General features: G+C 31.2%; 3 protein-coding genes and 1 non-coding gene across 11 annotated transcripts; 2 read left to right on the forward strand and 2 right to left on the reverse strand.

Moving 5' to 3' along the window:
- Positions 1–3,077: 3,077 nt before the first annotated feature.
- On the forward strand, positions 3,078–3,150 carry TRNAR-CCU (transfer RNA arginine (anticodon CCU)). The gene has a single exon. It is a non-coding gene; the product is annotated as a tRNA-Arg (tRNA).
- Positions 3,151–5,607: 2,457 nt separating this feature from the next.
- On the reverse strand, positions 5,608–27,225 carry LOC118201837 (UPAR/Ly6 domain-containing protein crok). The gene is made up of 3 exons (XM_035373997.2): positions 27,096–27,225; positions 24,733–24,915; positions 5,608–8,485 (listed from the first exon to the last, which is right to left on the reverse strand). Exons 1-3 carry the CDS (start codon positions 27,148–27,150, stop codon positions 8,259–8,261), a joined length of 465 nt encoding a protein of 154 aa, XP_035229888.1. The 5' UTR covers positions 27,151–27,225; the 3' UTR covers positions 5,608–8,258.
- Positions 27,226–27,457: 232 nt separating this feature from the next.
- On the forward strand, positions 27,458–57,405 carry LOC118201839 (vesicle-associated membrane protein 7-like). 2 transcript variants are annotated; one of them, XM_035373999.2, is made up of 6 exons: positions 27,458–27,738; positions 30,958–31,133; positions 39,321–39,417; positions 45,133–45,234; positions 49,097–49,255; positions 56,260–57,405. In XM_035373999.2, exons 2-6 carry the CDS (start codon positions 30,979–30,981, stop codon positions 56,407–56,409), a joined length of 663 nt encoding a protein of 220 aa, XP_035229890.1. In that variant the 5' UTR covers positions 27,458–27,738; positions 30,958–30,978; the 3' UTR covers positions 56,410–57,405. The 2 variants fall into 2 exon arrangements, with proteins under 2 accessions (XP_035229890.1, XP_035229889.1); XM_035373998.2 differs by having other exon boundaries at positions 27,460–27,738; positions 30,971–31,133.
- Positions 57,406–87,896: 30,491 nt separating this feature from the next.
- On the reverse strand, positions 87,897–143,186 carry LOC118190427 (uncharacterized protein C2orf42 homolog). Of its 7 annotated transcripts, none has more exons than XM_035361127.1 (10): positions 142,611–143,155; positions 138,207–138,413; positions 131,498–132,224; positions 125,268–125,397; positions 121,867–121,992; positions 112,126–112,215; positions 105,110–105,208; positions 98,922–99,130; positions 88,570–88,732; positions 87,897–88,479 (listed from the first exon to the last, which is right to left on the reverse strand). In XM_035361127.1, the coding sequence occupies exons 3-10, from the start codon at positions 132,188–132,190 to the stop codon at positions 88,295–88,297; spliced, it is 1,695 nt and encodes a 564-aa protein (XP_035217018.1). In that variant the 5' UTR covers positions 132,191–132,224; positions 138,207–138,413; positions 142,611–143,155; the 3' UTR covers positions 87,897–88,294. The 7 variants fall into 7 exon arrangements, with proteins under 7 accessions (XP_035217018.1, XP_035217020.1, XP_035217019.1 ...); XM_035361129.1 differs by having other exon boundaries at positions 138,203–138,413; XM_035361128.1 differs by having other exon boundaries at positions 138,200–138,413.
- Between the last annotated feature and the right edge of the window lie 993 nt (positions 143,187–144,179).

The raw sequence follows: 144,179 nt of genomic DNA on the forward strand, positions 1-144,179 counted from the left end.
CATGTCCCACACGTGCTCTACTGGATTCAAGTCCGATGAGAATGCTGGCCAGTCCATACGGGCGATATCCTCCGATTGAAGGCATTCGCTTACGATGTTTGCACGGTGAGGACGGGCGTTGTCATCCATAAACACAAATTGTGCGCCCATGGCGCCCCGAAACAAGCGTACATGTTGTTCCAGAATGATGTCCCGATAGATTTGGCTTATCGTGGTTCCAATTTTAACATACAGGTCAGTTCTGGAACCCAGAATAATTCCACTCCAAACGAGCACTCCTGCACCACCGTAACGGTGTCGTTCAATGATGTTTTCTTGGTGGTAACGGGTACCTGGAGCTCTCCAAATGAAAGTCCGACGAGAATCAGACTGCAAGCTAAACCTGGACTCGTCGGAAAACATCACACCAGCCCACTGTTGCGGTGTGCACAATGCATGCTCTCTACTCCAAGCTAACCGCAGGCGACAGTGAGTTGCAGTAAGTGAAACGCATCTGACAGGTCTACGAGCATATAGACCAATCTGCCCTAAGTGTCTGTACACGGTCTGCCTTGATATTGTCGTACCGTGGCCGAAGAGAGCTGACGAGACAGGTCTGAGGCTGTGCTCCGTCTGTTTCTTTTGGCAGTAACTGCCAAATATCGGTCCTCATTCGGCGTTGTAACTCTGGGGCGACCGGTGCTGTAACGTCTTCTCACATTACCATCATCTTGGAATCGTTCCCAAAGCCTGGAGATTACACTCTGAGCAATTCCAAGTTCGTCTGATACTTCCAGTTGGGTACGCCTCCATTCCAGTCGGCCGATAATTCTACCACGTAAAAAATCATCCAAATGCGTCCTTTGTGTCATAACTATTCGATTGTTGCACTGAAATGCTTATAAAGCGCCTGCGAACAATTTTACTTCTTTGCCTGTATTCCTTATATATCACTCTCTTACACTCTCGTCATTGTCACGTACCATCGGTGTCATCTGGTTACTTCCTGAAATTTGCATATGATTCTTGAAGATGTGTGTAGTGATTTTACAGGTGATATATTTATTTTAGAGTTCGATTTTCGCGTGACTCCGAATTATACTTAGTTTATGGACAAGAGTGTACTTTGAGATCACGGTGGATATACGAATTTAGAATGAACCATGGCGCGTTGATAATCTCTCCGAGTGCTTTGTTTTGATGAACTTGGATGTGTTGAAGGTGAGTTTTGGCAGGTGGCCCCAGACAGGACTAGCATAGAGTAATGCTTGTCGAAGTATAGATTTATATAAGAGGAGTTTATTAGAAGCAAACATATGACTTCTTCTACCAAGAAGTGGGAATAGTTGCAAGCGTGATATTAATTTTTTTCATAGTTTTTGAAAAGTCAATTTTTTATCAAGAATGACTCCTAGATATTTAACTTCGTCAACCCAGTCAATTTCTTCATCAAACAGAATAGGTCTAGGCGGAGTGAAATTGTCTTAGTCTATGCGAAAAATTATTGCTTTTGATTTTTCGGTATTAACTCCAATCCTCCAAAGAGTGAGCCAATTTTCTAGATGATTGAGGTAATTTTGAAGAAGGAGCTGGACAACAGTAAGAGTAGAAGCTTGGGTCATAATTGCAGTACCATCAGCGAAAACAGCAATGGTATCGGAAATTCTAAAGATATGCTAATTTTAAAGTTAATTTGCAATGTTGCTGTTGAACTGAATTTTATAGTTTGAGTACGTAGAATATGATATTTAATTAAATAAAGGTAACACACAAAACGTTAAAAAAACGCCCCTTTGGACGTAATTTAAAATCTGAAAACTTTCAAAAACACTTCAGTTTTTTTTGGGTGTGTGTGTGTTCGTTTTAGAATTGTGAAGTGATTTTTTTTCATAAAATAAATTTTGTCAATGTATTATTGGACCTAGGTGCATTCAATCTCTTACGAACCCGTAAGCACGCAACAATAAATAAATTCTAAACCATAAGTTATCACCAGCATTAAACTAAACACGTCGATAATTGAATTAAACCATCCATTAAGTGTTATAATTAAACAAATTTTACATTAGAAGTTACAAACTGTATATAATTGTAAACTATATCATTTTCCTAATTTTGGTGGGGGGGGGAATGAAGAGTTTGGACACATTTGATTTTTTTTATGGCGTTTCACTGTAAACGCCATTTCACTTTTCAAATTATTGCCAGTAAATATTACAGCCTTGCATTATATTTAAAGAAATTAAATATATGCATGGATGTATGTATGTTTCTCGCATTGTGAAAAAACAACGGTACCCAGAAATATCAAATTTTGAATAAGTAGTCTTCCACTCGAATATGGGCATTCGGATGCCGAAATTTAAACGCGGAGTTTGTTTTATTACCACTTCATATTTTGTAGAACTCTAACGAATTTTTAATTATCAAACTCGACGATTTTAAAACGAGCAATGGCAACACTGTACAGGGGAAAAAAAAAAAAAAAATCTCCAGCGCGGCGAGCTTGTTTCAGTAAAAATTATAATAATTATTTATTTATAACCCAATGTTATTAAATTATTAATCATGTTTTCGATTAACTATTAATTATACTTAAACTTACATGCATATAAAATTAATTAAACCTTCGAATTAAAAGAACATTAACAAAAGTTTTACCATGTAAAAAATTAAACACATTAAGAAATATCATTTCTATAACGCTCGTTATTAAATGTTAAACTAATTCCTAATTTAGGCATTTTTTTTTTTTAAATCACAGCAAAAAAAGCAATTATCAAATTACTTCGAAAAATTTAATAAAATAACTATGAGAGAATATTTTTATCTTCTTCATTATTTATTATTAGTCTCGCCGTTAGAATGCCAACTACATAATAATTAGTAGCTTATTTTAAACCCAATATGATGAATATACAGATATAACGGTTTTGAAATTATGTCTTTTAAGTAACTGAACGTTTTACATACTTGTAACTCTTCCTTTAGTATTCAAATTTCTCTGCGTTAACAAAACAATACATTAATCTACAATTTCTATTAAATTATAATATATGAGCTTTTGTAATAAAACTGTTATTGCTACCTTGACACGAGCCCTCGTGGCCTAATGGATAAGGCATCGGTCTCCTAAACCGGGGATTGCGGGTTCGAGTCCCGCCGAGGGTACGGTTTGATACTTTTGGTGACTGACAATTAAATATTTTTTTAACGCAATACGCGATTGCCGTTAGCTCTAAAGAATAATCTACATTTTTCAGTTTTTGGTTTCACTGCCATAAGACAGTGCGTAACAGTTAAACCCGCTTCAGAAAAATTACATAGAAATAGTAAGTGTGCCATAACGTATTTTATTTGTAATACGTAGCTTATATCAATGGCAACGATATTGCTTTATAAAAAAGGAAAGAACTCAAATGAAATAAACCTTACTTTTATTGTTGACCAACAGATGACACAAATGCTAGGATTTTCGACTAGTGTCCGGTTAACATCCTTCCTCACGAGATCAAACATTTTCTGTTCATTATGGAAATGCTCAGATTTTGTTACTACAGTCAGAAAGAGGAAAGCTAAGCACTTTTTTTTATTATTATTATCACGAGGCAGATACAAAAAGTATGATTATTTTTCGATCAAAATCCATATTTTTCAGACCCCCCCCCTTTTTTTTAAACACAAGCAAGGTTATTTTTCGATCAATAGCCATATTTTCGGAACTTTTTTTCCCTTCATACAAGCAAATTATTTTCAATAAAAAACCACATTTCTCGGAATTTTTTTTCAATGACAGTTTTTTTTTTAAATAATCAAATACAACAATTAATGGAAAACATTTAAACTCGTATTACAATTTTTACTTATCAATGAAAACGGCAAAAGCATTAGCACCAGTTAGGAAACACGTCAGTAAAATTAATTACTTTTAAATGTTAGTATGGCATATTATGCTACTAATCAATTATAAACTTGATTCAAAATAACTCTGAAATCCTTAACAAGCGTCTACACTCTTCTAATATTTTATTGCTAAAAAGAAGAAGAAGGGGGGGGGGGGACTATAAATTAATATTCCATTGATTTAAGTCTCTAACTTTTATTAGAATTTCTACCTATAGATGGCGACACTATACGTTATGCGTTAAGGAAGTTAATCGGAATTACAAAGGACATATTTTCGGCCCCTTGCCTACGCTCAGTCAGAAATTCTGAAATAATTTTATAGTTCACTTATGCTTCCTTGGAATTTATTTCAAATATATAACTTGTTTGGTACATAGGGGCTGACTTTTGGAATGAAAAACTGCAAATTTCGGAGGAGAATATCATGATTGCAGAGGCAATTGAACTGAAATAAGGGATATCTTTATCTCCCTTCCCCAAGCTAATAAAGGATTAAAAAATTATACATTATTAATACCTGAAAAATTAATATTACAATCAAAAGGAATCCAAAAACAGTAGTATTTATATATAAAAGAATATTTGTTACAGGATATATATATACTAGTTATGTATAGGCATGTGCTTTTTACGATAATTCATAATTTCATTTTAGAATAACATTGTAGAAATCAAATTCTAACCTGTTATCATAAAAACGAAGCAATATTAGAATTCCTTGAACATTAATTTTTCAATATATTGTCAGTCTCACTTGATATGGTAGTATTCAAACATTGGTCATATTCAGAAATGCACTTCAGCGATTACAGCAGAGAATAAAAGTAATTAAATTTTTTCTTAAGTACAGAGGAAAAGGCTAAAACATCACAGCCACATGATGCACTGCCCCATCAATACATTTTTGCAGCAGATAATTAGGAATTACTGTAAATTTTAAAAAAGCTCGAGACTCAATAATAATAAATAAGTAAAATTAAAAGTGGGTAATCACCATAATCCATGATATAATGATCACAAGAAAATTCAAAGAAGCAAGGGCTACTTACTAAATTTCTCTACCCCATCAAGCATTATCTAGTATTTCATAATGCTAAAAGTTCTCGTATTAACTTATCAAGAGCATAAACATATTAAAATACCTCTACCATGAGAAGGAAGAATTATAATAAAAATTAATACGACATAAAATCCATGCAATACATTGCTATGAACATGAAAGATAATTAAAAAAAAACTAATGTTTGGACTCTGAAACTGTACCAAAATTCTATTTTAAAATTACAATAAAGCATTATAGAGCGATGTTTCAGTTTGAAAAAAAAAAAAAAAAAAAAAATGTGCTACATATTATTTTAATCTCTTCATGAGTACACTACAATTAAGCAAATAATACTGAAAATAAAATAAAGTACATCAAGAAGTTAATTCATTTCATTATCTATATTTAATTAAAGCAATCAAATATGTTGGCTGACCTAAAAGGGGAGAGCATCTCTAACAGTAAAATAAGATGTATCTAAAACTTCCAAAAATTTTTGACTTAAAATACCATTAAAAATAACAACTTGCATATGTTTACAGTATTTTTCTGAATCTACAAAAATGCTAAATATACCTCTCAAGACTGTTTCTAACGTCACATTTTTATTAGAACATATTTCAAAGAGAAAAAAAACCCACATAATTATGTTTTACTCTCAAAAAAAAAATAAAAAGAAACATATTCATAAAAACATTTATTGAAATGTTACAGTAAAAAATATTTTAACAATAAAATTGGATTACATAACAAAATAAACATTTAAAATGGACGGATTTTTTTTTCACTTATACACTTCTTTAAATATGTATTAATGTAAAACGCACGTTGCATAAATGCAGTACTTGATGCTCATACAACATATGCTATGCTCCATAGCTTGACATCAAAAATAAGGACTTTGAAAGACCTATAAAATTTAATTGTAGCTAGGATCTTTCAATGTAAGAACACACATTTCTAAGTCTATCACACATCTATAAAAATTGATAAGCTAATAACAAAAAAGAAAAAAAAAGATGAGGAAAAAAGAAAAGCTTTATGGTAGCATAGTTTCAATTCAAGAAAAAGCAGTTAACATCTGCTTAATTAGTAATAACCATAATGCACCTCTACAAAAAGGCTTACAATACTGAGGGGAGGAAAAAAAAAAGAACTATGCTCTCTACACATACATACATACATATGTATCCTCACATTGAAAACTAGGACATATTCTTCCTAATAGCTATGTTCATAAGGTGCTTTGAAAAATATGCTTTTCAAATTGTTTTAAAGATTAAATAATATTTTTAAATTAAAAAAAATAATTAACAATTTAGCAACAATTTTAAATTAAACAGATACAATTAAAAATTATTTCTAAATTGGTTATTTTAAATAACAGTACAGCTACAGTATTTTTTAAAACAGATCATTTAAAATTACTCATTGCCGCTGGCAGAACTTGTATTGTCAACTTATATTCAAAACATGAACATTTTAACACAGATATAATAACTGATAAGATTTTCCTCAAAAGTTAGTGCTATAGCAATAGTTTTTCATCACATGCTACAGGAAAAATACATACTTCTGACATGAGCAACTATATTCAACTCTGGAAACATGTTTCCACAGTTATTGCTAGACATACAAACTCTTGGTCTAGCATGTCACAGGCTGGTAATCAGTCAAAATTTTGATGGGACTATCATATCATTATGAAATGCCAGTACAATTTTCAGTTTGTTGCACACAAAGAGCATATTAAAAAATACAATTATGTAAATAAAATTATTCAAAATCAACCTCCATACAATTTCAAGAAATATAAAAACACAGACATAAAACCTACAAACTAATAAAAATTTTAAATACTCATAAATAATACTAAATAAAAAATAACCAGGACAATAATTTGTGTGTGTGCAAATATGTACAAATTTTCTAGCTACAGGATTGAAGTAAAATAGACTTAAAGCATCTAAAGGAAATTGGAGTCAAAGCAAGGCAATGATTCAACAATATTAATAATTGCAAGTGTGCATAATAGGTTTACAGAGTAAAAGAATATAAACAGTTAATAATTAAATGCATGTATATGGAAAAAAGTGCTTTTCATATTAGAGAAAAAGGGGGGAAGATAACTAAACATGAATTCACGCTACTGCTGAATATGTTCAATGCAAACTAAAAAAAAAAAAAAAAAAAAAAAAAAAAATGATTTGAAAAAGAAAATTGTATGTAAAATATATATCAGAATTTCAATACTAATGAATAAACTAACAATGAAGTAGTAGAATGTTTGGTAACATCAAAAAAATAAAATATTCATAATCAAATTACTCAATAAACTACAACACTCAGATACATTTTTTAGAAACATCTTAAAATCTATAATGCAAATTTTGATATAAATCTGATTCTTTTTGACAAGTGTTTTGTAATTAAATTTAAATGCATAAATTGAATTTCATGTAATATTATTCTTATATTCAGTTTATATTTATTTAAAGGAATAAAATTATAGTAAGTTCATATAAACTGATAAAAAGCTGATGATTGATATATATGAATATGCATCACATTACATATAAATAACAATTCATATGATAAAATAATCAAAACTTATAAAGACACATAGCTGCTAACATATATAAGATGTTTTTTGGTAAGAATAATTATTTGAAAATACTGAGAGACTAACCAACAAGAACAGAAACCTAAACGGTTATCAGCTTCTTAAAATAATGCCAGATACTTTTCTACTCTTACAAAAAAGTTGCATAGAATATTTTACAATTTCTATATTATATTTAATTCCTTTGTTATATTTTACAATTCCTACATTATATTTAAAATAATTACTTTTTACATCAAGCAATTAATTTCACAATAGTTGCCTTAAAAATTATAAAGAAGTTTTTTATTTTAACTTCAACATATTAGCATACTTTAAGCTTTTTCATTACGAGCTACTGCAAATTTTCAGTACCATATATTTTAATGCTAAAGAGACAATCCTGAACTAATTTATGATTCATGCACAGAATTACAGCAAATCACATTAGTCCACACTTTTTTTAAAAAAAGTAAACATTTTAAAATGCAAGACACTTTTCTCTTTTTTTAATTTTCTTTTATGAAAATAATATTAATGATGTTTTCATATTTTACTTTCAAAAGAACTAGAAGGCATTAGTAACACTAAGCTTACTGCAGACTTAAAAATATTTTATGCCGTTTTAATTCATAAATTCTTGATTATATTCTACGCCATTACATAATTTGCAATAATTCCCAAATAACCTATACTGATACCATGTTTTATGACATAGTTCTCTTACTCTTAATTCAGGACACTGAAAACCTGAAAACAAAATATACAACAAATCACCAAAACTAATGAAAATATGGATGTCCTTAAATTTTCACTTCTGTTACAACCATCTTCAGCACAATAACACTCCTCCCAATACACTCCATTTTCTTTGTAACCCCAATCACATCCCCAGTTTATTCCTCTTTCAGATATTTGAGCACAACGACGAACCACAGTACGCCAGCGCCCATCCCCTGAAAATAAAAGAATAGTTAAAATTATATATAGAAACAATAATGCCAAATAGGGATTTCTTTATGTCTATTATGCAAGCCATTCAAATATTTAAATGACCTGTGATCATGTGATGAAGCTCACGACAGTGAGGTGAATTAAACTTAATGAGATCTGAAAATGCTTAATGCAACTGTTAATAAGTTAAGAAATGCAGACTAGGTCTTTATATACACAAAATTACTGATCACTAAATGTATTTTTACACATCAGAAAGAACTGTATCAGGTTTTACTACTTTCATTTTACAAAGACAATTCCGTCTCATTAAAACAAGAAGATACTGCCAAGCCATACAAAATAAGATACAAGTAGCCCTCCCACAACATGGTATCCTGTAATACGGTTTTGCTATAACACGATTCATAAATTGTGAGAACCCTCCTACAGCATGGTTTTCTTATAACACGGTTTCTCTCTAACACGATAAGAAAATTACCCAAGCAATCCGAAGAAATTTAACGAACTTCGCACGATTTTCCATATTGAGCAAAGCACCCATATAGCAATTTAACACATAAGAATCCTTGTTTCGTAAGTTCTGCCAGTTGTCTTCCAAGATCCGGTACCCCTAAGAACAAATGTCCTCAGGGAGATGAGCCACGTGGTGGAGAGCGACGGTTGAATTCTTAACAGGTAATGGACGAAAATCGTTTCCTTCCACGATATTCAGAGTCCAATAGCATAACAGAAACAATACCCAGTCTCAAGAAAGCTCAATCATCAGATAACAAAGAAAAAAACCTCACTATCACAGAAGGTGAACAACATGAGGTCACAATAAGTGCTCTAAAACGCACAACCTGTATGTTCGGCTTCCGAAATTTGAATCCTCATTTCTGCAGCCTGAAAACAAAAGTGTCTCACGCTACTGGTCGGCAGTCTGCATCTAGCCACGGTGTGTCAAAGAATAACATTTTCGTCTTTAAGACATTAAGTTTCAGTCCCAAAACATGTGCGATAAAGATAAAACAAGAAGGTTTAAGAGGAAATTCATTTCTTTAGAAGTAAAGATGGAAATTTTGGACTGCTTTTTAAAAGGAGAAAAGGTGTCTCACATTGGAAAAACTTTTAATTATAATGAAGCAACAGTTCAGACTATTAAGAAAAATGAAAAAGAAATAAGTAGCGCAGTTGCTGCAGGATCTTCGACATCTGCAAAACACGCAGTTCACCTCCGGGCTCCAATAATTGAGAAGATGGAGAAGGCATTTTAGCATTTGGATTGATGATAGCTGCCAAAAAAGAATTCCATTGGGTGTTAATATCATTAAACAAAAAACACTCAAAATTTTCAAGCACCTTAAAGAACACGAAGAATCCTCTATCAAACCAGATTTTGAGGAAAGTAAAGGTTGGTTCGAAAATTTCAAAAAGCTTCTTCCTATTTACAGCATAAGAATTCAAGAGAATCTGCATTGGCTGATTGTGAAGCTGCTAGAACGTTGATTACGAAGCTAGCTAAAGATTGGCTTTTAAATTGTTTTGTGCAAGACGCTTAACTTTATTTAAAGGAGAAAAATTTGAGCTTCAAGGCACTATTACTATTATATAATACTCCATGTCACCTACAAGATTTGAAACATTCCAGCGTCAAAATACTGTTCCTACCACCTAACACTACTTTGTTACTCAAACCCTTGGATTAAGATATTATTTATACCTTTAAAACATATTACATAAGAAGAGCATTACAGTGGATTTTAGATGTAACTGATTTAAAATCAATTAATCTTATGGAAGCTTGGAAGATATACAGAACAGCACTGTATCGAGATCGTACCTTTGTCTCTGAAAGAGCCGAAAGCATCAACATTAAATGCATGTTAGAAGAAGATATGGCCCTCTTCATTTGAAATAGAAAACGTGTGTTAATCGTCAGAAAATGAAATTGGTTGCTTATTAGAACTTGCTAAATCAATTGAAGATGAAGGATTTGTCGACATGGCTAATGAGAACATTCAAGATTTATTAGCGAAAGAAGAAATTGACAAAGCAGATTTGATGGAAATGGCATCCGAAGCCATAAATCAAATCGATTCTGAGGACACTAGCACTAATGAAGATAGTGCAGTTAATAATTTAAAATTTTAAAAAATTAAAAGAAGGCCTAAGCTTAGTTGAAAACCCCAAATCATTTTTCTTGACTGCAGACCCTTCCGCTGAAATAAGCCGAAAATTCAAAAGGGAGTTGCAAAAACTGTCTAGCTCCATATCGAGAAATTTACATTGACCTGGTAAGAACTAGTAAGCAAAGTAAAATCAGATTTTTTAAAGAGGAGAAGAAAATGACAGAACTTTAAATGAAGAAAGAAATTCTGAAAGTGAAAGCGATCTCATTCTACCAAAAAAACATTCTCGGTTGATTATACTGAGCAGTAACAACTAGAAATTTATTAAACTAAAATTGCATTAAATTAAAATATGTAATATTTTTTGTTTTGTGTTGTACATACAATATATGTTTAATAAAAATTAATTTGTTTATGTAGAATTTAAAAAATATTTGTTTTTGATAAGTTTTCATAACGTAGCGCCCCTTTTTATACTGGCTCTGGGTCTCATACAACATGGTTTCACACAACATGATATTTTCTCGGAACCTATCTACCGTGTTATATGAGGGTTACTTGTACTTCATTTACTTTGATAATTAGAACAGTATAGTACTACACTTTTATTAAGCAATCATAAACTATTATTTACAACCTGCAAATGTACATCAGTACCTTTAATGTCAGGATAACTACAAAGTTGAATTGTTTATACTGTTCACTTAATGTAAATATTAGCAGCATTCAGAGATTTATAAAAATTGTAAGGCAATTTAATGCATGAAATAAAGATATTATCTCTGTATCTCATAGACAGGTACAGAATTTTTCTGAAATGAGCAAATGATGTCTAGATTTACAAAAATTTTCTGCCTAATTTTAAAATTCATTCTTTCCAGAAATTCATGAAATACAGCATCTATTGAAGGAACAGTAGGTAACCATAGAAGAAATCTAGGTTAAGCAATGAAAGTCATGCTAAATTGTGACAAAATCATAAGTTCAACATGCTTATGCTATCTTTCTTTATCACAACTACTTCTTTTGCAATTTATGACATCACCATTTCCCATTTTTATCATAAGGAAATATGGTCAACCTATATATCATCCAACTATCTAATTCCTCTCTGAAACTCTTTCGATAGAATCATAATTATGAAATAATTATTGCCAATAAAGCTCATCTTTAAAACTATACACATTTCTAAAACAGTCTCTGTGTTATCTAGCCTACTCTGTTACTCATAATAAAATACAAATTTTTCCATGCCCATTTTAAGGCCATTTTATGGTGCTGACAGATCACCTTCCAGTTCATTGTGCGGCGCGACGTTAACCCCCCCCCCGCAGAGCAGCATGAAATTGATAAACACATTTCAGAATGGTTAGAGAAACAAAGGATATGCCTTTATCCCTTTTTTGCAGCAATTTCCACTTTTTGTTTGATGGACATTGGAACATGCTTTCGCTTTGTAGATCCTTCGGCAGCTCCAGAATCGGAAATTCTTTTTGACATAATCAAAAGTTCAAGCTTACTTTTATAAAATTGCTCTAATAGTCTGCAAAAAATAATAAGCCGGATCCAATTAGAAGATTCAGGAACAACGCAATCTGCAACATTAACTGAAATAGATAATTAGATAATTTTAGATTAGCTTATACCGTCCGTTATACATTAAACGCGTATGCGTAAACATATTACGCGCATGCGTAAATGTATTATGCACATGCATTACCGCATTATGTGTTGACACATGCGCAGAAAGTTTGTAGCTTTGAAGTCTGGATTATAGATCATTCCGGATTAAAGATTTTTGACTGTATTAACATTTGATAATTTTTATAATTCTGTACACATTATATATATATATATATATAAATACTTCTTGAAGTATCACAGCAAAAAACAAGACATACCATTTACAGTAGAATACTGTGAACTTGACCTACCGTGGACTGACAGGATGCAGAGTTTTACAGAGGAATGGGTTATTCACAACTCATAATATTTTACCCAACATCTAAATCCAAACTAATTTTATTAATACTTTTCTGTTTCTCCAGTCTGTTAAGGCATTTAGTATCATTTCCTTTCTTAAGTTAATTTGTTTTTCTCCTTTTTTGACATTTTCTCTTGCATAGACAAAAAAGTGCAGCAATTGAAAGCCTATACATACACTAACAAACTCTACCTGGAATGATAATGTAATTGAATTAGGCAATACACAAAGACCAGCAGCCTAAGAGGACGGTTGTCTTTGTGGACAATTTTCTAATGCATACTGGCTTGTATTCATGTTACATGTACGGAAAACCATGAAAAACCAACCATGCAGCCAGCCCATCAGCCTGGTTTTGAACTCAGGACAGCGGTACCAGTATTCTGCAGTCTTTCACTGCTCGGCCACTGGTAAGGCTACCTACAGTGAACTGAAAGTTTAACTTACAACAGACCAGCCATAAACTGGATGACAACTAGCAACATAAAAGGAATGCAAGAGGTAATCAAGAGCAGAAACCTGACTTCACCCATTTTCTTACACAAAAGAGAAAAGGAGGAGATTGGAATTTCTATGAAAAGAAGGAAATCTGTCACCAAATTCATTATACAGATTTCTACAACAGATCTTAAATTACACAATTTTCTAGAAAAACAAAAACATAGCTCTTGCACCAGAATAACAAAATGGAAACTAATAATTTAGAAATTAAAATACTCATAATTATAGTTAAATATCAAAAAATTACACTACAGCAATTAAAAATATATGAATTATCTAACAATTTCAGTACATGTATTACATGTTTTTCTCAAAAGAACACTGAATTTTTTTTATCAAAATATACTAGCACATTATCATTGTACCAGCTCAAATACTTTGCAGAATAGTTAACAAATATATTCAGGATGAACTAAAGCATATTCTGCATACTCCATACTAAAAATACAGCATTATTTCAAAGATTTTTTTTCACTGTAATGCTGTTTAATAGTTAAACATATAAAATTACTGAATGTTAGTCTTACCCAGGTTTCTGAAAAAAAAAATTAAAGGCTGCAGATTTTTGAAAAGCTACAGAAAAATTATTTTGTTTGGTTATTGATCAATTTTGATAAAAATAAATAAATTTTCTAATCTGAGGTTAAATTAAATTTAGCTATTACCATAAAATTATTCTGTACATTTATGCCCATATAAAAATTAATTCAATATCTGCAATTTCTCAAGGTCCCCAAAAATCATGAAAAATAAAGAAAGGAATTAGTTTGAAAGATAAGCAGTGACAAGATTCAAATAAATTAGAAAAGTTCTATATATTAATTAAGAAAACGTTAAATAAATAATAAACTGAATAAAAACAAATGATGGATACAGTATAAAAACAAATTTAAATATATAGAATCTGAAGGAATTATTACCATAAAGGATAAAAGAACGTTAAATACTTGAAGAGTATCAGCTCGTTTAAGACCATACAGATTATTCATTACTCAAATATTTCAAAAAAAAAAAAAAAAAAAAAAAAAAAAAAAAAAAAAAAGCTAAAGTTTTATTTATTTAAGACTCCTGCTGTAATTTTGTTATAACTTTCTACATAAAATTGAGAAGTACTACAGCAGAACTGTAGCTGAATTTAAGCACCGCTTACTCACAAATTTATGTTAATACTTTTCTGAATATATTTTACTGAAAAAATGGTACATATTGATATTTTCACCAGATTTAGAGATAACACTTTTCAATCAAAAAGTAACTATTTTTGTTACCTTATTTAAAAAATAGACTTTTATCCTTATTCCCACTGAAAAGTCACAAAAATGGTGTTCATAAAGTAAAGTAGAATGTATCAAAAATAATTATATGCAACCCATGATATCGCCAGAAAGTACTGACATAATATGTGGGAATCCCGCTATGCATGTAACACATGTCTGTTTTCCACAGTGCACAATGCTGAAGTTGTATGGATGGAAAGTTTCCGCAATTTTCTACTTTTTAAGTGAAAACTGATGGCTGTGTACATGGGGAGAACAGTGCAAAAAAGAAGGATTTCTTGGAAAAGATTGTGTTTTAACACCAATGTTCCTTGCTTTTTAATTTTATTGACTCATTGTTCTTGTATGGAATTCTTAGTGTACCACCATTTTGAAAATGGTGGCATAATATTTTATGAGCATTAGCTTGGCTAGCATTAGTTTAGTTGCAAATAAATTTGCATAGTCTTGTTTGTTTTAGTCTCTGATTAGTTCTCCAAAGTCACCAATGACTTTGCGACTTTTCAGTATGGGTGAGAATAATCAAAGATTACAAAAAAAAAAAAAAAAAATTAATAACTCTCTACAGATTACATATGTTTGGTCTTGCCTGTGCAAGGTCAAGCCTATGCCTAGTATTTGCTCATGTTCTAAAGCTTATATACAATATTTGCTTGATTTCTCTACAGTATTTTTAATATGCTTAAGTAGGTAATACTTATTTTAACTTATTTTTCTTTTATAATTACAGGTTTCTAGGATTTACTCAGTGATGAAATTTAAGCCATTTAGTTTTTCCATGATGTTGCACATTTGAGATCACTAATTCTCATCAAATGATAATGTACCTCATAAAAGAGACAGCTTCAATGGAAGTGCAATAAATGTTGGCTAATAATGATAACACGGAAATAATAGTGAAAAATCGTTAAATTTAAAATATATATCATACATGATAACTATTGGATTCATTTAGTGATGCTCTAAGAGTTAACACTGAATCCTTCCAAAAGTTATAGCAAATGCTAGATAAAATTATATTGCAATAATTACTTAAGATAAATATGTTTACTTGAAATGCAGACAGAAAAATGTAGGGAAAAAATGTTTTTTTGAGCACATATTGTTAAGATTGGTGATTAGAAAGTGTTCTCACCACTAAAAGAAGCCAAAAGGTACTAAAACTTTCATCACAACAGCTTATATATACACATAAAACATTATACAATATTATAATAGTAGCTGTAAAAATAAACTAAAATCCATGACAAGAAAATCACATTAATTGCTGCATTACACCGTCTTTTGCTTTCATTCCACTCTATTCCATATTAAGCCCCCAAGAAGTCAGCAGTTACACACAGACAAAGACTTCTGCTACCAGATATCAAAATATAATAGTACAGTTTAATTTTAACAATTTCTTCTCCAAATTGAAATAGAAAAGGGTTTCCAACACAGTTTTTGAGTTATAAAATTCAAGCCAAATAAAAATGTGATACAACATGTACAGCAGATGCTAAAAATTTTCTCAGTGTTGTATTCCACAAAAATATTCAACTATGAAGAGAAATATGCATGAGTAATTTGAACCAACCTTTTATTTCTTATACAATGCTTTGATAGAAACATGGCTTTTATTGTTCCAAGCTCAACATGATAATGTGTAATACCACTCTTATTTCATATGGCGATTTTGATGAAATGTAAAAATCCCTTGCTTCAACATGCACATGACAGAAAAAGCGAAAGTACTCTGTTGCAATACACGCATAGAAAATGCTCTTCTATAAAATTCAATATTGATATCTGATTTCATGCCATTTATTAAATAAATTCTGCTCTAACTCGTATCTTGAACAAATCTTACATTAAACATACTACTTGGTATCTTCTGCAGTTTTATAAACGTTTTATAAAAAAAGTTTTAGTTATATTAAAACCATTTAACTGAATTGCCTTCATGCCTGTTGTGCGTCACTTTCATAACTCACTTGGTTTGCCTGCACAGTGTACAGGCTCAAAACGTTTATGTGTTACGTTCCTTTTTTTTTTTTCTTATTAGTTCATAATTTTGTCAAGATATGGCAAAAGCAGTCCACTGAAGCATGATCATTATTCTAGTATTTTATTTTCCAATTTCATGGGAAAATATTTTTATGTCAGATATATAGGGAAAGCTTTTCTGAAACATAAAATATGGGGAAAGTTTTGAGAATGAAATTTCATGCTGTACTAATGTTAAAAATAATAATGAAATTATAATACTACACAGTATTTTTCTCAGAAAATGAAAGAATGAATGATTCTGGAAAAAAGATACATTAAAAAAATCAGGTATTACTGCTCAGACAATGATGCTGGGCTATGCCTTGTTTCAAATTATATCATACAAAAACAGACATCCTATAAATAAGAAACTATATAAAATTCTATATCTATGTAATTTTATATATATATATATATATATGTAATAGAATGATTCAAGAATTGCTACGATGGATTGGTGACTATTCTTTGGATTATAATAACTTGGAAAGGCTTTATTGCATAACTACCCGATATGCATAATGAAGAAAAATAACAGATGTGGCTGAAGATAACATGACACAATTTATTTCTTGATAACCACATTTTAGAACACATATTCGGTTAGAGTAGAGAGAAGGTATTATCAAGAAGTTGTTGTTTCATTTATCGCCAAGTTGTTGTTTCATTTATGGTAGCCTGAGTAGTTGAATGTTACAGAAACCCTATTATGACATACTCGGTTGCATGTTTGTGGTACATTTGTAAGGGCTTATGGTGTGTGTGTGCATGTTGGTTAGGAAGTATATTGCTTGTTTTGTGGTTTAGATGATAAAATAGCTAAATGTGGTACGATTAATTTGAAGTTTCTGTATGATTTGGAAAGAAAGGGGAAAAGAGCATTACTTGACTGGTGTGTAAATGAAAGTTTACTTAGTAGCCATTATTAGGTGTCCTGTTTGTAGAGAGGAAATGCATATGGTCAAACGTCACTACGGAAGATAATTTTTTACTCTTACTTTGTGAATTTATGTGGCGATGCCAGTATGCAGATTCTAGTTCAGATAATTTTAGGAAGTTTTTGGATGACATTAAGGAATTTTGTTTGACTGAAGACGTGTTAATTTGTAAATAAGGTAAGTGGATATTTCCTTTGTGTAGTGCAAAGATGAATTATGCTTTTTATGTTATTTCATTGTTTGATTTAAAATGTAGTTTATTGAGATTACATATTTTTTTGTTGGCTGCTTTGACTTTTTAAGTGAATACAATACGATGTGCACATGCACAAAGTCAAGGGAGTGTGCAAAGCCTAGTTTGTGCAATTCTCTGATGTTTTTTCAAGTGAAAAATAGATCAATGTGAACATTACTGAGTTTGTGCAATTCTTTGTCTTGTTATTTTGGCTATGTGTAGCATTGATTTTTGGCGAAAAAATGAGCCCTGGTGCTGGTTCTGGGTTCATGTGAATAACAAATCAGTTATTCTTAATTCAAATAGCCCTAAATGTAATCTTTGAGTCTATGGGTATCATCAACAAAATCAATTTTTAGCATATGGAAAGAAATGTTTGGTAAATTTTTCGTTGTCAACATTTTTTAGTGCATTTAATTTAAATCTGTAATTATCGCCAAGCGTTGTGTCAACATAAAAGGTTACCATACTCCTTTATTATACAATTACTAACACAAAACAAACTGCTTAAGCATCGCTACACGAGTCATTACTCAAGTTCTCATGTTTTGATAAACACGCAGTGATGAAAGGAAAGTATAATAAATAACGATTCACCAGGTTGGCATCAGATCAACGACATATCTATGTGGAATGTTTCGCTTTGAGATGCGTGCCAAAAAGCAGATACGCAACAACAGAGCCAAATTACTGATCTATATAAATTTATGCTAAAATGTTTGTTTCTTCACTAACAAGGTATTTTATTTAGCGTCGAAGTGAAATTAAGAATCAGTACTCTCCAGATGTTTTAATATGCATGGAGGGGGCATCAAATGCACATGCGTAAAACCTCGGAGAAATACATTGCTGGTGGTTTTGAGGTCCAGATTTTAGATCATTCCTGATAATGGGTGACCGGATTTCAAACTTTTTACTGTATAAAGAATGCTGTTGCTAGATAGATATTGTTGGAGCTTCATAGAAGGTAAAGAAGAAAAATTGGATAAAAATGCAACAAGGTGTGACAAGCAGGATTTCACTTTGAAAGAAAATAGAGCCTTCACTACGTTATATTATAGAATTAAAGCTGAGTTCAAGCCATTGATACAAGAATGTTCAAGTGATAAGGAAGCATTGAATGTTCTACAGAACCAATTTGAACCAAAAACAAGAGCCAGAATAATCTAGCTTCTAGATGAATTTTTCAGCATTTGATATGCACCTGAGGATGAAATCGGACTATTCATCGTGAGGATAAAAACGACTGCGAAGAAGCTGGACACAACTTAGTAGATCTTTTTAAAGGGTTTCAAACTATTTGAAGGTTACCCCAGGAATACTCTGGGATTGTGCAACTGATTTATAGGTGGAAGGATGAAGATTTTACATTGGAAAAAATTACTGAAAAACTGGTAAGGGAAGAAAGTTGACTTTGCCATGTACAGACAGATTTAGAAGACAGCAAAGTAAATGTATTTAATATTATTGGCACAAATGGCAGGAAAAATAGTCAAGTTGAAAGTAAAACTAAATCTAAGAAAAAGGTGGGAAATACGAAATTAGGACTTTATTATAAATGCCATGAAAGTGGACACTTAACTGCTCAGTGTAAAGAAAATTTAAGTAAAAACCAAACGTTTAAAGTGCATAATAAAAATGAAAAGTTTAAAGATAAAGAGTTAATGTGAGTAGAAAATTATGTATCAACTATAGGTAAAGGAAGTAACACAAATAAATTTAATTGGGGCATAGATACGGCAGCTACAACTCATTTCTGTAATAACAAAAATTTAATGGTAAACTTTGAGGAAAGAGATGCTATAAGTATTTTCTAGCTGTAGGAAATTGTGAAAGTACTAGGAAAGAGTACCATTAAATTTGCAATAGAAGTAGGTAACCGAATAAATTGGACTGAGTTAGAAAATGTGTTGTATAATCCAAATCTAAGAAGAAATTTTACTAACATGGTTAGAAAAGGCAGGTCCCCATCTTACCGGTCCAAACGGAAAGATATGGATATATTTTAATAATTGGGATAGATTTGCAATAGAAGCATTAAATTTGCAATAGAAGTAGGTAACTGAATAAATTGGACTGAGTTAGAAAATGTGTTGTATAATCCAAATCTAAGAAGAAATTTTACTAACATGGTTAGAAAAGGCAGGTCCCCATCTTACCGGTCCAAACGGAAAGATATGGATATATTTTAATAATTGGGATAGATTATTGTATACGAAACGATATAATGAACTCTATCATGTAAAACCACTTAAGTATGCAACAGGTAAAAAGGAAGCTGGTTATGGTATATACACTGGAAAGTTAAATAAAGTAGATGATGCGAAGCTATGGCATCGAAGATTCTGCCACATAAATTTTGATTATATATAGAATACTAGTAAAAACCAAAGTGTGAAAGGTTTACCAGAAATTAAAAAAATCAATGCAAACCAACTTGTATTATTATTGCTAAATTTAGTAGAATAACTTTTAAAACTGTTCCTAAGAGATCCAAAAAACCATTGCAGTTGGTTTATTTAGATGTCTATGGCCTCCTCCCAGTTCCATCTACAGGTGGGAGTAAATATTTTCTTGCTGTTGTAGATGACTACAGTAGATTTGTAACAGTATACTGTACGAAAAATAAAAGTGAATCGTTCGTTAACTTTAAGAACTATCAGAGGCAAATGGAAAAACTGACAAATAGAAAATTAATTAGCATATGCACCAATAACAGTGATGAATTCTGTAACATGCAATTTGAAAGGTACTTAGCTGAAAATGGAATTTGTGTTGAACGTACAAGAGCCAGAAAAGAACGGTGTGCGTGAATGATTTAACCGAACAGCATTAGACACAGTTAAAGCTATGATAGTAAAATGGGAAAAGGGTACTAGGCAGAAGCTATTGGATGTTTTGTACATATGCGGGGACAGGGTGTGTCATAGGAGTAACCAAACCCCTTATGAAATGTTTCTCAATAGAATATCTCACTGATATTATATTGAGGATCACAGTTTATTTTAAAGTATAGAGGTTTTAAAGCCTATGTTGTTGGACAAAAATAAAATAAATTAGAAATGTGATGCAAAGAAAGAATAATAGTAGGATATGCAAAGGATATTAGGGGTTATAGAATATCTATCAGAAGAACAGAGATTAATAGAAACCAGTAATGTGAAATTTAATGAAAAAATGAATGCAGAAGATAGCATTCTGGGCCAGAAATCAAAAACTAAGTTTAAAAGAATAGAAGAATCAGGAGGGTTATCAGAAATGGATAAAGAACAGGAAACTTCTGCAGAACGAATTAAGTCATTAGAACATAAATCTACTCTGAAAGAGGTTTCAGACTTAAACTGGTAAAGAAAAGCAGTTAAGAGGCCAGACAGAACATATACAAATATATATTACTACGTAGAAGGAACAGACACTCATTTTAGGTCTTATAATGACATTGAAAAATACTGTGAGGCTAGAAATATTTAATTTGAAAGAGATATGTTTGACTTTAGTGGCAAAAATGAATATCCTGGAAGTTAATTTTGTAGAACAAGAGGATAGTTTCATATCTGAAGAGGCAAATTCTGTAGAAATTATTATCCCACAAAATTTTAAATAAGCACAGAAATCTGTAAATGCCAAAGAATGAGATAAAGCAACGAGGGAAGAAATTGACATGATGAAGAAAAGGAAGGTCTGGGATTTAGTTGAGAAGCCAGAAAAGGAAATTATGTTGGGTCTATATGCTGAAAAGAATGAAGCAGTTAGATATAAAGCGAGTCTAGTTGGACAGGGATTCAGACAGAAAAGAGGTGAAGATTTTGATGACGTTTACAGTTCATGTAGTAATTTTTTCAATCATAAGAATATTTTTCACAATACTAGTATGTTTGTCCCATTGCTAAAGACACTATTCTTACAAAATTAAACTGTCCATCTATAAGCGCAGAAACTGCTGAAATGTGAAAATTACCCTTTAGAAACCTATTGGGATGTTTAGTTTTTGTAGCTAATACGACAAGGCCCTATATCACGTATGCAATATCTTATCACAATTTCAGGAGAATCTGGAATAAGGCATTGGGAAGCATTGTTGAAATTGCTTGGTTGTCTAAATAAGTTAAACTTATCAAGGATTAAACATCTAAATGGATATTGTTATTCAGATGCTGATTATGCAAGTAACATGGATGACCATGTGTCCATGGGTGGATTTATATTGTAGTTGGATGAAGTACCAGTAATTTGGAAAACATTTAAACAAAAATGTGTAAGTTTATCTGCCATGGAGGCAGAGTATATTGCCTTATTGGAAGCAGCAATTGAAGTTCAATTTGAAAGAATATAAACTATTTTGTGATAACAAATCTGCCATTGACTTTTCTAAATAACCATTAGAAAACAGTCAGACTAAGCATACTGATGTATGATATCACTTTATTAAGAAGACTGCTGAATGATGGGATGTTTGACCTCGAATTCATCAACACCAAATTAAATAATGCAGACTTATTTACGAAAGCTGTAACTGCTATGGACTTGAAAAAGTTTTCTTCAACTTTATATAGTAATTAAGAGCAATAAGTATTGTGTCCATATTATAGAATCAAAGAGTGATTTTTTTTGGGGGGGGTATGAGGCAAAGGAGGGCCGCTGTTAACTTAAAGGTTCTGTTGTTTTTCTTATGCAAATTAGTTCAGAGGTCAATTGGCGATAAGCTAATGTGGTTGCCCCTGATTGGCCAATCACGTAGTATCTGTGGGTTGGCCAATGTTGTCCATATATATGTGGAGATTGTGAACACAAGGAAGTTTGCTGGTTTTCCTTTCTCTTTTATTGTTTTTAATGTAAAGGCTACTGTTACAGCCTAGTTTATTCTATTTAAAGTTATGAAATAATGATCAGTTTTATTTTTATATTAGTCCTGGCATTTATTTAAACAAGGCAAAGTATGCTTTTGCGACTGTTTCAACACCAACAAAATGGCTATATGAGATATGATTAATCTGAAGTATCTGTGCAATATGGAACAAAAAGGTAAAAAAGAATTAATTGACTGGTGTTAATGAACATTTAAATGGCTTTGTTCACCTCTCAGTAATTACACATTGACTTTTAAGTATCCGGAAACCAGAGATCATATCAACATTATAAAAGGTATGTGGAGTGCAATAAAAAGGGATTTTCTAAAGAAATGCCAGTGACAGGCCGGCACTACGGAGGATTTTTTTTTACTCTCATTTTTGTCAATTTATGTGGCGATGGCAGTATACTAGTTCAGATAATTTTAGAATGTTATTGGATGCTGCAAGTAATTTTGTGTGCCACAGACCGAAGACACCAGAATTTCTAAATAAGGAAGTCGAGATTTCCTAAGTAATATAAGTATTATTAGTACTCTAGTATGATATATTCCACCCAATATGAACGATACCACACTAAGCAGTGTTGGCAGTCAACCAGCAATAACGGTAGATGTTATAAGGGGCCATAACAATACAAGCCACCCTCCACCAACTATCATGTAATGGTTTTAAGCCATACCAAATGTTCCAAAGATGTGGTAGATTCCAATGAATTATGAAAACTCTAACTGTTAGTATGACAGTGAAAGCATACACGATGGCTCGACTATTGCTTTTTAGCCTCTTATGGATGGCATCTTCGAAACACTATTGACATGTCTCACTTTTCCCCCACTTTGACCTTTATTCTAGTAATTTACTATTAATTTCTAGTAATTCATGATTGTCTTATGACCAATCTGCTTCCTGGAAGGCAGTGATGTGTCCTCTCTGGAACTCACTCAGTTTCGCATAGCTCATTAGGTGGGTCACTAAGGCATTTTCCTACACTGTGGCCAACAGCTTTATCATGGAAACCAGTCCAAATTTACCTTGTAGGCATGCACTGGTCTTTTGTATCTGCCTGCTTGCCCTGTTTTGATGTGCCATATACACACTATGCAATCAGTGACTCACTCTGTGAATGTTTAATAATATGGATATCTAAACTTTTACTTTCTAAAATTATCTCAACAAGAATCTGTATACTGCCGTTGCCAATAAATTCACATAAATAAGACTAAAAATATCCTCCGTAGTGCCAGCCTGTCGGTGGCATTTCTTTAGAAAATCCCTTTTTTGAAATCCACATACCTTCAATAGTGCTAATATAAGCTCAGGTTTCTGGATCTTTAAATGTCATTGTGTAATTACCGAGGGGTGAATGAAGCCATTTAAATCTTATTTACACACCAGTCAATTAATGCTTTTTTTCCATTTTGTTCCAAATTGTACAGATACTTCAGATTAATCTTATCACATATAGCCATTTTGTTGGTGTTGGAGCAGTCGCAAAAGCATACTTTGCCTTGCTTACATAAATGATGGGACTAACATAAAAATAAAACTGATCTTTATTTCATAACTTTAAATAAAATAAACTAGGCTATAACAGTAGCCAGTTAATCTTTGGATTATGGTAACTTGGTGATTTTTTGGCAAAAATTTGGCGACCAACCCTGCTACAGCAACCTGCTAGTTTTTGTTTGGACGGCATATTGTTTTCATGAAGTAAAGGCATTTTTTTTTTTTTTACTCAACATTTTTTTCCAACAATCTGCTAGTCGAATTATGCTTATGCCAGAACTTTTATGGAACAAAAGTCCTTAATCATGACAAAGATTAGGTGCGAAATTGGGAGAAAGTGCAGAATCGCAAACTGCTTGCCGCGTTTTTAAGAATTGCACATACGCGGTATCCATGTACGCATCGACCTATTTTTACTTTAAAAAAAATCTCAGAATTGCACAAAAATGGCACTGTGCACACTCTTGACTTTATCCATGTACACTGCTACAGTCCTAGCTAGTAACCTTTATTGCCTTACCAAAATGTCGCCAAACTACCTGTTACCATATTCCAAAGATTAGCCCAGTAGTCTTTACATTAAAAACAACAAAGAGAAAAGTAAACCAGCAAACTCCCTTGCGTTCACGATCTAGGATTAGAAAGCACTCATATCATGTGTCATTATATGGTACATGGATTTTTTCATTAAAAAGTCTACACATAATACATATATGCACCATTGAAGAGAAAAGAAGGAAATTCTACAGTAGTCCCCCTCCCAAAAAAAAAAGCATTCAGTGCAATTAATAATGTCAAAAATTAAAAATAACATACATATGAATCCTCGAGGGCTCTGTTGAATACTTTTATAACAAAATGTTCCAGGTGTAACTGCTTCTTCTCCTAAACAATCTATTACAGAATTTCGTTGAGTATCAAAAGATTCGTATGCTCCACATTTATCTTCACCTTTGAGTTCTTGATCAGAACTACACTGGTAACATCTAATAGCCTTACCTAAATAAGAAAAAGTACACTTTTCTATAAACATTCATTTTAATAGAGAATAAATTTTAAATAAGATATCATAATAAAATTTGATATAACTATTTTAATATGCTATTTCACCAAGCTCATAATTTCAATACTTGCAGATTAATTTCTCTCGCATAAAGTAATATAGTTTGACAGCATATAAACAAAGAAGTAATAGCTGTTATGGCAATAATTTTCTAAAGAATTAAATAAAAGGATCTTCATACACTTGATGATATACTTTCAGACGTGTTGCATAATTTGAAAGAGAAAAAGGGATAGAGGGCGCTGATGCTCACATGTTGTAAGAGAATAAAGTTTTTGCTTATTTTGAAGGTGGCGGCCTAAGAATACGCTCCATGTATAGTGAATTAAAACATTGTTAAAAATGTAAAAGTGTTAAAACTCTGTAAACCACTGAACCACCATCATCTGATTTAGAAAAGCACAAATATTATAGTATGTAATAAGATATCACATGTTCCACAACACATATTATATTTCACAGAATAGATGAAAAACTATTCTTTTAACATTTAAGTTGTTCTGATTTTTCAGCTTTCAAATACTGAAATGCATATTTGTCTTTTCTACATATTGATACACATTTGAAAGCTACAGAAAAGTCATATGAAAATTGCATAAATGCACAAGAATAAAATTTGAATTAAAAATCAAGACATTATTTTACATTTTCATCATCAATATATTTTTTTGGTAAAATCCTAGTATACGGTGCAGCCTTGGCACAATTTTGAAAATTATCGCCAACACCAAACATGATCCAAAGAACGTCTATATATATACTATATACTATATACATAGTATATACCATACACTATATACTGTAGTGTATATACACTATATACATAGTATTGTATAACTATATATTTTCTTTGAATGACCCGTTTACTACTCATCGTATATGTCCCGTTTTTACTGCTCATCATAAAGTCGCCAAAAGTAGCCAAATCCCGTGTGCACCGGATATTAGGATTAAACCAATTTTTTCAAAGGTACAGAACCTAAAATGGTCAGGAATTTAAAATTAGAATTATTGTCTCATTAATTAAGAACAATATGTTACATTAATCGTATTTATAATGTGAGATAAAAGTTACTAAATATGAAAATGCCTTAGAATGGCAATAAGACTTACTGTAACAGTCTTTATCTTTGGTATCTCTTAGCATTTACATCCTGATCTTATAGTATTTAATTATGATTTTTCTAGTTAAAGTACTGAAATCAGATCCAGAGGTATAAAATTTGAGAAAGAGGTTATTATTTTGATCTGTACTCAGAGATTAAACAATGTTAATAGTCAGTCACAGATATAAGTACATGAAGTATGAATTAAACAATTATAGAAAAATCAAGTATTTTTAACTTGGATTGTACAATTCTTATACACGTAAATATAATTTTAACTCTATTTTCTAAAACAGTGTACTCTCTGGAATATGATCACAAATTACCAAATTGCTGATATTCAGCCTCTCATATCTTATCATTGAATATTACTTTACTTTATGAGTTTTTTTCTTACGACAACGATTTACTTACCCAGCTCAGTTCTCAAATACGATTTACTCACCCAGCTTAAAAAAATATATATGTACATATTCCCTTTTATTTACAGCATCTAGAAACGAGGTACATTTACAACCGTTACACGTTGCACGTCAAATTATATAAGCTAATACATTGCAATTTCAATGACACTGCGATGCGATATCGAATTCCGAGTTTTCAGCTCATAAATAATATTAAAGATTAACTCTGAAGTTTTCAGGCGTTTCGAATTCGTTTCCTAATCTATAACAGTCTCCAAACACACTTACGCACCCTTTTCAGAGTAAAATTCGAAATTTTGTCAGAGCATTTTATAAAGAATACTACGAAAGAAAACCACTTCACTGGTGCCATGACATTCTAAAGGTTTCTGAAAAGCATCACTTATGCGTATTATTTCAGTCATTGTGCCAAAAAAAATAATAAATAAATAATGAAAATCACATTAAAGAACTAGATTAAAGCATTTACGTAAAATCATTTAAAAGTCAAATTTACACAACCCAAGCATGGCTTTTCCTTCACTTACATACCATTAATACAAATCACTAAATAAAAAACTGAAATTCGTTGAAAACAAATCTTACCCAAAGGCAAAATGGATAACATTAACAAAATAAAACAAGCGTACAAAGCGTACATAACGAACTAATACGATTCATCAACTTTCACTCAAACATAAATAACATAAATAAACAAGGTGTGGCAAACAGTGTTGCCAGAGAATAAATTAATATACAACGTACAAAATGAAAAAAAAAAAAATAATAATGATAGAGGAACTGCTAAAAAAAAAGCATAAATAACTGTGCGCGTACATATAAATGCACATATATTTCTAAAAGATGTCAAGATACTTTCTAGTATATATATATTTTTTTTTCTCTAAAGACTGTAATTCTTTTTCCTACAGTAAAATTATTTCGGTATTACTCTTGTTAGCATAGCAACGAACGTGACGAAAAGTGGGAGTAATAAAATTTTGTAATTTTAAAATGTTTGTGACATAGCGTACTTTATCTTTTCTTTTAGTTTTAGTAATAGAGCAGTTTCATTTTCATGAAAGGCAGTATTACCACTTATCTTAAATTCAATTTTCATTCTTATCAATTAAATGCAAAAATTTCCTTCAAGTGAATTGAGTAACAGGTGTACTAGGTTTACAATATCTATTTTTGCGTGGTGGAATTCATATTAATGCAGTCATAAATTTGCATTTAATAAGTTAAGGTAAATTTTTAATTTTCAGCATTTAATATTATTTACAAATTAAGTTCAGAAATAGTTATATACTTTCTGTTATGTTAGTGTAATATATTACCAGAATTCGTGTAAATATATTCATAACTATGTTTTTAGTTTAGATTAATTACTGGAAAAAAATTAGGTAGGTTATAGTTTTCTTCCTTTAAAAAGAAGTGCTAATTTTTGCTATAAATCTCAAAAGCTTAACAAAAAAGAATGTTTACTTAAATGTTTTTTAATTGATTACATATATATGTATTTAAATTGTAAGCTTCATCCACACAGAAACTGAGGATAATTAAATTAGTGTAAAACTGCAATATATATTTTTGCTTGGCGAGATTATTCTGAAATGAACAAGAGATCTTTAAAACATTTAAATTAATTATTTGTATTTGGATTGACAAAATAATTTTAATGAATTTAACATGTGTTCCTAATTAATGTATAAAAGGCACATGCCAATTAGTCCCCTTACCCGGTTGCAACTTTTTTTTATGCTTCATATATCTTTTATCATATTTGAAAATTTTGGCTGTTTGATTTAACTTACTGCTTAAAATATTTACGAAATGGCATATTTAGAGCAAATAATTTAATTCTTTTAAACATTACTGCTAATATCTGTGTATGAACATATACTGTAAATCCAGTTTAAAGTATCAAAAATTCCAAAAAAATATAAATGCAGACATCAACAGAGCGGCAAAAAAATAATTTTGGGCTAAAGTGCAGAATTGCCCGTTTATTTGTTTGGCGCTTTTTACAAGAGTAAGAAGAATTGGATTTTTGTCAATTTTCTTTGACTTTTTAAAAGAAAATAGGTCGATATGTACATGGATAAAGTTAAGAGTGTGCACAATGCCATTTTTATGCAATTCTGAGATGTTTTTTTAAGTGAAAATAGGTTGACGTATACATGGATGCCGCGTATGTGCAATTCTTAAAAACCCGCCAAGCAGTGGGCAATTCTTCACTTTCACCTAATTTTGGAAATTTGCTATGATTCCTAATGGTGATCAGTACCCTTGTCATGGATTTAGTCATTTCAAAATTTTATCAGATTGTCAACATATGAATATAGCAAATTTAACCAGAAATCTATTATAGTATTTTGTATTATTTTAGACAAAGCCAAAAGACAGATGTGCGCAAATCAGAAGCTCTGATTATCTCTTACTCTGCAAGTTGACTTCACAGTTTAAATACTGCTCTTCCTCGTTAAGTATTCAAAATGATTCCAAAGCTAAGTTTCTGGCCGGAAGTAGTAAGTTCAAGTTAAGAATTTGACAGGAAAGGAACTTTAACTTAAAACTTAACTGTTAATAAAATTAAGATAATCCTTACAAAGTATATGTGGGAATTTATTTATTCAGAACTCTAATAAGTCTTAAGCATGTGCAAGAAATAGACATAAGTATAACAAGTAACTAAACTAATACAATTCAGGCTTAATTGTCTCAGTGTGCAATAGAAGCAAGATAAAATTTAACGGAACAACTTATCGTTAGTCACCAAGCTCATTATGCATAGCCAAATATGTATAGTGAAGGATAGCTAAATTTGATGATGGTAGCCACTAATTTTAATGGTTTTGGGATATCGCAAAACAAAGGTGAAATTTTCCTATTAACAGATTTTGTATTGAAATGTGGGGAAGCGGTAATAAATGAAGATGATATAAAAGAAGTTTTTCATTGTGATGACAGTGCTTCTCAATCATCAATCAATTAATGAATGACGAAATCTGTAGTATGGTTCTAGATCCAGAAAATACTGATATTGAAGAAAGTGACAGGAAATTTACTGAAAGCGAGAAATTTTTGATTGATAAGTTAGTTGGAATTCTCGAAACAGCAGTTACAGGACTTCAACCATGTAACTAAATAAGAGATTATGTCTGTCTACAGAATTAAAGGGAAAGTTTGGTACTTTTCCATTTTGCCAGCGCAAACGATAAAGTGTCCAATAATGGTAGAACTAATGCCAAACAGAATGTCTTCACTTTTAACCTTTTACGCTTCATTTTCAAAACAAGTCGCAGCCATTTCTTATCAGATTGATTGTTTCTTTCAATACTGGCATACAATTACATAGAACTTTTACAAAAGATAGTTAAATTTTATACCTTAAGACCATTTGTGGTAATTAAGTCAATTAGGATGCAATCACACCGCTCACCCGAAGGCAAAAATATAGGAAAGGCAAAATTAATGGTTAAATTCATAAATTCTAATGAGAATGCACTAGCGAAGTAAAGCATTGCGGTTTTACATAATTTCTGAGTAAGCTATTCGTATGAATTGAAATAATTCTTTCAGTTAAACTTGTATTCCAAATTAAAACTTGAAATTAATGTAGATAATTACTGAAAAGAATTAGATTTTTGTAGTGTAGTTTTCATGAGATGAGATCACTTGGAGTCACGTGATATGAACCAGTGAATCAGGTTGTTGAACCATAAAAGCATAGTAAATTCTTAAATTAATGTCTTTTTACAAATTTATTGGCTTTTTACAAAATTTTAAATGATATTAAAATGTCTATGCCTTCAAAATAAAAAAATTCTTAAGAACTAACATTTATTAAAATTTTTTATGTGTATACTGTTTGTTATTGCCAATAAAGTCTTGGCGAGATTTGCTCTGGTGAAACAGAAAAGTATCAAAAGTATTAGCACCAAAACTTGCATTGAAAGAAATGTTTAGTAATATAAACAAATAAATATTAAGCTTTTTTTTTGTGTAAATTTTGATACCCTTTAGATCATTAGTGCTTGATTATTTCATAAATCACAATTTCATATTTTTAATTTTATAATTTCTACATGCCATCTTACTAGACTTAAACTGATGATCTAATATCCGGAAAAATCCCAAATCCAGAATCTCCGAAGTATCGACGAGTCCGGATTTCGGACTTTGTTCTGTAAATATGTTTTCTCCAAGTCTATCATGTTCATCATAGCTTAGAAATTAAATCTGGACTAAAATGAAATATTTTTCATATATTTTTTAAATTAAATGCAAAGTAGTTGATTTTAGATTAATTAAATATTGTTTCACAAATAATTTGTTTTATAATTTTATATAATAATCAAATATTTAATTAGTTTTTAAAATTTTTAAGTAATCTTCAGTATCTTTTTATTTACATGCTGTGTCCTTTACAGATTCACATGCTGATGTGATATATTATTTGAAGAATTTTCTTACAGGTAGAATCATGACATCTGGAATTTTTTATGCTGCTGTAGCCAGGTCTGGCACTATTCTAGTTAGTAATCAGAGGACTCCTGGTGATTATGAAACTGAAGTTAATGCTTTTTTACCAAATATTCCAGTTGAACGAAATATGAAATCTGGTTATGTCTCTGGAATGTAAGTAAATTCATTTCCGCTGTTTAAATTACTTAAAATTTTTCACTGTTTAAATGCATATTTTTCTGTTACCCTAAGATAGTAATTAATTGAGTGTATTTGACCAAGTCCTTATGTGTATTAATAAACTGTCCCAACACATGGTGATATTTATGACACATTATGAGATGTTTTTATAAATTATTTTAAAAGACATCTATAAAAGGCTGCAGACCTACCATGATAACTTTTGAGGAATTTTCCTATTTTATTTGATATCAATTCTAATGTATTTTTGACTTTAAAAATAAAATTCTGCATTTAAGGGTTAAAAAATTATGAAAAAAATCAGTGAGAGTTTCAGAATTATATGTCAAGAAATGGAGAAGGGAAAACTGTGTTTGGAATTATCTTTCACCAATATGATGAAGAAAGATGTTTTGACTGCTTATGACGCTAGGCAGTTCTAATAATAATGCCAAACCAAATGTTAAAAGATAAAGAGTAATGTTGCAAGAAGGAATGTTGTCAAAAATGCGAATTGCAGTTTTTATGTGTACATCTTAGGTTCTGAAAATTGGAAAATCCCAAAAGCCAAGATACTTTAAAAATGCAAAAGTTCTTCCTTTTTGTTATAAAAACTAAATGTAAGGTATGGATGATGTTGGAACTGTTTGGAAAAAAAAAAAAAAAATATATATATATATATATATATATATGTATATATATATATATATGTATATATATATATATATGTATATATATATATATATATGTATATATATATATATATATATACAGTACAAAGTCCGTAATCTGAACTCATCGGGACTTCAGTGATTACGAATTAAGGGTTTTCCGGATTATAGATCATCAATTTGAATCTGGTAAGATGGCATGCAGAAATTATACAATTAAAAATATGAAACCATAATTTATGAAATAAAGAGGAATTATGATCTAAAGGGTATCAAAATTAACAAAAAAAAAAGCTTAATATTTATTTGTTTACTTTATTAAACATTTCTTTCAATGTAAGGTGCTTCGTTTTTTGTGTTAAACACGCATGCATTAACATTAAATGTGCACGCGTAAAGCATACAAAAAAAAAAAAAAAAAAGCTTGTGGCTTTGAGGTTTGGATTATAGATCATTCCAGATAATGGACGCCTGAATTACAGACAAAATTACAGTACTGTATAAAACTTTTGGCCTAAAAACAAAAGATTCTGCACTAGATTGACAACAGTACTGCACACATTTATGTAGGGAATGTGAAATGGATTAAAAATTTTTTTGTCCTCACTTATTTAAGCTTTGTTGTTGCTATGGTCCAGGCGGTGATCAGAAGCTTGAATTGTTGTTACAGAAAATCGCTCATTTTAAGGATTTTATAGGTGTATGCAGTTAGATTGATTATGAAGTTTCACTATTTAATGCAATGCTAGCTCTAAAAACTCTTTTATGACTTTTCACAGAATCAACCATTTGAAGCTGTTTTTAATATGCTAGTCTAAGAGGGGGGAGATCAGGTGAATGAGGATTTGCTGGTCATTAAGTAACTGTAAAAAGGCATTTCAGTATTATCAGACAGCTTTTTCCAATATGCAGTGATGATATTATATATGAGTATCTGATTCATGAAAATATTGACAGAAATTAGAAATGAGGACATTCAAACTGTTTCATCTGATACTGATGAAAATACACAAACATAGAAACTGTCGGAAACATAAAATCTCTCAGATTCTATGATTTCTTTCTTTTTCTCTCTCTCTCTCTTTCCTTTTTTTTTTTTTTTTTTTTCTTTAAGTTTGAAAGTTTTGTTAGCCTCAAACCTGACTTTGTCATTGAATCACTTTTGATGTGTGTGTTACTTTTCAAATAAACAGGTGCCACAACATCAGTTAACCCTAGAGAAAAAATGGTTCTCCTTTAGGCGTTGGCAACCAGGTGTATATTTCTTATGCATTAAAAAGTTTCAATTTTTATAATTTAAAACATGAAGGCTTTGATTACTTAAATAAGAAAATGCATACATGCATATTGGCTTTTAAAACCAATAAAATATTTGAATTCAGGAATAAAATTCAGGAATAAAGTGCTGTTCCCATTCCCCTGTGTGCATTGATGCAAGAGATTATATGACGGTAAATACCTTTTTACTCCATTTGCAGGGTTTTCAAATCTTTTTTTATTTATCTCAATTACTATAAGTGGCTCTAATATGAAGAATAACTTTAAAATTCTGCACGTATGGAAACCGAATCAGCGAACCCATTTACTTGATTAATGCTGTAATAAAGTAATTCGAAGCATTAAGAGACTATAATTGCTTGCAACGTATAAATACAATATTTTTTTTTTTTTTCTGGTCAGCATTGCCAGAGTTTACCTAACGTACTGTTTGGAATATCGCATGATAAGAAGTTTCGTGGCCATTAAAGCAACCGATGAAAATATTTATTTTCCATTATATGGAAAAACTGAATAGTAAAAGAAAAAATAGTAAACAGGAGTGAGTACAACAGATTGATCAATAGGGACAATAGCAAACGCATATAAAACCGTAAAGAAAACACCTTTTGAGCAATTTTAAAATTTGAACCTTTCAGATGTTATTTCATTTATTGATTTATTTTGTAATGGATGCAGAATTTTTTAAAAAAATGTCTGAGCACTTTCATTTCAGTTTAACAATTCTTATTTTATGAAGCATGCTGTTACAAAGTTTTTGAATAAGCCAAATTGATTGGCTTCAGGCCAATCTTATTCAAATCTTATTTTAAGTAGTATTGCAGAAAGTTAGTGTAGTGTTGCCAATCTTATTTAAGTGTTGCAGAAAATAAAAAGTTGCCAATCTTGCAGGATCTCGTGATAAAAAAAAATTGCACTTGAATTACAGAAATATTATTAAAGTGAATTTTTTTTTACTTACCCATTGTTGATATTTTTAGGGATTAAAACAAGGTAGCCTGGATATCGAGTAACCGGAATTAAGCCTTCTGCCTGAAAGCAGTTTCAGAAATGAATACTGTTATCATAAAGAGTTGACCCACAGTAAAGTTTGCAGTGGTGTTTTCAAAGATCATAAATGATGGAAGTTTAACAGATGGATATATCATAAGATTTACAACATTTTTCAATATTCTTCTGTTATCAGGACCAGTTTCAGATATGTATGTGTTTATACACATATGCATACATTATGTGCATGAACACATCCATCCATCCATCTGTACATGCATTCATACATATATTTCTGAATCCAGTCCCCATAACAGATGCGTTTACCCATTTTTCTTTAGCTGTATTGTCAATGTGTTTTTTTTTTTTTTTTTTTTTTTTTTTTTTTTTTTATAGTCCAAAGGGACTTTGTCCCTAAGACAGCATTCAGACGGTGCATAAAGGGCATAGAGACATAGTCATAAGGTCATAAAATATGGGAGTTCCATTCACACCTGCGAGACGGGATCTAGGCTATGGCCAATGAGAGAAGCTAAATTTGCACATGCGTGGATGTGTCTACATTTTTCGTGTGCTGTTTTCCTGCTCAATCGATTTCCTGCGTTCGCTCTGCTTGTTTTCATTATTTTGTGTCATGGCTTTTTCAGCTCACCACAAAGTTTTACTGGCTCAACAGAATGCTCTTTTATCTGCCCTTCTTATTAGCCAAGAAGCAATGGATGAAGGTAAAAAAAGAAAAAGAACGAAATGTTGTAAAGATATTTTTTTGGAAAGACCAATACTTGGTTGGCAGATATTTCTGTGCAAAGCAGTATGGAATATTTCTACATTGCACTGTAGTACTCTCTATACTATAAACATGCACATGCATATATATAAAACCTTCTTCAATTTTTATATGTAATTTCTCTCAGGAGAAATACAATATTCTAAATATGCCTAATTAAAAAAAATCTCGAAAATAAGCGACAGATAGCCTGTATTATTTTGGTACTTTTCCGTTATGCCGGCGCAAGCGATAAAGTCGCCAATAATGGTACAACCGATTCCAAACGGAATATTCTCGCTGGTAACCTTTTACGCCTCATTTTAGAAACAAGTCGCAGCTTTTTCTTATCAGATTGATTGTTTCTTTCAATACTGGCATATAATTACATAGGATTTTTATCAGATAGTACAGTTTTATGTCTAAGGCCATTTTCGGTAATTAAGTCAATTAGGATGCAATCACAGCGCTTACCCGAAGCCGAAAATATAGAAAAGGTAAAGTCAAGGCTTAAATTCATCCATTCTAATGAGAATGCATTAGCGAAGTAAAGCACTGCAGTTTTACATAATTTCTGAGTAGCTATTCGTACGAATTGAAATATTTGTTGCATTTAAACTTGTGTTCCAAATTAAGATTTAACTTGAAATTAATGTAGATAATTACTGAGAACATTAGATTTTTGTAGTTTACATGAGATGAGATCGCTTGGGGTCACGTGATAGGAACCGGCGAATCAGGATGTTGAACCATGAAAGCATAGTAAATTCTTAAATTAATGTCTTTTTACAAATTTATTGTCTTTATTTATTGGCTTTTTATAAAATTTTAAGCGATATTAAAATTTTTATGCCTTCAAAATAAAAAATTCTTAGAACTAAAATTTTTTTAAATATTTTTTATGTGTATACTGTATGTTGTCGCCAATAAAGTCTGCTTGGCGAGATTTGCGCCGGTGAAACGGAAAAGTACCAATATTTTTCCATTTTGTAGGTGTAAAAGCAGTTAAGCAGAAAACAATACTTACCACACATTATTATTATTATTATTATTATTTTAAATTTTCAATCAAAAGGAACATGTATCTGCACTCCTTATTCACTGTCACTGTCGATCACTACAGTAGTTGGCTGCACTACCGGTATCAATTATTACTAGTATTTTACAACTGGCCACCATTACCAGCAACCACGACTAAACTTGTACAATACTATGAAACGTTCACCCAACAATTTATTTTATGCTCAGTCATTTAAATACATTTTGCTGTGTTGCCAGCTGTTTGTATGTATCTATTTTTAATCACTTGCATGTATAAGCCGCACCCCTGAATTTCATATGCTTTTTCTGAAAAAAAAAAAGCGGATTTCTATCGAGAGAATACAGCACAAAGTAAACACTAACTTTCAGGAATTTTTGTGGATAATTCTGCAAACTGGTATGTTTATATCGCATGAGTAATTCAAATTAAACTCTGATTTGAGATCTCATAGATGTAAATTTCATCCATGTCTATTGTCAGAAGTAATTTCTTTAAATGATTTTTCATTTGCTGACAGATTATGACAAGTCTTCACTCACTGGAAGACATGCATATTAAAGCACCAAAAAGAGTTTAATTTCAACATATGCTGCCATTTCTATTTATGACCAGTATCTCAAAAGTAATTTCACATTGACAAATTTTAGGTGCCCAAGTCTTAAAATACAACAAAATTGTAAACATTCATACCTTATCCATGAATTTCTACCAGAGAAATAGCATGAATTTAATGATCAAATTTCCATTCAAATGATATTAATAAAAAGTGGATAATAATAACAAATACTGTTCATTAAATCATAATCTATGTTATGAATTACGTGTGCTATTCAGTTTCATTAAAAGTAAATTCCTTTCATGAAGAACATAATTAAAAAACAGAGATCAACAGGAGACAAAACTGTCTAGACTCTTGTTTTAATTCCTTCATTTTTTCCTTCTGGACTTCATAAAGACATTTTTCAAAAGATTATTTTTTATTACTTATAAAAAGCTTACACTATTCAATTGACTATTGTGACTATTCTTAAATAAGTATTTTTTTCTCTTTTTTAAAAAGTAATATTTTTACTGTCAAAAAAAAAAGGGGGGGACAGATTTTTGATATTGGTTTGATGTTTTAGTAAAATTAATTTATAAAGTTTGTTTGGAAAGAAAATCACCATTTGAAGCAAATAGCAATACAATATTTCCAGCTTTTTCAATAAATTTATTCTTAAATACAAAAGTAATTAACTGGAAGAAATTGATAGCAATAATTTATACAAAAATAATAAACAGAAAGAAAGTAATAATAATTTACACAGAAAAAATAAAATTTTTGCAAGCATGCATTTTTTAAAGAATTTTCATAATAAAATGAAAAATAATAGATGGGATCAATGATCTACAGGGTCATGCACAGCGTAATTTTCGCTTTACGAGTTTCATCCATATTTTTCAATTTTTTGTGCAAACTCATTAAAAAAATGCATGTCATCATTGTAGTTTTCTTCCGAGATCAACTCATTATTTCGTTCGGATACGATTACAACTCATTTGGATATGATGTGCTCTATATTTAAACTGCTTACACTGCGAGCCTTAAACCAGATTTTGTGATGTAGCACAGATTGGTTGCCTTGGGAACAGAGCTCAGCATTAACCACTTATGCCCTCGTCTGAATGCAGCCTAAAGGACTGTTGTTTTCGTTTTGTGATTTTCTGTTGGTTCACCATAAATGTCCATTTTACTTTTCAAACTGTTATCACAATGCGAGTACAGCCATCGAAATTTTTTTTAATGGGTCATCTTGATAACTGTAATAAATTATATGCTATATGTGGCAATTTTAACCTTTTGAGGCCGGGGCTTTGGTAGCAGTAAAAGCTGCCAAAGGATGGGGAATCTTGAATCGATTGCTTTCCCCCCCTTTAAGAAATCACCTCCTATTTGCGACAAAGATTCTTGTGTGTAGTTTAATGGATTCTCAGAGGGGTGCATCTATGTCGCAAAAGGAAAACCTTTGAAAGAGATAAGTGGTTAAAACCCCAGGGACATCAACTTTGACATTTCACCCCACTTTTCAGCCTGGAAAATGGGGGATAAAGACATGGCCACTAAAGTGGACAACCCCGTCTTTTCAAAGAGAGGACTCTATGGCCACTATAATGGCCATCCTGTCTTCAAAAGGTTAAGTAGTGTTGCAGAAAATAAAAAGTTACCAATCTTGTAGGATCTCGTGATAAAAAAAAATTGCACTAGAATTACAAAAATACAGTACAAAGTCCGTAATCCAGACCTCCATTATCCGGAATGATCTATAATCCGGACCTCAAAGGCCACAAACATTTTTTTTGTATGTTTTACGCATGCGCATAAAGAATGCGCGCGTTGAAAGAAATGTTTAATAAAGTAAACAAATAAATATTAAGCTTTTTTTTTGTAAAATTTGATACCCTTTAGATCATAATTGCTCTTTATTTCATAAATTACGGTTTCATATTTTTAATTGTATAATTTGTGCATGCCATCGTACCAGATTTAAATTGATGATCTATAATCCGGAAAAGGGGTTCTGGATTAGAAACCCCTTTTCCAGATTAGGACTCCTTTAGGAAAACGGGTTCCAGTTCTATAATCCAGATTAGGGGTTAATTCGGAATCGCCGCAGTCCCAACGAGTCCGGATTACAGACTTTGTACTATATTATTAAAGTAAATTTTTTTTTACTTACCCATTGTTGATATTTTTAGGGATGAAAACAAGGGTAGCCTGGATATTGAGTAACCAGAATTAAAAAGCAGTAACCTCTCTATGTTATATATCGATATATTTCTTTTATGAAGACAGAATAAAATAATTCTTGAATTGCACTGTAGTACTCTTTTGTGGAGGCTTGTCAAAGTTGATATGTATTACTTACCGCTAATATTATAGAATTGTAGTTTAACCAATTTTTAAAATATTTTATGGGTTGTTGTTTTTTTTTCCTCGGAGTGCATTCTTACATAATTTTTTGTCTGTAAAATCCATTTAATTTATCTCAATTTGGTCTTTATCAAGCTCAGATAAACCCCCACTGCCTTTGCATCTGAACGACTAAAACTGATTAATGAAAACTTGGAAAATTTTATTTACAGTAATATCTTTGATTAACATTTCATAAATTTAGCATATGCCATCACTGACATATGCTGCTTTGTTTTGCAAGACAATGATTCTGGTATATATATATATATTTTTAATATTGTGTGCATTTTAATGGCATGGTTTATACACAAGTAGATGGAGCCAAGGTTAAATTGTCTTGTATAAATATTCCATATGATGTTCTTTTCCTTTTAAATTTTGTAATTTATGTACTTATGTTGTATTAATTTTTAAATTCTTTATAATATTTTCATTCCTACATTAAATATCATTAATTTTAATGTGCTTTTTTTCATAACAGCATTACATATCATATTCTTGTTGAAGATCTGCTAATTTATATTTGTGCAGCTGAAACAGAATTTGGAAAAAATATTCCTTTTGCATTCTTAAAAGAAGTAAGATTTTTAAAATGTCTTTCTGTTTTGGAACTTTATTAATGAGATAATGTTTCTAAATATTTTATTTAGTATATCATAGGAAAAATGTAATTAAAAATGTCATCTTAGTACTACTTATGTTGTACTACAATGCTTCCAAATAATCTACTCCATGCTGTTGCCTTCTCCTTTGCCTCGTCTCATAACTGTCAATCTCTACTGCCTATGAGATTCCCACTGAATGATTCAGTGCTGCTAATGATTGAATTCCCACTCTATTTCCATTCACTGTATTTCTGTTTTACTTTTAATCAAAATTACATAGGAATTCCTTTATTTTTGAAGTTATCATAAATAATTTCAAGTTAACTTCATTAATCATTTATCAGCAAAAAATTAATATAATATTTTGTTCTTGTAATTCTGTAAAGTATTTTAAAAGTTATGTGGTGACGAGAGTATATCAAATCAAAAATAAATAGTTGTTAGAATTACCATTGGTACAACTCTGATATACGCCCTTATTTCACCAAATGTGGCGATATGTGTTCTGCGTTGGTTTTTGGCACGATTGCGTGTTGTATGGCAACCCTGTTGACGTTGAAAAATCTTACGCTGGAGTTCGTTGGTCCCCGTCATGCTTTGTGTCTGAGAAGCTAGGGGGGGAAAGATTTAATGGTGAAAGTTGTTGAATTGAAGTTCGGTATAAGGGAATATCGTCGTGGCGATCCTGTTGAGGGGCAATGCGTATTTGGAGGTGTGGAAAGAAAGTATGGGAGATTATTTTTAGTGGCTGTGCATGATAGAAGTAGGGATTTGCGATTATTTGTTATTTTATTTATTTGTGAACCATAGTATGAATTTTCTGGATAGTGTGTCTGGCTGTCATATAAATACGATAGTGATTACGTGGCGGTATGCAATTGGTATTTCTGTTGTTCGAAAAAGCATTAATGGTAAGTGCATTTTATTTTATTCTTGTTCTTATTTTGTAGAATGTTATGTTCATTGTTTTTTTAGTATGAATTTCTGTCGTTATTGTTTTTTTTTTTAATTGTTTGAAATTTATTTTAGTTATTTTGTTGATTAGTGCGTACCGTCTAAATTGTGCAATTCGTAGATTTTTTTTAAAGTTGAAACAGAACACTGTGTACATGTTATTCTTTGAAATTTATTCATGTTATGTTAATTTATCAAAGCGAGGTGTGCGTAGTTTGTATATTCGTTCGTTGCCTAGATGGTGCCATTCGTAGATTTTTTTTTAAGTTAAAAGATATCGCTGTGTACATGGACTCTTGTCAAATAATTTTGGTTAGAAACTTCACGGTTTTGCTATCTAAATTTTTTGTTTTTGTTTCGGATTTTTAGCTTAAATTGTGCGTTCAAAATTTGGTTTTTGCATTCGCGAAAACCATGCTTTTTGGAGACATTTTAGGCTTAAAGTTCGAAATGTAGACAAAAAATTTAGATAGCAATATGGCAGTGGTGAGAAATTTGGTGCCTTGGGGGCACATATCTGAGTAGTTCCTTACCATTAATCCTCTCATTCACTGACTCATATGCTGTATTTCATATCAAATATGTTTAAGGATTAAATTATTAAATTAATATTAAAATTTGTGTGTAGAATTTATGTTCAGTTAAAGAAAAGCATTTTGGGGATTATAAAGACACCTTATCTGCACATTATAAAAGTAAAAACTAAATATTTTATGTATAAACTTAATGATCTAAAAAGTGTGTTGAGTAACATCGGTTAAATTATTTAATGAAAGAAGCTTCACCAGAAATTATTTTAATTAGCTTTTATATAATATAAAGAGTGTTTTTGTATATTTTATCTTAACTCAGTCGCTGCTGATCATATGCTAGTGTGTGATGTGATATCATCTATTAGCCATTCACATGCCAATATATGGTGAGGTATATATCTCTATGTTATTTCCACATTAATCTGATGTTAGTAAAGCTTTGGATACCTACCTTGGCAGCACATGTGTTAAGTAAAATTTTGGTTACTTTTTTGTTAAAGCACCCACCATGTGCACTTTGGTAGAATTTTAACGACATTTGTAATTAATTTGAAGGTTAAACAGAAAGCATTATGATAGCTTTCAAAAAATGACATCCTTTTAATACATTAAGTTTTGTTAATAAAAATTAAACGTGTTGCATGTTAAAAACCTAGCAATTAAATTTGCTAATTCTGGCAACTGACAGAGGCGCCGGTTGTTAAGATCAGGGTGATGAGTTCATTATGGTGTTGTTAACAGATATTACAAGGTTTGTACAGTCCTTAAGAGTCTTTAGATTTTTTTTAATCATTTTTCGGTCCTCAAAAGTCCTTAATTTTGGCCAAAATTAGCAGAAGGTCCTTACTTTTAATCATCTGAAATTTCTGTCTGTTTTTATGACTGTCATTTTGAGTGTGAATTAGCATTTTGAGGAATATTTTTGGCGATTCACTGTCGTCTATATGGTTATATTTTGAATGGGTTCATGAGTAATAATTTCTTTCTATTTCTAATATAAATGATGGGATACTCGAGTTTCTAAGCAAGAAGTGAAACATAAGCATTTTGAAATTCATTTTTTCTAGTAAAGAGCTCTTAAACAACTTTTCGCTTTTGGGGATGTGAATTCTTTTATTAAATGATTCTAAATTTGGCGACTTTTCAACATTGTGGCGATTTTAAGATTAGTTTCTATAGAAACTTTTTAATTCCGAAATCTGAGAATTTTTTGACGATTTTTTTTAAAACATCATAACATTAATAAATTTCATTAAAATAATGGTAATATATTGAAATTATATTTAAAAAATAACATTAAAATAAAACATTTTTATTTTTTGCTGTAATATTATAAAGTTACATTTTGGCAACTTATTATACAATATGTTAAATCTGAAAAATAAACAAGATATAATGCTATAAAGCACAATTTACAAAACAGCTCTTAGCAAAAGCAAAGTTAGCTGTGTAATTAATTAAAAATGTCTTGTTTTTAATTTTTTCATAGTAAAAGTTTTTCCCATCTAATTGTCTCAGAATATTCAAAATTCTCAGAATGTGCATCAGTTTTCTCTATAAAATTAATTTCATACTTTTTCCCTCCTATTTTTTCCCAAAATATTTCTGGCTTTTTGCTGTTACAGAATTGTAGGGATAATTTTCCTTTAGGATTTTAGACATTGCAGCTTGGAAAGTTTAGAAGGATTTGAAGGCAAGATTTATAGACCCACGATTCTAGAAGATTCGAGAAATATATGACAAAATGAAAAATGTCTCTGTGGTATCAACATGTAATGGATGTATTTTACAGAAAGTTTGCAATGGATTTATAAATTTTTGAAGAACATCTGGAAGAACAATGAAAACATAATATTTGAATGTTTTACTTCTGATACTAGAATCTTAACATATTTATCTTCTCTTTATTTTCTCTACTTTTGACTAGACAGAAGCATGGAAAATATCAAAAATGCTTCTGATCTTATCACATGGGCAGGCATTATAGAAAGCATTTTATTAATAATGAAATTGAAAACTTACAATTTAAAAGATTCATCTAATATTTTTTAATGCATACACGTAGCTGGCACTAGGCATTTTCCCACCTTATGCAATCTCTGTGGATCCTAAATTCTGCTGCCTAGTGCCTTTCTAAATTCTGCTTCCAATGCCTGCTCTAAATTTTAAAAGTTTTGCCATTTCTAGATTTTGTTGTTCGGTGTGTCACTAAATTCTAGAAATTCTGCCACATCAGCTCTAACCGACATTTATTATATATATTTCATATTGCTTCTGAATGCTCATATTACTGAAGAAATAAAATTAGCCGCTTTTTCTGTACATTCTAAATGCATTTAGTGTTTTTTAGAATAGCAGAAATCCTTAATTAAATCCAAAAATTCTAAAATGAAAAGGAAACGTGTTTAAAGAAAAAAACTGAATACATAAAGGAAATTATTCTTCAAAGATATGTGCAGTTATTATTATGTAAATTACCCAATTATTTATGATTTCAATCTTTACTATAATTCCCCATTTCTATTTCCTCATATGATAGAGTTATTGAGCCAGATTAAATTTAAATTAAATTGTATAATCTTTGACCACTAGTCTGCATTATTAGTTTGAATTTGACTGTTCTTGTTTAATTACGTCACCGTGAGCTGTACTTTATTTTGTTAGCATCAGAACATGCCTTTTTTATGTCCTAAGCTCTTTTTAAATAAGAGGCTTATTTAAATCTGTGTCTGATATTGTAGTTAATTTCAGACATAGAGATAATGTGCTCCATGCCTGTTGGGAGTTTTGGACTATTTAACTTTTACCAGATCAATTAAACCCTCATAGGTATATTGTGGAGAGGTTGACAAGTTAGGAGATAAAGATGCAGAAACTAGCAAGAGCATTGATTTTTCATATTGAGACAGATCTCTAATTGTTAGAAAGAGAAAGAGAAGAGGAATAGAAGAGAAAGAAAAGAGAAGGAAATTGATATAAACTAGCCAAAATGTCTGGGAAGACTTCAAATTAAAATGATGGATAAATATTTTGACTGTTGTTGTTACAAAACATAAATGTTCTGTAGCTTTTAATGCATAATTATCTTAATATCGTTTAATAATCTGTGTCATAAATTACATATACTTTAAACTGTGAAATTTTATTAGATTTTAATAGGACTTTTTAACAAATATTGTTAAAAAATAAAATTTAATAGTGGTCATGTAAATCTATAATGACCAAGGTTATCAAACTACTTAATTTAACTATTTATAACTAACTGCTTACCTTTAAAAATTATCTCTACATATTAAAACGAGTTATTGCCTTTCATTAATACTTACTGTGGTCACAAGATGAAATATAAAAATTCAAGTAAAACCTATTCTATGCATCTACTTAGACTTAAAATAATACAAAACAACTTATCACCTCTGGTGCTTTAATAGTTTATTGGAACCTTAAAGTATATTAACTGGGTTACAAGCCCTGGAACTGTACATGAAGCTATGACACTAACTGCATCAAACAGAGCCTGACTAACTTTCAACACTTGCCAACCTTGCCTATATCAGGCCTTTCAGGTTTATTCTAATCAACAGGTCTCTCTCTAGACAAGCAGCAGTTGTGACAACATTCAGTCTTTTGTTATGAATCATGCTGATTATGATCTTACTTCTCATTTTATCCTATGCAGTTTGACATAAAATCTACCGCTTATTTACTAAACCTCTAGACTGACCAAGTATGTGACAAAATGAGACATAAAAAAAATCAACATAAAGCTGTTAGTAAAATGTAAATGTCACTTATCTCTTTTCAAATATGACCAACAATTATAAGTGTAAAATATTTAATGCTACTTCATAAATTGCATAAAGTTTGTTTTATTCTCAAACTTATTAACAATTATGTTCTAGGGATCTATTTTATTTTTAGCATGGTATTGCAAAAGGAAAATTCAGGCATAGATAATATCTTCAGTTGAATTTATTCAGTTCCCATTTGCTCATAGGTCCTTAATTGTTTTCATTAATGGTCCTTAAAAGTACTTAATTTCCGTATGCGGAAATGTGTACGAACCCTGTATTTTGAGCACATGTAAGAAAGAAAGCTGCAGGACTTCAAAATGCCTATGTTAAAGTATTCAAATATAATGTAGTGTTTTAAATCAGCTTCAAAATAAGCAAAAAATTTTTTTAATATTTTTTTATTGCAGATAAAGACAAGATTTACAAGTGGAAGTCTTGCTATAAGAGCTCTTACTGCTACTGAACATGAATTTGACAGAGATTTTAGCTATATTTTGAAGGACCAAATGGTATTAACTTTTCTATTTTAAACTAATCTGTATAAGTTATAGTTTGATTAATTAAAAAGGTCAGATATGGCCAGACTTTATCAGTATCAGCCTTATTTTAAAATTGAGTGAAATTCAAAAGTTTCTACTAGATTGTCTGAGAGCCACAATGAAGTTTTTAATTTTTCTTTTCAAAAGTAATAAAACAGTTCATGAATAGAAGCATTCTAAATAAACTAAAAAGAATATCACATGTGGTTATTTAAAAATGTAACTAAAGAACTGCTGTTGCTTTTCCCTCCTTTGTATTTAGGAAAGTACAGTACAGTGTACATTAACTGGGCCTCTATCAAACAGCTTCTGTTAACCCTAGAATGCTAACCCTTTACATTTAGTAAAGGGTATTTCTTGAAAGAAGGAAAATATCTTGCTTTCAGTTACAGCTGCATCTTAAACACAAAAGAACATAGTATATCTGAGTGATAATGGAGCTAGTATGCACGGTTTAGTAGTTGCACTTGCATTTCACTGTTGTGCGAGTAAAATTTACTCAGGTTAGCATTCTAGAATTAATCAAGCCAATAAGCAGTTCAAAGAAATCATTTGCAACATGTAATAGCATTGAAAAGGATACCATAAAAATTAGTAACATTCATGAATTTTATCAATAATTGATGTTTGGGCTTTTGTTATCAGTAATTAATCATTTAGCAACCTTCCTATTGAGCAGTATAGTAAAAAATATGCTTTATATATGTTGAAAATGAAAGCAATGCTAACTGACAGCCATTTAATAGACATTTTTCAAAAGATCAAAGAATGTTTCAGGATGGATAAATATAGTAAATAGTAAACTAAATTTCTGAACAGCATAGATTTAAAGAACAATAAAACTTGCAGTGATGTTGAGAATGTGGAAATTAACCATGCTGAAGTCTTAGTTTGGATTTATTTTGATTATGGCAGAGCAATTAGGGCTGTCTCCCCGAAAGGAAGAAAGCCTTCATGGAAGATTTTCTGAAGGAAGTTGGTTTATGGATGATGATATGGGGATAACCATGAAAACTTCATGCATCTAGCCTATTTGGTGGGTTTTGAACCTGAGTCAGTATTCAGCAGTTTTACTACTTGGTTGATAATATACATGCTGAAGCCTTGAACAAAGCTCATTAATATTTAAGGTAACATCCTGATATCTTTAATATTTAAAAAAATGCCATGTGAATCTTTTGTTTATCAAAAACCAATGTGTCATGTGATAGCTGTTAGTTATAGAACTGTCACAAAAAGGTTAATATACTTTTTCAAAAAATTCTCTCATAAAAATGCATGTATGAAATTTGACAAAATTTCAGTATTTCATAAATTTTGGTTTTTTATTTATTCCAGTTTTTCCATTTTTCATGAATATTTTTGTGATAAAACAAAATTTTATATGGATTGTTTTTTAATGAGAAAAAAAATTGTTTCTAGTAATAGAGTTTGTTACACTATTAATAATCATACTTAAGCACTTTTTTAGTTTTAAATAAACACTTTTAGAAAACTTTGTTGTAAGAAAAATTGGCATGATTTCAAATTTAGTCTGTATCAACAAACTCTCAACTAACCAATGTGATTATGGTTTCCACTGTCTCACATAATTGATATTCTTCTGTATATTCCTGTGTTACATAACATCTAAACCTTAAGAGTATTTATAATGAACTTCAAAATTTAAGAAATATTTCTTTCCCTTGTTAATTAATTATCTGGTTTAAAGCTATCGAGTTTTCCTTTCCCATACTTGATAACTAAACTAATTGTCCTTTAGCACTAACTAAATTAAAAATTCAAAGAAAAAAAATCTAGAAAATTTTAAATAGATATCTATTATATATTTATAAATAGATATCTATTATATATTTTAAATAGATATCTATTATATATCTATAATATCTATTATAGATTTTTAAGATCACATTTCTATTCTTATAAAGTTATTCATATGCAATAAAAAATCTGGATTGTTCTGTTAAGTTGAAGGTATGAAGAATTATTGTATACTGATTGGTAGTTTAGAGTGGTATAGTGCAAATATGTAATTTTATGTTAATAAGATGTTAAATTTATCTGCTGTTTTTATGTTATACAAAAAGATATGATATGTATGATTCATTTACTTTGAAAAGATTATATTTTCAGAAGTATTACATGTACACAGATGAAAGATATATGAAAAGAACCACAAACTCACCAAGTTAATACATCCTGTACAAATGTTCAATATGTGCCCCTTTGGTGACACGACGCATGCCCAGACAATAATCGAGCCCAATCCATGTATTTTGTAGCATAGTCCTGTCAATTGTCTACATTGCAGCACCGATGCATTTTCTTCGCTCAGCTAGGGATTGCGGTAGTATAAGTATATAAACAAGGTCATTAACATACTTCAGAAAGAAGTCGCAGTGCATTAAATCAGGGGATCTGGGAGGCCAGGGAAAAAAAGGTAGGTCATTCTCAGCAATACATGCTCTATCCAGTGATGTGAGAATTCATTGTTTAGGTAGTCACGAACAGGGAGGGCATCCCAATGAGTGGGTGCCCTGTCTCGTTGGGAGACAAAATCCCTGAATCAGCACTGAATTATGGGAACAACCATAACTGCAACATATCCAGGTAGCATATACCAGTCAGTTTTCTCAGCGAAGAAAAAGGGCCCATACATCTTTGTTTGTGATGCACTTAGGCGAATCTCTTTCAATTGTTACAACTGCACGTGAATTTTCCAAAACCAATTCATGTTCTCGGATAAGTGAAATGTTGCTTCATCACTGAATATCAACTTAACACTGAAATCTTTGTCCTCCAATGCTTCCTGCATGTTGGTGCAAAAATCTAATCGACAGGCAGAATCCTTCGGCTTTAATTGTTGCAGGAGCTGCACACAGTGCGGTTTGAAATGCAACTATTGATGCAAAATCTTCCACACAGTTTTCTGTGGTATTCTAAATTCATGGCTTGCTTGGAACATTGGATTTTTTAAAAAAATAATTTGTACTTCATAGAAAACTATCCCTCATTATCTCCATTGTTTCTTCTGGCACTTTTGGTCGACTAGTGCTTTCCCTTTACACAAGCAACTAGTGTCCTTGAATTGCTGATACCACTGTAAAATGCTTTGTTTACATCACAGTTCTTTTCCGTACTCTCTTTTGAAAGCGCATTGCACAGCTATAACAGACAAACATCTGGCATATTCAAGCACACAAAAACTTTTTTCTTGCTTTCCCTACCCATTTTTGACAGGTACTAACCTCATACTGCTACACATAGTCGGAAAGATAATGGACTCGTGCTGCCACCTGTAATATGCAGTACAAACATGGTGGGTTTATAGCTCTTTTCATATATCTTTCATTTGTGTACATGTAATACTTTTGAAAATATAGCCTTTTCAAACCAAATGAATCATTTATGCTAGCCCTGTGTTTCCTTTTTCAAGAATTAATTTATATGCAAAATCCTTAATTCATGAATTCCAAAAAGTTCTAAAGCATGCATTTGGGAAACATTCTTGAAGTTTAGATGGAAAAAAAAAAAAAAATTTCCTCATTCAGTAAAAATTTTTGTAAGCTTTGTCATGAAATTTACATCTTCTAGTGTAATTTACTGTAACTGGTATTAAATGTTGTCATTAAAGTAATTCTTAAAATTCCAGTGCTTGCTGTTTGAATGAAATTATTTTGAGTTAAATTTTTATAATTAAGTGTATTTGTAATTCAGTTAACATTTTTTTTTTTTTTTTAAATTTTTATAATTAAGATTTTGAAGTGCAGTTTAAAACTATGCTACCTTGCATGCAACTTATAATTCATTGTCATGCTTTCAATTGTATTAGATTAAATACAGTACAGATGCACCCGTTGATGGTGTGGGAAGAGTAAAGAAACAAGTTGAAGAAGTTATGTCTGTAATGAGTGATAATATTGAGAAAGTTGTTGACCGTGGAGAAAGACTTGAATCCCTGCTAGACAAGACAAATGAACTTGAACTCTCAGTATGTTATATTTTAAGGAATCTTAATACTTTTAGCTATAGATTTATTATTATCTTTTTATTCTCTCCTAAGATTTCAGTCCTTTTAATAAAGTTTTTAAAATTTCACATATTTACTATTTTAAGAATTTATATGATAGTCTCTTTAAATTGTAAGTCTCGTAAATTTATTAAACTACTCCCAAAAAAATATAGCTGAAATCTTATCTTTTCTTATCTATCACAAAGTCTGTTCTCAAAGAAACGAACTCAGAAAAAGTCATCAAACGACATATTATTGTTATACTTGCCCCACCAAGCCGAACATATGTAAAATGTTAAAATATAAAAATTTTATACATTAATTTGTGTGTATAATGATGTTAAGCTACTGGTAAGAAATGTGTCAAAAAAGTTGTGAAAGTCTCGAGTTGCTGGTGCGCCACGCAAAAAAGGCCCTGAGTGCAAAGGTTTAACTAATAAAAATTTCAACTTTTATTTGGTCAATATCCTAAACATTTCTCTAAAGTTGCATAAGGCTTTGAAGAGAATGGATTTTGATTTTTAGTTTGAGTCTGGTATTCAGTTTCAGAGGAAAGGCTTTAAAAAACTAATGTTCAATGTTTGGAATGATTATGAAAACGAAAAATTATGAATCCTATTTTAAAAAATCTGATGTGTACACCACATGACTTCCTTGTACGGAATATTAAATAATACACATTTTTTCTTGCATTTCATTTAAACTTATTAGATTGAATTAAACCTACTTTGCCGACAGCGCATAAACCACAATAGAATAAATGCATTCTTTAAAATTCACTTTGTTTACCATAGCGACACTCTGGCGCTAGGTTTACTTAACAGTATTATATTTCGTTCATATTATAACTCAGAATGCACAAAATTTATATCATTTAAAGAATTATCTAATCGTTGCCACATGTTCTATTCAAATACTATAACAAAGCTAGAACAATGTATAGAACAATGTATAAGAGAAATTAAGCAAACAAAACAAAAAAGAAACAATTTTTCACAGACGATTGAGTATTTCTCATTCAATTAATTCAGCTTTCACTTCGCGACAAAGCAATAATACATAAAAACTCAAAATATCTGTATTAAAAATTATGAAGTAAATCATAAACGCTTATTTCCTCGAAAAAAATTCCAGAAAGGATTAAGCATGATTTAAATAATAAATGAAGGCATTATCTTTGTTGTTGCAAAGCTAAGTTTCTCTAGATTGGCAACAAATCCGCTTTTCTGCTGTTTCAAATGTAAACAAGAGCAATGGCTGCCATCAAAAACACTATTAGGTTTAGCGGCACTTAAACAATTTTAAAATTGTTGATAATTCTAAAAATATTGCACACGTATTTACTAAAGGCATAAAAACCTTAACCGGAAAATAAGAACAACATAATTCAATCATTTTTAAAGCAAAAAATTTACAAACATATAAGAGTAAAGAAACTGAGATCACTGAGCCGGGTAACAGAGTGGATATATATATAAATATATTTATATACGTTTCGTGTGGCCAATTGCAACCAAAACACGAGGTGCACATCTACATGTTATAGCAGTCCTATGTACAAAATTTCAACGTTTTGAGGCTACTCGTTTTTGAGTTATGCGAGATAACGTACGTACATACAGACGCTAGCATACGTTCGTACAGACGCCACGAAAAATTCTCTTCAGAATTCATTTTAAAGCAGTTTTATAATTTTTTTTGGAGGAAAAGAGTGTTTTATTCTGTCCTTACATATAGATATCATGGAAATATATCAATAAATTGCATTTGAAAGAGGTCAAAATGGGATATTTTCGTTGAAATATGCTGCCTGAAATTTTTCGCGACTACAATACTTCCTTTTTACTTCGTACGAGGAAGTAAAAATGAAGCAAATTGTTGTTAGGTGGAGACATATGCTTATTCTGTAGCCAAAATACATAGTATATAACAGGGCTTCTCATTCAGTGGGTCCTTTTATTATAATGAATATTTTCATGGTATTAAGTATTAGAGGTACATAAACTAAAAATGCAAATTGAAGCATTTGCTGGTAATGGGTCATAAAGAAATTCATCCAAAAACAGTTCTTTGATATATATACAAGTATAATTTTATCGTGTATTAAGGGCAAAGCCAAATATTCATAATGGGGCTGCTTGTTTACTCTTACATAAGAATGTATGAATGTTTGATATTGCAAGCTGTAGAAATGATATTTTTCCTTTAATTTCATAAGCATTTAATACTGAAAATAGCTGGTTATTTGATTATGGCAGAGCATGCCAGGGCTATCTATCTGCTTAAGAGGAGGGATACTGTCATGGAGGATTTTCTGATGGAAACTGGCTTGTATACACAATACACATGGGAAAAACCATGAAGGCTGCCACATAACCAGCCTGTTCATCAGGATTCAAACCCTGGACCAAATTACCACTGTTCAGCATATTTAATACTGAAAATAGCAATGCTTTGCATAAATATAAAATGTTTTAGAATTCTCTAAAGAAATTTTAGAAAATGCTGAATTTTAATCCTCAGTCAAAATCCACATAATGATTTTTTTGGAAAACTCAATTTTTAAACTATTTTTGCTAGATAGTTCTACAAGTTCTTCATAATTTAATGATAAATGACTGATATTAATCATTTTAGTTAAGCATGGCTTATGAATCCAATATTCTTTTTCAATATCAAAATTTGAAAGAAAGTATTTTTGAAATTGTCACATCAGACACTTTAAATGAGCAGTAATAACTTTTACAATTAAATTCTTGAATAGGATACTTTCAGTTACAAACAAATCTTTAGCTGTAAACATTTCTAAATCTTTTTTTTTTTTTTTTCACTTTTTTAAAGAATCTTTCAATTTTCATATTCTAACTTCAGTTACTTCCTGAAGGTGAAATATTTAAACAATATAAAAAAAATCTGACAAATAACATAATTTTAAAAACTAATTCATTGTAAAAATTTGCTTCCAAAATTTAGATGAGAAATATTTGGATAATATTAAAAAGGCTGAGAAATATTTGGATAGTATTAAAAAGGCTAAGGCAAAGTGAACAAAAATAAATAATTAAGAGCCTTTAGATATAAAAATGAAGAAATACAAACCTCTTCTTAGCTCTGAAGTTTATCAAATCAGATCTATGGTCCTCCAACAAAGATCTTGCCGAAGCTATACTGTTTCTTAGAAATAACTAATGCCAGTTTTTCCATTTCATTATACATGCTAATTAATATAAATAATTTGCTATGCCATCTTTTTTTTTTTTTTTTTCCCTGTAGCATCTATTATTATTTTTATTTTTTTTATATTAAAAAAATAAGCTGTAACCCATGTGTATAAGTTTACATATATAGTATATGTAAACCTATACACATGTTCTGTAGCGCGATCTATTTGCGAGAATGACACCACATTTTGTAGGAAGATTAAACAAGATGGGGGACGAAGGATTCCGCGAAAAAACAATTTAGTTCCAAAAGTCACCGCTAGGGGAATACTTGACACTGTATAATAGAAAATAGAGTGTTATCAAATGCAAATTAATACGGAATGAAATTACCTTTTATTATGCACATTTTCTGATTTAGTTCAAGTGCAATATGGTAACACTTTTAAAAAAGTGTAAAATCTACATAAACACCGATAAAGTCTCGTGATGTGCAATATCACGTACGCTGAGCAGAAAAAGAAGTTCTTTATTCAAATTTCATGTTACATCCATTCGCACAGTGCCAGCTGCTTGGGTTTTAAAAGGCAATGTGTTACATTTCGAATCAATCGGATTGAAAGTTTATGTGCAATGTCTCCTTCTTTAGTCGAGCGTGCGTTATTGGTCAAATTCTTTTACCTCAACCAGTGCAATGCGTCAGCCGCTCTTTGTGCTTTTAGAACGCACAAAAAAATGTGTAAAGGTAACTGTCCTGTGTCAGTTAATGGGCTAAAAGCAATGGTTGCGACGTTTGAGAAAACAGGTTCTCTGAAGGTTCAGTCAGGCAGAGGACGAAAACCTGTACCACAGGATACAATCGAAGCAGTTGCCACGGCGATTGTCGACAGAGGACCAGACAATATTGCAGCCACCTCTAGCGCTCGTGGAGTAGCTCGGAATATGGATATGCCTTACAGTACGGTATGGAAAATCTTATGAAAGATTATCAACTTCTATCCATACAAGATCAGCCGTGTACAGGAGTTACTGTACCCAGACCATGATAAGTGATTGACTTTTGCTCTCACCTTTCTTGCCAGAATGGAGGTGGATGATGCTTGGCTGTGGAAAATCTTATGGGACAAGGCCCACTTTTACCTGAATGGAACTGTGAATACCCAGAACTGACGAATTTGGGATGACAAACCACCACATGCAGTCACAGCAACTCCCTTACATTCACCAAAGGTAACTGTTTGGTGTGGGTTCACAGTGGAATTTATCGTAGATCCATTCTTCTAAGAGAACATTATCCTGACAGAACCGGAAACCTGTTCTGTTACCGGAGAGAAATATCGCCACATGTTGAACAGCTTTGTCATTCCGGCACTTCAGCAAAGACAATGCCTGGGGGAAATCATTTTCATGCAAGATGGAGCCCCTTTACACATTGCTGTATGGGTGCAACAGATGCTACGACAGAAATTCACAACAGAAAGAGTCATTAGCCGTTACTTTCCAACTGCATGGCCACCTCGGTCGCTTGATCTTACCCCATGTGACTTCTGGCGATGGAGTTACCTTAAGTCCAAGGTCTATCATGGAGTGGTCCAAGACCTGGCTAGGTTGAAGGATAACATATCACGGACTCTATGGGAGATTCCTGCAGACACGTTACTTTCTGCTGTTGTGCATACTGTGCACACTTTGCAATATGTGGTCCACAACAACGGCAGCCACATTGAACCTCATTTGAATGCAAAATAAAAGGTAATTTCCATATTGATTTGCATTTATTTGTTAACACTCTATTTTCTATTACACAGTGCCAAATATTCCCCTAGTGTTGACTTTTGGAACTAATTTGTTTTTTTGCAGAATCCTTTGTCCCCCGTCTTGTTTAATCTTCCTACAAAATGTGGCGTCTTTCTCACAAATAGATCGCGCTACAGAACACTGTGAGCACTGTCAGTTTAATTATGGCCACCCGGTATATATATATCTGAGGAAATTTCCGGTTTTTTTTTTTTTTTTTTTTTGCTAATGCTAATGTCCTTATTCTGTATTAGTTTTAAAATTTTACCTTGAAATCTTACCTAAAATTGATCCCGAATTGTGCCTAAACCGGGCTGACCGATAATGTAGGACAACTGAGAGTCTGTATTCTTTGTTTCTCCGCATCTCATCAGTCAGTTCATTGACAATGGAAGGGTGAGTCCACATCTGTGTCATTTCCTGTTTTTCTTTTTCTTCTTTTGTTTTCTTTCTTTTTTGGAGGGGATGTTAGGTTATCAACTACAATTTGTTGGGGTGGTTTTCTGAAGTTCAGTGGTAATTTTATCAGTTAACTGTTTGGTTTTTCACTAGAGCAGATCTCTTTTTCTCTTTCGTTTTTGTTCAAAGTTTTGCTAGCACTACGTTTAATAGTTTTGAGTTGTAGACGTTTATTTAATTTTATTTAATAGTTTATAATTTCTAATTGTAGATATAAGTTTTTTTTTTTCGGATTTTTAATTATTTTCCAAACGGATTGGAGAGGGCTGACCATTTCTGAAGCACTGAAAGTGTTACACAAATTGCTTTTGGATAGTGAATCGGATACGGATCCCAGTACATAAAACATGCAATACTGGATAGTGCTTTTTCAAAGGTGGTGTCACTTTCTTCGAAAAGTACCGCCTTGAAAAAATTAGACTAAAGTGTAAATGTAAATATCATATATCCAAGTTACTTTTTTTTCCCATTCATGCGCAGGTAATCATCATATAACCAAAAAAGAGCATTTTAGGGGGGTGTAGAGTAGCAGGTCTCCCCATGGCACACCCTGGTTAATGCTAATTATGCTATGGTATTCAGAAGCTAGTGTTTTTTAATAGGCAAAATCTCTTACTCTTTTACGCGCTTCTGAGCAATGCTCGTTTCAGCACTCTTTTCGAGGCTCTATTTAGTCAGTGTGCCCACTTCGGGCACACTCGCAGAATTAAAACAATAAGTGCTATCTTCACAAAATTTTACTTGTGTACTCCTCTAGGCCTTATTAGACTGCCTTTATTATTATTATTATTATTATTGAAATTCCAACTTTAAAAGGCAGCGTGCCATGCCGGAAAGGGTTAAATCATCCATTTATCCATAACTTTATCAAAGTGTTAGATGAGATTTGATGGCAGCTATTATATATTCATTTCGGAAGTTTCCAGTTATTTGTTCTAGAGTAGGTGGCTAAGAATATTGCGAGTGCCTACAATAGACATAAGCATCAAAACTGAGTGAGCTTTGTGATTGAATTTATTTTAACAAATGTCACTGATATGTTAATATGTTGTTGTTTCAGGATCTTTTATTCTTCAGTTTCATAAGAAAGTTTATTTACACTAGGATTCTCTTTTTTAATAAATATTAATTTCATCAACAGTAACATTTTAAATCATAGGTCACTCTTTAAAAATACATTGGAACTTTATAAATAACTAGTTTTTATAACTTATAGTTGCAAAAGCAAAAAATACTAATATCATAAATCTGTGAATTTGCAGTTTGAAAATTAATGTTATTCAGATATCAAATATGCATTCAGGTTCCAAATAGAAATGTTAGAAAATTAGTATTTTAACAGCAGTGTTTTATTCTTAAAAAGTACATTGATTCGTATTAATTCTGGCAATTTGCCTGCTTTTGAATAATAAATTCTAAGATTTATATATTTTTTTAATTTCATTGTTTATTTTTAAATCTTGACAAAATTTATTCAAGTTGTGTAACTTCTGCAATAAACTGTTCTTTAAATATCTATATAACATATGCTAATCTACTTTTTTTTTTTTTTTTTCTTCCCCGCAGTCAACCCAGTTCAGTGCAACTGCAAAGAAGGTACGGCGCCACATGTGGTGTAAAAATTTCCGAATGTGGTTAATACTTATTGGAGTTGCTGCAGTTGTAGTAACTCTTATAATATTATTAGCCACTAATGTTATTCCAGTTAGGAGTTAGTTTATTGCTACTTAATCATTCTGCTCAACATTTGGTGCAATATATTTTTGCCTTACATTCCTAGTACTGATAAAAATATATTTTGATATTTCTGCCATTTAAGAATGCTGTGAAAAAGTACAATTTTCTAATATTTTTAGAAAAATTCTGCAGCACAGAAGTATTCATTTTCAATACTTCTCTATCAACATATATGAATGTAAGAATCATTTATAGAATTGTGTGTACATTGTAAACAGAGCTTAATCTATTTATCTTATGCTATTTTAAAGATTATATTGTAAATTATGTTTGATTTAACATTAACATGATCATACTTTTAAGCTAAATTTTTAAATAATCAATCTTTTTGTTTGTTTGTTAGTAGTATTGGAAAATAAAGATAGATCTTTCCTGTTAAAATTTACACCTGAAAATCTTTGATTTAAGAAAAGAGATAAACAGTATAATTTACATTTTGCTTTGTAATATTAACAATAATCAGTTTAAATTGTTAGTAATAACAGTAATAATTCTTGATTTTTAAGCTATTCATACATTCAATTTTAGAAATTATTGATTCCAGGCATGTTTAAAAAGCTCATATAATTGATAAAATAGCTGGCATTTCATTTTTTAAACTGTCAAAGAATAAATGTTGCTTATAAAATGAGGAGAGTTATATCCTGTTGCAGCTTCCATGGTATTTTCATTAGCTGTTACAGCATTATGGCATTTTGTAAATTTCATAACTTTAAAATTTCTACTTCAGATTTATATGTGAGAGAAATTTTTTTAAGTCATTGCACATGTGAGTCATTCAAATATTTATTTCTATAAATTATAATATACAGATTCCTGTTATTAAAATATGATAGTTAAAATATAAATGTTTGCTAAGTGTTATAAAATATTCCACTGCAAAACATTCCATATTTTCTGTATAGCAAACTAATATTTACTTCATACTGATATGTAATATTTTCTTATAAAATAAATGTAATTTATAAGTCTTTATTTATTTTAGCTGCAGAAATTTCATCAAAATAGTTGAGCTTGAGAAAACTGTGCAACTTATTTATTCCATTCACAAAAATCACACTAACTTATATTTTCTGTAATTAATCCTCCAGTTATGAAAAATGTTTTAATGTTATATTTTGATCATTTTTGAAGATTTCTACCCTCTCATTTGGATTATATTTATGCATTTTAGGGAGTGTAGAAACTTAAAAATCATGATATTTTTTAAATCAAGATCTCAGTTTGAAACCTCATTGTTCAGAGTATATTTTGGTTGGTTATTATTAGCTATGTGATTTTCACTATATATGATATTAGAAAGAAACTAGAGTCCATTAAGTTTCAAGAATAAGGAAAATAAATGTTTTTCCTGTTCAGTTTTCATCAATATTTAATTTCATACGATTGCTAAAGATTCTTAATGTTTAATATAAATAAATAAAATTAATAAAAACAATAAAAAGTCTGAAAGCTTTCAGATTTTACATTATGTCCAAAGGAGCATTTTTTGAACATTTCGTGTGTTACCTTATCATGTTCTTCGCACTTAAACCATAAATTGTGACCGTCATGCAAAGAAAAGATAATAAACAATGTAAAAAAACTTTATTTTACAACCAAAAAAGTACCAGATAAAAATTAAAAATGTTATAATTCGTATTAAGTGCTCAAATTAGGGCCCCCATCAGCTGCAATGCATGCTTCATATCGGCGTCACATGATTCGTGAAGTTGTTCAAGTTGGCCAGGAGTCTCTCTTACACGTGCCATGATGTCCATACCCAATGGAATGGGTATCTCGTACACCAGACACTTCAAGTGTCCTTATAATGTAGAAATCCAGGAAGGTTAAGCCGGGGATCGCGGTGGCCACAGTACAGTGCCGCCTCTGCTAATCCTCCAATCTGGGTACATCAAGTTTAAAAACTGACGTACGTTTCTGTAGAAATGTGAGGGAGCATATGGTTAAGGAAACCATCATGGGGAAAGGTAATTGCATTAGTGATTATCCATGATGGAAATTGCGGGTCTGCGAACCTTCTTGTATATACAAACGTGCGAATGCTACATGTCGGGGATAATGCATATCGCTTAGCTTACAGCGTGTGTTGTAAGTGGATGTTGGTGATCTTCCCGCAGTATTCGCATAATGGAAGAGCGATCAACATCTAGGTCGCATTCCACGACACAGATTAAGTATCATTGTTTCTAATACAGCATTCTTGACATCCGCTGTCCATGCTGTACATTGTTGGTCGATGTGGCTGCTGATTCTGAACGATTCTGCCGCCTGCAGTCAGCAATGTAATTATCTGTACAGTCTATGGTCAGGTACATGTCTGTTTGGGAACTGTTATCGATACATGCATACCACAGCATATCCACTGCTATCTACATAATGCATGTCTGCCAATTCTGCATTGCTAAACTGGTTCATCCTTTCCCTGCAACATGCACACTTCGACTGATCCGCCTACCCACTTGCTCTGCCAGGGCTCACTGCCTCAACATCTGGCAAAACCTAAGCAGGAAAGCTATCTCGCTGCATAACCGCTGGGCATTTCATAACAATATATATCATCTTGATCACTCTGTTTTGGAAGTTTCCACATTTCTCTCATATTTAACAAGAATAAGAGGCAGTTTCCTTTAAAAATCTTACATGAGGGCATTCCTCTGTTTAGGAAAAGAGCCTTTGTGTACGTTTTCATATTCAAAATGTACCAAACTAAGACTTTGCATGGCTGACTTTCATATAGTTCATTTCCATGGCATCAGCATCCTTGCAGATTTTGTTTTTGTATCCAAACCACATATGATTTTTTCATCACAAAATTTAGAAACTTGGTTCATGTTTTTCTACACTAATCCATTTAAGATATCTTTTTCATTTTTCTACAAATTAATTGTTAGTTCATGTTTCTTTCATCTTTAACATATATATACCACATTTTTTAACATTATGCTCATTAAGAAGGTTGTTAAACTTTGTAGAGACATTAGGTATGTTTTGGAAGCAGGCAAGATGAAAAATTGGCAACACCTTCACTGGGAATCAAACCATGGACCTCTCAATTACGCGCTGAGCGTGCAGACCACTATACCACGAAAGCTCGCAAAGAATGTGGGAGAAATACCTTAAATATTTCCCCTTTTAAAGGGCGACTGGGGTTTTTTGGGGACCCAATCGCCAAATCTTGGGTGAGGAGAATCATCATCCAACATCCTTTTAGTTCTAGCACCACTGTAGAGACATTAGTTATTTTTTGGAAGCAGGCAAGATGAAAAATTAGCAATGCCTTCGCCGGGAATCGAACCACGGACTTCTCAATTAAGCACTGAGCATGCAGGCCACTACACCACGAAAGCTCGCTATGAAGGCGGGAGAAATACCTTGTAAGAAAGACCAAAAGATACCACTGATAAAATTCATGAATTTTCAGTGTACTCTTTACTTTGCAATATTTTCTCCATTATTTCTTTAGGCTGCCAGCTCAGTTAACATAACATAGTCCTCAGTTGATAGAGGTTTTATTGCACTTGTAAAATTTTGCAAGGCTGTTGTAATGAATGAGTGAAGAATACACACACTGAATTGAATTGAGTAATAGAATAGGATATAGATGTCTTCATCAAAATACTACCATAAATGATTACTTTGTGATACAGAAGAATAGGGGGAGATTACTCCCTATGTCTGAAAGGAAGCTGCATGTAACTCGATGTAGCAGAGTCAATTATATTATGTGTAGTTATGCTAACCAGTTTGTGGAAATCATTCTTAAAATGGTGTTTAGTTGTCTGTGAGCAGTTAAGCTTCCCAAGGTCTTATGTTTCTCTGCCAGAAGCAATAACATTGGGCAAGCAACATTATCCAGAGAAATATTTCATAATGTAATTTCACTCGTTCATGTGTCGGATTTGAGCAATGCTTATGGGGTCTCCACACCAAAAAGTTTAAGAAACCCTGCACTAGATCATCCATAGATATAGATAAAGCATACACCAACATATAGTTCAAGTGGCTTTTAGAAAGTCACTTTAAGAGTAATTAGGGCCACTTTTTTATTGGTAGCTTAACAAGAATATTTTAGTAGAGCATTTCTCAACCTGTGGTACACATACCCCAAGGGGGACGTAACATGAGGTGTTGGGGGGAGTATGGAAAAAAAAAAGATGTCATGGTGGACATTGATTGATAGATTTAACAATAGAGAAAAGATAAAAAGCTGTCCTAACTTAAGTTACAATTTGAAAAGAAACCCTTATCTCATTCTGGGCTAACTTAAAAGAAGAAATATCTTGAATTATTTAACATGACAGTCACTATTCTGGTACTGTTTGAAGCAACGTATTAATACAAAGGGTTTTCTTATCTAATGCTTAAAATATAAGTAAGGAACAGATTCTTCAGTGTAAGTTTGGACTTCAGACTATATTTGTCATTCAATCTGGATTTTAAATTACTGAGTGCTGCCAAACAGCCTCAAGGTTCCTGTCTATTCTTTTAATTTAATGTGTAGAATTACCAATGTACTACTTTTTTTTGTAACTAGGAAAAAAAAATATCTCTCTATTATAATGCTTTTATTGTACCTATACATGCAGGTGTTAGTAATTATACATAAAAGTGGAATGGACCAGTAATGATAGGCCAAGAGGTTTGAGAAAAGATTGAAAAATGCTCTTTAGCAAAAGTAGTCAAACATAAAAGTCATTAGTCATAGTTTAGTTAACGAGTTTAAAATACCTCATTTACAAAACATGTTCAGATGCTTAATATTCAAAAACTGACATGAAAAATATATCATATAATCTGGCATATAATGTGCACCAGTGTAATAAAATGTGCACCTATAATTTCAAACTACATTTTAAAATTTTTAGGTATATTCGCCATATAGCATGCAGCCTTTTCTTTACGAAGAAACCTGAGAGATACATGTGCAATGCTCTCATCTTTTACATTCATTCAAAGAATTTCCCCAGACTTTGAAATAATGGTATACTGAATTGGCAAAACAATATATGTATAGGAAATACTTGAGGGAGTAAATAATTCTGCAAAGGTGGTAGGTGGAATTCAATACAGCTGTGCACAAGAATTCTATTATTCTAGGGTTTCAAGAAAAGAGACTTAATTTCGAGTACAGGGTTCATATACATTTCTGCACCTGGAAATTAAGTACTTTTAAGGACCATTAATGAAAACAATTAAAGACCTATAAGCAAATGGGAACTGAATAAATTCAATTAAAAATATTATATATGCCTGAACTTTTGTAATACCATCCTAAAAATAAAATAGATCCGTAAGAAGGATGCATTATTATTAAACATGACTTAATTAACATAATTATTATTAAGTTCTGAGAATAAAATATATGAAATTTATGAAGGACCATTATATATTTTACACTTATAAGAACTGAACATATTTGAAAGGAGATAAGTGACATTTTATTTACATTTTACTGACAGTTTTATGTTGATTTTATTTTATATCTCATTTTGTCACATACTTGCTCAGTCTACAGCTTTAGTAAATAGTAAGCAGATTTTATGTCAAGTGGCATAGGTTAAAACGAGAAGTAAAATCATAATCAGCATGATTCACAACAAAAGACTGGCTGTTGTCACTGCTGCTGCTTACCTAGTGAGAGACCTGCTGATCAGAACAAACCTAAAAGGCCTGATGTAGGCATGGTTTTCAAGTTCTGAAAGTTAGCTAGGTTCTGATACCGTTAGTGTCGTAGCTTCGTGTAGATTTCCAGGGGTTGTGAGTCAGTTAATATACTTTAAGGTTCAAATAAGCCACAAAAGCACCAGAGGTGATAAGTTGTTTTGCATTATTTTAAGTCTCACTAGATACGAAAATAAGTTTTACATTTTTGTGTTTTATCTTGTGACTACAGTAAGGGTTAATGAAAGGCAATAACTTGCTTTAATATGCAGAGATAATTTTTAAGGGCAAGCAGTTAGTTATAAGTAATTAAATTAGGTATAAGACCTTAGTCATTATGGATTTACATGGCCACTATTAAATTGTATTTATTTTTTAACAACATTTGGATAAGGCCCTATTAAAATCCTAATCTAATAAAATTTCACAGTTTTACAATTTAAAATACATGTAATTTATGACATTGATTCTTAAACGACATTCGGATAATTACACATTAAAAGTACAAACAAATACTGTTTTGGCCTCCTCGGTGATTGCGGTGATTTGTGCCCAGAGGGCGCACCGCACAAAGAGTTAGTTGCGTTACAGAACGTAAGGGAAGCGGACACGCCAAAATGTCAAGCGTGTTACCGCTAATTGAGGTAATTGCATCGTATCTGTCAGGTGGCAGAAAACTCGTATGATGTTTCAATTTACATGCCAGGTGGCAGAATATGTCTATCATGTACATGCCAGGAGGCATAATGCTTGTAAACATGTCAGGTGGCATACAACTTGTAAATATGAGGGTTGGGACTTTAATAGTGGCAACACAGCTGAAAAAACATTACGCAACAAAACCAAAGAATATCGAGTATACCACACGTAAATTACATACCTACCTTACCTCTCAGTAAAAAGACTCGTCCTGCCTATGTCACGCACATGCGGAGTGACGCGAAGAACGAATCCTTGTATTAGCTCGCGGTCTAAAGTAAGTGTTGTCAGGATGTTTTCAAAACAAGAACAACGATGTTGGATAAAAATTGAATGTGCCAGAGGTCGTACAGCACGACAGTGTCATCAAGGGCTTCAAGAGGCTTGCGGGAAATTTGCATTGCCTTACAGAACCGTAGCAAAATGGGTGAAAGCATTCAATGAAGGACGCCAAAACGTGGCAGACATGCTGCGGCCAGGTCGTCCGAGTGTCGGCGATGCAGACGTGCAAGCTGTTGCCGCACTAATGGACAGTGATTGCTGCCAAACGATTCGTCAGCTAGCCGGACAAAAAGGATTAGCTCATACGACTGTGCTACACATTTTGAAGGAATGCCTGTCCATGAGGAAAATTGCTTCACGATGGGTTCCACATCAATTGACGGAAATGCAGAAACGGCTATGATACGATGCTGCCTGAACCCACCTGGAGCGCTATGAGCGCGAAGGAGATGCTTTTTTACGCCGTATCATTACGCTGGATGAGACTTGGGCTCGATCGTACCAGCCAGAACTGAAACGCCAATCAACCGAATGGCGTCATCACAGGTCACCATGAAGTTCGAATTTTCGTCAGATTCCCAATGTGAAAGTTATGGTGATTCTCATGTACGACTGTGATGGTGTCATCCTAACGCATACTGTTCCCCCACAGCAGACCGTCACTGCGCAGTATTACTGCTCATTTTTGAAGAACAATCTCCGACCAGCTTTGAGGAAAAAAAGGTGACACTTTCTGCAAAGCACTCCTCTCATTTTGCATGACAATGCTCGGCCGCATACAGCGCAAGCTGTGACTGATTTGTTCAAGCGATGGAGCTGGGAAGTGCTTTACCATCCACCATACTCCCCAGATCTAAGCCCTTGTGACTATGATGTAATTCCTAAGATGAAGGAACCACTTCGTGGCACTCGCTTCCAAACTATTCCTGAGATTCTTGCGGCAGTAGACCGGTCCATTCAAACTCAACAAAACAGGCGCTGCTACAGGTATTCTGCGACTTCCATATCGTTGGAAACGGGTTGTACACAATGCTGGCGACTATATTGAAGGACTATAAAACATGGTGACATGAATCACTTTTGTATTCCTTGTAAATAAATAGTTGCCACTATTAAAGTTCCAACCCTCGTAAATGTACAGTAAAATATCTTGGTGCAATAGATCAAGGAACACGCATCAACAACCTTCTGATCATTTGGATACGTACATTTTTCTTGGTGACACCGGACTTGATTTGTAGAGATGAAGAATGGACGAAGAAAAGTAGTGAGTTCATGACTGAAAAGCCAGGATTTAACGCGAACAAATTTGAGGTAGGCCCTTTTTCATTTTTCCAGTTTTGAATAGAATTGTTGAATAAAAATCTTGGTGATTATTATAGTTGATAGAATCTAATAGTAAAATGGAGGCTATGAATAAGGCAAAGAAGTTGCGTACGGTGACACGTAGCTTAACCACTAAGTTGATGAGTAAAATAGATTCTGCATTGTTAGAAGAGGGTGAAACCGCGGATGAGAAATTAAAATAATTACTTGAAATGTTACTTGAAAAATCGCAGTTGTTGAAACAATACAATTCTGAGATTGAAAAACTTATATTTACGAAACAGGAGTTGGAAACAGAAGTAATGGAAGCACTTACGCAGAGAACCCGGTAAATGTAAACATCGCCAACTTTGGCTATAACAGTTCAAACCTGGTAACCCATCGGAATTATCCTATTCCCTTGTTCGAAGTTTGCAACCATTCCTCATGCGTTCATTTTGTTGAATTATCACTGTCGTTGTTCACATTTGCAGATTTATATTACTCTTCTCTTATTTATTATTATTTTTTCTGAATTTTTTAACAACGAATAGATATAAATATTTTCGTAGATATATGCCGGTTCTCGATGTAGGAAGAAAATACGGCAGGAGGGGTGAATGCTAATTTGTAACACGGCTGTTCACGTTGTGTTCTTAATTATAAACAGCTTTAAGAACCATGAGGTTTCCAACCTCTAAAATAATTTCGTAGGCCGCAAAAATGTGCATGTGCATTTTAAATAATTAAGAAATGCTTTTATTTTTATTATTGGTTATTGTCATCTAAAATTATGAGAATAAATCAATTTTTATGGCGCAAAATTTTAACAAGATAATATATTGTTAATGCTTTTCTAACAATAACCTTTCAGAGGATGGCAGGTGTGACATAAGTAGATGATTAAATTGAAATAAAAAATATTGATTATCTAAGATGACAGAATAGTTCGGCATGACCATGATCAAAATTGGCAAACCACTGCTGGTGTAAGGAATATATTGTTTTCTATGTTAACTGGAGTTTAAGACAAATTTTTTTCGTATATCACGCTTAATCGGTTAATTTATATTTTTTTAATGAATTTTTTTTTCCGTTATAAATCCTTATATAATGTCTTATGCTTAATATATTCTTTTCTGTGCTAACTTGAATTTAATACAAATTTATTTTCGTATATCACGTTTAACTGGTTAGTTTTACATCTACATGCTTATTATCTGTGAATTTTTACTACCATATGCTTAATATATTGTTTTGTCTGCTAATTTGAATTTACACGCACTAAAAACCACGTTTACGGATCGGCTCATCGTCGATGAACGGTGAGCTTGGCGAGTAAAAATGCAACGGCGCCAACGGGTTCTCTGTGGATGAAAACCCGAAGTAATTTCCGCGCCGAAATATCAGGAAAGAATTATAAGTTTTAAATGTAAAATTAAGAAAAAACGTGTGTAAAGTTGAATCTAGAAATTCTAGTGAGGAAACTATATCTCCGAAGTTGAAAACTTGTGAAGTTAATACTTTAAAATTGCCAAAATTTACGATTACAAAATATTACGGTGATCCTTGTTCTTGGCTTGAATTCTGGAATCAGTTTAGTAATTCCATTCACTAAAACAAAAGTCTCAGTTCGGTTGACAAGTTTTGTTATTTAAAATCGCTTTTAGGAGGTTTAGCTTTAAATGCTATTAGTGGATTAACATTTACTAGTGAAAACTTTTCAGTGGCTGTTGATATACTAAAAAACCGTTTCGGCAGAAATGACCTGCTAATTAATGCACATATGAATAAATTGTTGAGTTTAGAACCTGTAAAATATTCCGGAAATACAGCTTCTTTGAGGAAGCTTTATGACGATATAGAAATACAAATAAGGAATTTAAATTCTTTAAATGTTACTAGTGGTTCTTATGGACGTTTATTATCCCCTATTTTTTTTACTATCCCTATATGGATATTTATTATCCCCTAAGTTAATACCCGAGAATTTAACTCTAGAATTCACTAGGAAAAGAAGTGATAAACAAAATTTCGATGTTAATGAACTACTATCCTGCTAAAAATGCCCCGTAAGAAACCCATAAAATTTTTTTACGGGGAATTGGCCTACGGGTACCCGTAGGCCAAATACCCGTAAAAACCCACAGACAGAAACCCGTACAACTGTACGGGTACCCGTAGGCCAAAACCCATAGAAAGAAACCCGTACGGGTACCCGTAGGCCAAATACCCGTAAAACCCATAAAAAGAAACCTGTATGTTTGTACGGGTACCCATAGGCCGAATACCTGTAAAAAACCATAGAAAGAAACCTGCGCGGCTGTATAGGTACCTGTAGGCGAAATACCCGTAAAAAACCTGTAAACGGAAACCCGTACGACTGTACGGTTACGAGTAGGCCAAATCTCTGTAGAACTGTAGGCACTATAAACAAAATCCCAGTAAAAACCCATAGCCAAAAATCAAAACTTTATACGCATATCCATTGGCCAAATTTCCATTTAAAAAATGGATATTCCGTAGGTCTATGCCTTGTAAAAACCAGTAAACAAAAGCATGTACACCTATACAGGCACTCATACGCCAAATCCTGTAAAAGCCACTACACAAAAATCCACAGACCAATAAAGGTACCACTTGGAAAAATCGCTGCACAAAACCCATAAACAGAACCAATAGCATTATACCATAGTGGAGTATCCATACATAGAATCGTACATAGAACGGGTATCCATATACAGAATCCCTATAAAAAACAATACACAAAAATAGAACTGTAAATCAAATTTCCATAAAAACATAAACCAGCAGAAGTACATAATTAGCACTGAAATGTACAGAACTAGATTGCGGAGAAAGTATGTAAAGTAATTTTAAATAAAACTCAATGTGAATAAATAAAAATTTTAAAATATATAGAAGCCTACGAGCCCATCCTTCTTAATGCACGTCAATATCTATAAACATATTACAAAATATTTGTATAAATTCTCTTTATAAAATTTTAAACTACCTTTATATAATTCTGAAAATAAAATGAATAGAAAGATAATAACCAAAGTCATGATTCACAACCATCGAATGATATATGTACATATATATATGTAAGAAAAATAAGGAATATGCAAAAGATTAAATTAGCAGCGTAAAATTAATTTTCCTTCTCTATTCTAAAAACAGTAATCTTTCTGCACTGCATCATTTGGAGATTAATTCATGTCATATGACTCTTACATAATTTGATGTTGTAAAAGAAACTAAAACTCAAACAGCCAATAGTAATTTTACATCAGTATTAACTATCAAAGACGAGTAAAAATGCTTCGAGAACCAAAATTAACTCGGTCTGAATTAAGATTTCACCCTTAACGTAACGCATTTGCTTTTTACGCTTTGTATTAGCTGGATTGCAGTCTGTCTGCTCCTTGTTTCTTACTACACATTTATCAAAAATGTTAATTTTTGGAATAGGCATATAATGTGCCAACTTGTTTGTGGCTGCAACATATTTGCTGAAAGAAAAGTTGAATTAAATCTACCTCGACTGCCAAATTTCTTATTCATTGTGGATTGGAGTTTCAACATCTCTAAGCCATCAAAATTCTTGCTGTTCATTACGGATTCAGCTGCTTGTATTCGACTACAGAATCTATTACATATATATATAATATCATTTCATTTGATGGTTGCGAATCATTACTTTGACTGTATATATATTATTGATTTCATTATAAATATATACATATAGTACTGTACCTCACTGCATATATTTGTATTTCAGTTCTTTAATTGGGAAATTAAACAATTGTATTTAATCACATCAGCTTGTTTAACAATTTGATACCCAATGAAAAATGTATTGCTAAAGGATGGTACTTTCTAACATCTGCTTAAATTTTAAGTTACCTACAATGCACTAAACCAAATTGAAAAACAAAACTAGAAGAAACCCAAATTTTCAGGAAAAGAAACATTATTAACAAGCAAGCAAAAAGAATATGGGACTTGCAAATTAGAAACTTAACATACAGTCCAAATTTAGCATACTTGCTATCCCCTTAAAGCTCGCTTACCAATGATAGTAACACCCTGCAGCTTATTATGACATGCATACACATAGATGTTTTGCATGGAAGAAAGGATGAATCCAAGAATATAATGTAGTGAAGAAATAATAATATACAAACACTGTGTCGACCCCTTATTACAATACTTTGAATGTTACCTGTATCTCTCAAAAGATAAATGAAACATGAAGATAACATATAATAAACTTAATAGTACCCAAAATACAATAAATTATATTGTAACAAAATGAATTTTAAAAAATTTACAAGTTTCAACAAATACCAATTCTCAATGCACAGTTCGGGAATTAAGAAAATATCTCATAGCATATAATGTTTTATTCCGTATCTCACTTTTAGTGCTATATAATCTTCCACAGATTTTATATAAATAAAATCTATAACATAATGGGTATTTATAGTATATGTAGTTCTTGATGTAAAAAAGATCAACTTTCGTACTGTAAAAATTCCATCTATGTGAATAAGTATGAATATACTCATATACACATAATTATACTAAATAACTAATTTAATGAAACTAAATTCCTATAGAAAAATGGGGAAAGTGTAAAATCGCCCACTGCTTGGCGTGTTTTTAAGAATTGCACATACTTGGTATCCATGTACACATCGACCTATTTTCACTTAAAAAAACACCTCAGAATTGCACAAAAATGCCATTGTGCACTCCTTTGACTTTATTCATGTACACATCAACCTATTTTCACTTTAAAAGTAAAAAAAAACTTGACAAAAATCCAATTCCTTTTACTTTTGTACAAAGTGCCAAATAAATAAGTGGGCGATTCTGCACTTTACCCGAAAAAATATATAAAAATACTATTTACCTATATATATTAATAATTTATTATTACACAAGGTTTTTCATATATCATCTCAAGGGAACATAAATTTAATTAAAGCGATGCAATATTGGAATAAATTTGAGTCAGTGTTTTAGGTGCAAGTTATTTAGATTTCTATTGTAGAAAGAATACTTTAGAAAATGTATAGAAATATTATTTTGAACCATAAAAATTCTAAAGAGTAAAATTTAAAGTACTGAAAAGGTAGCTAATTTTTTTGACAGTAGATTATATAATATAAAAATACCTCATGCTGAGCATTTTCTGAAATTACAATGCCAAATGAAATTTATATAGTGCAGTATTTAGCAATAATAACTTTTTGTAAACAAATGTAGCTATATTCGCTTAATTGTAATGACAGTAATTTTAACTGCATTTGTATAAGGCTGTACAGGAGATTTATTTATATGGGTTTTCATCCGCAGAGAGCAACCGGATTTTCTGTGGAAGTGCTTCTGAAAATAATGTTTAAATATTAATCTAACTATACTTGAAAGCAATGCTATAACAGTGCCCTTATAAAACTCATGATCCGAAAAGCTTTGGTTTTAATTGTCTCGTAAAAACTTTCAATTACCTATGCAAAATTCATACCCACGTAAAAATTACTACACTGAAGTCAATTGATTATACAGCAAAACGTTCCTAAAACAATCAACTCCACAATTCAAGATATTGGCACTTTCCTGTAGCCTGACAAAACTATGAATGATTTTTTAAGTCCTGTTATTTAATTATTGTCCTGACAAATGTGCCATTATCAGAGGTGGTCATTTAAGAAAATAACCACTATATGAGGTTTCAACTAAATGTAATTTTTTTCAAATAAATAATTCACTTTTTATACTCCCAAGACTAGTACATTTAATATTACTTAAATCTTATTCACAAATCTATTTCTATTTCAAAAGCAATTTATGAAAAACACATTTGAAATTTTCTTCATCAAACAAATAATAATGAAAATTAAAGTATGCATAAAAATGATTATATGTGTTTTAACAAAATAGCACAAAATATTTAATGTAAAAATGTGGTTCTAGTCTCATACTTGTAAAGAAAAAAAGACCAAAAAGAAAAAACAATGTAAGCTACTATGATCATCTAAATTTTCACATAATTTTAGTAGTGGAAAAAAGATGCCTTAAGCTTGTATGTCTTGTCTACCCCATTCAATAAGTAATAAACACATTAAATATTTCAATGTTTATTTCATTAATAAAACTTACCTTTTTTGCTCACGAAATATAATTAGTACATTTTTTAAAACGTAAAAAAGTATTATTTTTGCTCGGCCACATCACATTAGTCGAAAAATTGAAAATTGAATCATGCATGATCATTTTTAAGTAAGGTATGCTCAAATTTATTAGTACATAATATTCAAATGATAAAGCATTTACATGAACAAGCTTTAAAAAAGTATTTCTAAACTGTAATCAAAAAAATAAATTTTCCAAAATACAATTTCAGTAGAATGCAAAAACTATATTTCTGCATCTGATCACTGAACCAAATTATCAAGTCTGAAATTATCACTTTTCAGTCTTTAAGCACGTTGCTGATAACTGACTAGTTGTGAAAAGAAGTTTCTGAGCGTGAAATTGATTTTCCATCTTTACTTTTATCCTGAAAAACAATGTGCTTAAAGACTGAAAAGTGATAATTTCAGACTTGATAATTTGGTTCAGTGATCAGATGCAGAAATATAGTTTTTGCATTCTACTGAAATTGTATTTTGGAAAATTTATTTTTTTGATTACAGTTTAGAAATACTTTTTTAAAGCTTGTTCATGTAAATGCTTTATCATTTGAATATTATGTACTAATAAATTTGAGCATACCTTACTTAAAAATGATCATGCATGATTCAATTTTCAATTTTTCGACTAATGTGATGTGGCCGAGCAAAAATAATACTTTTTTACGTTTTAAAAAATGTACTAATTATATTTCGTGAGCAAAAAAGGTAAGTTTTATTAATGAAATAAACATTGAAATATTTAATGTGTTTATTACTTATTGAATGGGGTAGACAAGACATACAAGCTTAAGGCATCTTTTTTCCACTACTAAAATTATGTGAAAATTTAGATGATCATAGTAGCTTACATTGTTTTTTCTTTTTGGTCTTTTTTTCTTTACAAGTATGAGACTAGAACCACATTTTTACATTAAATATTTTGTGCTATTTTGTTAAAACACATATAATCATTTTTATGCATACTTTAATTTTCATTATTATTAGTTTGATGAAGAAAATTTCAAATGTGTTTTTCATAAATTGCTTTTGAAATAGAAATAGATTTGTGAATAAGATTTATGTAATATTAAATGTATTAGTCTTGGGAGTATAAAAAGTGAATTATTTATTTGAAAAAAATTACATTTAGTTGAAACCTCATATGGTGGTTATTTTCTTAAATGACCACCTCTGATAATGGCACATTTGTCAGGACAATAATTAAATAACAGGACTTAAAAAATCACTCATAGTTTTGTCAGGCTACAGGAAACTGCCAATATCTTGAATTGTGGAGTTGATTGTTTTAGGAACGTTTTGTTGTATAATCAATCGACTTCAGTGTAGTAATTTTTACGTGGGTATGAATTTTGCATAGGTAATTGAAAGTTTTTACGAGACAATTAAAACCAAAGCTTTTCGGATCATGAGTTTTATAAGGGCACTGTTATAGCATTGCTTTCAAGTATAGTTAGATTAATATTTAAACATTATTTTCAGAAGCACTTCCACAGAAAATCCGGTTGCTCTCTGCGGATGAAAACCCATATAAATAAATCTCCTGTACAGCCTTATACAAATGCAGTTAAAATTACTGTCATTACAATTAAGCGAATATAGCTACATTTGTTTACAAAAAGTTATTATTGCTAAATACTGCACTATATAAATTTCATTTGGCATTGTAATTTCAGAAAATGCTCAGCATGAGGTATTTTTATATTATATAATCTACTGTCAAAAACATTAGCTACCTTTTCAATACTTTAAATTTTACTCTTTAGAATTTTTATGGTTCAAAATAATATTTCTATACATTTTCTAAAGTATTCTTTCTACAATAGAAATCTAAATAACTTACACCTAAAACACTGACTAAATTTATTCCAATAATGCATCACTTTAATTAAATTTATGTTCCTTTGAGATGATATATGAAAAACCTTGTGTAATAATAAATTATTAATATATATAGGTAAATAGTATTTTTATATATTTTTTCGGGTAAATTGCATAATCGCCTACTTATTTATTTGGTAAGAATTGGATTTTTGTCAATTTTCTTTTGACTTTTTAAGTGAAAATAGGTTGATGTGTACATGAATAAAGTCAAAGGAGTGCACAATGGCATTTTTGTGCAATTCTGAGGTGTTTTTTTAAGTGAAAATAGGTCGATGTGTACATGGATACCAAGTATGTGCAATTCTTAAAAACACTCCAAGCAGTGGGCGATTCTACACTTTCCCCATTTTTCTATAGGAATTTAGTTTCATTAAATTAGTTATTTAGTATGATTATGTGTATATGAGTATATTCATACTTATTCACATAGATGGAATTTTTACAGTACGAAAGATGATCTATTTTACATCAAGAATTACATATAGTATAAATACCCATTATATTATAGATTTTATTTACTGTGGAAGATTGTATAGCACTAAAAGTGAGATACGGAATAAAACATTATACGCTATGAGATATTTCCTTAATTCCCGATCTGTGTGTTGAGAATTGGTATTTGTTGAGACTTGTAAATTTTTTTAAATTCATTTTGTTACAATATAATTTATTGTATTTTGGGTACTATTAAGTTTATTATATGTTATCTTCATGTTTCATTTATCTTTTGAGAGATACAGGTAACATTCAAAGTATTGTAATAAGGGGTCGACACAGTGTTTGTATATTATTATGGTTAATCTTTGGATTATGGTAACTTGGCGAAAATTTGGCGACCAAACCTGCTACAGCAACTTGCTAGTTTTGTTTTGGACGCCATTTTGTTTTCACGAAGTAAAGGCATTTCTTTTTTTTTAACTCAAAATTTTTTCCAACAATCTGCTAGCCAAATTACTCTTATACTAGAACTTTTATGGAACAAAAATGCTTAATCATGACGAAGATTAGGTGCGAAATTCGGAGACAGTGCAGAATCGCAAACTGCTTGCCGTGTTTTTAAGAATTGCACATACACAGTATCATCCATGTACACGTCGACCTATTTTCACTTAAAAAAACATCCCAGAATTGCACAAAAATGGCATTGCGCACACTCTTGACTTTATCCATGTACACTGCTAAAGTCCTAGCTAGTAACCTTTATCGCCTTACCAAAATGTCGCCAAACTACCTGTTACCATATTCCAAAGATTAGCCATTATTATTTCTTCACTACATTATATTCTAGGATTCATCCTTTCTTCCACGCAAAACATCTATGTGTATGCCTGTCATAATAAACTGTAGGGTGTTACTATCAGTGGTAAGCGAGCCTTAAGGGTATAGCAAGTATGCTAAATTTGAACTCTATGTTAAGTTTCTAATTTGCAAGTCCCATATTCTTTTTGCTTGCTTGTTAATACTGTTTCTTTTCCTGAAAATTTGGGTTTCTTCTAATTTTGTTTTTTAATTTGGTTTAGTGCATTGTAGGTAACTTAAAATTTAAGCAGATGCTAGAAAGTACCATCCTTTGGCAATACATTTCTCATTAGGTATCAAATTGTTAAACAAGCTGATGTGATTAAATTCAATTGTTTAATTTACCAATTAAAGAACTGAAATACAAATATATGCAGTGAGATACTATATGTATATATTTATAATGAAATCAATAATATATATACAGTCAAAGTAATGATTCGCAACCATCAAATGAAATGATATTATATATATATGTAATGGATTCTGTAGTCGAATACAAGCAGCTGAATCCGTAATGAACAGCAAGAATTTTGATGGCTTAGAGATGTTGAAACTTCAATCCACAATGAATAAGAAATTTGGCAGTCGAGGTAGATTTAATTCAACTTTTCTTTCAGCAAATATGTTGCAACCACAAACAAGTTGGCACATTATATGCCTATTCCAAAAATTAACATTTTTGATAAATGTGTAGTAAGAAACAAGGAGCAGACAGACTGCAATCCAGCTAATACAAAGCGTAAAAAGCAAATGCGTTACGTTAAGGGTGAAATCTTAATTCAGACCGAGTTAATTTTGGTTCTCGAAGCATTTTTACTCGTCTTTGATAGTTAATACTGCTATAAAATTACTACAGGCTGTTTGAGTTTTAGTTCCTTTTACAACATCAAATTATGTAAGAGTCATATGACATGAATTAATCTCGAAGTGATGCAGTGCAGAAAGATTACTGTTTTTAGAATAGAGAAGGAAAATTAATTTTATGCTGCTAATTTAATCTTTTGCTTGTTCCTTATTTTTCTTACATATATGTACATATATCATTCGATGGTTGTGAATCATGACTTTGGTTATTATCTTTCTCTTCATTTTAGTTTCAAAATTATATAAAGGTAGTTTAAAATTTTGTAAGGAGAATTTATACAAATATTTTGTAATATGTTTAAAGATATTGACGTGCATTAAGGACAGGGGCTCGTAGGCTTCTAGATATTTAAAAATTTTTATTTGCATTGAGTTTTATTTAAAATTACTTTACATGCTTTCTCAGCCATTTAGTTCTCTACATTTCAGTGCTAATTATGTACTTCTGCTGGTTTATGTTTTTATGGAAATTTGATTTACAGTTCTATTTTTGTGTATTGTTTTTTATAGGGATTCTGTATATGAATACCCGTGGAAATTTGGCCAATGGATATGCATACAAAGTTCTGATTTTTGGCTATGGGTTTTTACTGGGATTTTGTTTATAGTGTCTACAGTTCAACAGGTTTCTACAGAGATTTGGCCTACTCATATCTGTACAATTGTACAGGTTTCTGTTTACAGGTATTTGGCCTACAGGTTCCCGTACAGCCATGTAGGTTTCTTTCTATGGGTTTTTACGGGTATTTGGCCTATGGGTACCCGTACAACCATACAGGTTTCTTTTTATTTGTTTTTATGGATTGTTGGCCTACGGGTACCCGTACAACCGTACGGGTTTCTTTTTATGGGTTTTTAAGGGGATTTGGCCTATGGGTACCCATACAACCGTACGGGTTTCTTTCTATGGGTTTTTACGGGGATTTGGCCTACGGGTACCCATACAGTTGTATGGGTTTCTGTCTATGGGTTTTTACGGGGATTTGGCCTACGGGTACCCGTAGGCCAATTCCCCGTAGAAAATTTTATGGGTTTCTACGGGGCATTTTTAGCAGGGAAATGTGTATGATATTTTCTGCAATATTTTTGGCTGAATGACATTCATCAAAAATTGAGCAGTCAATCAGTACCGTTTTCTTTTGCATGTGTTCGTCAAAAAAATGGCCTATCACGGCCATGTATCTTTCAGCCTTTTGGTTGCTCCAACAGTCTACAGTCAAACAGATATTTTGTATAGCACTAAGAACGTTTTTTAAACTATTCTTTTTTTCTTCATAAGCAGCAGGAAGCAAGGATTTAGGAACCATTTTCCGTGAAGGTAAGGAATAGGTTGGATTCAAAGCCTTTGAGTATTCTCGGAATACCTCATTTTCTACGATACTTATTGGTTGTAAATCCTTATATACCATTTTGATCAGTGTGCGATCGATTACTTTTTTTTATGTACATCCATTGTATTTCTCTGGACAAACTGCATTATGCTGGACTGGGATTTTTGTGAAAATACACCAACAATATCACAAGCACTATTGTCTACTGTAAGTTGTGTAGTCTGCTGGGATGTGCATGGTTGCCCACCATCTGCAGGGCTAGTGACTACAGAACGGGCTGGAGTGGCATCAATATCATCAACATCTTGATTCGGCAAAGCGCGTTTCTCGTGCAGATTTACACAAGGATGCTTCCTTTGCAAATGTTTTTTTTTTAAATTTCCTGTTGAACCACTTTTAATGGATAAAAGGTCTTTACAAATGTCACACATAACTTTTTCGTCTTCATTAATATAGGAAAAGTGCTGCCAAACCAAGCTGAATTTCCTTTTCTTACTAGACATTTTGTAATTCGATTTTTTTTTTTTTTTTTCCTTGAGGCGTAAGAAACTGATAGAGATTAAGCAATTCTATAACGTACTGATACTCACCAGTACGAGACAAGAATGAATCTTATGGGAAAAGTGATGAAGTTGGGAGATGGTCATCAGCATTGTCAGATAAGCATAAAAAAAATTCTATTAACGACTTCTGCTGTACCCTCCAGCTGCAAATTCTAAAATCAGCACTACGCTGTGAAAAGGGTAAGTGCAATATCGCCTAATGATTCTATTAATCAGGCATAAAAGAGCAAAAAATGCAAAGGAAAAAAAGGGAGGGACATGTATGTTTACATAAACATGTCCGGATAATTTCCGGTGTTCCATTCGATAGTTTTCCCCCCTCAAATAAGCTCCAGAGGGAGTAAAAAAAAAAAAAAAAAAAACTTCGGACTGCCAGGTCAAAGTTCTCTCTTCCTGTCGGAAGAGCGTCGTCATGTCCTGGGGGTAAAGCAGGAGTTGACAATCCTGCGTTAGGCACGTGACCTGGGTTTAGTTTTTGGCGAGATGAAAATCTGTTTTTAGAAGGGGGAAGAATTATCATAAGTGGGTCAGTTATGTTTGTTCTTTCATTAGAAAAGTTTAAAATTGCATCTGTATTTTATGTTGATTGGCTTAGTGATCCACTAGATGCTGTGACATTTTCTGAAGTAGGTACAGCGGGATAAAAAAAGGATCATATTTATTTAAAAAGAACCATATGATTTACGTTGCCCTATTAAGCAGGCAAACGAAAAATATTTTTCATGATTTATGCTAAAAATATGTTGAGGAAAAGGAAGTAATCTAGTTGGTAGTTGATTCCATTCACCAATCCAACAACAGCAACTTACCAAATCAACCATTTCAGATCCACGCAGTTTTTCTCCTGCAAACGATGAAAAATTAAAACATGCACAATTCGGATTGCAAATCATCTAGCGCTCCCCTCCCTTTCCCTCCTGACTATACCAACTCCAATCACAAGTGAGCAATGCCGGCGACAGTGACTCCAACTGCCACTATTCCCCCCCACACACACACTCCATGGAGGTAGGAAAGGAAGGAGGGGCCAGTCAACACTAGAAGTGAAGCACTATTTTGAAGCTTGGGTCACCAGATGGGGTGTTCTTTGTTTACATTCAGAAGCTCGCTTGACACGGTTCTGAAAGTATTTCGACACACGACAGTTCCATACAAATCGAAAAAGGGACACTTTCGCATGAAAGAAACATTCATAGTGTGATGGATAATAGCAATTTGTATAGTTGTGACATTTACGCAAAAATCACATCTTGGTTATTTTTCGATAACTAACAACAGCGCGATTTTGATTATGAATTTGTTTTATAAAATTTTAAGCTGTTGAACTATAAAAAAATAGATTTTAAGAAAAATGTTATGCTTAAAGAATGAAAAATACCTTATGGTACATTTAAAATTGTATACGTCTTTCGATACCCTTGATAGAGTATTTGCTACTTTTATTTTATTTTCCAAATGCCAAAATGTTTAAAATAAAACAAATTTTTTTCACATCCATATGTTATTGTTGCATATTATTGCAAAAAGCATGTATCTGCCTTTGACAAAATACATAAATATTCATTAAATTATTTATAAATGTATTTGAAATGAAGAATTTATTCACTTATAAACAACTGTGAAAGTACTGTGAAGAAATCTAATTATTAAATGTATCTAAATTATAATGATTATAAATGTTATCTAAATATATAATAACCTTAATGTTGAATTGTAAACATAAATTGAAATCCTGTTGACAAATACGTTATAAAACTATTTAAGTAAGAATTGTTCATATTGGAAAGCAATCTGTTAAAAGGTATTGTAAAGCAAATGCTATGAGATGCACACTTAAGAAAGCAATAATGAGTTTTGGAATATGTATTGTTGAAATGAAGGGTAAAAAAAAATCTGATAAGCATAATTAAAAGAATTATTCTCCTTATTTTATAATAACTCAATTACAAGTTTTAAATAATACTTTAAAAAAAAAACTTATTTTATTCCCTTTGAGAAATGTTCAGAGAAAGTCAAGTACTATTTAAAGTATTTCGCTAATTCCTAATAATTCTCTAATTTAAAATGAACCGAATGGAGCATTAATTATAAATTGACTTACATTTTTTGATTTAAAAGATGCCTCAGAAGCCAAAAAATCATGTCTCATTTAAGAAAGTATTTTAGGAAGAAGCTCTATAAATAGAAATGAAATAATGCATAATTTTAATATTAATAATACAATAAACTTCGATCTTAATTTTTTTTGTACCTTAACCGAATAAAAGCAAATTACCTTAATTTTTTTTTCTAATGTAATTAACGAAAACGTGTGAAAATATTTCATTCAAATTAAACCATTCTGAGAAAACTGTCCTGTGAAAAGTATAGCATTTAATTCCGTTCAGAATGAAATGTTGTTTAAAAATATGTTGTTTTCATATACTTAGGACTCTGAAGTGTTGTAGAAAAAGAAAATATATACATTTATATGTATATTTACGACATGATTACAAAATATTTACATCTGAATGCGTCAAATCCCATTGAACTCAATGGTAAATGACCCAATGTTTTGGTCATCACGTAGGGATCGCCGGTGCTTCAGAGCAGGGTACGGGAGAAACTTGTTTAGGACAACTCCATCCTACATCCATGCCACACACACACACACACAACGAACGGCCTTTCCACTATTTCACACTTGTCCTCCCGCGAACACAAAAGCAATTAATTATACTACCTCAAACTCTAGTCTCCGTGATGAATGGAACGGAAGTTCCCCCCTTTCATGTTTGCCATTCCATGCCCTATTTCAATGTCATTCATGGACACAAGGAGCGCATATCACCATTTCGCAAATATAACCAGATACTATTGTCCTCGTACCAAAACCGAAGTGAGCTGAACCCTCATCGATCCTCCAGTAACGAATACTGAAATACCCAGAAGAGACGCATATTTTCGTTACAAAGTAGCGAATACCGAAAAGCACCCGTTTCGGTACAGAAGTAACGAATACCAAAAAGTACCCGTTTCGGTACAGAAGTAACGAATATCGAAAAGTACCTGTTTCGGTACAGAAGTAACGAATACCGAAAAGTTCCCATTTCGGTAACAGAAGTAACGAATAGCGAAAAGTACCGATTTCAGTACTGAAGTAACGGGTACTTGGATGTACCGATTTTAAGTACCCGTTACAAAATACCTGGTTCGGTAGTACCGACTCATCACTAGTCATTGATTCTATAACATTAGGGCAAGTAAAAGTTCCTTCTCGGTGGATACGAAAGATGGCGTTTGAGAAGGGAATAGAATTAGCAGATGCTGGTACGAGTGACGAAATTCAAGTATTAATAGGTTTGGATTATATTTGGGAAATTTTAGGAGAACAAAACGTGAAGATTTGTAAAAAATTAGTCGCAACAGAAAGCACTTTCGGGTTTGTGATTCAAGGCAAGGACGAAGGATCAAATTGTAAGGACACAAAAGTTAATCATATAACCGTTGTAAATGAGGACTTAGATTACGAGAGAGTTAAAAAATTATGGGAATTAGAAGCAATTGGGATAAGTTCGGATAAAGAAATATCTCTGTCAGATAAAGAAATTTTAGAGTCATTTGAACGAAATACAACTTACAAGAATAAAAGGTATGAAACTCGATTATTGTGGAAAGAGGGTGTTGAAGGTTTAAATAACAATTATGAAATCGCGAAACAGCGTTTACAATTTTTAAATAATAAGTTTCAGAAAAATAGTGAGCTATATTTAAAATATAATGAGATATGACGCTTCTTCTAAAAGTCAGGGAAATTTTATCACTTAATGATTGTTTGGAAAGCAGACCTAATTTAAATCCTTATTTGCTAAAGATTATCATTAAATTCAGGGTACATTCAATTGCGTTTTGTGCCGACATTCAGCATGCATTTTTAGAGGTAGGCTTAGCTAAAGAAGATAGGGATTTTTTAAAGTTTTTGTGGATAAATGAGGAAAGGTCAAATCTCAACCACAGTAATCCCAACTTACAAGTTCTCCAACACAATTGAGTTCCTTTCGGGGTCAAGTGCTCACCTTATTTATTAACAGCTACAGTAAGACTGTATTTAAAAAAGTATGAAGATGCTTACGAAGAGGCATGCAGTATGTTAAACGAGCTTTACGTAGATGATTTAATTTCTGGGACAGTTAATGTAGCAAAGGCCTTACATTTAAGCAAGGACTTGATTTTTCATTCTTAGCGAGGCCAGTATGAATTTACGTAGATGGGTTTCAAACTCACCTGAGCTGAATGAACTATGGAAACTTAATGGAATTGACTCTCGTGAAACATCTGAAGACTCTTTGGTACCATTGAAAGTTTTAGGTCTTATCTGGGACAATGTCAATAATAATTTGAAAATAGATGTATCTCAGTTTGAGAAGTTACAAAATCTCAACTAAACGCATCATTTTAGCAGCATGTGGTATGCTGTTTGATCCCTTAGGAATTATGAATCCATTTACTGTTCGAATTAAACTCTTAATGTAAACTATGTGGGAAAAGGGTATTCAATGGGACGAAAATGTTCCCCTTGATACAGAATTCATATTTCAGAAATGGTTAAAAGAAGTTGAAAAAATAAAGTTTTTCGAAATTCCCAGACAGTACTTCAGTGATATGTGTTGGAAGTTTATAGAAGTTCACATATTTTCTGATGTCAGTCCCAAGTGTTATGGTGCCGTAGCATATTTTAGATTTAAGAAGAAAAATAAATGTAAAACAAGTTTCATAATGTCGAAATCCCGTTTGGCTCCATTAAAAAGGGTAACACTGCCTAGGCTTGAACTTTTGGGAACATTAATTTCTGCAAGATTAGGTTCGTATTCGCAATTGATATTTCCGCAGTTGGATAAGGGAAATATATTTTACTGGACTGATTCCCAAATTTGCATTCACTGGTTCAAGGGATCTGCCAAAGAGTGGAAACAATTTGTTAGAAATCGTGTGGTAGAAATCGAGGAGAAAACAATTTTAAACAACTGGTACTTTTGCAGTGGGAAGACAAACCCTGCTGATAAACTTACGAGGGGGATGGATGCTGAAGCTCTAATTAATGACAGTGATTGGTTTTCTGGGCCACCCTGGCTTTCAGAAGTAGATATTCGAAATCACATAAACGAAATGAATACCGAAGTTGACTTGCAAAACGTTAGTGAAGAACGAAAATGTGTTACTTTGAAAACACTTGTGGAATCTACAGAACCGTTACTAAATCTTGAACTGTACGGAAATTTAAACAAAGTACTGGAAATAATGGCTTATGTTCTGCGCTTCGTGAACAACTGTAAATCCGCTCGTGAAAAGCAATCTGGTGTGCTTACCGCCTATGAGTTACGGAAGGCTTCAGAATTTATTATAAGAAATGTTCAACTTAATGAATTTTCAGAAGAAATTAAGGCTTTAAAGACAGAACAACCGATTAAAACTAAAAGCAAAATCATTTCACTTAATCCATTTCTAGATGAAAACGAAATTTTAAAGAGTAGGAGGTAGATTAAGAAACGCAGAAATTACCAGAGAAAGTAAACATCCTATTATATTGCCAAATAATAATCACTTCACAAAATTAATGATACAGCATTATCACGAAAAACATTCACACGGAGGGTTGCATTTAATGTTATCCGCAATAAGACAGAAATACTGGATAATAAGTGCAAAGAATGAAATTAAAAAATGCATTTGGAAATGCATAAAATGTTGCAGAGTACGAGCAGTAACATCTATTCAATTAATGGGAGAACTACCTGCAAGTAGAGTGATTTCAAGTAGAACCTTTTCAAAGGTTGGTGTTGATTATGCCGGCCCATTTTCTGTGAAAATGAAAAGGGATAGAGGTATAAGACCAATTAAATGTTATATCTGTATTTTCGTTTGTTTAGCTACAAAGGCTATCCATTTAGAGATTGCTAGCGACTTATGAAGTGAAACATTCCTAGCTGCTCTAAAACGATTTGCTTCGAGGAGAGGAAAACCTCAAGAAATAAGAAGTGATTGTGGAACTAATTTTATAGGTTCAAATTAAATCCTCAAGGAAGCAGTTTCATCTGTCCAGTCAACCTCAGAATTTCAAAGGTGGTTAGCAAATGAAAACATAAGGTGGAAATTCAACCCACCAGCTGCTCCACATCATGGTGGTATATGGGAGGCAGCTGTTAGATCTATGAAGCTGCATCTAAAGAAATGTGTTGGAACTCAAATTTTGACTTATGAAGAGTTTCTAACTCTAATTGCACAAATTGAAGCATGCTTAAATTCGAGGCCAATAACACCAGTCTCCAGTGATCCCAATGATTTGACAGCTTTGACTCCGGACACTTTATTATAGGGACTTCTTTAACAGCTGTTCCGGAACAAGATTTAACCAAAGTACGAGTGTCTCCATTGCAAAGATGGCAACTAACACAGCAGATGTTCCAAGGGTTTTGGAAGCGGTGGTCATACTGTGCCAACTACAGCAGCGTAGCAAATGGAGACAGCCTAGCAGAAATATTCGCCTAAATGACTTGGTTCTCATTAAGAAGATAATATGCCTTCATTACGTTGGAAACTCGGGCGAGTAATAGAAGTGTTTCCTGGAAGAGACAGTAATGTCCGAGTGGTTAGACTAAAAACTGTGCACGGGGACATTAAACGTCCTATTAACCAAACTGTGTCTTTTACCAGTTGAAGAACATTAACTTAAGTGTTTGGTTTATATTGAATATGTTTTATTATTTTTTTTATTTCTTATTGTACTAATAATTTTATTTGTTTGTTCTAGTTTAACCCTCATAGTTAACATTTCAATATAGTAAGATATAAGATGTTTTGCTAGAAGATTGGTGTGATATGTAATTTTATACTTTTTGAAGGTTTTTGTATGTTTTCAGTTTCTATATTTTTCATTTACTTGTTTGCATATATGGAAGATTGTATTAAGATGAATGTAATTCATTGGGGGGGAGGATGTTTTGGCCTCCTCGGTGATTGCGGTGATTTGTGCCCAGAGGGCGCACTGCACAAAGAGTTAGTTGCATTACAGAACGTAAGGGAAGCAGACACGCCAAAATGTCGGGCGTATTACCGCTAATTGAGGTAATTGCATCGTATCTGTCAGGTGGCAGAAAACTAGTATGATGTATCAATTCACATGCCAGGTGGCAGAAAACTAGTATGATGTATCAATTCACATGCCAGGTGGCAGAATATGTCTATCATGTACATGCCAGGTAGCATACGACTTGTAAATAAATTGTAAATAAATGTACAGTAAAATATCTTGGTGCAATAGATCAAGGAACATGCATCAACAACCTTGTGATCATTTGGATACATACAAATACTCAACAAAATATTTTCTCAACAATATAACTTTCTTTTAAATTTGAAACCTTCCCAGACATTTTGGCTAATTTATATCGATTTCTTTCTCTTTAAGCACCTTTTCTAACAGAAATTTGTCTCAATACACAAAAGAATGTTCTCATTAGTTTCTGTGTGTTTTATCTCCCAACCTGTCCACAATGTACCCTATGAGGGTTTATTTGATCTGGTAAAAGTTAAATAGTCCAAAACACATCAACAGATATAAAGCAAATTGTCACTATGTCTGAAAATAACTACAGTGTCAAACAAAGGTTTAAATAAGATTCTTATTTAAAAAGAACTTTAAATATAAAGGCATATTCTTATGCTAACAAAATCAATTACAGCTTGTAGTGATGTAATGAAACAAGAGTTAAATTTAAACTAAAAATATGGATTAGTGATCAAAGAGTATACAATTTATTTTCATTTTTAGGCTGGCTCAATAACTCTATCATCATAACAAACTCAAATGTCGGCAATGGTAATCCAAGACGAATAATTACAAATTATCAGAGCTGGCAAGAACTAATGCAGGGAGCACGTGGAGGTCAGAAACACATACACTTGTCTTACATTCCAAAAATCTCGCTTTAAAAACTGTCTAAGTGATTTGCATTCTAGTGAGAAAATAGAAATCAGAAATTATAGTAAGGGCTGAACCTGTAAACAATTGGGTAAATTACATAATAATAACTGTACATATCTTTGAAGAATAATTTTGTTTTTCTTTATGTATTCAGTATCTTTCTTCCACATTTCCTTTTCATTTTAGAATTTTTGGATTTATTTAGAGATTTCTGATATTTTAAATAAACTAAATGGATTTATAATGTATAGAAAAAGCTGCTAATTTTATTTCTTTAGTAATGTAAACATTCAGAAGAAATATGAACTATATATGGTAAGCTTTGGTTAGAGAGCTGATGTGGCATAATTTTTAGAATATAGAGACACACTGAGCAATTGAGTCTAGAAATGGCAAAACTTTTAGAATTTAGAAAGGCAGCAGAATTTAAGATCCTCAGAGACTGCATCAGATGGGAAAATGCCAAATGCCAGCCCTGTGTATGATTCATTAAGACATATTAGATGAATCTTTTAAATTGCCAGTTTTCAATACATATTAGATGAATCTTTTAAATTGCCAGTTTTCAATGTCTTTATTAATAAAAGAATTCTTTTCTATAATGTCTGTTCATATGATAAGATTAAAAGCATTTTTGATATTTTCCATGTTTGTGTCTAGTGAAAAGTGGAGAAAAAGGGAAGATTAAAATGTTAAGAAAAAGATTCTAGTATCAGAAGTAAAACATTCAACTGTAATGTTTTCATTGTTCTTCCAGACATTTCCAAAAAGTAAGAAATTACATGTTAATACTATGCAGACATTTTTCATTTTGTCACATTTTTCTGGAATCTTCTACAATCGTGGGTCTATAAATCTTGCTTTCATATCTTTCTAAACTTTTCAAGCTGCAATGTCTAAAATCCTAAAAATATTTATCCCTATCAATTCTGTAACAGCATTAAGCCAGAAATATTGGGGGGGGGGAATCGGAGGGGAAAAAAGTGTAAAATTAATTTTATAGAGAAAAACAGAGCTTAATTTCTAAAATTAGATGTGCTGGAGCCCCGTGGAACACCATCAGGAAAGAGGTACCAAAAATAAATAAATAAAAATGGCTAATAAAATCACTAATGATTAAAAAATTAAATATTAATTATTAAAATAATTCAATAATTAATGCTTAAAGAAATTAAGTGGTTTAAAAATTTAAAATATGAAGAGTGAAATTAAAATTTAATAACTGATTTTTAATATAATTTTATTACTAAAAATACAATTTTCGATATCAAATTTCTACTGAAATTTTGTTCAGGTACAAAAAAGAAATGTCACAGCTTTCTTAGGCTCAGGGTAGAATTATGATTTATCCCCAAAATTAAGAAGTACCAGAGCAGCAATTTAAGCTCTGGAGAAATCTGATTTATATTTTAAGAATTCTGAATATTCTGAGACAATTACATTTTGAAAACTCTTACCATGAAAATATTAAAAATGCATTTTTAATAAATTACATAACTAGTTTGCTTTTGCTAAGAACTGTTTTGTAAATGGTGCTTTATAGCATTATACCTTGCTTATTTTCCACATATAATAAATGGCCGAAATGGAACTATACAATATCACAGCAAAAAATAAAAATGCTTTTTCTAATATCTCATAAATATAATTAAAAAATATTACCATTATTTAAATGAAATTTATCAATGTTACAATGTTCTAAAAAAACTGTCAAAAAATTCTTAGATCTCGGAATTAAAAATTTTCTATAGAAATAGATCTTAAAATCGCCAAATGTTGATAAGTCGCCAAATTTAGAACGGTTTAAAGTATTCACATCTCAAAAAGCGAAAAGTTGTTTAAGAGCTCTTCATTAGAAAAAATGAAATAATTTTGAAATGTTTATATTTTACTTCTTGCTCAGAAACTCAAGTATCCCACCATTTATATTAGGAATAGGGACAAATTATAACCCATTCAAAAGATAACCATATTTGTCAGCAAATCGCCAAAAATATTACTCCAAAATGTTAATTCACACTCAAAATGGCAGTTATAAAAAGAGATAGAAATTTCAGATGATTAAAATTAAGGACGACCTGACGATTTTGGCCACAATTAAGGACCAAAAATTGATTCCAAAAAGCTTAAGGACAGTACAACCCTGGGGGGTAAGAATGCACTTCTGACCCAGATGAATTTGCGGAATTAGGAGTCGGATGTTTCCTCTAAGTGAACAAAAGGACAATAATTAAAATGTTTTACCTAAAGGAAATTATATGATAATTTCACAGTTCACAAGTTGTGTCATTTCCTTTAAACAAACAACATTTAGGTACAGGTAGAAATCTAATATCTGTATGCTCTTTTCCTTATTTTTTAACTTACTATTTTTATATCCAGCATATAATGCACACCCATAAATTTCAATCTTATCTTTTATATTAAAAGTGCACATTATACGCTGGAATATACGATATTTGTTTCGAAGCAGAATACTGACTTTTGGATTTTGCAGTTAATTAGTTTATTCTTTATACATGGCACTTTAGCCTAATTATTTTGCTTAAGGAATGATAACTTTGTGAAGAATTTTTTAAGGTTACTCATCTTTAGCAACTAACTTATCCTGCTACTTGGAATCAAACCTAGAATGAAACTAACTTTGTTGTACATCTTTCAACAATGAATTATGAACTTTCAATTTTTGTAGTAAAAGTTTCCAAGATATTTTTTAATGTTTCCTCTCTGTTCAAAAATCTCTCTTGATACAGTATTTAAAGGAGTGAACTAATAGATTTATTCAGATTACTTCATAGGTCTGAATATATTATACTCTTAGTCTTTTAACTGTTACATTAAAAGAAAACACAACTACTTCATTTTACATCAAAGTATTACATTTACATCACATAACTATATTTCTTGTAAAACATCTTCAACATATGCTCATAGTATGCTCATAGGCAGCTGCCTTAAAAAATTACAAAGTTATCAGAATAGTTGAGTAATTTCCTTCTAAACAGGAAAGATTACTTATTCATTTCTTGAAATGCAGTTGGGTTTTTCATTTGAATGTAAGTCAACAGAAGTTTAGATTTGCTAATTACTGATGTTCAAGTTAATGTGGAGTGCCCATATAGCCTACATAAATCAGTGACCACTGTTAGATTAAATATTTTATTTTACCATTAAGGGTATTTAAATTTCATGATGACTGTAGTAAAAGTATTATTATTATTTTTTTAATTGAAGAATAGAAGCATGAAGTTTCTAAATGAATTATGTGATCAAAATTATACACACGATCCAATTTTCCTGATACAATGTGAAATATAATCAGTTTTTACTGTCCACAATATATAAATTGAGTTTTGAAATGCAAGTTTTCATCATGAAAATTTTTATACTTCAATCAAAAATACAAACCTCGTCTCATTGTATTTAATGGCCAGGAATACGTATGTACATTTTCCACATAAAAACTGATTTCATTATTTCACTTAAGTATGACTTAATTAATAAAAGCCTTTTAATCTACTAATTATATAGCTTCTGTATATTTTATCATATTTTGCAAAACAATAAACTATTACCACCATTTAAATGTTAAACTTGCCCTATAATTAAGGAAGACAATTCAATAAAATATGTATAGTTTTTAATAATTAATAAATTTTATATAAAATAAAAAAAAACAAAGCTAACATGCATATATTACATAGGGTTTTGTTTCATATATTATGCTCAAATGACAATTAGCATAAGTTTAAAAATAGTTTTTTTATAATTGTATATAAGAAGAAAATAGTTAAAATTTACTGAAATTTAAATGCAAGTACTTTTAGGCTGTGATTGCACGTGTGTACTAAATGGATTTCCTATAATGCCATTTCTCTGATGTCCATATTCAAACTTTATTCTTAATTCTCCCACATGAGTTTTAGGTAGAACATCTGGTATCCATTCAACTATAAATGGAGTTGGCAATTTCTGATCCAAAGTCATATTTCCTAAGAAAAGTAAACAAAAGATTTTTAAGAAGAAAAATACAATTAAGAGACTTGAATGTATAAAAGTATGTGAAACATAAATATACATACCCACTTTTAAAAATGTTTTCAACTCAAATGGTTTAATTAGTAAGTTATTTTTTTTTCTAAAGTTTTCTGTCACATCATCTTTTTCATTCTGAAGTGGTGGTTCGCATGGTGAAAATGTACCATCTCTATTTTCTATAAAGCTTCTAGTGATTTCCAGAGGCATCTGCAAAAGTTAATTGAATTCTGAATTTTTAAACATTAACAATTCCTAAATAATAATATTAATATAAAACTATATACAACATGATTCACACTTCTTTATTCGAAGCTTTCTATTAGAAGAATAAATGGGCAAAAACATCATTAACCTTCCAACCCACATGTTGAGTAAAATTCACCCATTAACTTATTATTTTCAATCTAATTAACAGAGAGTTCTATAAGATAAGACAAATTTTCTCATTATCCACAAGTTATCAGACTGTTATTGTGTTTTTTCTTCTTTAGGTATTGTTTTAGTTTGTGAAATAATGTTATGTTTATATTTTTATCCAACATACTGAATTATATAAGAATTTTCATCATGTTGCATATTTATTTTGAACAGCTTTGGTATTTTTGTGAAAATTTTAACACTAAATTTAATTTTAGGATTTCAAAACAAAAAGAACTGGTAAATCTTTTCACAGAAATTGGGATTTTCAATTAGATAACATATACGATCAAAATTAAGTTTTTAAGATTTTCCAAAAATGAAGCACTGGGTGATTGTGATTGAGTTGACAAAGGTAATTTAACTTATTATATTGGGTTGTTCGGAAAGTAATTTCGTTTTTTCCCGTCGGAGGACTTAATTATATTTTTTCGAAACCAACTTCACTCTTAAGCCGCATAACCATTATATGTCTTGAGAGCTGATATTACAAGGCTTGTGTGTGAAAAAGTTCTATTAATTCTACGCAGTAGTTTTTCGTTGGTGCCCTTTTAAATATGGAGAGCAATAAGCAGCATTTTTGTCATATTTTACTTTTTTACTTCAGAAAAGGTAAAAATGCTGTCCAAGCGAGAAAAAAATTGACATATGTGTATGGAAAAGGCGTGTTAACAGTACGCCAGTGCCAGAACTGGTTTGCAAAGTTTTGATCCGGCAATTTTGATGTCGAAGATGCGCCACGGTCTAGAAGGCCGGTCAAAGCTCACAAAGATGCGAAAGGCATTAGTTGATGCAAATCGGCTAATAACCACACGAGAGATTGGTAAGAGGTTACATTTGTCGAATTAAGACTGTTTATGGCCACTTGAAAGGCCTAGGCTTAACCTCGAAGCTCGATGTGTGGGTGCCCTATGTTATTACGAAGCGAAATTTGTGTCGTCACGTTGACATGTGTGATTCGCTCCTCAAACGTCAGGAAAATGATCCATTTTTGAAGCGGATTATTACTGGGGACGAAAAATGGGTCTTATACAACAACAACTGATGTTAATGCAACTAGTAATGCACCATATTCAAGATTACAGAAATCAAAGAACTGCATACCTTTGTATTTTTTTGATTTCTATAGTTATTATCTGCCTTGTGGAGTCCAAAAATAATCAAGAAAGAAGTCTGTAATGTGATAAAATCTGACAAAATTCCAGTGGAATGGAAAGAAGAACAGTTTTACAAACAAAAAATATGTATGTAGGTCATGCAAAATACTCACATGTCTGCAATGTTTTATATCATTACTACAAAAGAAAAATCTAATAGAATAATTTTAAATAAATATTTTACTTAAAGGATATGAGAATTTCAGAAACCTAAGAAATATCTGTAATTGCATACATGCATTAAATTGTGTCAAATTCTTCCTTTTTTGTCACACAGTTTGGTGAGTAAGTATGACTGCCAAATAATGAGAGTTCGACCCAGGCGAATGGGCTGGCTGCGTAGTTGGTTTCCCTGTGTTTCGTGTGAATATGAGCCAGTTTCCTTTAGAAAATCCTCCATGAAGGCTCTCATCCATTTAGGCAGATAGTTCTTGTGTACTTTACCATATTTAAATAATCTATCCTAACAGCTTCCCTTACCCCACCCTAAATTTTGAAATTAGAGGGGGGAATTCAAAAGTTGCTGCTAGCTATAAGAAGTACTTAAATTTATATAAGATGATGATAACATAATAATAATATTATATATAAAATAAAAACGTGATTACTCTTACCTGTACTTGGTTTGAGAATACTTCGCTTATCAAGCAGTACACAGGTAACTGAAAATTTTTAAACTAGGACAGACATTATTTTCTAAGAAACAATTATTTGTTAGCTATCTAAGTCTGAATAATTTGTGACAAAAATGACCATTTATTTATTGCAGAATACCTTTTGAAAGAAAAGAAATTCAAGCTGAAGCAAAAGCATTATCAAGCTATGATTTTTAAGTGGGCTAGATTAGACAAACACTTTAAACATCTACAATTAGCATATAGAAGGAACTTAACATTAAATCCATAGGATACATAGAGTTATTCATGAAGAACAGTATACCAAAATTACTTAATGATGGTAGACACCACATTATTACTAAAATCATAACTGGTGATGAAATGTAAATACCATTTCTGACATTCCAAAACACCAAGAAAGTAAAATATAGATCTTTGAAGATGACCCCAAATTGACAATGAGCAGTTTGAAAGGTAATGCATGTCGTTTACTTCAGAAAAACAGGACTGATCAAAACCACCAATTAGAGAAACAGGAGACAATTATAGCTAACTAGTACACAATTAAGTGTCTTTCAGAAATTGAGAAACAAATGTTAGATGACTCATGCTTCACCATAATAATGCATCTTCTCATTCAGCAAGATTGGCAATCAAATTTTTTGAACAAAAATACATAAAGTGATAAAACCATGTTCTGATGTTACTATATATAATATTCAGCTCTTTTTTAATCAAAAGCAAAAGTTACACGGCTGTCATTTTCATTCTGAAAATAAGATTGATGAAGCCATAAAATGGCATTTGTCATCAATTTCAAGAAATGGAAAGTTTGAAGGATTTGATCTTTGGAAAGTCTGCCTACAAAAATGCATTGTGTTGTGGGAACTACTGAAAAGATTTGGTAAGTTGTAAAATTAACTGTATCTCAAAGATTTTACAATGAACCCCATATAATGTTCAGGGAGTTTGTATATTTAACTGAATATGACAAAACCCACAACAGCTATCTACCTAACAGAAGCACTGTCTTCATGGAAGTAAACTTGGTGATTTGCAGTGAGAATAAAAAGTTTCACTCTTGCATTAAAAAACTGCTCTTCATAATGCAGCAGCTCCACACACCAGAACTGATAAAAATTTGGAATATCATAGAAAATTGACATTCGAGTTATTCTATTAACTGTCTACAATATCAGCGAACCTATTTTCATGACATGAATGGCAAATTTTTATTGGAATAAATGTATGACAGGTTTCTTAAAGAGTTGCTTAAGAGGGCATTCAAGATTTCAAAGATGACTGCACTTTTTTAAAGGAAAAACATGCATGTTTTTGAAATGCAGCTAAACCCCATTATAACAAATATGGCTTATGATGAATGAAGCTTTTGGTCCTGTCCTTTTTCCCATGCATTTAAATATAACCAACTGCATGGATATCTTTGATTAAACTTTTTTGTGTTTCTCATATTTTTTCCAGAATTTCTGCAAGATTAAATGAAAAAATTATGAACTTTTAAAATGATCCAAGTTTCAGAATGTTAGGATCCACATTTCATCCATAATGGAAGATACTTTTATATTAATTTTCTTTTATCGTCACTCGCACTTTTCTTTTCTCTATACTAATATTCTGTAAGACAGGTAGTGAACCTAACTCTAGGAAAATGAAGACACAATAAACATTTCTCAGGACACCGTGTTGGTGACCACTAAACCGAGAATGTAAATGGCTTCTCTGATCCCATTCAAATTCTTTGACTCTGACAAGACTCTCTTTGACACAGACAAAGCTCTGTCATATTTTTTAAGTCTTTTTTTTAAATCTTTCAAGACAAGAGCTCTGTTCAAGTCAAATTTTGAAATTTTTGCTATTCAGGGAAAGAGGAATTAGTGAAAAATATGAGCTTTAGGCATATACAGTTGATTTGTCTTTTAGGGAATGAAATTTTGATCCTTATTGGCTTGTTATGTTTGAGTATGAATACTCTGCAAGTTATGCCCTTTAAATAAATGTTTTGCATTTGTGATGTATCTGGCAGCGGTGAGCCAATCAGCTGCCTGGCAGAGCCCAGCAAGTGAGAGAGAAGAGAGTTGCATGTTAGCCTCAGAGGAGGCAGGTGATAGATTAATTATGTTGTAGGAGCGAGGTAGTGCTCCGAGTTTGCCTTTATTCTTTAAATGTTATTTTTTTTTCATTATTCTTTGAAAGTTAATTTTTAATAAATGTTAGTGTCGTTTTCCTTATGGTGCCTTATCAATCCGTAAGGTCATTACAGCACGCTCTCTTTCGAGAACCAGAGCTAACGAAGCCGACTGGATTTTGGAGAAAAGGTGAGAAATTTTTGTTGTAACTTTAAGGAAAATTTCTTCTAAATATGTTTAAAGGAGTAATTAAAAGTGATTTGATTTCAGTGTTGAAGGAACTAGGTGAAGAAGCCGATTCTAGTTTAAAAGTTGTAGAATTAAAATATAAGCTTTTAAGTTCTAAAGAATATTTGAAAGATAAAGATTTTGTTATTGAATTTCTTAATACTACGGTTGAAGAAAGGAAAAAGTCAGAAGAAATTGTGAAATTGCGTTTAATGCAAATTGAAAGTAGCAACGAATCTAGTAATAACGTAGAAAATACACTTTCATTAGATAAGCTTTTGAAAGCTGTACAGGCATTATCGATTTCTGTACCTAAAAAGGGTGAAGCATGGAACTTATTTTTTGATTCCATAGAAAGGGCTTTTAAGCATAAGAACGTACCAAATGAGTTTAAGTCTGAAATTTTACTTAAACTGATAGGTGATAAATCTTCTAATATTCTAGTATATATTAAAGATGATGATTTGAAAGATTATGAAAAAATTAAATCTTTAATTCTTAAGGAATATGAACCATCGCCAATTATATGTTTAGAAAATTTTCGCCAAGCTCAAAGGTTGACGGGGGAAACTCATTTGCAGTTCGCCTCTCGTTTAAGATCATGTTGGATCCATTATTGTAAAAGTAGAAACGTCAATGATTTTGAGTCTTTAATTAACTTAATAATTTCCGACAAACTTTTTCAAACATTGGATAGTGATTTAGCGTGCCATGTTGCAGTTCGACAAGGTGAAAGTTGGCTACGTCCAGAAGAACTAGCGAAGGAATGCGACACTTACTTCATCGCGAAAGGTAAATCTTTTGATGACATAAGAGGTGAAAAACGCGCTAATTTTCGTGATTTATACAACAAAAACTCTAAATATATTCCACCAGCGCTAAGAAAAGATTTAGTGGTAAATGAACAGAAACATTTGTGTAAACCGCGAGAATGTTATGTGTGTAGTAGCAGTTTACATTTGGCTAAGGATTGCCCGAACAGGCGAAATAAATTTGAGAGGTCCAATAAACAGAACGATAATTTCCCGGTCAAACCGAAAGTTAACACTTCAACTAAACCGAAGGACAATGCGGTTGTTACAAATGTAAATTCTAAACATTTACAAAAACCCGAGTGTTCCGACGGAAAACTTAATTTTTATTCCTTGGAAAAGATTCCTATTTACATTGCAGGGAAGCAAGTAGAAGCTATAAAAGATTCAGGTACGGAAATACCAATTTTGAATACTACATTAATTCCTGATTTAAAAATAGAAAGTAAGGGTAAAATCATTTTAAGTTCCGCATTTGGCGACATCATAGAGGCAACGTTAGCAACTATTCCCATTTATTACAAAAAACCAAACAGTTGTCTATATTCGCGCGTAGAAGCTCTTTTCGCGTTGACAGATAAGCTAAATGTCCAATGTTTAATTACACCAGATGTATGGGATCGCATATTTGAAGACGAGAATGAATCAACAGTCTTCCCCGAGACGAAACCGGAAACTCATAAACAAAAACAACTTGAGGTTGGCGCCGTTGAACTGTCAAATGTAAATCTTTTTTATAGCTCAGTTGCGAATCAGAATGATGAAAGACTAAACAGTTATTCGGAATCGAATAAATTTAAGGTCGATCAGGGAAACTGCCAAACGTTAATAAATTCTTTTAAGGACGCAGAAGTAGGGAAGAATAATTTCTTTTTACAGGACGAATTATTATGTAAAGAAAAAATTTGTGGGGAAAACATACAACAGTTAGTTTTGCCCGAGAATTATCGAAATAAAGTCCTTCAATTAGCTCATGATTCCATATTCGGAAATCATTTAGGTATGAGGAAAACTAAAGAAAGAATTAAGCTTTCATTTTATTGGCCGAACATATCCAAAGATGTAGAAAATTATTGTAGAACATGCGAAAGATGTCAATTAAAAAGCCCAGAAAGACAATCGGATAAAATTCCGATTACTCCTATTGCTCGCGCGCCATATCCCTTTCATACAGTAAATATAGATATTATTGGTGAAATTTCACCTCCTTCAGGAAGGAAACATAAATATTGTTTGTGTTTGATAGATAATCATTCAAAATGGCCAGAAGTCATACCTTTAAAAAGTCTTTCTGCTAAAGCTACTTGTGAGGCTCTTTTAGATATTTTTATGAGAACCGGTATTCCAGAAATAATTTGTAGCGATCAAGGCACTAATTTTACCTCACAATTAACTCAAGAATTCGAAAAAAGGTTAGGAACTCATCCTCGTTTTTCGACACCTGGTTATCCAGCATCAAACGGCTCAGTGGAAAAACGGAATTGGGTATTTAAACAAATGTTACATCATGTAATTCGCACAGATCCTGTTAATTGGGACAAGCACATACCTTATTTACTTTTTGCGTATCGTGAAGTTCCAAATTGCACTACCGGTGTCTCTCCATTTATGCTTATGTACGGTCGTGAAGCTAGAGGTCCCTTAGCTGTGTTAAAATCATCATGGTCCGGTGAAATACCATTACCTCTTAATCTGAGTAATTCAGCAGTTGATTATCTACAAGAATTAAAGATAAATTTAGAGAAAGCATCTGAGCTCGCTTCTTTATCTGCCGCGGAAAAACAAGAAGCTTATGCATATTATTTTAACCGTCGCAAAAGTTTGAAAGAATTTAAAAATGGTGATCTAGTATATTTACTTATACCAGACTCTAGCAACAAGCTATATGCTAGGTGGACAGGTCCAGGTGAAATTGTTGAAAGAGTAAATCCTCATTCTTACAAAGTTAAATTACCCGATGGGAGTGTGAGGCAAGTTCATGTGAACAAAATAAGAAAATTTTATGTTCGAGCACAAACTGTGGGAGTGATATTTGAAGATGATTCTGAGTTTGGGGAAATTCATACCACTCCAAATAAAGGAGATTGCGCAGTAACTAGAAGGAACATCGAGGTGGATATTAGTCATTTAGAGGATAGCAAACAAAAGGAATTACACGAGCTCTTACTCAAGCACATCGCGTTATTTTCTGGGGAGATCCAAATAGCCAGAGTTGGTGAACATAGAATTCGGTTGTTACCTGGAGCTGAAAGAAAAAAGCCATACATCTATAAGATTCCAGAATCTTTGAAACCTGAAGTAGATAAACAGATCGAGGAATTGGAGAGCTTGGGTCTTATTGAGCCAAGTGAAGCTGAAATAGATATCCCAGTCGTATGTGTTGCCAAGAAAGACGGAAGTATGCATTTATGTATTGATTTCAGGTTGTTGAATCAAGTAACCAAGCCTGTTGATTTTCCAATGGAGAATGTGACTGATCTAATTAATAAAATTGGACACGCGAATGTTATCACCTGTTTAGATGTTTTGAAAGGTTACTGGGAAATACCTTTGGAAGAAGAAAGTCGTGATTTAACATCATTCAAGACACATCGTTCCCAGTATCGTTGGAAAATGATGCCTTTTGGATTAAAAAATGCAGCTTCTACTTTTCAGTGAGTGATGAATGATGCCTTAAGAAAACATAGTGATTTTTGCAAAGCATATATTGATGATATTGCTATCTTTTCACCAGATTGGAATTCGCATCTCAAACATTTAGATGCCGTGCTAACTACATTAAGTGATCTCAGGTTTACGGTGAACATGAAGAAATGTGTTTTTGCATGTTCTGAGATAAAGTATTTAGGACATATAATAGGAGCTGGAAGACATCAACCTGATCCTGAAAAATTACAAGCTATTGAAATTATAAAAAGTCCTAAAACAAAGACTGCTCTAAAGAGTGCATTAGGCTTATTCAACTATTATCGTGATTACATAAAGAATTATGCAGAAATAGCTCGCCCATTGACGGAGCTTACGAAAAAGAAAATTCCTGAGATAATTCCATGGACTGATGTTGAGGAATCAGCATTTAAAGAACTGAAACGTCGACTATGTGAAGCATCAAAACTGTATACTCCAGAACCAGAAAAACCTTACACCATACAGTGTGATGCTAGTTCATATGGTGTTGGTGCTTGCTTATCACAACGAGACAGCAAAGGCAGTTTGCATCCTATCAGCTTTGCCAGTCAAAAACATTCGAAAACTCAGCAGAACTGGTCAACTATTGAACGCAAGGCTTATGCCGTTGTGTGGTCATTAAAAAAGTTCGAGTGTTGGGTATTTGGATCGAATATCGAGCTGATCACAGACCATAATCCATTATTATATTTGTATAAGTCGGCACCGCATTCAGCCAAATTACAGAGGTGGTCAATGGCACTTCAGCGCTATAATATTCATATTTCTCATTGCCCTGGTGCACAATTAAAAAATGCAGATGGTCTTTCAAGACTAGTGGGTGAATGAAATATGTGTGAACTAAGTATGAACTAATATGTTTTAAAACTTTGCATTAGTTACTTTCTTTTGTTCCGGAATTGTACGAGAGCTACTTTCCATCTGTTTTGAAAATCAAATTACTGGTTTCCATTTAATATTGCATTATAATAGTGTGTTTTGAAATAGTATTGCATATATGTTTTATTACAGAACTCCGGTATTGTATCAAGCCATCTGTTCATCTGTTGTGAGATGAATGTTTATTGCATTTATTTCAAAGTATGTTATTACATCATGTATACATGTTCATATATTTTGAATTAATTTGGTATGTGGAGTATACAATTTAAGTTTGTATTTGCTGGTTCAGTTTTCAGATTCTGCTTCGCTTTGGCGTAGCACAATCTTACCGGGGGGGGGGTGTCATGTATCTGGCAGCGGTGAGCCAATCAGCTGCCTGGCAGAGCCCAGCAAGTGAGAGAGAAGAGAGTTGCATGTTAGCCTCAGAGGAGGCAGGTGATAGATTAATTATGTTGTAGGAGCGAGGTAGTGCTCCGAGTTTGCCTTTATTCTTTAAATGTTATTTTTTTTTTTTTTTCATTATTCTTTGAAAGTTAATTTTTAATAAATGTTGGTGTCGTTTTCCTTATGGTGCCTTATCAATCCGTAAGGTCATTACAGCATTCTTAAAATCTTTTGCGAAATTTAGGATATTCTTTACAAAGGTTATTGAACCTTAGTCTGGATAAATACCATGGATAAAATTTTCCTGCAATCTGCATCATGCCAGAAAATTAGATTATTTTTAGACTCAAGTTAAATAAAAGCTAAATTTGTCACTACTCTTTGTTATTCATTTTTAGTGCTTTTATATTATTATGGAGAAAATGTCACAGTAATTATAGCATAATTCCATGGAAGAATCAGAATTACAATATTTATGCTAAATAATTTATCATGTAATTATTAATGTATAGTGAACTTAGAAAAGAATAACTGATAAATTTAATAACTGCATATAATAATAATTATAATTAAAATTGAATATCTCTTTTTTTAAAATTAGGTTTATTATTTACTTTGTTTGTAGATTAAACAATGTTAAATAGTTCTCTTTGTGATTCAACAATCAGTTTTTATGAAATAATCCATTTTTCTTGTCAGACCAGATATAGCAAACCGCCAGTTATAGCGAGCCAAACTTCCAATCCCTTAAAATTCATTACAGCAGGATTTAAACATACATGTATTTCAATTATAATTAACTTTGCATCTCTAAAAAGAAGAAATAGCAAGCAATACATATATTCTTTCCTAAATATTAGATATACAGACAGAAACAGATAGTAGCCAAACTGATTTTAACAATAATTTTACAATCTGTTTATGCAGAATAAATGCAGTGACAAAGCTTTTATAAATAATTATACATGACATGCATTTTGAAACATAAACTTCTTCAGAAGAATGAATATTTAAATCAAAAAATGAAAATTTAAGTATTTTTGAAAAATATATATTATACATACTATTGGGGTGTCAAATATTTGCTTTACATGAAGAATGTTAGTTATGTGCCAAGTGTACTTCGAAAATATTCCTAATGGCAAACTATCTTTTCTGCTGAAAGCTACAACAGTGTTAGGAAGGCGTTTTTTCTTTGAACCAGCTGATATCCTCTGTTGTAAAATATCAAAAAATTTTTGAGGAACGTGAAATACTAAAGGCTCTGGAGAACCTAAAAGATAAATAGGAAGGGAAAAAAAATTAAGAGTACTCAAATAGAATGCCACATATATTTTGCTTATATTAACACAGTTTTCCACCTGGCTCTATGAGCTTACATATTGATAACAGCATTAAAACATAAACATTATTCAATAAAACAAATTTTTACATATCAATAAATAAAATAAAATAAAACACTTAGTAATTCAAATACAGAATGCAAATGGATAATTTTAAAAAAATGGATTTTAATACGATTTTTGATGATCACAAAAGTATTCATTTTTCTTTCAACTAATATATATACATATAATACAGATAAATGTAAGAAAAATAGAGAATATATAAAAGGTTAAATTAGCAATGTAAATTTCCCTTCTCTATTCTAAAAATAGTAGCCTCTCTTTGCACTGTGTCATTTCGAAAAAAATCTGTCATATGATTACGTAATTTTGATGATGTAAATTGGGCTAAAACTCAAGCAGTGACTACCGATTTATTACTCTGGGAAACTTATCAATTTCAACCAAATCAATATCAAAATTTTAGAAGTGTGAGGTCTCGACCTTCTCAATTTCCATACAGGTCTTTTAGTTATCAACAAGCACTGTACCGGCCTTTTCAATATCAGTATAGGCTGCTTAGTTATCAACTAAATCCGGCTTTAAATTATTATAATACAGTGCCTAAAAGTGAAGAAAAGAAATGATCTTATTTTAAAGTTAATGTCCGAATAGGACAACAAACTGTTCCAGCCATTATCGACACAGGTTCTCACGTAAACATTTTAGCTTATAATATTTTTAAGAGTATTGATAAAAATTTTCAAGAAATCAAAGATAAATACAATAATAAGTTATTTTTTCTATCTAGTCAGATTCATGTAGAAAAAATTATTAAAATATGTAAAATAGGTAAACTCACTAATGATATAATATTTTATGTGGTAACTTCTAATTTGAACTATTTATTACTATCTTCACCTTGTGTTTCATTGTTCAAATTACAATTGAATTTTCATAATTATCAAGTTTATCAGTTTGGAAAACAGGTAAGTAAAAATATTAAATTAGATAATTTATTTCAAAATAATTTTGTATGTAAAAATATAAATACTAAATAACATGGTAAATATTTTGAAAATAGTGAAAATTTTTTATGTAAAAGCGATATTGGTACTAAAAATTCTGGTAATTACTTTGAAAATAGTGAAAATTCTGATGGTAAATTACAAAAATTATTGAATAGTTGTAATTATATATTTGCTAAAAGTAAATATGATGTTGGTTCTATAAAGATTGAACCCCTCCAGAGTTGTATTAACTTCTGAATTACCAATAGCCTACAGACCATATAGAGCATCTCCTAAGCATAATAGTGAAATTAAAAAACAAATAGATGAGTTGTTAAATGCTAGAATCATTAACCCCTTAACTGCCGTGGGCATATATATACGCCTTGCTCAGCAGATGTGTTAACTGCCATGAGCGTATACATACGCTCTTCCAAAATACTATCATTTGCTTTGCACTGCTACCCGTAAAATTATTCGCAACGCTTTGGAATGCTACATCACAATGACCTTGACAAAGTATGCGAAGGAGGATACTATTTCAGAGAAATATGAGGAGAAATTGGAGATAGGGTTGTGTCTAAAGCGGTGAAAGTAATGATTGTGTGGTATTGGCTGGTTTTGTTTGAGTAAAATGTATTTTTTTCATTCTGTGTCCTCCATTTTCATTTACTTTTTGTAATAGATTCCAAGAATAAAAAAAGATGTAATGGATGTTTCAAACCCATTTATCTTTTTTGCATTATTTTTTTATGAACTGCTCGTGCTTCATATTGTTACTGAAACTAACCATTTTGTAGACAAGCATATGAACAAACACCTTGCAAATGAAAAATCAAGAACAAAATCGTGGCATTCAACCAGTTCAGAAGAAATGTATGTTTTTATTTTCACAAGGTATAACACTGAAACCTGATATTACACTTTACTGGTCTAAAAATGAATTGATCGAAACTCCATTTTAGGGATCTTTTTTATTATAAAAACACAATTTTTATTATACTTTTACTCAAAACATTAAATTTTGTGCATTCATTTTATTTCTTTTATTCTTTAATTTGTGAAAATAAACAGTTTTTAGAAAGTAAAACTTGCACTTATTTCCCCCCCCCCCAATACATAGAATAACTATGCGCACCTGTGTGAAAAACCATGGCACTGCGAAATAAATCTTGTATGCTTTCCGTGGCAGTTAAGGGGTTAAACCATCTTATAGTCCTTATGCTGCTCACCGTCCAAAAAATAAATACACCAAAAAAGTAGATAGACATCGCGAGAAAATTGTTCCCAGTGTCACTGCCGCTGGATGGCTTAGAAAATTCAAGCAGTGACTTTTAACGATTTTGTGTCTATTACTTACGATAAATTTAACAATACTGACTTGTATTTTTGTAACAAATTAAAATTTGGTTCTACTTTGAAACTAAATGATTCCACAATGGTTGAGGCACTTAACAAAGGATTACCGGAAGCTCAGAGGATGCTGCTTTAGTTTAGTTACTTAAAAATATAAAACACCCTACAGGTCGTCTATTTAGATGGTCTTTAAAATTATCATTTTGATATAAAGTATAACAAAGGATCCACTAATGTTGAAGCTGACATGCTATCTAGAAATCCTATTTGCCAGCACTTAAGGTTGCAAGTTAATTTATTATCATTAGTAGAAATAAAAAAATGTCAAAATCTAAACAATGTTTGTAATCCTAAATATATGAAAATGAATATGTTTTAACTATTAAGAAACAAGGACTATATAAAATTGTAATACCCATGTCCCTTCGTACTAAGTTTCTTGAAAAAGCACACCTAGAATTTGGTCATATTGGCGTGTCTTCAATGCTAAATTTATTATCACCTCAATATTATTGGCCAGGAATTGTTCAAGATGTTAGAAATTATTGTAAGCATTGTGAAGCATGTCAGTTTAATAAGAAAAATAAACAAAAGAAATTTGGTTTAACGCAAAATTTACCATCAGTTAGTGAACCTTTTCAAATATTATCTATTGATACTGTTGGTGGTTTAAATTATTATAATTCTACTAAAAGGTATATTCACATAATTATTGATCATGCAACAAGATATATTTGGACTTTTGCTTCTAAAAGTATAACTACTGATACTTATATAGAAGGCCCAACACAAGGAAAAAAGGTTTCAATAGTCCGCACGACAGCACGGTACCACAATAACTTAAAACGTGGTTTCCTTTAGTTCTCACGTTTCGTAAAAGCCAAATAAGCAATCATTGAATGCAATTACCAAATATATTTTTATTAAGGAAAATTAACAAACGGCAAGCTATTTTGAACATGATATGTAACTTTCAATAATGAATAAATGAATAAACGGCAAGCAATCAAACATAATACAAAATAAAGCAGAAACAACAAAAAACACAGATTTAAGGAAAACGTTGCCTAGCATGAAATTAAGACTTTAATCACTTTCAAAACCATAAACATCCTTTTCACTATCATCATCATCGAAAACGAGAATATCGTCATCACTACTGTTTCCGTCATCGCTAGTATCACCTTCTTCGAATAATGCGTCGTCTTCTGTTCCGTCAAGAGCATTATTGATTACGCACTTCTTAAAGGACTTAACAATTACTTCAGCCTTTATGTCCTCCCAAGATCTTTTTACCCACTCGCACACTTGTGAAATAGAGGGCCACTTCATTCTACCAGAGGGTGTGATGTGGCTCACCTATCCACTTGCTCCATCGTTCTCGCACTTTTTCCTTAAATGGCTTATTCACCGATACATCTAAAGGCTGCAGTTGGCTAGTCAGTCCACCAGGAATGATAGCTATTTGGGTTATTAATTATCTCACTTTATTCTTTACAGTTACCTGTGTCCTTCACGTATAAGACACAGGTAACTTTTTTGAGACCAAATTTAGGAAAAAATGTGCATCTTGTATGCCGTCCAATACGGTACATATTTTACAGTTTTCCTGCAAAAGCTTTTCCATTTTAAGCCAATAAATTATTATAAAGCCCTCAAGCAATTGTATCCTGGAAATAGCATCTTCATTCCAGACTTTGGGATTTTACCCCGTTTTACTTTCTTGTATAAAGTAGAGGAAGTACTGAAATCGCAAAAAGTTCAGGTACCATATTTCAATGAAAAAATCCAATTCGACCATTCCCAGATCAATTTAAATGATTTTTTTTCATGTCATCTGTATATATAGAGAGAAAAATGGATTTCTTTTTTTTTTTTTTTTCCAAGATGGATTCAAAAGGAATTTTTTCATGACGTCTGTACTTATATACAGTACAAAGTCTTTAATCCGGACTCGTCGGGACTTCGGCGATTTTGGATTAGGGGTTTTTCCGGTTTATAGATCATCAATTCAAATCTAGTTAGATGGGATGCAGAAATTATAAAATTAAAAATATGAAACCATATAAAGAGCAATTATGATCTAAAGGGTATCAAAATTTAAAAAAAAAAAAAAAAAAAGCTGAATATTTATTTGTTTATTTTATTAAACATTTCTTTCAATATAAGTTGCTTCGTTTCATGTGCTAATACTTTCTCTTTAATTGTATAAACAGACATAATTTCTTGTTCAGTTACAAAGTTTCGCTGTTCAAGTCCCGTAATTGCTGTGCCGAGAATACCGACTAACTTGTCAATCGAAATATTTTCGTTTTCACTAACCTCTCTGTCAATTTCTTCATGCATTTATCCATTTTTTGCAGCAATTCCACTTTTTGTTTGATGGACATCGAAACATGCTTTCGCTTTGTAGATACTTTGGCAGCTCTAGAATCGGAAACTCTTTATGACATAATCGAAAGTTCAAGCTTACATTTTATAAATTTGCTCTAACAGTCTGCAAAAAATAATAAGCCAGATCCAATGAGAAGATTAAGAAACAACACAATCTGCAACATTAACTGAAATAGATAATTCGATAATTTTAGCCTAGCTTATACCGTTCGTTATACATTAAACGTGAATGTGTAAACGTATTATGCACATGTGTAAACGCATATGTGCATTCATAAAGGTATTATGCACATGTGTAAATGCATATGCGCATGCATAAAGGTACTATGCGCGTGCATAAACGCTATGCAGGCGCAGAAAGTTTGTAGCTTTGAGGTCCGGATTAAAGACTTTGTACTGTATATATGTATCTCCCATAACTAAAAAATTATTAGCTGTAGCACATTGCAATTTTGTATATGAGACTGCTATAATATCTAGCTGTGCACCTCTGTTTTTTTATTGCAATTGGCAGTACCAAACACACACACACACATATATGTATATATATGTACCGAACCCATTTTTTATTTTCGCACTCGTTGGTCCTAGTCATATACTTTGAATTACAGAAGTGTTTTAAATAATGAAAATATTCATGTTTTCTCAATTTCACATTTTTTTAGAAAAAATAAGTTTCAATAAATAACGAAATCTAACTTTTAACGTGATCTCCTGGCTCCTACATTAATATTTGGGAAAGTTTTATACTTGTTATGAAAAAATAAAATTATAAGAAGTTTTACTCTCATACAGCAAAAATTGACAGATTTAATTTCAAAATTTGCAATTTTTTATGTCATTTTCAACTTGTCTCGAGGTATGAATTCATTAAGTTAGAACAATTCGAGGAAATATATTTAAATGAAATGCAGCAAAAAATGTGTATAATTTAATAGGCTACACAAGAAAATCATATGGTGCCTATATCAAATTGAATTAAAAAAAAAAAAAACCCGCTTATGCATGTAATCCATTTTATTATTTATAGCCAATATATTTATGAAAATGCTATTCTGCAACTTAAATGACTACTGAACCTTTCCATTTTGAGGTGCTATTTAAAATAAGAAATACAAAAACAGAACTGCATACTGAAATTTAGAAGAGGAAAAAATCATAAAATACCAGTGAATTGGTAATGCATGGTCTGGTTTATTCTCTCAGTGACACTTGCAAGCCACTGTTCAAAACTGATAGATTCCAGCATATCATTTGGAACCAATGCTGCAAAAGAAATGTAATATTTTGAGTAAGAGTAACTACTGTATTCTGAATTCAAATTTACAAACAAATTATTTGACTGAAAAAAATTACAGTATTTGAAAATATATAAAAATGTAATTACACTAAAATACCAAGTTTATAAAAGGTGTTTAAAAATTTCATCTTAGTTTAAAAATTTACCAAAACAATTATAAATTTGTCCTTTATGTCCTTAAAGTAATAAATGAAAAGAATAATAATTTTTCATACAACCACAGTTTGTTTTATTCAGTAATATTATACTGAAAAATATGTATAATAAGTTAATTGGCAAATAAATCAGTTTCAGTTTAATGCATAGCAACATATAAAACTGTCTAATATTTACAAGTCTATGCAATGCTAAATTTTCCAAAAAATAACAATGATGAAAACTCAAAATTTCATGATTAAAAAAAGGGGGATGTTTGTATTGCTTAAGTTTCAAAACTATTATAATAATCTGATATTAGAATCTACAGTCATAGTTATGACAACTGTTTCAAAAATGTTTTTGTGACTAATCTCACTTGATCAAAACAAGTCAGATCAGAACAAGGATCACCTAATTAAGACAAGCCCATGATTTTTTTTACCATGGAAAGGAGTGCAAGATTGCATCTGGTGCTGGCATGGGCCTTCAGCACTATACAGGTAACAGCACAACTTTGACCAGCTCCACCCCAATTTTGATGAAAAACACCCAGAGAGATGATTTTGAGGGACTTCCATTGCTCTTCCCTTACCACCAAGCCACTTGTGAGTCTTTCAGGCTCGCCATTATTTTGAGTATCCTCACGCCACACAGATACAAATTTACAAATATCCATGCATTCTCCGTGATCAAATCGTACAGCAGCCAGGAGCACTAACCACTATAATGATTGAAGCAGCAGAAAAGATAGAAAATAATTTTAAATTTATAAAAATAATTACAAGAAATTAAAAACTATTTAACCTAACCCACTCAAAAACTTCTCCCCCCCCCCTATAATCCTTAGAGTAACATTTCATATTATGAACCTAAAAACTGAATGGTCACACACTGTTATAAGAAAAATCAGACACTAACCTTGAGTCTGCAGTAAAAATTTATTAGCATTTACAATAATTTTCAGAGGTATTATCCTTCATCAGGTCCACAATTAAACAATTGGAAAAGTCTGAATAATAATAAATAGTCAAAGAAAAAACTTCATATAAGAATGGGGTAATACATTAAAGAGTGAAATACCATACAAATCATATGACATGAAAGAAAAGTAAAACTTGCAAAGTTATAAAAATAGAACAAAGCCAAGAAAAAATAAACTACTTAAGATGCAACCTGTAAGTAATTTACAGAAGACCTGCAATCACCCTCTGATCGGCCATGGTTGTCACTAAGAAAGCACAAATTTCCCAAAATTATTATGAGAAAAAATTATTTTCTTGATTTTAATGCAAAAATTCTCCTGATATTTTATACCTGGATTTGAGTACTTTTAATATACAGGGTGGTTATAATTAAAGTTCCACTTTGAAATGGTTATAAAAGGAAAACTACCAAATGTTATCAAACTTTTGGTGTGGTATGACAGCTAGTTTCATAATTGGGGAATTTTTCTTTGAAGCTGGAGTCAACAGTGGGACCTGTTACATGCATTGTGACTGCAGCTCACTTAGCATCAATGTTAAGACGTTTCATTTCTGAACTGCAACAACGAGGCATTTTACACGATTATAGACACCCCGATTTTTATGCAGAAGGACAGCCCTCTCATTGGTATATGCGTCATACAGTTATTTAGGCAACATTTCACAAATGCACGGATTATAGCCTCACACCTCCCTACTTCTTGGTCACCCCAGTCACCAGACCTCAACACCAGAGGCTTAAGGCTATGGGATTATCTCAAAAGCACTATTTATAATACAGTCAAAAGTCGTTAATCCGAACACCCATAATCCGGAATGATCTATAATCCGGACCTCAAAGCTACAAACTTTCTGCGCATGCGTATACGCGTAATACCTTTACGCATACGAGTTTAATGTATAATGGACGGTATAAGCTAAGCTAAAATTATCTAATTATCTATTTCAGTTAATGCTGCAGATTGCGTTGTTCCTTAATCTTCGAATTAGATGCGGCTTATTATTTTTTGCAGACTGTTAGAGCAATTTTATAAAAGTAAGTTGGAACTTTCGATTATGTCAAATAGAATTTCCGATGCTGGAGCTGCAAAAGGATCTACAAAGGAAAAGCATGTTTCGATGTCCATCAAACAAAAAGTGGAATTGCTGCAAAAAATGGATAAAGGTATATCCTTTGTTTCTCTAACCATTCTGAAATCTGTTTATCAATTTCACGCTGCTCTGCAGGGGGCGGGAGGGGAAACATTGCGGCGAGCAATGAACTGAAAGTTGATCCGTCAGCACTATCCTTATCTTCAGGGCAGATATTTTTATTTTATTCGGCGTATAATTCCTTACTAAATGTAGTATTTTATCTCAATGTACTCCATCTTTGATATGATTTAAATTAAATTCCTCGTCATTATAAATATCACGAATAGAAATCAAATAGTTTTCTGGTTGCAATTTTCCAATTTCGACTATGCGTAATGTATGCTTTACGCATGCGCGCGTTGAAAGAAATGTTTAATAAAGTAAACAAATAAATATTAAGCTTTTTTTTTTGTAAATTTTGATACCCTTTAGATCATAATTGCTCTTTATTTCATAAATTACAGTTTCCTATTTTTAATTTTATAATTTCTGCATGCCATCTTACCAGATTTAAACTGATGATCTATAATCCGGAATCGCTGAAGTCCCGATGAGTCCGGATTAAAGACTTTTGACTGTAATAATCTAAATAGTTCGGCAGAACTGAAAGATGCGATACACCGACATGTCCGTAACATTCCTCCTGACATGCTAAGACCTGCTGTCGAGAATACAGTAATATGATTTAACTTGCTTTCAGAAAATGGTGGATGCCACATTAAACATGCTTTGTAACATGTTTCAGAAATGATTAAACACACTTTAAACCAATGTATTCATATTTTATTTCGTTTAACAATATTGCATACATCCCTTCCCCCTGGTGGTGAGTTTTTTTACTTCTCCCCCCCCCGCGGTAAATAAATTCTGGTGACCTCTTTCACATGATTACCAAGTTTGATAACAATTGGTCCAGTAATTTTCCTTTTGTGACCATTTCAAAGTGGAACTTTAATTATAACCACCTTGTATTGCCTTAACACTTCCTTTACTTCATACAAGGAAGTAAAAATTACTGTTCATTGTGTTTTATGCACGTATTTATATATACATTCTTACAGATATCACAAAAAATATTCTAGTCCATATATTTTCAGCCTTGCTGGTTGGAGGGTTAATACAAGACCAAATCACTAAACCATTAATAATAATGGAAAAAATAAGTGAATTGAAATGACAGTTTAGAGAAAGTTTATAAAATATTGGGGGAACAACTAAAAAGACACTGAGATGATCAATTTGAAATAGAATTCAGTTTTCTAATGGTTTCCAGTACCTATAACAAAGAATACAGAAATCAATATGTATTTCCTTACAGAAAAGAACTATAATATTTTCAGTGATATAGGTTTTGGAATTCAAAACAATATGCCTTTCAAGGTATAAGGAAAGAATTCATCCTTAACAATACAGTTTTTAAATTCTACATGCACAAGATAAATCTACCACATGAAAAACTGTAGAAACTATATAAGTAGCTTTTCCTTAAAACTTTCAGAATTAACCCTTGAGACTTTTCATTTCTAATTTTATGGAAAAATTATACAATTTAAAGTTATGTGCCACACTATAAGAAATGTTTCCAAGGAATGACTAGCACTAGTTTAAATGAAAGCTTTCTAGCTGAAACATTTGCACTCAAAGATGTCTTACAGTACATACCAGGACATATTAGAATGTTGGTGAAAATATTTTGCTGCGCATGTCCTGTCTCGCATCGAGGGGGGGAGGGACATGACGTATTTCTGGGTCTTTGGATAAGCCAACCAATTGAATTTACTGTAAGCAGAAATTCCCACAAATGTTTCTTTTGATGTACAGATGAGAGTAGCTAACAGATCTAATAACAGTTTAAAGACATCAGCATAATTTAACTTGAAAATATCTTTTTTATATGTCTTTACATATATTATTTTCTATCTTTCTTCATTCCATAATGGAAAGTTAAATATATAAATACTCCAATGATTTTTTTTATCTCTTTTTGATTTCCCATTATTTTATCTCTTCATTCCATATGGAAAGTTAAATATATGAATACTCCAATGATTTTTTATCTTTTTTTTGATTTCCCATTATTTTCTCACAAAAGTTTCTCTACATTTGTTTTCCCATATGGTCATTCTGAAGATAAAATGTAATCATCATAGCCTCTTTTGCCCTCAACATATATCTTTCACAATTATAAGCCAATAAACCACTCTGCAATACACTTTCTATTTTAACCATTTCAAACAATTCATTAAGAAATGCCAAATGACTTAAGAATAAAAACATATACAGTATTCCATATTAAAATGCGTCAAAAATAAAAAATATATTCTTTTAATTGTCATATTTGAGAAATTATTGTTCAATTCACAAGCTGCAATTAAGACATCATTCAAATGCTTTAATGCTAAAGCATCCCAGCATCCCTTCTTAATGAAGGTTTGAGAGTCTAGTATGATATTTCTCAAAGTGGGTGACACGACCCACCAGTAGGCATTGCAGTGATGTAAGGAGAAAAGTGAAGCTAAAAGTGAAGGTGGGCAAAATAGTGTTTATTATGGTTATTACACAAAAGTGTTTACTTTTCCAAAAACATTTCGTTCAGTCATAATATGGTCTGTTTATTGTCTTGACTTTCTGCATGAATTTCTTAGAAATTTTTTGATAATGTACAAAGCGTAAAGTTTAAACTGAACAGCATTGATTCTCCATGAATTTTCAACCCAATCTCGCACATGATTAGAAGAAGAGGGATAGCATAATTATATGCTGTCCTTGAAGCTATACATGTCTTTAAAATTTGAAGTTTTTGCAATTCTAAGACATGTTTACATTTATTGTTGAAAGATCAGGTGATGTAAAAACAAGTTCAATAAAACATAGACATTTAAAAACTTTCAGAATCACTGATCATTTTATATACACAGTGTGTTTATAAATGCTCTACCAACAGGGAATTATATTTCATGCTTCATCATGAATAAATCATTCTCAAAGAATATCGACATGTTGCAATAGTCACAATGACTAATATGCAATCAAGATAAGATTTTTCTTCCCTCGCAGGACTAGTTCAGCTTTTTTGGCTCCCTAGGGGATCAGTACAGTTAGCACCCAATGATGAATAAAAAATAGATTAACCTTTTAACTGTCAAGTTATTTTGATGATTTGGGTGCATAAATTGTCAGTTTTTTTTATTCCAAAAATGAAATGTTTGCCAAGTCAAAAAAATTATTTAAAAAAAAATGCAGTGCGCTTTGAACTTTAACCTCTATCCTTTGAAACCTTCAGTCAAATGCTGCCATCTGTTGAACTGAAGCTGAAATAAGCTTCTCATGATATATATTCGCGTATAACAATACAAGGCACTCAAAAAAAAAAAAAAAAAAAAAAAAAAAAAAAACTAGCCCGAGTAATATTCGGGCGTGACTTTTTGGAATACCAGTGCTGTGCCCAAGATTATTTCGGGTATGACAGTTAAAAGGTTAAAAGCAAAATGAAATGTACCTTTATTTAAGTGTCACTTCTAAAAGCAACTCTGTTGTTCAGACAAATCTGTATACAAGATAATGAATATTTCACTCATCTGTTGCCTCATACAGAAGTCTGTTGGCTGTCAAAGATAATCTGTTTGAGCCATAACTTTTCAACTCAATGCTAGAGGTTTTGGAAAACAAATATAAACAACAGCTGATTTAGAAATTCAAAAAGAGATATATTTTACTTGGTAGATATGTTTAATAAATTCAGTGAAGTGAACCTTCTTTTACAAGATGATAACTTGAATCTAGAAAAAGAAAAATATATTTTTTATGTTGTGACAAAGCTATGTATAAAAGAAGCTTAAGATGAAGAAAATTTAGCTTCTTTCCATATTTGTCAACTGCACGAAAAAAATTATGACAGCATATTTAAATACTGCCAACATTTGGAAGCCCTACAGCTGGACTTCAAGAAACAATTTCAAGGTATTTTTTAAATGGATAAACCCAGTTAGCTTTTGGATCCATTTTCCTTAGCAATTTCACAAGAATGTTATTCATTACGAAGAAATGAAGACCTGAAATTTAAATCTAGATTTAGATGCCAACAGTTTTGGCTGCAATATCAAATATTTGAATTTGATCTTGAATTTTGTTGCACTGATCCCAAACTTGATTAACTAGAAGGTTTGTTCACTGTAGTAACAATTTTAAGTAAAAAGAAAGGGAAAATATACAGCATATAAGTTACCACGGATATTTTATCGAATGCAGTTACCAAAAAATGAGCCAAATGCTGACAAACTGGTTGAAGCTCAATAGGTTCATCTTTCTAATTAAATTTATTTTGTTACGAATTTAGTTTGTAATCCTATCCTTTATATAATTTAGTAAATATGACTATGTACTTACTGTTAATTCAATTAATATACAAATAGCCCAACCTCATCATAACTGTTTTATTTTCTTACATATTTTGGTAAAAATTATACATGCGAATCTTCAAGAGTTGTAGACTTCATTATATGTACATAAGGAATTACAAAGTGATTTACAATAACATTCCAATTAAATATATGTTTTCAAAATCAAAGTACAAAAAATTATGCAGAATAAAATATAAATACAATTTTTTTTTTTTTTTTTTTACTCACTCTGTTTTTTGTTGGTATTACTATTCAGTTTCTTCTGCGATCTAATTGATTTAGTAGTATTTTCTTGAAGCAGATATAATGTGCCTGCATCTAGAAAAATATATCTTAATCATTTTAAAACTAAAAATATGATTTATACAGATGTATTTGAGGCAAAATTGCAGTTATTGAAAACTGCTTAGTATGATCATATTTACCCACAGATATTTTGATAGCATTAATCAAATGATAACAAACAATGAGGTAAAATGCTTCTAAAAAATTTCAACATAATTTAACTACTTGATATAATAAAAATATACTAGAAGCATATACATGCATACTTTTTACAGTTTAAAATAAATGCTAAAAATATTCATTAACAGAAAACTACCCCCAAATTTACATAAAAATTTGTTTAGAATCTGCATATTTGTATTGTGTTTTGGAGATTATCTGCCCAACACTGTACCCTGTGGTGTAAATAAGGGTATGTAAAGAATGTCGTCGCATAGGGGTCCGAAAGCTTAGGGCATCCTTGAATGTCCTGCTGAACTACATTTATATGTTTAAACTTAAAAGACAATGAATTCTTTTATAAATACTATATATATATATATATATATATATATATATATATATATATATATAATGTTGTATGATCTTAAATAACACTTTTAAAATAATTCTACTTTAATTAAACTTAGGAGATAATATAATCAATTAATCAATACTGTTTAGGAAATATATATATATATAATGGAATCATCTGTCTTCTTTTAAATTGCCAGGGGCCCTGTGCATCATATGACACAGTTAAGTGCTCTTGAAAGCAGATAAAAAAGCTGAATTCAGTGCTATATACACCAAAACTTCAACTGAATACAAAGCAGAAAAGCTACAGTTGAACCTTGAGATACGAGTTTAATTTGTTCCAGCATTGAACTCGTATAGTGAATTTCTCGTATTTAGAAAGAAATGTCCCCATTGAATATAATGGAAATCCAGTTAATTCGTTCACCCCGAAAAATCTCATTGCCATCTCATCTTCAGTCAATGTACCTGGTGTTTTTCAGAGACAGTACAAGTACAGATTCTTAGCCTTAGTGCAAATGATAGCTTCCGACACCACATCACCTTTTAACTGCTTCCCGTTAATCCACACCAACAGCTTCTCAACATCTTCTAGGAGTTTTGGACGGTGCTTGGAAATAATGGTACTTTGGCCATATCAAGTTTCTTAATTTTTTCCTTCTTCTTCAGAATAGTGCAGATTGTTGATGTCGAAAAATGATTGTTGATGTCAGTATTTAAGTCTTTGCCAATTCCATCACTCTTACAACACGTCCCTTATGTTTATCTATGATTTGTTTCTTAATTTCAATGGCTATGGCTTCCTTTGTCCTATCTCAGGCAAGTCTTCTTGGGAGGCATCATAAAATAATTATTTTAACATTAAATGTAAAAAACAACTAACTCATAAGTACACAGACACGTAGATCAAAGAACACTAAGTGATCTGATGAGGGTATTCCCAGAGTCGAGGCGGATCGGAAAATGCGTCACGCATACCAACAGCCTGGCTCATTGCTTGTTAATTGAGCCAATGCTCATATTTAGAGACGAAATTTTCACTCATACTTTCATCGTATCTCGAATTTCTCATATATAGAGGTGCTCATATCTCAAGGTTCCACTGTATATGCTTTTATTTTTATTTCCTTTTAGGGGAGAACTTTCGCCGCTCAACCAGTATAGTGGTTAGCATTGCTGACTGCTGTGCCGAAGGGCGTAGGTTTGAATCCCGGAGACAGGAAGCCATGGATGTTTGTAAATGTATAGTGTCGTTGCAGCATTGCAGCACTCTAAATATGAGGCGAACCAAAAACCTCTCGTGTGGTTTGGTGGAAGGGAAGAGGGATGGGAAACCTTCGGACCCGTCTCCCCCAGGGTGCTTTCAGTGAAAATTGGGGGCCGAACTGAAGAAAATCGCACTGTCACCTGCAAGGTGCTCAAGCCTGTTCCCAACGACAGGCGTAAACTAGCGCTCCTTGCCACGAGGTATTTCATGAGCTTGGGCTGATGCAGCAGAGTGTAAGTAACAACAAGCGGAGAGCTTTGAAATGATACCTGGGTATAGATAGTTTCTCGTATTTATTGTGAGAACAAGTCCTGAATTTTTTTAAGTGAGCGAACAAGACGGCAAAAATGAAGGATTTTTGAAGTCCACTAGAACTCCCACTTTTAGGAAATGATTTTACAGTCAAAAGTCGTTAATCCGGACACCCATAATTCGGAATGATCTATAATCCGGACATCAAAACTAAAAACTTTCTGCGCATGCGCCGCGTTGACACATGCGCAGAGGCGTTCACGCGTGCACGTAAGACCTTTTACGACTGCGCATATGAGTGTGCGCAAGTGCAGAATACGTTTTCGCGTGCGCATTTTATGTATAATGGACGTATAAGCTAAATAATTATCTATTTCAGTTAATGTTGATGATTGCGTAATTCCTTAATTTTCGAATTGCATCCGGCTTATTATTTTTTGCAGACTGTAAGAGCAATTTTATAAAAGTAAGCTTAAACTTTCGATTATATCAAATAGAATTTCCGATATATATTTGTTAATATGTAAAGGATCTAAAGCGAAAGTATGTTTTGAAATCCGAAATCTGTTTATCAATTTCACGCTGCTCGGTGGCGGGCGCGTAATGAATTGGAAGTTTATTTGTCAGCACTATCCTTATCTTCAGCGCAGATGTTTTTATTTTATTTGGCTTATAATTCCTTACCAAATGTAGTATTTCATCTCGATATGCTTCGTCTTTGATATGATTTAAAACAAGTTCCTCGTCATTATAACTCGCTTCCGATAGCGAAGAAAAGTGACAGAGGTTATTGAAAACAAAAAAAATTTCGATTGACAAATTAGTCGGTGTTCTTGACACAGCAATTATAGGACTTGAACGGCGGAACTTTGTAACTGAACAAGAAATTATGTCTGTTTAATAGAATTAAAGAGAAAGTATTATCACATGAAACGAAGCGAAACTTAAACAACTTACATTGAAAGAAATGTTTAATAAAGTAAACAAATAAATATTAAGCTTTTTCTTTTTGCAAATTTTGATACCCTTTAGATCATAATTGTTCTTTATTTCATAAATTATGGTTTCATATTTTTAATTTTAGAATTTCTGCATGCCATCTTACGAGATTTAAACTGATGATCTATAATCCGGAAAAATCGATAATCCGGAATCGCCGAAGTCCCGACGAGTCCGGATTAACGACTTTTGACTGTATATTGTAGCCTCATGTCCAAGTTTCTCATAAATACATAAAGAGTGAGTTGGCTGAGGGTAAGAATTACTACTTTTCTTCCGCACTGTAGATTTTACACCAATTATTGTTTTAGAGCTTGGTTATATAATTTATTTACATAAATCTCACTATAATGGTTTTATCTCAAATAGAAGTTTTTAAAAAATGTTAAAATTATCTCTCCTCTTCCTTGCTTTCTATTCATGTTTCCTATTTCTTTCACAGTTTTTCACTTTTTCTCGTTTGTCAGATTGAAATAGTTTATAACTCTGATGCGCATTAATTTCAATACTATAATTTTTAGGTAATGAAATTTTATTCGAATAATTAAGCAGTTAATATTTGTATTCAATTTTTTTTTTTTTTTTTTTTCTTTACTTCAATATATGGTGAATTATAAAGCTTATCCCCAACAATGTTATGTATATTAATTAATTTTGTTATTTTAAAAGCACTCACATTAAAGATTTCATCAGCATCAAAGTGTAAGAAAAGTAAAAATGAAACAGCGTGAAGATTCAGTATCGGCCATTACCATGCAAGGCCGAAGACAACAAATCTTATTTAATCTAACAACCTGGTAATGTGGCTTCGCAAGGCAGAACACGCTCTGTCTTACAATCTAAAGACCTCATCTTTCCTAATTTACATTCTGGCATGGAAACGAAAAGAAAAAATTATAGTAAAGGTCTAAGATCTAAGCTAAATAGAAAAAATATGTATTAAATTTATATTATTAGTTCTTCTTAAATTCAATAACTTATACGTTAAAAGCTAGTTTCTAGCAAAAGTTAAAAACTGTAATATGAAATTTAGTGCAGTATAGCTAGGCATTTCTGGAGAACATTAACATCGTATTTTGTTTTATGAATCAAAATTATTTATGCATTTATTTAAACAAAACCATGAAGTGTAATTTAATTCACTTCTAATTTATGGCTTGCTAAATTTCCATTAAAATTTTTATTTACATTTTTGAAAGCTGTAAAACATGAAAGAGTGATTTCTAGTCTAGATATTGTTTTCCTCATAGGTTTGCAAAGTTGGCATACTGTTTGTTCATAAGTGAATTATATCAAAGGGAGAGAGCGCAGTCTGCTTAGTGAAACGAATGGTCTCTGAAAGAAAGTAACTTGTATTTACTTACATAGAAAAAACAACAAAAATGTTTATGCAATTAGACCATTCTCTAGGTTTCGTACCTAGGACGAACTACTACTGTTCAGTGGTCTTAATCATTTGATTATTTGTGGCTATTTGCTGTATTGATGAGACTGCCTTAATGTTAGCTCGTGCAGACGATAGGTGATGGAATGTTAAGAGTAAATAAGCTATTTAAACTCATGTTTAGATTGAAAATGAAAGTAAAGAAAAATGTGAAATAAGTTGCTTATAATTTTAATAAACAATACAGAATATACTGTTTTAAAGTAGGCATAAAATACTGAATGATACTACTACACTTTTCTTCCTTCTTAATTTATTAAGTGATGAATTAAATGATCTACTCTACTTTTTTTAATATGCCTTTTTATTTATAAACCAGAAAATTAAAAAATCTTATAACATGGAAAAGAAAGCTTTAAATTGGGCCCATAAAAGAAAGAAGAAAAAATACTTATATGATGCTTTTGAATGGGCAATAAAGAAAATCAAAACTGATGATTGTTATTTCCAAGTTGAAAATTCTAGTCAAGAAGAATATCAGGCATCAACTTTGTGCTAACAGGAACAACCAACAGAAATTTGCAAACATTTAAATGTGGCATCAGACTGTTCAAATATAATTGTAAGAATTAAAAATGTACCAGAAAATGTTTCGACTGAAATCACTGAAGAAGGCGAACTATCAGAAAATATTTCAGCTACAGTCATAAATAGTGATGAAAGGTCAGACAATATTCCAACAGCATTTAGAGATATAAAAAATGAAAGATAGCTATCCAATTTTGGTCATTATCCAGAAATTTTTACAAAGGATTTATTTTAAATTTTGACCTTTGTAGACTAAAAGATATCAATTTTCTCCAAAACAGAGGCAACAGTTCATTTTCTTCTGTACATTATACAGTAGTTAATAGCTCCATTTTAGATACAGATTTTGCTTTGTTATTCACTTGAATTTAGCAAAGACTATTGCGAACCATGTTGGTTAATTTCAAATAAGGATAAATGTGATCAACAGGAATACAGGACTGGCAATTATTACCCATAAAAAAAATGTGCAAGAGAAGTTCTCATCATATCGCAAGCTTTATTGAAAAGAAAAATTGGGAAGCAAATAACTGTATCGATCAAACATGGGAAAAATCTGTAAAACATAAAATCAATTTCAGTTAGTTCTAGAGACTATGACATGGTGATGAATAACGTTATAAAAATGCTCTCAAGCACTGTTAAATATTTGAATTCTGTAACATAAAATGAGTTACTTGAATATTTAAGTAGTATTTGTTTGAAAACAAAGCTTTTGGATGAAATTAAAATTTCTCTTTTTTATTTATTTGCAGGAATTTCGCGTTCTAAGTAATTGTAATCACGAAAAACTTCAGTTATTTCAATGGAAATATCCACTTTGACTGTTCCTGAATCCATCTGGGGCCCACCAGCGGCCAAGCAGTAAAGTAACTGAACACTGGTAGTTCGGTCCGAGGTTCGAATCCCCAGAACAATTTGGCTGCATGGGCCTCCGTAGTTTTCCCCATGTGTAGTGTTTATATGAGCCAGCTTTGCTTAGAAAGACCTCCACGAAGGCATCCCTTACCCTAGGAAGATAGCTCTCGACGCTTTGCCGTAATTACATAAACCAAACCGAATCCATTTTGTTTTTTTTAGGGGGGGCGTGACGTCTATACGTACAGACAGAATAAAGTAAAGAACTCTTTTTTTAAAGCAAAAAATGCACAATTTACGAACATATAAGAATAAAGAAACTGCGCTCACTGAGCCAAGTAACAGAGTAGATATATATAAATATTGTTTCAAAAGAATGCTCTCAGAATTTAAATGATATTGTAGATTAGTTCGCAGCAATAATTAATCATTTATTTGCAATTCAATTTCATTTAAAATTTAATTTACTTTAAATTTGCTTTTCATGAATAGAGAATGTTTGTTAAATTTATATATATATTTATATAGTTTTGGTGAGGCCGACTGCAACTAAAATACGAGGTGTGCATCTACATGTTATAGCAATCCTACATACAAAATTTCAACGTTCTGAGGCTACTCGTTTTTGAGTTATGCGAGATATTTAATTCAAAATTTGCAATTTTTTATGTCATTTTCAACTTGCCCTGAGGGATTGGGTAATTAAGTTAAAATTATTTGAGGAAATAACTTTAAATGAAATGCATAAAAAAGTGTATAATTTAATAGTCCATACAAGGAAGTCTCCATATAATACTTTTAATTACTAAACCTGATCTGAGAAAATCACTATCAAAATGGGGTCTCCTGGAGACTTCGATTTTTTAGAGGGGGATAGTTCTGTAAATTTATTGGGGGCAAGAATTTTTTTGCATAGGGACCCTAGAGTTTTAGTTATGCCACTGACTGTACCCCTAATAAACAAAGCACTACTCTCATCTTAGCACAAGCAGAAAATTTGTGGCTACCTTATCAGCTTTTCTTCCCAGAGTTTCTCATATTTTGTGGAAGGATGTTTGAAAAAGCATTTGTCTCTGTGTTGAGGTAACTGGAACAGTTTCATCAATATCTCTTCAAATTTCAAAATTCTCAGAATTTATATTAAAAAATGTTTGATTTTTCTCTTCAACTTCTTTTGCTTCATCAGTTATATAAAGGTTGTTATGCTTAAAATGGCTCTTTTGGATCATCAGTTATATAAAGGTTGTTATGCTTAAATGGAAATTTTCTGTCTAGGGCACATATTCAGCTGATGAAATACATAAATAAATCAGTTTACTTTGCTAATTTATTTTCACATTCATTCCCTTAATTCACAGTTAAATAGTGAATGTGTGTTTGCTGGAAGGAGTACCGCATGTTTTATGGAGCCATAAATGTTGTATAATTATCAGCCAGAAGACATCATTCTTCAATTCACGTTATTATTTCAAAATCCATTTTTTACAAATTGCTAAATCTGCAATTTTGATATAAATTTTATAACTTATTCTGGATTAAAAAAACCATCATTCTGTAAAATATAGTCACATTAAATGGCAATCACTGTATACTACATAACAGAGTTACAATGCTTATGATACATTGGTACAGTACAATTTCTTTTTCAAATGCTCTAGAATATATTCAAATCTTTAAAAAAAAAATAAACTTTGATGAATCTAAGTAAAATATGTCTAGCATAGAACACATTCTTTTTAAATTATAATATTCTAACTTAAGATTTTATGACAGTCAAATATTAATAAATGAATATGAATTAAACTTAAGGAATCGGGACTATAAAACACCAATTTAAATTTGGTTACCCAAATTGATGGTCCAATAATTCAAAAGTATTTTTAAAGTTAGATATAATCAGTTAACATTGGTTTAATGTTGATTGTTAATCATGAAATAACTCAGGACTGACAACCTGTTGACAGACATCCACCCCAAGTTTTTATCTTTGCAGAGTAGCTTTTTGATGCCCATTATGAGTTTATATGTTATATATGCATGGAAATTTTGCAGGCTGAGCATCTGTCGAATGTTCCATGACAGACCCTTGGTTGTCAACAAGGAGCTATATGCCACATCACGCATGCTTCCATGGCAGTTCTGAAGAAATTTCAGAATTGTGTTATCTCTGAATTTGGGAAAATCCCATGGATGGCCAGATTACACGAACTTTCAGCATGTAATTTTTTAGATATCTGAAATCCCAAGTCTTCTCTCACATAGTTTCAGAAGTGAAAAATCCATTCAAGAATTTTGCTTAACATGCTTTAAAGAGTAATGGGTGACCTTAGTAAGAGACTTGACTTACTCAGTATGTTCAGTAGAATGGCAGACATTTTTGGCTGACAGCTTTTTTGATGCAACACTGTTTTCTTTATTTTGTGCCACACTGTTTTCTGTTTGGTAACTTAAATTTATAAATAAGTACGAGGACCATCCAGGAAGTAGATTACGTTTCCGTCTGTGTCTGCTAGGGGCGGGGCTAGCGCGGCCATCTTGGGGTCAGAGCGTTGCGCAGCTCAGTCTGCATCTAGCCGTGCTAGTGAGAGTTTCGTGCTGTGCTCCGTTCAGATACTGTGACGGTTTGAAATGTCTGCGTTAATTAAAAATCCCGCGAGCTGCGCTCAGTAATAAGGTTTTTGACTGCAAAAAACTGTAAACCGATAGAAATCTATCGGCAGCTTCGTGAAGTGTATGGGGACTGAAGGTGGAGTGCGTCAGTGGGTCATAAGATTTCAAAATGGCCGAACCAATGTTCACGACGAAGATCGAAGTGGGAGACCCAGCATAGTGACCGCCGAACTTCTCGAAAAAGTCGATGCTAAAGTCCGTGAAAATCGAAATTTCACAATAACGGAACTTTCTTTGAGTTTTCCACAAATTTCGCGAAGTTTGTTGCACGAAATCATCAGCGAAAAGCTTGGTTACCACAAGTTTTGTGCAAGATGGAAGGCAAGAAGAGGTAACGAAGTGGTTGAAGGCGCAGGCGACCGAATTTTTCGACGAATGAATTTCCAAGCTCGTACATCGCTACGATAAATGCCTTAATTTGTATGGTGACTATGTAGAAAAGTAGTATTTGAGTGTGGCTTTCATCTGTATATAATAAAATTTGTTTCCTATACTTTGTTTATTTTTTTATTCCAAAACGTAATCTACTTTCTGGATAGCCCTCGTATATGCTTTCATATCTAGTTTGCACTCTAATTTATTTTACTCAAATAATATTTTTAATTTCTTCTTAATAAATTTTAACTTTCTAAAACATAACTCGATTCACTGCCACACCCTGTATAAATAGACTGAAAATTATTCTAATGTCCGATTAACAAATGACCGAGTGGCTAAAACCATGGAATATTAGTAACTCATACCACCTTCTGTTTCCAACAATTAAAAAAGCTGATTGTGTGGGGGTTTTAAGGCATTTTTTTGGAAATAATACAGTTTTTCTTACAATATCTATCATAAAATTCATTTTTCTCTAAGCCAGACTTACCTTAATTGTTTTCCTATAATTTAGAAAACTTACTAATCTATCTGTACTGCTGCATCAAATATTTTTATCATTAACTAACAATACCTAAGTTCTTAATTAAATAGAGATGAGTTACAACAATTAAAAATTAAAACAAAATATTAAGGATATACATTTTTAATTATTATATATTAAAATCTAGAGCAATTTTACATTTTCATACTATCTGCAAATTATGCATGGTTATAGATAAGATAAAATTCTACCTAATTCATATAAAAGGATGCATAAAATAATGCATACATTTTGATTCATTCTTTTTCCTTTTTGGAGGAGAGGGAGATAAACCATCACCATCAAGAAAAATATCTCTTAAATTTTTCAATTCAGCTTTGTTTTCACTCATGCCAATAGGACCTGTTGATATGCCTGAAAAATAAAAACTGCATTTTTTTTTTTTTTTTTTTCCTTATTTATAAAAGTATCATTCCAGCAAAAAAGAAATCACATTGCTCAATAAAAATATACAATTTGAAGAACTTCAAAATTAGGATATATTTAATTTTAGTATGATATCGATTTCAAAATGGGTCTCGCAATATGCAAATAAAAACTGAATACATTTTGTTAATGTTCTTTCTTCTTTTATACATAGATTTTTGGTAGCCAACGCAGATTTTGCTGATTCAGGTCCAAATAGACTTTTACCAACAGTTTTTTAAATTTTCAGGTACAGAATATTTTGTTTACCACAGCAAATATTGCATCTTATATTTAAACAATATTTCCCAGTGAACATTTTTCTTATTAGCATGACAACAACTTTTAATTTCTAGTACTCTTTCTCTACACACACACATATATATTTGAAGAGTAATTAATAAAATATTGATGAGCTCACTAATTTGAAAGAAATACAAATTACATAAATATACATTGCAATTTACTGCAACATTAATAAAAGACAAGTTATTTTTTCCCATTCTTCCCCTTGCCCCCTTTTTTTTACTGGTTCTCCTACAAACAATTTACCATGATGTATTTTTATTTTAATAAAAGGAAAGAATTATTTCCCCTTCTACCCCTTGCCTCCTTTTTTTTACCAATTTACCAAGCCATTTACCATGATGTATTTTCATTTTCTTTTACATCTCACACTTGTGTATTCATTAAAACTTTTTTTTTTTTTTTTTGCTTGGTAAATAGCAATATTGAAACAAATTCTTGAACTGTCAGGCTAGCACCAGAAATATAAAAGCATAGCATTACAATGAAATGCATATTCTACAAAATATTAATTTTCAGATTATAACCAGGGATGTCAGAAATAAAGATAAGGGAGTATATTTAAGGCTTCCATATACAGGCCAATAAATTTAAGCACTGTAAAAATACAGGTAATAAAAGTAATACACAAACCAATAATTATAAAGTAAGTAATAAAGTAATAAAACTATTATTCACAATTTATTTTATTTGTTCATTCGCATGGCTTGTAATCATGAAAGCTTGAGTTATTTCTAGGTTTCATCCTTATTAAGTTGCACTTGCACAAGACACTCCATCAATTAATAAGTGACTACATATGTGTAAAGCAAATTTTATTTATCGCAGAGTGTACAAGTAATAGAACATTTTCAAAAGTTAGTCAGTTCGTGTTTTGAAGAAAAGATCTCAATATAACTGTCTCAAAGTCAATTAAATTGGGCATGTACACTTCATATCAAACTGGACACTGCTCGTAACATAGCTTCTATTATAGTCTATGATAATGTAACAAGCAATCACTGTGGCCAGTGGCGGTTCAAAAAATATCCATCTAGGATTAAGATTTTGAAAAATACTCAAGCAAGGCATCAGGCCAATTTAAAAAATTCTATCAAGATAAACTAGATAAGCAAGATAATTAAATCCACACAACTAACTATTTGTATCAACATGGAAAGACAGCATTTTTTCCAGAGGCTGTCATCAAAGCATTAAAAATTCAAAGCCACTGATGAGGGTTACTTTATATTTTGTGAACTACTATTCAAATTGCTATTTTGAGCATCAGTAAAATGGGAAAAGAATGACCTCTGAAATCTCCTCAGAACACTTGCCATCAGCTGCAATAACAATGAACAAGAAGCAGGAGCACTGATTAATAAAAAGGAAGTCTTGTTTCAGCAAAACACACACAGCAAAAGCATTGAAGAAAATGATTACTAGCTTCAGCTGGGAGCTTCTAATCCAAACTTCATATTTCCCAGACAATGTGCCTTTATGCAATTATCTCTGCTTTGGAATAAGCAACCATTTATGAAATTCGTGGTATCAAAACCAATATCATATCAAAAAGGGAGCTGAAGCACTTTCATGATAGTAGAGAGAGAAACTTTCGTGAAAAGGAACAGAAATGCTTATTAGGTCACTAGGAAATTGAACTGGACTGGATAGGATTGTTTTGATTATGACAAAGCATGTGATAGCTATCTATTTAAGAGAATGAATGTTTTCATGGATTGCTTTCTAAGGTAAAAGATGTCAAAAGTTTAATTTGTTGTTTTAGTTTTCTAAGCAAAATATTATTCACTATCACAATGCCTTATCATTCATTTCTAATGATTAAAACATCATGAACTTTCTTGTTTACCTGATATTTTATAATTTTTTTGGTACTCTTCTATTATTGGAACTGGATTCAGAAATAAATGTATGTATGCATATATATATGTATGTGTACATGTCTGTATATGTGTATATATGTGGTATGTATATAAGTGTAATTACCTGTATATATATGTGAGTGTACATACACATATATATGCATACATACATACATTTTTTAATCCAATACTGATTAAGCACATACATACACATATGCATACACACATACATTTTTGAATCTGATACTGATAACAGAAGAATGCTGTTTTTTAGTCCTGGATAACCATGGTGACTTACTTCTATACCCTTGAGGGTCAATTAAAAGTTCTATCTGGTGGCAACATGCTGCTCAATATGTTGTGTTAGGAAATATTTAAGAATATATCCTGAATAATAAACAATGATTATTCCAAAATTCTTGGACTTTAAATTTCAAATAATCTTTTAATGAAATAATTTCATAATAAAATTTATTAATTTAGTTACAGGTGCCCATGGGCCATTAGTTGGCTGCCATATCGCAATATCTTCCAAGTGAATATTGAAAATATTTTTTTAAAAAAAAAATCATTTGGCAAATTAAAACCAAATTAACAGAAACAAAAATAAATTATACATAAAATTAGCAAATTATAAATGATTATAAATGTCAGTGATGAAGATTACAAATAAGACAATTAGGCAAAGTAACAACCTTGTGTTTAGCATAGATTTTAATCAATCATCAAGTTATTGCTTTGCTTAATTATATGTTTTACTTTGGTGTGTTTATCTTCTTTCAAGATTACAGATGTCAGTAAACAATATTCAAGCAAAGAGTTTAGAGAATAATGATACCCACAGAAATTCCAAACATCAAATGTCAATCACAATTTAATATATTCATTACAATTCTAGAAAAATCAGACAAATATAAAATCACTCTTTCACACAGGTGAACTCTGCAAAAAAGATTTAATATCAAGACTGTCTGATGTTACAAACTGTGCAACAATGTCTTTTGTACACAGGACATGACCATAAAAGAAGGCATTATGCATAAAATTAATATTTACCTGAAGAAAGAACAGACTGAACTAAGGGTTTAAATTCTTCCAAAAGTCTTGCTTCACTTGCAAAAGCACATATGCATATATAAAAATGAATGCATATATTCTTTTCTTTTGGCACAAAAGGTTTGGTAATCTATAAGGAAATAAATTTTAATAGAATTTTTACAACAAAATAGGCATCATGAACTTTGTGACAGATTGCATATTAAATTGTGCGAGAAATTTTAGTACAGTTGCTGTAAAACATGAATTTTTAAAGTATAATAATAAAAAAATTCTTCCCAAAGGATATACAAAAATTCAGATATTTTTGTTATAAATTAAAAAATTTTAATCACAGAACTTAATAAAATAAATATTGAAAACTGGCCATGAAAGAGATCACCATTTACGGTTATTTTACACACACATAAAGTTTTGCAATAATCATTTCCATTACCCAAATCTGATTCTGTAGGTTTGAAATGACAATATAGGTGCAGCTGCTTAGGTTGGTTATTTGAATATGGTAAAATACACTAGGACTATCTGCCTAAGGAAAAGGGATGCCTCTGTGGAAGAACTTTTTAGGTAAACTGGCTGATTATCACATTACACATGTGGAAACAATAAAAACAAACTATGCAGCCAGTTCATTCACCAGGGATCAAATCCAGATCAAACTCCCAGTATTCAACAGTCTTCATCACTCGACTACTAGTGGGATAGGTGCACATGGTAACAATACTTACGAGAAGGTAATGATACTGGTACGTTTGATCAACTACATTTCAGTGTTTCATTGTTGGCCTATTTCATTCCACATATAATAAAAATTCAACTTTTTTTCAGGGGTATCCTGTTCTAAATAGCAGATACCAAAGGATAAGTTCAATTGTACAAATTTTGTAATTTTAAATAATACATGAACTATTGATAATTACTACATAAAACTACCAATAATTATTACATAAAAATTTCGAATATAAAAATTTATAAAAACATTTTTTAATGAACTGTTGCAGCTATCAAGCTATTAATAACATTTTTTTCAAAGCTACTTTTATTGGCAAATCAGATACATTAAATTCAAATTTGTGTCACAAAAGATCCCAAAAAACTAAACTGTTAATTTTTTTTTAATGTTTAAAAGGAATTTCGTTCCTAAGGAAAATGCTAAGTATTTCTCTGATATATTAACTAAATTTTTAAAATGTGAAAACTAAAGAAAATTCAGTAATTTTCCTTAAAATAACAAAAATACTGTGATTAAAATGCAGAATCATTATGCAGATTAAACCTTTTCATGGAGGCTAGGGCATATAGTCCCCAGCAAATTATAAATCCACTTTCTTGTCAGTCACAGGGATAGGAATTTAAATGATTGAGGCTTGGAGATTATTTTACGACACCCAGACAATGTGTTCTTGTGTTAGAATCCATTAATGGGTAAGGGAAATTATCCATTTTTCAAACCTATATTGCATGTTTGCAAATTTGACTTTCTCAATGAAACATTTTGTTGAAAGAAAGAAATAAATTGTTCTGCATTCTTACACATCTGCTTTTTAAGAACTTCCTTTAGTTTTTTTTTTTTTTTTTTTTTCCGTATGACTGTTGCAAATATTGCTATTCATTCTTTCAGCAGGCCCATTTTTTTTTTTTTAATTGAAATGTATTCTTGCATTATCTAAATTAAAAAATATAGAGTTACTTTTGTAAAATTGTTTCAACAAGATCTTTGTTTTACTATTAAAATGTTTAGTAGCAGAAAGTTATTATTTTTTGAATCTTACAAAAAATGGCAACAGTATAGCCACAGTAAACTAAACATTGCAAACTGGATGACTTTTGAGTCCTCCACATAGATTCTAATAAAAAAAATCTTATTTTATCAGTTGCTTAAAGCATCCTTAGCAATGTAAATTACTTTACTTGAATAAAAAAATAAAAATGACATATGAATGGGAAATTGCCCTCTAGATCAATATGAAACAATTTTTATTTTTGGAAAAATTTCTTTTTAGAAATGATTTTTAAAAGACTGAAGGATTTACAAATGCATAGTTTTCCTTTCATAGTCTCCAAATTTAGTTATTTTAATGTAGTTTCAATTTGTGTTTGAAATTTTTCTTAATTTCACTCTTTTAATACCTTTTTATTTCATTTTATATCATTTTTAATGTGTTTGCAACAGGAGTGTAATTAACACAAATATTTCAAGTCATAGAAGTTAATTATAATATTATTCTAAATGAAGCATATTCCAAGATCAGTGTTGATAAGAGTAAAATATTTTGTTGTTGTTATATTCAAAAAGCCAACTATTGGCTTAGTGGGTAAGATTGTTGAACACTGATAATTCAAACTGGGTTCAAATTTCAATGAACAGACTGACTGCATGGGCTTTACGTATATCTTGACACGTATAATGTTAATATAAGCCAATTTCTCTTACAAAGTCCTCTACGAAAGCATCCCTTGCCTTAAGCAGACAGCCCTAGTATCTTTTGCCATAATCTGAGAAAAGAAAAATTATATTCAAAATAACAAAGCCAAAGTTACAAATATCCATAACTAGACATAACATAATGTCTAGACACTTCTTTTCATGAAGTTTTTGATAACAAAATGAATATCAAGTGTGCAACAATGAAATACGAATTTTTTATTATGCAATTAATGTGGAGTGATTTATAACACGAAAGGAATGAAAAAATGAGGGGAAAAATATATTAAATTATCACCGTTGAAATTAAAGTAAATCAATCAGGATACTGACATAATAAGCATTACTGGGATTCAGATGTTTTACCATTTTCCAGTTCATTTTATTTTATTTCTCAGCAGGAACCTAACTATTGTACACAGAAATAGCCACCAATATCTTCTCTCAAAAAGAGATGAGAGATAATTGGATTGACTAGATACCCCCCCCCAAATAAAGAACAAAGTAATTATAAAAAAGTTTGTGATCTGGAAACTATACATTACAATCTAATATTTTAAACATAATTTTAGTATTTGAAACTTCTAAAAGCATAGAGCAATATAAAAAATTGAATAAATATTTTGCCTATTGCATTACTTTTACTTAAAAAATATTTTTATGCATTTCTGTTTATAATATTTTTTGCATTCAAAAAAGAAATGCAGCAGTAATATTAAATAGTCAAATAATTCCTTCTATAAAAAGTCAAATAATTATTCTTCCCTTCTAAGACAATGGTAAAATCTAATATTACTGAATAATAAATTTAAAATTTTGCAATTGAATAAAATTTGAACTCAACTCAGTAAGGGTTTCATTTTGAAAAGCTACAGCTTCTATTTCTGCATCTCCTTCTTGAATGCAAACTTTTCTAAATGAAAACTATAAATAGATAAAAAAGTTAAAAGATCTTATATCACCGATCAAAAAGCAAGTCAGATTTAGGGACTACCATCTGAAACATCGCATGAAAGATAAATAAAAAAGTCTTGTCTCATGCACTTGTAAGTTTTTGTCACTGCACGAGTAGATAAATAGTTATTCAAGCAATACCAGAGCAGTGACCCACCTGTATTTCGGCAGGAATGGGTTACTATAATAGTATAATGGCACAGAAGTAATAACATTCTTTTAGGGGTTCAAAATATTTTTAAATGACACTTGTAGTAGATGAAAATGAAAGATTGTGGTACACAAAGTGCTGCTCAAAATCAAAATAATTATACTACTTAAAATAAATTTTGAATGGTGTACATGACTGTATAATAATATTATACAATACCAGGGCAGTGAACAATCTGTATTTCGGCAAGAATGGGTTACTGTAATAGTATAGTGGCACAGAAGTAATAAAATTCATGTAGGGGTTCAAAAAATTTTTAAATGACACTTGTAGTAAATGAAATATGCAAGATTGTGGTACACGAACTGGTCTTCAAAATCAGAATAATTATAATACTTAAAATAAATTTTGAATAGCGTACATGATTGTACTTGTATAATAATATCATAAAATAAGTTATAATTTTCTGTATTTGTTACATTTCAGTAAATTTAACTCTGATTGCTTTATTTATTTTCAGTATATAATTTAGGTGAAAGATAAAAAAATATTTTAATCATGAAACAGAATATTTTTTTTAACAAAATTCTCTAGTAGTAGCATACATTTCATTTGAAGAAGAAATGCTAACTAGTTTTCATGAGAAAACTTCAGAAATCTATCTGTAAAGTGAAAGCCATTAAAACATTTCCCACACTCTGACACCTGAAGCTTCCCATTGGATTGAAAGGCAAAACTATGTGTTTCTCTTCTAGCCAACAAAACAGCACTAATCACTTCATACTCAAGATTCTGTGGAATCTTTTCCTTTTCCCCTTTCCTTAACCACTGAGCAAAGAGAAACACAGCCATTTTCAAGTCCATGTGAAAAGGTTAAGGTAGTGTTTGTTCACTAAACGACAAAAAAAAAAAAAAAAAAAAAAAAAAAAAAAAATTATTTTTAATTGAAAATTTGTAAAAGGAAAATATTTCTGGTTAATCCCAAACTTTAAACATATATAACTACAAAACTATTCACATGATTTTTATAAAATGTAGTATATGGCATAATTTTAGGCACAATATATATCAATGGAAAAATAACTGGCATATCATTTCATAAAAAGTCTAATTTTGCATCAAATATGTATGTTACTGCAAAGTTTTATATAAAATTAACATTATTCTATTTTACATTACGTTTTTTAATACCAAAGGAAAATATTAAATCATTATTAAATTAATGTAAAATTAGGTATTAAAATGATACACTAATTCTGTGTCAGAGATTATCTCATACTTTTGAAAAACATTTGGTTCTGAATTAAGCCTTTGTAACACAAGACATCATTTGTCAGCCAAGACAATTTTTTTCAGGTAACTTGTTCAACAAATGATTTATTCAAGATCGCAGTCGTTCATAATATGAGTTTTCACTATATACTCCTTGGCATTATTTTTCTTTATTATGTACCATATTCTATGATTTTCTATTTATTTGTTGCTTTTTGGTAGCATAATTTGCTGAATAAAATGAATAAAAAATGGTTTTAAAATTTATATTTAAATAAATATTATATAATTTCTTCTTGTACTATATAAATATTCATTTGCTGCAAACACAAATTTACTTTCAATATAAAACGGGTGGTCTTATAATAAGAATTTAATGGTGGTGCTTACTTCCTGCAATATAAAGTGACAATATAGTATACTACAACTCAGGCATGCTGCATTTTACATAACTTATATTATTCAGATATTTTAGGAAAATTATAAATACAGTTTTGTAAAATTACTAGAACTACAATGATATATCTTGTATGGTTTAATATTCTGAAGATTCAAGTTAGAAAGTATATTTATTATTGTTCTGCACATATATTTTCATTCAACAGAAATGTATTTTTAATCGATGAACTTGAACATGAGCAATAAAGCTTCAAAAGAATTATGGTAGAAGTTTTTATAATATTAATAAGAAAAATGTTTGGTACTATTCGGTTCTGTTAAATGGGCGCGTTTGCTAGATTTGGCGCTTTTGCGCGTACATTTTCGCTGCAATTTTTTAACGGCCCTCGAAACTGAATAGTACCAATTGTTTAGTTTGAAAGAACTTTGTGAAATGTTGTATTTGTAAGTAGTAAGATATCATATTTATTTGCATATTATGATATTATCCTAGTTTTCCTACTAATTTCAGCAATTGAAAATAGGGAGCAGTAAAACACATAGTACATATTATTTCTGAAGAAACAGCTTAAATGAAAATAATAAGAAAGAAAGAATATTAAAAAGTACATATAAAGACCCACTAATAATTGCATTAAGTATATTTTAAAGAATTTATCAATTTCAATAATAGTCTTTTTTACTTACATAAAATATATCCTATTTGTGCATAAATTTTGCACTGTTACAATAAATCAGAAGTCTCAAAATCATATTCTGAAAAATTACTGGGAAGAATACATGAAGGGGTGAAATATGCATGTAAATATGCTATTTATCTAATCACAGATATAAACAAATGGCAGTATACACTTATTTGCATTCTTCAATGCTATTCTGTTCTTCATTTCTTCTAAAATTTTCACATAAATGTTCCTTTTTTTTTTTATATCCATGAAAATTTATTTTTCTAGCTAAAAATCAAATATTTATGATAAGCATACAAATTTGCACTGAATATAAAATCTTGTTAAAACAAAAATAAATTACCTCACTTTGGCATTCGCATAGAATTCTATACTTTCGAGAATTTTTACCAGGTTCAAAAACAGAAAAGTGAAGGAAGCCTAAAGGATGTTGATCATCTGGGTTACATCTTATAGCGAATGTACTTTTTGTTACTCTCTGAATAAGATACTCATCAGATTTTGAAGCTAAGCACCAGATCTCTTCTTGTACCTCATGAGAAATAGGCAAGACATTTAGAATAATTTTCTTCAAATTTAATGGTTCAGCATGAGCAACACAATTCACAACCAAATCAGCATGTGCACAGGGATTTAAGTTTAATGTTATAGTACACATATCATCAAGAGGTTTTCTGCAACTTTTTGCATAACATATTGCTGCACTTCTCTTAATTACTGTAATTTCTGAAGCATCTTGCAATGCTTCTATGCCCTCAATAATAGGAAGGTGCACAAAGCAACGAAGGTCATCACTGGAGTCTTGGAATTTGACAGAATAAATCTGTAAATTTGAGTTATTATTTATTTTTACAGCATCTGTAGCAGAACTTGTCTTAATCTTTTCTTTAACAACTTTGAAAATAAGCTTGCAAGCTTTATTTTTACATGACAGTCCTCTAGTGCCATTATAAGTGCCACATTTGGGGCATTTTCTTACACCTCGTAATGTAGGTTTTCCCAAATCTTCAAAGAGATTCTTTTGCTTTTCTGTCATATTCGCATTTTTGGACAAATCCTTCACATTTTACCTAAAAGAGAGAATTATCTACATAAATATACAAGTATGCAATTCAGATTTTACAAAAGCAAAAATTATACATAAATCTTTGCACTGAAAATAAAGACAAGATATAAACCATCACTTATTAAAATCACTTCTTTTCCAAACATATCTGAATTTATTAAGTGGCTGAGTTTAACAGATGGTAACTATAGTACTGCAAATTCTGATATCAGCTCTAAACTTAACAGGTAAGATAATGACCAACAATTAAAATTGTAATTACAAATTAATGAAAAAATTATACTACTTGCACAAATTTGAAATTTAAGACTTTATTTTAAAATTTATTATAATTACATACTATCTGTCAAAATTTTAAATTTTTATAGAGAACTCATCTATCCATGTTTGTTTTGTATTATTCATCAAAAGATTTCCAATTATATTCTCAAGTTTGCAAAACTGGTGGTAGATTTTCTATCTCCACTTTTCAATTCAAGAGTTCTAGATTCATTCAAAGTTGGCATAGTTTCACATTCTTCCATAACACTTTTAATTTTTGCAGCTTTTTCAACACTTTTTATAATACAATAATCAGTTTTTTCACATGTTGTCTCAGTATTTACATCAGGTGACTACACTGGTACAACTTTCATCACAGATGTCTGAAATGTTGGCTACAATTTGCAGCTCCTCCAAGGCTTCTTCTAAGCAATAACAACACTTTTAAAATAAATTGTTAACTGTGTTTTGAGAGTTTATGTAAAGCTCCTAGCAAAGATAATGACTAAATTACTTCCTTCGAAGCATTTTCACACGATTCAATTTAGATATCTTTTTTGAATGACATCGGAAAGCTTTAATAATACTCTGATCTGAAGTCTGAATGAAAAAAGTTATATTTCCAGGAAGAAGCCCTAAATCATAATTTTTTAAGAATATCAAATGAGCATGCAGCACAGTTATATAACAATAAAGCTATTTCTTTTTTTTTTTTTTTTTCAGGTTATTGTTCAATTTTGAAAAATCAGTAAACTACAGCTTGCCACCTGTATTAGAAATTTCATGCAGTTTATACTCCTTCAGCACAGGTAAAATGCTTTCATTCCAGTTATAAGTAGAATCACAAACTGCCTTTATTTCCCCAAAATTTAATTTAATGCAGTTTCAATAAACGATGTTACTTTTCTCTTTTCATCATGTGAACTATCCATCAGTTGCTACAAAATTCCCTCCTGGCATTTTAAGGAAATTTTTTAGTCCCAAAGCTTAAAAAGATTTTTGAAAGCAGTTTTAATAACATTCAATTTCTAGTCTTTTTTTGAGCTTCTTTGAGACATCTACATTTTTAATTAGTTGCTCATCAATTCTAGTTCTTTGTTTAACTAAATTGTGCAATGACATTTATAAAACTCCCAATTTAAACACAAAGCCTCTCTTTGGCTGCACTTAAAAAAAGCACCATAATCTTTAAACAATTTATACATTTCTTTAAAACTTAAATATTTTTGCTTATGCATTTTCAACATGTTTCAAGCTACACACACAGAAAATAAATAAATAAATAAATAAATAAATAAAAGGCTTCTTCCAGATATTTATTTAAATTCAAAATTCACAATTCTAGCCCAATAAGATTGTACTTTCCCTATTAGCTTGGTTCCCCACTTCATGGTTACTGGCTTAACCACTGCTTTCTCTACTTCTCCTTCAGCCTATTAGCAAATCAGAACTTAGAAGAGTGGGGGTAACTCATACAGCTTTTCCCCTTGAAACAGAAAGTGGGAAATGATGACGTTGTTATGTTGACACTGACTGTGGAGATGCAATTCACAACGCAGAAAATAGTGTTTTTAACTTGGAGAACCAGTATTAGAATTAACTATGTGTGAAAGATAACTAACTATAATTTTGTAGAGATGATGTTACTGCTGTGTGCATTGAATGTTTCAAAAGTTAATAATACTTACTCATTAATTTTAAAATAATAGATAAACAAGCATACTTTCAAGAAAACGGAACTTTTAACATAAAGTTCTGTTTTCTTGAAACCTGCAGTTTTTATTTAATTATTTATTATAATCTTTATTTTATTTAATTATTTATTATAATCACATTTATTTATAATCTTTTCTTTATCTGCGCACTACTCATATACAAACATATATGACTTTTTTTTTTCCCCCAGCTGCTAAAGAACTTATGTTTGATTGCCCTTGAAATCAATAGCTCTATTAAAAATTTCTCTTACTCTAAGGTTGATTTTTTTGCCTAATTATATATTTTACATTTGCATGTTACTCTTCTAATTCAATATAATAAGAGTTTTGCTATTTTAAAATTTTAAGTTTCTGATATAAAATTTTTTCTAGATGTCGCTCACCTTTTTTGTTGCTGAGCAAACATTCTAAAATGTTTCTTTTTTTTTCATTTTTCAGTGTTTCAATATAATTTTATAAGAGTTACTTTTCTTTCAAATTATCAATGCATTCTTGTTTACTTTTACAATTATGGCATTCAAGGATATTTTCACCATCATTTGTAATTCAATTTAAAAATCAGTCACATTTGATGTACTACTGACATTTTCATTTCCATACTTGGCCTCGAAACAAATTTTAATTAATTCATGTATTCTTTCAAAAATACCCTACATTATTTTTCTTTACTCTTGTGACTGAATTCTACTGTTACTTTTTCTACTGTGCATAGTAAATTTACTTTCAGCATAGCATTAGATTTTCACAGTATTTTTTGCAGAAATCTACGCAAGCGATTTTTCATGTCATTTTCATAGTCACTGCATAAAAAATGTTCGCTACAAAATTTGTGTTTTCTGATGTATCCATTCTTTTGTTAAAAAACAAATTTTCCTTAAGCGACAAAAAAGGCAAGCAATATTTAGAAATAAGCTTATATAAGGAATTCAAAAATTAAAATTTTAAAACATAAAACTTAAAAAACAAAGCTAGCAAAGCATTTTATATTATTTATAATCATACAAAATATGAAAATTTTTGAAATGAAAAATTTTTTTATGAAATAAGAGCAATATAAAAAAGTAAAATGCAAGAACAAAAGAAAACACAATAAAAGAAGTACGAAGAACACAAACTAGAATGGAAAACACAAAACAAGCTGAATATTTTTAAATAAGATGATTTAAAAATTTAATTAAGCAATTTTATGAGAAATATTTAAAAAAACTGCATCGAGCACAATCATCATATTAATTGAAATCAAACTTTTGAGCAATTAGATTTTTCTTTGTGTTCTGAAAACCTGTTTATATTTATAAAAATAATAATAACAACAATTAAAAAAATTATCATAAATCTAATAAACCATTTTTTTAAAACTTTTGTTCCTATTCTCAATCTAATTGCTACCCTTAAGTTTTTTGAGTGCAGTTATTTGTATTATGATTAGGTTGTACAACGTATACCATAAACAGGAATGTAAAGGAGTTCATGTAGCAAATCATTCCTTTAAAAAGGGCTGATGCAAGAAAAAGGTTCGGTATCCCTGGATTAGTATAAAGGATTTGATTTGTTTTCTGGAAACGGGAATATAATTATAGCCAATGAGTTTAATAAACAGTGGTAATGTAGAGTAAACATGTCATTAACACAAATGAATCAATTTTTCATTTAGCATCTTCAGTAACTGAATAATAATGTTGAAACAACTAATCTATAATTTGGAAATAAACAGAGAATATTTGAAGCATTAAATAATATATTTTTGCAAGTAAAATTATTTTCAATTCATATGCTTTAAAAACATAAACGTTATATTTTTTTTAATTCTTAAAACATATAATACAGTCAAAAGTCTTTAATCCAGACTCGTCGGGACTTCGGCGATTCCAGATTATCGGATTATTCATCAGCAGTTTAAGTCTGGTAAGATGGCATGCAGAAATTATAAAATTAAAAATAGGAAACCGTAATTTATGAAATACAGAGCAATTATGATCTAAAGGGTATCAAAATTTACAAAAAAAAAAAGCTTAATATTTATTTCTTTACTTTATTAAACATTTCTTTCAACACGCGCATGCGTAAAGCATACATTACGCATAGCCGAAATTGGAAAATTGCAACCAGAAAACTATTTGATTTCTATTCGTGATATTTATAATGACGAGGAATTTAATTTAAATCATATCAAAGATGGAGTACATCGAGATGAAATACTACATTTAATAAGGAATTATACGCTGAATTAAATAAAAACATCTGCCCTGAAGATAAAGATAGTGCTGACAGATCAACTTCCAGTTCATTGCGCGCCGCGATGCCCCCCCCCCCCCCCGCAGCAGCTCCAGAATCGGAAATTCTTTTTGACATAATCGAAAGTCCAAGCTTACTTTTATAAAATTGCTCTAACAGTCTGCAAAAAATAATAAGCCAGATCCAATTCGAAGATTAAGAAACAACGCAATCTGCAACATTAACTGAAATAGATAATTAGATAATTTTAGCTTAGCTTATACCATCCGTTATACATTAAATGCGCATGCGTAAACATATTATGCGCACGCGTAAATGCATATGCACATGCATAAATGCATGCGCAGAAAGTTTGTACCTTTGAGGTCCGGATTATAGATCATTCCGGATTATGGACATCCGGATTAAAGACTTTTGACTGTATGTAAGAAATTTAGAACTAATATTTCACAAAAACCAAAAATTGAAATTCATAATTAATAAATTTCAAATAATCTTATGCATGCAGCAAAGGATTTTTTAAATGTTACAGTCAAAACTTTTCAAACAAGCAAAACCCCATTTAAAAAAAAAACAATGAAATTTAAAGAAAAATGAACAAAAACAGAAGAGGAATTCAATTAACTTCAATGCTACTTTGTCAGGGAAAAGGAACATTGAAATTTCTCTTCTACAAAAATCCTTGCTTTTCTGTATCCAGAATTAGCCGATGAACCATTTCAATTTATTTTAATTTTAATTGTTTACCCTGGCCCTCCCCCAAAGCAAAGAAAAAAAACGAAGTAAATTTTAATTAGAAGAATTAGACTAACCTTAAATAAAGAGAATTATATTTTATTAAAAGAATTGAAAACAAAAGTGAAAAAACAAAATACTTCAGTGAAAACTTTTTAAATCAAAATGTTTACCTTTAAACAGATAATCCAATGAAATAAGATGCGAGTGAATTTATAAAATATAATTGGGAAAAACTTTTATTAGATTATCTGTTTTGGGATTATCTGTTTCATTGAATTATCTCTTTAAAGGTAAACATTTTGATTTTAAAATTTTTCACTAAAGTATTTTGTTTTTCACTTGCCATTTTCAATTCATTTAATGAAATGGAATTCTCTTTATTTAAGGTTATTCTAATTAGAATACAAAATTCTTTAGAATAAAATAATTAGAATTTACTTTGTTTTTTTCCCTGCTTTGGGGAAAAGCCAGAATTTTTGGGTGAACTATTATAATTAAAATACATTGAAATGGTTCATCAGCTAATTTTGCATGCAGAAAAGCAAAGAAGAGAGATTTCAACGTTCATTTCCCCTGACAAAGTAGCATTGAAGTTAATTGAATTCCTCTTCTGTTTTTGTTCATTTTTCTTTAAATTTCATTAGATTTTTTAATGGGGTTTTGCTTGTTTGAAAAGTTTTTGGTTTTAACATTTATTAAATTCTTTATTGCATTTATATGATTATTTGAAATTTATTAATTATGAATTTCAATTTTTGGTCTTTGTGAAATACTAGTTCTACATTTCTTACTTTATGTCTTTAATAATAATTTTTATGCAGCTTAATGGACAAAAATGCTAGGCATGTTTATATTTTGTTTTCAAAAGTATTGTTTTGTAATTATTATGATATATATATGGGCTACATAATGTTTGGTTTATATTGAAATGAGAACATAGAGTGAAAATATGAATATATTGGATGCTGGTTTATTGCTTTATTAAAGTTAATTAAAGTAAGGGCAAGAACAGCACTAGGCTTTTTACCACCCACAGCAATCTTTGCAAGTCCTGTTGTCCAGTGCTTCCATTAATACTAAAAATTTTGCTGCTTCTAAATCCTACTGGCCAGTGCATGTTCTAAATTCTAAGAAATTTGCCATCATTAAATTTTGTTGCTCAATGCTTCAATTAATTCTAAAATTTTTTGCCGCTCCTAAATTCTGCCACTCGATGCAGTCACATCTGTTGCACCACCTGCCTAAAAAGGAATATTTTCTTTGCAGAGATTTCTAAAGCACACTGATTCACATATATATTACACATGGTAAAAAAAAAAATTTTTAAATATTCACACGGCAAGCCTGTTTTATTATCTAAAATCAAATTCAAAAATAACCATCACAGCTCCCCATCTCTAATTACTGTTGTACCATAAATTTATTGGAGAAATAAGGAACAAAATATGGAAACTGAGTAAACAAATGGGTACTTACATATGGATAAGCATCCCGTACCAATACACTCAGAATATTTGTACTGTATCTGATGCAATCCCAATTCATTTTCAATAAGCCATAGTTTGTTTTTATGAATAAGAATATAAGTTAACTGTTGTTGCTTTTCCCTGCATTTCAGAGGGGTTGAGTAAAATTTAGGATTTGCGAAAACAAATAGCAAGTATTCTTTCAAAGTTATGGGATACTATCATAAAAAAAAGAGTGTGCATTAATAGATGTATTAATTTAATGTGATACCAGAGGGTTTGTTAAGTTTTTTTTTTTTTTTTTTTAACACTCTTGGTGAGTTTGGAGTCGACCAGTCTGCTCTTAGACTCATTCCTGTTCACATACTTTTTTTTTTTTCTTCCTTTTTTAGCTTTATTATTGCTTTCTTTGCATTTATGCAGCGTACAATTAAAAATTTAAATTTCACAGTTTTTAAAAGCAGCATATGATTAAAATTCTCACACAAGGTTAAGTGTTAGCATATACTTTTCCATTTGTTTCAGTTTTTTCTCAGTTCATGATATCAATGTAAAATTTTTTTAAATAATTTAGAAAACTTTTTCTTTTGACTTTTTTCTTAGATAGTTTAGAAAACTTTTTCTTTTGTCTTTTCATAATTAACTTTTTGCATGTATAACTAAATTTATTACATATCACATTCTTTGCACATATGCCACATAAAATACAATAGCATAATCACAAAATATTTAAAAACTGCATAGAAAGTTATAAAGTGTTGCTATACACTTTTTCGCTACATTATTTCTTTAAAAAACCACTGTTTGCACTGCTGTCTAAAATACTTCTCATAAAAAGATAAAGCATATTATGATTTCAATGAGACCAGCTAGAGTAATTTCATAAAAATATTTAATATTTGTTATTAGAAGTGAATTTGATGCATTTTTATTTAAATCAATCATATCAGAAAGTTAGAAAATATATTCTTAACAAGTTATTGTTTTTAAAATCACTTAGTTTGTTACACAGCCCAGATTAAATTTGAAATTTAAATATTACTAAAAGGCTTTACTGAAAGACAAGCATGCTGGTGTGTGGAAGATAAAACATATTTTATTTCTGGCAATGGCAAAACACTGCTTTTAAATTGCGGAATTTGTAATAATATATAATTAATTTTCCAAACAACAGTCTCCTGCACTTAGGATGAAAATGTTTTGTTTTATTCAGAACAGTGTTGCCACTGCTTGCTTTTAAACCGCTAAGTTTGTTAATCAAAAATTCGGTTAGAGTATATTTAATAGCACCGAGTTTTGCAAAAATCGCAGCTACACAAAGCCAAAATAACAAGTCAAAGAATTGCACAATGTCCATTCCATATACCGCCAAAAATCAAAAAGGGGCACCCGTAAATATATTTTTACCAAAAATTCATTAAATTTGTGCAAAATATGAAATAAATGAAAAACAAATTCAAAATTCGGGTTTCCAGGTGCACACGTTGGTGTGAAGGACTATGTGTTTTCAAAATCTGATGGTTGTAGGTGCCGTGTTTTTGAACAATGCAAGGAATACAGGTACACACATAAAGATTCTTGGCTAATCTTTGGAATATGGTAACAGGCAGTTTGGCGACATTCTGGTAGGCGATAAAGGTTACTACCTAGGACTTTGGCAATAATGTGAGAAGTACCCAGATACAATTACAGATTATTTTGTCTGAGAGAAACGAGAGATCATGAGATATGTCATGCAACATTAATGGACGAATGATAGCTCTTTAATCGGAAAAAGGGGGAAATTTGGAAAAATATCTGCAGTACTTTATAGCATTTTGTATTTAGCTTCATTCTGTGTTGTGTGAAACAGTGTTGCTTAATTTTTGGATCCCATGGCCCTATCTAAAGTGAATTCAAAACTTTTATTGCGTTTATCTGATGATCCAAAAGAATTACTTGAATGGTGTATGAGTGTAGGATTAATTGCGGATAAGTATGAATGTCCAACATGTAAGAATGAAATGAGATTGTGTGAAAGGAAGGATATTACAGATAAGTTTGAATGGCGGTGCAAGAAATCTGGTGAAAATGGACATTTTGTGATCCGCCATGCACTCAAGATTCTGTAGAAGATTAGGTAAGTTAGTATTTTTAATCATTTGAGGACATTATTTTTATGCATTGTTCTAAATATAAGGAATAAATAAATTAATATGCTATTACTGGAAAATTTTTATTAGCAATGAATTAGTTTAAAGTAATTAAGATTTTAAGTTAATTTTTATTAATTTAATGTATGTGTTTATTTATATTAAGTAGTGTTTTTTAATTTAATTATATTTTAATTAAATGATAGTTATTTTGTGAATTATATGTTTGTAGCATTTTGGAATACATTTCAGTAGAAGTAAACGTGCATGGAAATAATTTAAATATTTGACACTAAGTATTTGCAACCATTTTTAATGTTTACGTTATAAATTCACAGGTGAGTTTATAATAGATAATTTAGAGGGTAAAGTTTTCGGATATTTTATTTATTTTATACGTGCAAATGTTCATCCTTGGAAAGGGTATATACTTTTTCGCAATCAGGTAATTTCATATATGTCCTTTTTACCGACTTTAAAGATTCACAAAATTTTCCTGCAAAGTTTTCTAATTTATGAGAAAAAAGCAGTGTACATGGATAAAGTCAAGAGTGTGCGCAATGCCATTTTTGTGCAATTCTGGGATGTTTTTTTAAATAAAAATAGGTCGACGTGTACATGGTTACCGTGTATGTGCCATTCTGAAAATCGCGGCAAGGAGTTTGCGATTCTGCACTTTCTCCCAATTTTGCAGTTAATATTCGTCATGATTAAGCACTTTTGTTCCATAAAATTTCTAGAATAAATTACAGATTTGTTCCATAAAATTACAGATTCTAGCTTAAGAGTAATTCGGCTAGTAGATTGCTGGAAAAAATGTTGAGTAAATAAAAAAAAAAAAGAAACCTGTCTTTACTTCGTGAAGACAAAATGGCACCGAAAAAAAAAGTAGAAGGTTGCTGTAGCAGGGTTGGTTGCCAAATTTTCACAAAATTTGCCAAGTTACCATAATGCAAAGATTAACCAGATTCTTCACTATTTCATTTCTTTAAAAATAATACATGATGATAACATTTGGTGGCAACAATTTGAAAAATGGTTTGGACACAAGTGATGCAGACAAAAAGGGAGTTTTGAGACTACTAGCCCCTCTAGTGTTAAAAAAATACAACAAATACCTTTTCACACTGCCTGATGTATAAAGTTACTCAATTCCTAGTTAAAAATTTTGCCAACTTTAATTTGCTACTGCACTTTTATTACTGAATATGTATACTCCAGAAATGACCTTAATAAATTAACTTTTAAGTTTAATTTAAGTTCCAAGTTTAGTTTAACAACTATTCTTCCTTCTCCCCTAATGTTTTTATCTATAACTGGTATTAGTGTGCTCTTACATTCATCTATAAACAATGTAGAAGCAAACTGAGAATTTTCAAAAAAAAAAAAAAAATATAATACATCTCCTAGTTTTCAGAAATATAATATTAACTTTTATTTAGCTTTAATACAGATTATTAATAAGTTACACGCATTCTAAAATATATTACCAAATACAGACAACAATCTTTTCATATGCAGTTTATCACCTAAAATTATAATCATTGCACTGAATTCTGCAAAATAAAAAACTTAGATTCTTACACATACATACATATATTACATGAGTGTAAAGCAATTTAATTTTATAAAGTTGTATGTTTTAGCAACTGATTATAAAGGAAAAAATCTTCATCTCTTTCACTGGCTTATTGGATTTTTTTTTTTATTCAACAACTACTAAAAATAAAGTGTCAAAAGAACAAATTCTTATAGTAATTACATTTTCATGTATACATACACCATTTACTAAGAAAAAAAAATTATGCTACTGCAAAAGTCATCAATTTAGATTACTTACATTCATCTAACCAATATAAGAACTTCAACATTCGACATTTCAAGTGATTAACTTCTTCGCTTCTACTTCAAGTTTGCTACTTCTAGATTAAAATATATCTTATAACATAGTACGTTAATTTACTTTAATTAAAGCAATCCGATTTATTCTCTGCTGCGAGATATTCATTCAGGATATGTATTACAAGGAGAGTAAAAACTGATTTATTCTCTGATGGTATATACCCATTTCAAGAAATTTATTAAAAAAGAATAATATCAGTTTTGAGATTATTGAAAGGATCGCAGTAGAAACATACAAATGTTGATAACATCAGAATAAAATTTCGACGAATTATAACCTATTGTAAACATTTCCAATCTCAATACATTACAAACACACACTGTCAAACTAACAAACTATAATTAAAATTCATATACAAATCTGAAAAAGACTATAAGCACCAAAACCAGATTTCAGACTTTTCTTTTCATGAAAACGAAACTTCATCACAATTCATTGTTTACATGTGAAATGGTTCAAAAACATAGCAACCGTCAACAAATACATACGAAAATTTGCCCGCTCTTAATGTTGCCAAAACGTAACTACTTAAATGTGAGTAAATTAAATTTTCTATCCTATTGCTTATTATAAAGAACAGTGGCGAAGTGCATCCCCACCAGGTGAATTCCCTTATTGTCCATTCTGAATTCCACATATACTCTTTCTTCATTTACAAGTTTTTTTTAATATGCATGTGTATCAAGCGTGATAAATGTGATACTCTTCAATGCATTTTTAGTTTTTGTTTGAATCATAATTACCATATCTAATAGTATTACCATATCTGTGGGTAATAAATAACATCCATGCATTTACAAGTCCAATCCAATAATTACAACTTTCATTGCTTTCGTTCTGCATATGAGTATATTTATACCATTTATTAGTTATCGTAAGCTGCCCAGAACTGAGCGCTTCGGCAAAGAGCTGAAAAGGGTGCATTAGCTAAAGGATACATTATTATCATCCGGCAAAAGCTTTTCATAAACGCCAGGAAATGCTTAGTGATCCTGCAATTAGGATATATTATTAGAACTATAACTAATCCTGCAATTAGGACCAATTGCTTGAATAAAATGCAAATTCTTTTTTTTATAAATCCTATTACTGATTTTTAAAGGTATTACGTATATTCATTAAATTCGTGACACTATCTAATTAGCAATTTATTTTCCTGTTTCTTCTCGCATTAATTACGTATGGAGCTTAGGCCTTGACTATTTATTTCATCTCAAACGACTTTTATAACTAAGTTACTTTTCAAAGATCTATTTCGAAATTTTAAGGTGTTTTCGACGTAAGTTAGGGCTTAATAGCCTGAGCACCTTAATGTATAACATTGTTAGAAACATTATTAGGCATGGTCATTAGCTATTACATTTGTACCGTTTATTAGCTATAGTGTATCAGCCCATATTATTCTGTTTTATATGCTAGTCTAGAATTCCAACGTAATTTCAAATAAGGAGAATGTTTTTTTTTTTTTTTTTTTTTTTTTTTTTTTTTTTTATCACAATGACTACA

Source organism: Stegodyphus dumicola, chromosome 6, assembly GCF_044657685.1.
Source record: "Stegodyphus dumicola isolate Sdum_Otavi_A_Nest chromosome 6, ASM4465768v1".
Taxonomy (NCBI): Eukaryota; Metazoa; Arthropoda; class Arachnida; order Araneae; family Eresidae; genus Stegodyphus; species Stegodyphus dumicola.

Excerpts from the sequence above, each read along its gene's own strand:
- LOC118201837 (XM_035373997.2), bottom strand. The coding sequence starts at position 27,150 with ATGTACGCTTTGTACGCTTGTTTTATTTTGTTAATGTTATCCATTTTG. Across the intron at positions 24,916-27,095 it reads GTTATCCATTTTGCCTTTGG|GTAAGGCTATTAGATGTTAC; the intron begins GTAAGATTTGTT and ends TTTCTTATTTAG. Across the intron at positions 8,486-24,732 it reads GAGCCCTCGAGGATTCATAT|GGGATGGGCGCTGGCGTACT; the intron begins GTATGTTATTTT and ends TTTTATTTTCAG.
- LOC118190427 (XM_035361130.2), bottom strand. The coding sequence starts at position 132,190 with ATGACAGAAAAGCAAAAGAATCTCTTTGAAGATTTGGGAAAACCTACA. Across the intron at positions 125,398-131,497 it reads TATGCGAATGCCAAAGTGAG|ATTACCAAACCTTTTGTGCC; the intron begins GTAATTTATTTT and ends ATTTCCTTATAG. Across the intron at positions 112,216-121,866 it reads GAAAAAGAATGAATCAAAAT|ATGCAGGCACATTATATCTG; the intron begins GTATGCATTATT and ends ATATTTTTCTAG.
- LOC118201839 (XM_035373999.2), top strand. The coding sequence starts at position 30,979 with ATGACATCTGGAATTTTTTATGCTGCTGTAGCCAGGTCTGGCACTATT. Across the intron at positions 45,235-49,096 it reads ATATTTTGAAGGACCAAATG|ATTAAATACAGTACAGATGC; the intron begins GTATTAACTTTT and ends CAATTGTATTAG. Across the intron at positions 49,256-56,259 it reads CAAATGAACTTGAACTCTCA|TCAACCCAGTTCAGTGCAAC; the intron begins GTATGTTATATT and ends TCTTCCCCGCAG.